The following is a 144,179-nucleotide window of genomic DNA, read 5'->3' on the forward strand; positions in this document are numbered from 1 at the left end:
TAGCTAGTCTAGCAGAGATAGATCAATCAATCTCAAATCTCTAATTATTTTCAAATCACAATATTTATTATCTTGAAGCCTCAGTTCATATGCAACATTTCTTTCCACGCGCTTCTCGTCCCTCGATGTGATCAGCTGGCAGGGCTGAATACCCTAGCAGGCTCTTCTTCCGCCTTACCAGATCCAGGTATAGACAACCGCCCCAAAAGAAAGGGAAGATTTCTGCCTGTACCTCCCTTGCCCCTTCGCCCCCAGCTCTCATGGTTGAAAGCCCGTGGTTTCAGGTCCTCCAGTCTATCTCCTATAGGACAGATAGGGTATTGGATTCTCTTCGCTTCCTTTGTAAATCCTCTAAAGAACTCAGGGGAAAATTTTCTGCAGTACTTATGTTCTCTGTATTTACACAACCTTTTAAACGTTGTACAATATTATGTATAATATCGGATGTTGTTTTATTTGTATATGAATGGGAACGTACCTGTATTATGTGCAGACAAACAAAAATGTTATGGTTTCTTTTCTTTTTTTCAAATATGGAATATATAATGATTAAATAACAAATATTTGCTCACGCTCTCTCTCGCTCTCGTTTTAGTAATGTTTTATTTAAATATACTAATAATTTGGCCTCCAATTAAAAAATAGGTAAGCTAAACAGTCATGAATATGGATGTATTAATTTGGGCAAGAAAACGCGCATTCTAATTGTTGTTGTTGGTTTGGTTTCTTTTACTTCACCTTTCTGCCACATTTGGTTATCGCGAAAATAAGGATGAGTGATGATATAATGAAATTGATAATGGGACCTCACAAAGAACAATTCAGGCCAGGATTCGAACCTGTGACGAGCGGACATTCTTGTTCCTATGTGTTGTACTCTGCAGTGAATAATGAAATAATTTGGAATGTAAAGTGTATCCCAGAACTAAAAAAGCCAAATGAATATTGTTGAAGAAACTACAAAAAAGTGTGTTTTGTTACCTGTTCATCCCCTCTAATATATTTAATTTTTGCCACCTTCCATCACTTTTTCTAGCTGTATAGATTTAATCGCGATAAGTAGCTAATGAGCTTATGGAAGTCACGAGGGACAATCATAAACAGAGAACTCTGGACTCCTGATTTCACAGTGCCCTGCAGATGCACTGGGAGGAAATTATTTGTATTTTCTTTTTCCTTTCTTTATCATTGCTTTTCCATTACTTTACCTAACTTCTGCCATGACGATGAACGTTGATTAAATTAAACGGATGAAAAGTGGTTACAAAGGAACACTCATGGCATGCACAGGCCAGGTCTCGAGCCCGGATCCTTCAGTAACGAGATCGTGAGATGAAGAAATTAGGGAAATCAAGGAATGCAATTTTTTTGGAAAAACGTTAATCATATACAAATATGGTGTTTCAAAAATCCAATTGAAATTTACGTACCACTGAGTAAATACGCAGTTTGCTTTACCGATACCCACGTATCCGAATAGTAAGAGCTTTCCACTCATCCTTGTTGTCGGCCGACCTCCAGAGGGGAGTGCAAGTGGCCCCGGATCGGTACCAGGTGGACGCACATAGTGGTTTGGATCCCACTTTAAACTGTGGGTCCAGTCCCGATTAGCTTTTATGTACATAAAGTGGACTTAAACACCAAATCAACCAACCGCAGGGTAGTGGTTATCACTGCACGCTATGACACCAGGAGTTCCGGTTTGAACCCCGACATCGGCATGGATGTTTTTTGTGTTTGTCTCTTCATTAATTGTATTGTACCATCTTCGCGATTAACCAAATGTGACAGCGACGCTAAGTAGCATAAATCAAATCATTGATTGATTGTTTAATTTGGTTTGTTTTACTTCGCTTTTCCTACACTTTTGGCTAATCGTCAAGATGGTACGATAAAATTGATGAAGGGTGCCCAGGTCGGGGTTCGAACCCGGGATATCTGGCTTAATAGTCAAATCAACTTGTTTTGGATTTTCGAAAGAGGGTGGGATTAATACGCGCTTCTTTTCAGTAGCCCTTCCTCATTTTGCAATCCTTTCCTTTCTTTGACGTTCTATTTTTAGGAATACTGGGCCCTAAAGGGGAGGGGGGATTATGACCCACACCAACCTCCCTTGTGCAAGCCACTGATTGCTACCCCAAGTGTCGACATCACCGCACGTCACTTTTGGGGATGAATGAACTTAATGCAGAGACAGAAAACTAGAACCCAGAGGGGGGGGGGATTCCATTCCATAGCTTCAATTCGAATATACGTATACTGATCTTGATAACAATTCCAAGAAAAGTCTAGAAATCAATATTAAAGTGGTAAATACTCCTTATACAGTGCGTTCATTTCGATCTGCAGCCGAGAGATCGGGAGAAGCGTGGCGGGCGGCGCTGACGGAGATGCCGACATTTGCGGCCTGTAATGCCCGCTTATTTTTATGGACATATGCAGACATTTATATAAATATTGCAAAGCGATCACTAACCTGTGTTATAACACGCAAAAGTTCTTCTGTAATTCATCCAAGTTCTGCTCTTATATACACAAAAAAAATACGCTTTGGAAACGATGTTAAGAGCCACAGATAAAAACCAGTAACTTCCTGCTTAAGTTTATATCCTTGAAAGAGTTTTGTGCCGATGGGGATCGTTTGGAGGTTTTGAATGTGCAACACTGTATCAAGATTACGCTGTAGAAGAAACCGTTAAAAGTCAATAGTGTTCGTGAGCTTCCTTGCAATCCGAAATCTCCGAGCTCGAGTTTTTTGTTCCTTCGCGACTAGATGAAGACAGAGTTGTAAATATAGTGGCGAGCAATGTAAACCAAGAGCGTGTTAATTTCGTACTGTGCGCAAGAGTGTTATTTTTGGTTACTTGCAGTTACTTGTTTGTGTTATTGTAGTGTGTATGTGTGACGTGTCAGTGAGACGATTGGAATGCCAGCCGCAAGATTCACGTTAGAACAAAGATTTTTTTATGTATGACACGTACCTACGTGAAAACAAACTCGTGTCGAGACGTGTGTAGGTAATTTGTACAGAAATTCCCATGCGTTTCAACTCCACACAGAGATACGGTTAGACATCTTGTCCTTAAATTACGAGAAACTGGATCGTTAAATTTTAAAACACCTAAGCAAAAACGACGGATTCTAACCGAAGCAAAACTCGATGATATTGGTGCAGCGTTAGAACGTTCTCCAAACAAACCTCTACGCCGTGTTTCACAAGAGGTGGGCGTGTCAAAATCATCGGCACATACAGTCACTAAGCTACTAAAATTAAAACCATACTCTTATAACACAGGTTAGTGCTCGTTTTGCAATATTTATATAAATGTCTGCATATGTCCATAAAAATAAGCGGGCATTTCAGGCCGCAAATGTCGGCATCTCCGTCAGTGCCGCCCGCCACGCTTCTCCCGATCTCTCGGCTGCAGATCGAAATGGACGCACGGTAGTATATCTATATAACCTGCTGTATCAAAGAAGTATACGCTATATCCAGTACTGTAAATACTTGTGTTCTGTTTAAAGTTCACTTTATGCACAGATAGGCTACCTGGGACTTGACATGCAGTTTAAAATGGAACCCGAACCACTATGTACGTACCTTCACCAGGTATCGAACGCGAGACCTCTTGTCGCTTCCACTGTATCATTAAGGAAGCTAATACTGTAAATGCGTAGGCATAATTATGTATATAATTTTTTTTATAATGTGTAGTCTTTATTACATGTATGTTAAGGTACCTGAACCCAATATGGTCTAGTACCCAATGTAGCCTATTTTCTGTTTCTGACTGGTTACAAAGTTAATTCAACAGATGACGTTAGTATGCCATTTAGACTGTCCGAATGACGTGATTGAACCTGTTGACTGAACCTATGGTGCAGTAACTTGAGGACAAAGAAGCAAAATAACTGGACCTCTTGATTGTGTTCTACGTGATCTAATATTGCATATGGAAGTTATTACTTATTAAATCTTCCACCTTAGAGTATAGAGCATGCCTTCTATACTCTAAGTCTTCCACCAAGTGATAGGTAAGTTTATATCTCTAGTACATCTTATGATAGCTCATAGTTTGTACTTTACAACAATGTACTTAATTTAGACCTTAATCTAGTAACGAAGGAAAAAAGTAACACTGTAACAATATGGCATACATAGGAATATATCGTAAAGAAAGGATATGTGCAAATGTGACATTTGTTACTCTTATGTTCACGTAGAGTGTCTGGGAGTCACTAAGGATGTTGAAGGACCTTTCATTTGTCCAGACTGTGATGTGTAATCCATGGTCTTCTGGTGACAAATTATGACACGTCACTTCCTTGTTTATTGGTTTGTAAACGATGTTATTTCTTTGTGTAATCTCATTATGTGGTTATGTACATAGCACGTAAGTGTATCAACATACTTATCTACCAATAAAAATTACATTGTGATACTTTGTTTACAATTTCTCTTGCATCTTTTGATGTGAAAGAACAAAATATATTACTAGGTCATATTGCGTACATGTACCCACTGTGGGCTAAACGTTACTTTTTAATAAAATATTCTTTACATCCATACTTTATATCAATTTTTAAAATATCAGCCTGCTTCGAATTTATGAACAATTGTCGTTGTCGGAGGGACAAATATTCAAGTTGATAAATTTAGAATTATTTTCATCATCACATCCCTGAATATACCAACCACCTCCTTTGCAGTACAAACTGATAAGTAGCATGATAACACAGAGACAATGCAGTTAGTACCTCTCAACAGAAGCATCGGAAGATAGAATGACCTAACTAAAGTGCACGTCAAATCTCCTGCATATGGCGATAGGCAATAGCAGCACACTTCAGCGGTGCCATGTCGAAATCTCACACGGAAAAGAGACAGAAGACAGAGTTGTTGAGCGAAACGCCTTGTCACGGAGGGCACGGAACATTAGATAAAAGATCATACTTGATTATGCCAGAGGGACTGCCAGGGGCTCTTCGTCACTCCAACAACTGCCGTCGTTGTCCTCATCGTCACTGACCGCACTACTCTCGCCCTCTGTGTCGTCCTTCAAATTGGGTCGAAAATTTCGTCCCGGTCTATCTCCCTTACAAAATAGTTTTCCTGTAATTGTTGTGCATGTTTAACACGAGCGGCCCATTGCTCTTGTGTTACATTGTCAAGTTCTTCGTTAAAAAAGTTAACAACACATTTTAATGTGTGGTTCTGTTTTACCCATGTCTCGTCAAGGTAAAAGATTCGTCTCGAATCACCAGACACTCGAATTTCGTGCATTGTACGAAGGAATTTTACCCTTGACGTAACAATGTCACTTTTCTCCATCAGAAATTTACGACCGTCGTGGGTTTTCCTGTACTTGAAGCCTGATAGTTTCAATATTCTCAAGGTGGAAGTTGTAGAGCCTTTGTAAGATATTTTATCCCGTAAAGAGTATCTACGTTATCTTCTTGGCAGTAGGAAATTCGCCACAATCGTAAAATTCAAAGACGGTTCTACGAACTACGTCTTTTTCAAAGTCATCTAAGTTCGTCGTTCTTTTCGGTACGTCAGGGGTGCCCACAAGGGGGATTCATGACGCGCCTGCGTCATGGGAATTTTTGGGGGGACAAAATTTTATAGTTTAGCTGCCACTTCTACATATTTTCACACAAAAATGGGGGGATCGTTTCATTTGATTGACTTGTTATTGATTTTTAGTTATGGTTATTATGTACAATTTCTCTACCTACCTGTGGCTAATCCCGGTGATGGGGTTGAAATGAAGCATCACCGCTTACGCCTTTAGAATCAGTTTGGAAGAGGGGGGACAGGGTGCGAAATCCTAGGAACACGGCGGGGGGGATTTCCCCCCACCAACAATCTTGGCCTCAAAAATCTCCCCAAAAATTTTAGGGGGGAGAGTTTTTGTTACAACAAGCAAACGATAAACAATTACTTTTAATTTCAAATATACTGTACTAAGAATAATGTCGAATACATACACAATTAGTGTAGTTGTGAGTGTTCAATGCTTCTTCTCTCTCAAAAAAATCTACATCATTACGCACAATAAAAGTAAATCAAGCATGCAAGACAATAATAACTATGAAATGTAATTGATATATATTAACATAAAGCAAACACTTAATTAAAACTTACACATAATAAAAACACTTCAACTATTTCATAATTTATTAACATCTATAACCAGTTAGTAAAGGACGTAGTTTGCTACTTTACAATATTTGATTTTTGGGTAATTAATAATAATAATAATAATAATAATAATAATAATAATAATATATTTTTAATTTAGTATTTTATTTTTACTTTTAATAAGATTATAAATATGTATATCGTATAATTTATATGTTTGTTTGTGGGGAGGGGGTTTGTATATTAAGATATTTCTCCCCCAACCAGTCTTAAATGATTTCGCACACTGGGGAGGGGGGGGGGTGCGCTGCTCGCATATTCAAGCAGACAAAATGTTAAAAATAAGGTTCAGCACATTAACAATGGCAGTGAGCCGAGGACGTTCTGTAGGCCTACGTTTAAGTTAGGAAACATGAATGAACTGTGCTTCTTGCAATGAAAGGTTTCGAATGTTATGCACCTTTCGATTGTTGGCATCTCGGCCAGTAGTAAACAATATCTGGTGTTTTTCGGACACTGCAGCCTTCAGTCTTATAGTGTTGGATGATTTCAGGCACGATTTGTTTCGCTTGCAGTGGCGGAGATTGGGGGGAGAGGGCGTGGGCGAATTGCCCCCCTCACTTTTTGCCCCTGCACTATGCTAAAACTAATGTACTAAGGGAAAGTAAAATGTCCGCCCCCCCAGTTTGGGCACGTTGCTCCCCTAGTTTTGGAACCCAGTCGCCGCTACTTTTCGGTTGTTGTGTTCCTGTGCTACGACTGACTGGATAATTGTATAATACTGTCAGTTTTCTTTGTCTAAAGCTTACTTTTATTGACTATGTAAATTGAAAGGGGAACGAACATTCATTCCAAAGAGTCTTACAAGACCGTTCAAATACATGTGTGTGGAGTACACGTGTAATACCATTCATCGCCAGGATAAGTGGAAAAAACACTGTGAACTTAAACATGTATATAAAACTAAAAATAATCTTCCCAAAACTGTGAAAGTTAAATTTGGAAGTGGGTCTTGGCAAAATTACACCGCAGGTTCGGGACCAGGTTAACAAAATCAGCCTAATGAGATGAGCCACGAGAAACATGACATGTAATTACTTTAAAAGTTTTCTTATGCTATCCTTCCTGTTCACGTGGTTTGATTGTAAAGTGTTTCTGAAGCCTTGCAATGGAAAACATTATTAATATTGAGTTATTTAACGTCGCTTTTTTACCTTGTGGTTAATAGCGATGGGGAAGATGGGATTGAGAAAGTTAGAAAGTTCAGGTACACACGACATGACGGGTTCTGAATAAGTTATGGATCTGCAGAAATGGGTTAAGAATGGATTTCTTAAACCATACCGTGTTGTTGTCCAGTTTTCGATCTTTTCAAATTTGAAGGTATTATATAAAATAAGTTGACAAATTGCTCTGCAGAACGCACAATGAGTGTAATTAGAGCCATTAAAAACCGACTACGTTCATGTATGGCTGATGAGTGGTTAATGTCTACCTTAATTCCATCCTGTGAGTCCGATATTTTAAAAGTGGAGCCAATTGAGGAAATTATCAATAAGCTTGCTGCAACAACGTCAGAAATTATCATTTGTGTAAAATGTTATTTCAATCGATGTCAAAGTAATATACAATATACATGTAATTATCTACATTGTAAACAATACTTAAAGTAAACACATATTGCTTAAATATGCCTGTGTTACACTGTTCCGGAAATTTTGTCTGAAGAAAATAATTTGAGCAAATGATTCGGCATAAAGGGAGGGAGTGCGTCATAGGCCTTGGGGTGGATGGGCACCCCTGCGGTAGGGATGGCCAGATCCGAAATCCGGATCCGGTTGGTTCCGGATCCTAAGGATCCGGATCCGGTACTTTCGGATCCGGATCCAGGACTTTCGGATCCGGATCAAGAACTTTCAGATCCGGATCCAGAATTTTCGGATCCGGATCCAAAAGTTATGGATCCGGATCCGGTACTTTCGGATCCGGATACGGAATTTTCGGATCCGGATCAGTCTTGCCATCCCACATGCGCTTCTTTGGAAAGTAAGAATGTGCTTATAACATATTGTTACCTGCTAGTATACATATATATATAATATACATACATACACATATATATATATAGTGTGTGTGCGCGCGTGCGCGATTTGTAATTAATTAATATACTTACAAGGGAGGTCTAAGTCTCCCCCTCCGATTTCCATGAAACTTGGCAGGTGCATAGAGCCCCCCCCCCTCAAGTGTCAAGATGAGGAGAAATTGAAGTGGGGATCTGACCCCGAAACCACGTAAATATGGCATAGGAAGAAACAGGTGGCATAGGGCCTCTCTATACACCTGTCAAATTTCATGGGAATCGGAGGGGGACACAGGGGTCAGATGATCCCCACGTCAATTTGTCCTCATCTTAACAATTGAGTGGGTTTTGCCCCCTAAAACAGTTTTTTAGCCGAAACAAAAAAAAAAACACGTATTTCTTCCTTTTGGCCCCTCTATACACCTACGAAGTTTCATGAAAATCGGAGAGGGACACAGGGGTCAGATCCTTACTTCAATTTGTCCTCATCTTGACATTTGAGGGGAGGTTGCCCCCTAGAACAGATTTTTAGCCGAAACAAAAAAAAAAAAAAACGCGTATTTCTTCATTTGGGCCCGTTTATACACACACCTGCTAAGTTTCGTGGAAATCGGAGGGGGACACAGAGGTCAGATCCCCACTTCAAATTGTCCTCATCTTGACAATTGAGTGGGTTTTGCCCTGTAAAACAGTTTTTTAGTTGAAACAAAAAAAAACACGTATTTCTTCCTTTGGGCCCCACTATACACCTGCCAAGTTTCATGGAGATCGGAGGGGGACACAGGGGTCAGATCCTCACTTCAATTTGTCCTCATCTTGACATTTGAGGGGGTTTTGCCCCCTAAAACCGTTTTTTAGCTGAAACAAAAAAACACGTATTTCTTCCATTGGGCCCCACTATACACCTGCCAAGTTTCATGGAAATCGGAGGGGGACACTAAGATAACCTCCCTTGTTAGTCTTACGCTTTGTAATTATATAACACTGCATATATTATAATGTTTTATTTTAATTTGTAAAACTGTAACTAGAACAACTGTATAATTTTTGTATAACGTTTCTATCTTGTTAAATGTGTTAAAGGTTTCATCCTGGAATGGATTGTCTCACATTTATGTGTGTTTTCATTTCAAATACATTCGAATAAATACATATTCGTTTCAAAGGCATTTACAAAATCACCTCTGACATTTTATGTTAAACAAGTAAGATTATTTTTGTGCACGAGTGTGTTAGCCGATGCGTAGCAAAGTATTTTAGGAACAACACTTAAAAAAAATTCTTGTAGGACTAACTAATGAAAAATTTCTTTGTAATCGAAGATCATAATACCTTTTAAGGTGTGGTAATATTATAATGGGATTGAGATACGAAACTCTCGGATCCGGATCCGGAATTTTCGGACCCGGATCCAGATCCAAAATTTTCGAATCCGGATCCAGATCCGGAACTCTCGGATCCGGATCCAGATCCGGAACTCTTGGATCCGGATCCAGATCCGGAACTCTTGGATCCGGATCCAGATCCGGAACTTTCGGATCCGGATCCAGATCCGAAACTTTCCGACCTGGATCCGGAATTTTCGGATCCGGATCCAGATCCGTAACTTTTGGATCCGGATCCGGATCCGAATGGATCCTTAAAGTGCCGCTTGGCGAATAAGCCAGTATTTTTTGTAGAGCGATCCGGTTTGGCCATCCCTACCCTGCGGTACGTTAATGTGCTTTCTAGGTGATTGAAACATTGGAGCAGGCCCCGATCCACATTGTTTTGCCCCCGAACACCACACAACACACGCTTGAGCTGTTAGAGCCTGGCACTTCTTCAAGTCAATTTTACTTCTCTATTCTTCATTCGAACATTATTTTAAAAACAGGAACGAAGGGAGAGCAAAAAGTATGCAATGCAAACACGTTTATAATAACATTGCTTCTACAGAGGGAACGGTATAAGCTACAATCACGCTTGTTTTTCGTACATACTCGCAAATTCATTATCTTTCCATCTGTTGAACTACTGACACTTGAAATAATCTATTTATACGTATTTGAGCGCCAGATACACGATTCAGTAGCGAGGTGAAACAGGTTCTGAACTAGGCAACGCCGCACGTCTGTGATTCGCTAGTGCTGTTCAGCCGTTCAAGGCCATATGCAGGAGATTTGACGCGCACTTCTAGTCAGATAAAACAATTATGGAAGAAAATGTAATTATTATTTACCATCTTATCAGCAAACTCAAAAAGATAATTATTATGTGTAATCTTATCAGCAAACGGAACTGAATCAAATAATTAAAATTGTCAAACTTTTATGTTTTCCCCACAATGCAGCTAGCCATTGCAGACATCAAGAAACCAGGACAAAAGCCATATTGTAAAAGTTACAGTTTTTTTCTTAAATGGTAGCTATTACACTAATTACTATTACCATTATTCCCTCTATACAAGGGTAACTACTCAGACTTCTACAATGTCAAGAATTATGAGTCACGCTATTGAATTACAAGTTTCAGTTTTTGTTTTAAGTCCACTTTATGCACAGAGGGGCTAATCGGGACTGGACCAACACTTTAAAGTGGGTTTGATTGATTGATTGATTTGGTGTTTTAAGTCCACTTTATGCACAGTAAGGCTAATCGCGACTGGACCTACAGTTTAAAGTGGGATCCGAACCACTATGTGCCTCCACCGGGTATCGAACCCGAGACCCGTTGATTACATAACGTGCTGTGTGTAGTTCAGTAGCAAGAAATTTTCACATAATTGTTCATAATCACAGTTTTCTGGAACACCAAATGTAAAAACTTATACTACTTCTAGTATTTTACAAGCATGAAAGTTTGAGTGTTTACGGTGACTTTTTAAAAAGGCATCCAAACGTCAACAACACTTTCACGCGTATTCCTGTAGGCCATCGAGGTTGTGTCTGGGCCTACGGCCAGTATGACCCTTTGTAAGGTTGTGTGTTTTGTCCATCGCATGTGATGAATGCTCCTTTACAGCTCCAACTTTTAACATGAGTAAGTAGATTATAGTCTTCAGAGACAGATGTTGATTTTAGCTACGGTAAAGGCCTGTACCCCTTGTAAACTGACGGGTGCAAATAACCAAAATGCTGACGCACCAACAATTTTGATTACAATCAATCAATCATAAAAAAAATGTAATTGCTGAAACTTACGCCTGTAAGTCACAGAAAACATTATTGGTTCTGAAATATCGCTACAATTTCACCATTCCAATTACACGACCTCTTTCCAGATATCTCGGGGGGGGGGGAGTGCCACCTGGTCCTTCCCTACAGCCGCTCTTGCTTAAAATAATTAATATTTTCCCTATTGAAGCTTATACTCTGTCCCAGCTAACTGTGTAGCAGGCAAACGAAAACAAGTCTCTGCGCAAGTAGTGACGCGAGACGGTTCCACCAATGAACACGTAAGAGGAACGGAATTGCGTGGAGTGGGGGAAAGCGACTGCAGTTACCAGCCTTCTCAGCAGCGTCTACTGCTTCGCTCTGACCACTCGATTTCCTTCGCTTCTCTGACGCTATGCGCTGCCTTGCTCGACAGTTAGCTTGGACAGGGTCAGGGACGGCGACAGGGGTGGGCAGGGTTGGACAAACGCCCACCCAAAAATTCCTGTGCCCACCCGATTGCCCACCCAATCAAATCCAATAAGTACATATACTTGAAGATATATGAATGATTTGATAAATAAGTGTATTCTGGTGTTCATAACATGTAGCTACGTATATTTTACTTGTGAATATTATCTATGCTAGAATTGTTCACATATTATCAACCCATAAAAAGCCTATTTTGTCATTAGAAAGTGAAAGTAATTACTGGAGCTATTGAAACAAAAACTGTGATCAAATGAATACTTCCATGATTAAAAGCAGCTAGTAGGCTTAGGAGGCACAAAATTATGCAGGGTATGATCAAGATTAGATCAGAATTTAGATTGAACTTGAGGACTGTAGCTTCGGGCCTCCACATCCGTATATAAATCCCAGCTTGGGTATGGTTAAAATAATCTCTAAATAAACAAATATAAACATCATCTTAGCGTTGCTTCCTCCGGCAACACAATACATTATTTCGACTTTTTAATTATTATTGGAATAATTTAATCAATAAGACTTAGATGGGCAGGCCATGTGATACGAATGGCAGAGGAAAGAATAGTTTACAGGATTATTGTTGGGAAACCTGATGCTAAGAGACCTGTAGGAAGGCCAAGACGAGGATGGAGGGATAACGTTGAGATGGACCTAAAAGAAATCGGCAAGGATCGGAAAGATTGGATTGATCTTGCCCCGAATAGGGACAGATGGAAGACTTCTGTTGCTGCAGCCATAAACCTTCGGGTTTAAGTATGCTAGAGAGTATAATATAGTTTTAATTAGCTCTGCATTAAAATTCCAGAAGTGTCTCTTTTTTATTTCATTACAATTTTTATATACCTGTTATCTTCAAATATTAATATGGTATGCGAAATATCAACGTTATATTCATTCTACTAATAAGAAGGAATCACAGTAATCACTACAATACTGAAGTGAATACATTTTAATAAACCAGTTATGTATGGGAAAATCTACAGAATTATTCAATTGCTAATGAGTGGCTTATCCTATTTAGAAATCCTCGTCCCACACATAAATTTTGCCATATGAATCAGCCGAAAATGTCAACAAAATCTGTAGATGCAGCTGAAGTAAAGAAAAAAAAAGTTATGTCACGAAGTATCCAGAAGACGATTTTGTTTTTAAGCCCACTTTTATGCTCAGATAGGCTACTCGGGACTAAACATACAGTTTAACGTGTAGTCCGAACCAGTGTGCATTGTGCTTCCACCAGAGGAGGGGGGTGGGGAGATCAAACCCAGGACCTCTTCGTTATAATGCGGCAGCGTTATGCCATTGGGGAAAATATATACAGAAAGAACTCGCACCAAACGTGGCATTTTATCACCACAGAAGATGCGTCCATTTAGAGGGTGATTGACTGACAGTGAGACAAATATTTGAGACTTTCGGAAAATAACGTCATTGTTCACGTAATTAGCTGCCTTAATCCGCTAATGAAACGCTGTGCAATTGAAACTACCACCTCAACTTTCTAAGAGCTATGGACTAATAAAATCCATTTTTGGAAGAGTAAGTTGTGGTTCATTTGTTTTACTTAAAGTCATTTTTCTGCTAATTTTGATAATGACGACGATAAGGTTCAATGGTGATTAGATGAAAATAACGAAGGGGCGAAAACAAACACATGCTGACACTCAAAATACAAACCCTCATAAATTATTACTTTGACAGTGGTTCCAAGCACCCGGGACTCGTTGCCCTGAAAGAATAAAGTTTCCAGGGTATGCTGCACAGAGGTTGACATTCTAGTGTGTTCGAAATGGTCACTTCATACAACCCAAGTCATCTATGAAAAATAAATGAATTATTACTGGCACTGTGATCAACTTCGATGAATTCCTTGTGTCCTAAATAATTTTGTTACCTCAAAAGATATGTTCATGTAACCATCCGTGTATTGCTTCTCCCGCATTAGTAACATGACAGTTCAGGTAACGAATAGCAACTTCGCTAATAATCTCTTCAATTCTGAACAGATTTTTCAATCTTACTTGTTTATTACGTATGAGTGATATTTTGTCAAAATAGCCTTTCATTAGCCTAGGAATACTTCATGGACAATGAACAGAGAATTTGTTTTCCTAATAAGACGTTCACTTTAATCCAAACATTCAGTGCGGCGATTAGGAGGACCGGGAAGTGGGGGATGCAGTTCCCCCGCAACTTTTTGCCCCCGCACTATGACCTCCTTATGCTACGTCTTTTCTACCAAGAAAAAGTATATTGTCCTTGCCCCTCAAATGTTGGCACCCAATCGCTGCTACTACAGATATTCAGATAGATTTGTCAGTTGTACAAACCTTGTAAGCTAAGAAAAGTGACCCCCAAGGAGTAAGAAAACTCTTTCAGTTAAAAACTCATACCATGAAAATACTATGCTATGCATTTAAATTACGAGAAACTTCACGATTGTCTACCATCGCACTTTCTATCATTGTCGCCGAATGCATAAAATCAAGAATGTGCCTTGTATATGCAACCCGAGCTTAAACCTAATTCACATTTATTTAACTGTATTAACATGCATGAAAGAATGTGATTAGAATGTATGGCTGGGGTATGGCTTCCTTGAAATAATTGTGTCCATCAAAGACAAAGCGAAAGGAAATGGAGCAAGATGCGAGAATAGATTACAAAAGAATAAAGAGGAAAACAAGAAAAGGAAAGGGAAAAGAAGAGGAAATTCTGGAGTTGTAGAGAGAGGGGGATACATACGTCTTACATACACATATATATACTATATATAGTTTTACATTTATGCTTCCCACCCTAATCTATCAATAAGGAGCTTCTGCCCACCCGGTCGGAAATTTCTGGCGCCGCCCCTGGACAGGGTATAAGTTAAGAGTATAACATGTTGTCATTTGCGCAGAAATCTCTAGCTACGACTCTGATACAAGGATTTGTGATTTGTACGTGGTTCGCTATTGATAAAGTATTTGTTGCCGGACCCAAAGATTTGATGTTGAGGTCATCAGCCACTGTAATTAACAAAGGAAACGGCACCGACTATATATAATTATGTCTGGAATTTGTATTGGATGGAATGAGTCATCAGCACTCTGCATGAAGGAAGTTGGGATGTTTATGACTCATCTGCCACTTTTCTTGTTTGCTTTCTTTAGCATCTTTTTGGTGTCATGTCGTGTCACCGATAACGACGTTTGACGTACGTACATCGCTTAGATGAACTTGACCAAGGCGAAATTACCGCAAGGAATAGGAGATATTAGGAACTTGATTTTAACAACTGTTTACAAGGGTAATAGGTCATATCCCCTGTGACCTCATATCAGGGCCGGCGGAACGGGGGGGTCGAACCGTGCCACCGCCCAGAGCGGCAAAATTTGAAGAGAAGAAAGAAAATAAGCCTATTGAAAACTTGAAAGTTATAATATTATATTACATAACTTGGGAGTTAATATATGCCAACCCACCGTTTTGAATGAACATATCAGTAGTCTCACTTTAAAACCACTGAGTGCTACAAGGTGAGAAAGCAGATTCGATGCCTTAACTCCGTTGAGATATCAAGTGGGAGAGGTCTATGATGCGCTCCTTCGAATAATTGGCGACAATAAAACTGTCCAAATGGTCGCACATGAGGCTCAGAACCAGTTGTGTAGCTTTACAACAACAACAACAACAACAACAACAACTTATCTCCTCTCCCAAACGCTAGTGACTTTTCTTGAAGTTCTTATTTACACCTGATTCCAGCATATTATGGCATATTGTTTTCATCTTTCTCTATATCGTTGTTTTACTATTTTAATGGATATAAGTATGTGTTAATTCCTTTGTATTCAAAATTGGGCATTAATGTAATTGAACTATCCCACATCATAGTATTGTACAGAACCAATATTTAATTTAGCATTTGTTGGATCTTAATACACAAACTTCAAAAATTATTTTTTTTCGTTCCATTAACTTTTTGTTACGATTTCTTTTAAAGCTAGCAATAAATTTAAAATAATGTCAAGTATTTCGTGATGAGAGTATGTGATGTAAGCCTAATTGTTAAATACTTCAGATCGTTAAATAGAATTTAAATGTTAAAACCGAACCTAATTTCTCAAATTTTTCTTCTACTTGGAAATTAAAGATTTTTTTCTTCTTTGTCAACGAAGAAGAAAGTAAATGTAGACTCAGGAAGCGTTTCTAATTACCTGCATCCAAATCATTTTATCTTCACGATCATTGATTTATGAACTCAATATCTATTGAACCTACTATACAGTTTTATCTCTTAAGCTTAACAGGAGTCTAAGTGTAAAATGCATGGATGAAGCTTCTGAACACTCTTATATTACACTTCTGTATTTTATTTCAATAGATAAATTCAAAGTGGAACAACAAAATCTACGGATTTACTGTTTCAGGTTAACGGACTTTCACAGCTCAACCATTTTATGCGATAGATCAAGTAGTTTCCCCAAGCGTAATTGCGGAAATAAAATTTTCTATCAAACTTATCTTTAGAGTATTTTGTAGATAATAATGGATTCGTATGTAGCAGTGGCGTGTCCTGACGACAGTGTGTCTGCTTACAGGTAAAAGTTTTCGGTGTCATTTAATCCAAAATTCGCGTTTTGAAATTAGCACACTTTTCTGCCAAAAATATACCTAAAATTATACCTTGACTGTGCTTTTAAACTAGTATTTAAATTTCTATTTTACAGGGCCTATGCCTGTTCATGAATGACAGGAAACAATTTTTGAAGAAATTATTTTTCATTATTTCTTGCGGGACAAATGTTTCGGCTGCCTTGTGACAATATGTGCCACTCGATCACCGCCAAAAGCGTACCACTTCGCTCGGTAACGCAAAATATTTCTGGAGCTACACATACCGGTGTTACCGCTCCCGGTGACAGTAGTTGTGCACTCGATCTCCCGCCAGAACCCCGTCACCTTTCTAGGTGATGCAAAACATTCTGGAATAAGGCGAACAATCGTGAGACACATCCATATCCACGAGTTTTTATGTAGCTATCGGAATCATTCCATGTATAACACGTTTCTGGGATAAAATTTGAAAAAAAAGGAGGAAAGTTATACGGATGTAAATATGCTACGTTTTATTTTTAAAGCTTAAAACACAATAATGTTGGATTTTCGCGACATTTTTAGTTTTGAAATTCGCGAAGAGAACTACCATGCGCATTTTATGCCTTATTAGCGTTATTTCGCGATTTCGAGTGCATAAAAATAACATGTATTCAGTCAGATGAGGAAAGGAGATGAGAATATTTTGCGAGTAGTGATACCACTTAACTAAAACTTAAATATGCATTTTTCGTGGCTCTGCGTTGTAATGCGTCAGGCTTTGGGCTCGGGCTACGGGATGGACACTGGTTCGAGTCTCCTGAGAGAAGCATAACAACCTTACTCCTGACCGATGGCCATCCACCAGCATCGGCGCCAGGATTAATCGTCTAGGGAGCTGAAGGGGTGCGGAATGAAATTTAGGGGGTGCAATGTTGAAAATAAAGAAAACCTGAAATATGCATGCATGCTTTAGCCACTAACCAAATGCCAATCAAATTTTAGTAGGCATCTGTGATAACATGACAATGAAACATGAATATTGGCGACTTCCTTAATTTTGGCTTAATTTTAGCACAACAATGAGAATTTTGGAAATTTGAAAGGAACAGCTTGTTCAAGGGAAACCAATGACATTTGTGGACAACAGGGGAATTTAATTCCAAGAAGAAACAAGCAAGAGGGGGTACAAACTAGGCATATTTTGCCAGCTAAGAGGGTTGTGGTTTCTCAGAAAAGAAACCCCCCCCAAAAAAAAACACTCTTTCAGTTTGAAGTTGTCATATTGCTGAAACGCTATTATAATAATTATCATAAATTATATGTGTGAAATATATAATTTTAGATTGGCATCCATTTTCCAGGGAAGCCGTGGATACAACAACAATCATAGGAGTGCGCAGAACCTCTGATTACGGGGGCAAACGCCTTGATGAAGTTCAGTCGGGAAAGAAAAATCTCATTTCATCTCACTCTTTTTGTTTTATTGCATTAATTGGTATGTGTGTGTGTATATATATAAAGCATATTATTTAAATACATTACATTTACAGCCCCATAACAAACCAAATGCAAAAATGATATAAATTTTCTTTGAAATGTGCGCGCTCCTTTTCCTCCATACCAAACTGTAATAGCAGCAAATGTCTCAAGTACTTAGTTGTTCTAACTTGTCCCTCTGCGTAGAGGGACAACTCTCGCAGCCCCCTAGCTACTACTGCTCTGAACTTGACATGACTGTAAGAAAATTTTAGCAAGATAATTTTTAATTGTATAAAATTTGAAGTCGAGAGGGCAATTGCCCCTCTGTGCCCCCAGCAGGCGCTTCTGGCCGTCTGGAAGAAATAATGCAAAAAAGACGTGAAAACTAATTCCATCTTCAGTATTCTTTTGTCCTGCTACTCTTAAGATTCTGCTAGTCTTGCATTCTTTTACTTCAATGTTTGCCGGCCTCCCCGATGGCGCAGTGGTAGCGTCGTTGCCTTGTAATCAAGAGTCCCGCGTTCAATACCCGGTGGAGACACATAGTGACTCGGATCCCATTTTAAGCTGTAGGTTCAGTCTAGATTAGCCTTACTGTGCATAAAGTGGACTTAAAACAGCAATTCAATTAATCAATCAATTCAATGTTTGCCCCCCCTAGAATTGATTTCCGTCCAATGTTGGGAAAAGGCAATGCCCCCTTCCCCCGTAGATGCTTCGAACTTTGATCGGTTTGAAAATACTTCCTTTTCTTTAAGAGTATAATATCGTTTAATAACAGCAATATGATTCCTCTACACTAAATTTCTAAGTGAAAGTATAATAATATAGGGACATGAAACGTCTGGAAAGGGGGGGGCAAGGATGGCCCCTTCTCCCCCTTCGAAAACGAATGTCAACCTAAAAGTATATATTTTATACGTATAATTTGATTTCGGTCATAGTAATTTACATGAATTATTATGTGATAATTTCAAATTCAAGTGGTGTTTTTTGAGGGGGACAACACTATTATCGGGGTAATATGCCCCATGGAAAAATACCTTGTTTGTCCCTTCGTGGAAAAAATGCCCCCCCCCCCCGTGCGCACGCCTATGACAACAATTGCCCGAGCACGACCTGAAGATATCTTGAAAGCAACTGAAATTATTGTTGCAGTGCGACTTGGAGAAAAAAGGAAGAACAAGTGGGCGGAAAATAAAGCAGTTTGAAAAAAAAAAAAAACTTTATGGAGACTGCCGACAGTACAGAAAAGTAAATGCAGCTTCTCTTTCAGAGTAGGATCAGTGCTTGCCTGTTGTAAACAATAACAGAAGTCTCGCTTTAATACCTGGATGACTAATCTTCGTGCTCACTTCTGCTATCCTCCTCCCTGTTGATGGATATGTGGAGAAGTGTTGTTTTCTATCAAGGGTTTTTGGGCTCAATACCCGGTGGAGGCACTTACTACGTAGAGATTCGGATTTTACTTAAAACTGTAGGCCTAGGTCCAGTTTCGATTAACCTCTTTGTGCATAAAGTGGACTTAAAAGCTCGAACAGCAAGTGCTATGTTTTCGACCGAAAAGTCGCATATTGTAAGGTTTGTTAGAATGAGACAGGCGGATCTATTTTTTTTTTTTATGTGAAGGGCACAGATTATGCTGTGAGCATATGATTCACATTGTTCGACGTAAATATGTCGCGCGCGTGTGTTTGTGTGTGAGGGTCAATTTGTAGTCAGCTAAAATAATCGGGACTGGACTATCGAAGTGGAACCCGAAGTATTGAACAATGCACCTCCACCAGGAAACGAACCCAGGACCCTTTGATTGATTGATTGGTTTGATTAATTTTACTTCGGTTTTCTGCCATTTTTGGCTAATTGCGAAGATGAGGATGAGTGATGATATAGTGAAATTGATGAAGAGCCACTTACAAAGTGGCTCAGGCCGGAGTTCGAACCTGGGATCCCTGTCGCTGAGGTCGGCCAGGACCCAAATTATAATGTGACAACATTACTAGAATTTTGCGAAATAGTTAATTAGTGTGAGTAGTTCAAAGTTATTTGTATTAACAACGATAACAGAAAGGGATAAGCTTGAGGATTAATTACCTCAGGTGAAACTGCCACAAATATGATAAATATTTCACCTAGAATACTCTCCTTGCTTTGCGGCCGTCGGATAAGATTATTGCTTTGAACCGCACACAAACAATTATTGGGGTGATTATATAATTTACCAATATCATAGCTGCTTCGGTGGTTGGGTGAGTTGAGCGGTCTACTCGCGATGTCGTCAACGAAATGTTATCAATCGAGTCCCGGCCCGTGTGTTAATTCATCAATCTAATCTGATCATCATTGTCGTGATCAGCTAGGAAATTGCAGAAAAGCAACGCATTATGAAGGGAATATAAACACCAATACATGTCCTGTGGATTACATATTTTTCTGGCTCGCTTCTGACGCTCGTTCTTGTAAACTGACTCACAGTACTCACATCAGTATACTTAATTCATGGGTGTAGTTTTCAATTTTTTCATAAAAGTACATCTAGTGAGTATACAAGAACCAGAGTGTTGTAAAGGAAAGCGATTCTGTGTACGAAATTGTACGAAAGGGAAATTTAACGATGCTGGACTTGAGAAGGCGAGAAACGGGAAAAGGAAAAAAAAACTCAAGATCTGTGCAGTGCAGTGACAGCGCGACGTAGACTCAGTGTTGATGACTCATTACCAAGTACTTGGAAATGCATGCATCCATAACAACATGCTGAATTTTGATCTGATCAGGTAAAGTAAGTTTTTTGTAACTATTAATCTAAATATTACCGTTCGGTTTACTACTGTTATTCCAAATGTATCTGCAAACTACAAAGGACATCTACAGTTTGCGCACTGAGTAAGAAAATCAAAACGCACAGATAAAAGAGTGAATCACGTCATTGATAAGAAACATAGGGAGTGTGTTTGTAAAAATAAGAAAAGAAAGCGTATCAGTGGGGAAGTAGACAAGCAAAACCCAAGTGAGGTACGTATATGTTTGTAGCGACTGAATTATCATTATTATTATTGTTTATTCCCCTCCTATTTCGTGCTCAATGATCGACACGAAAACTCCATTTATCACATGAAAACAGTGCTGTTGGATATTAGTTGATGCAAATAAACATATGGGGAACAACTAAAATACAGAAGATTTCATCCCTTTGAGCTAATACTTGCTGTTGCTGAATAGGCTATTCTGTAAGAACCATTTCTCGGACGACACATTCTCGTGAGTGCCCTACAATAAAAAAATATACTAATCGGCCACTAATTGAAGATATGTATTAATATCATGAACTAGTTTCGCCATACACAAGTGTGTTGTATACATGTAATAATATTTTGATAATTCTTAAGTACAAGGGACACACTATTTTGTCATAGTCTACAAGACAAGACTGTCTTCTTTAAATCAGCCTGTCATACACACCATTTTATTGTAGTTTTTCTAGAAAGTTGTAAAATGTGTGGGTTGGGAGAAGGAGCCAAGAGAGAATAATGCGACTACCATTGACATTGGAAGTTTTTAATTTTCTTCTCCACTTTTCAGTATCACTCATGGCGAAATTTCCTTGTATTCTGTGGGAACGAGTTTACAATACCGGACCACTCTCCAATTTCTATGAAATTTCGCCAACTCACTAATTGACTCTTAATTACAAATCTGCATGTAATAATTGGCGGTCAAGTATAGAAATTGAGAAAAAACGAAATAAACTATGTTTTCTTAACGTAACAAGAACTCCACGGAAGACGCCATTTTCCCAACATGAAGAAATCAACAGGCAAGACAAGGTATAGTTCTCTTAGCTAAAATATTAATTTTCCTTTGTATTTATGTTAATGGAACCTAACCTAACCTTGTAGGCATTCCTCGTCTGATATCAGCAAGATTGTTGTGCGTAAAGGAAGACAATTAGCGAATTGTGAAAGAAAGATGGTTCCGAATTGCTGTCTATAGTCAATCACCGTGGTAAATCGCAAGGTTATTTTACAAGTCCTACACATAAATGTACAATTGTAACAAGTGACCGCCAAATATGAACTACAGATACGTCATCAGGACACCGAAATTAATAAGTAGGCGAAATTTTATAGAAATTGGAGAGTGGTCCGGTATTGTAAACTCATGCCTATTCTGTTCTGAAATGAAAAGTTATAACGAACCAGAATTTGTAAACGAATAAAGTGAACATATACCCCCCCCCAAAGAAAGAGTAGCAATGTAAACCAATGTTAGTCCTACCAGTGACCTAAGTCCGATTACAGTATTCTTATTTCGGTACTAGTTGGATATAGCGAAAACACATTTAACTCGTTTATTTTCAAATTAATTTCATTTGTACTTACCTCATATGCATCACAGAACATTTTTCAACTTGGGATTACTTTTTTTTCAATGAAAAGAGCATTATTTTAAACATTATAAGTATTTATTGGTCGTTGCTAATTGGCGGCCAAATCTTGACTCACGTTGCTTATCGTCAGCTGATATGCAGTGTTACCAAACTTATGAACCGATAAATGCCGCAGAAACTATTCACAAAAGGTTTTTAAGCGAAAATTGATCCACAAACCAAAATCCACAAACATAGAAAATTGAATTGAAAAAAAAAACCTGCTCACACGTCATCTTGTAAAACAACATCGTGGTTGCTACACTAACACTTATTAACCGAAAAATAATAGTTTTTAGGCTAAAATTGATCCACAAACCATTCACGGAAGGTTAGGGTAGGTTCAGGTAGGTTAGGCAAACAGAATATTAAATTGGAAAAAAAAAATGCTCACACGTCATCTTGTAAAACTACCGCGTGGTTGCTACACTGACAGGGGGTTACATAATCGAACGCACGGAACATTTGATTCACGTAGTCGACGATAATGTTGGCATGAGCTATTGTGCAATGGAGATACACAAATGTCGAAAAATACATTATTTACCGGCCAAATAAGTTGCACGAATGGAAAAAAAAACACTATTCCCAGCTTACAAGTCCACAGGAACTCAATTCCGTAAGTACTTTCCCGTCTTTTCTCCTGTAAATTTGAAGAAATGTGTTTTCGCTATATCTAACTGTTACCCCTATTTCTTTATAATACATGCACCTTTTCTACATAGTAGGCCAACTAAATGTCTGAAGAGGAGAGTGGAGAGAAAAGAAATTACATTAATACTAAGACAGTCAAACCTGACAGTGTTTACTCAAAACATACAAGTATTAAGACATTAGACATACAGGAGCATTATGATAATTCTAAGTGCTCCAAATCTGACCTGCTTAAACTACTAATGTTAGCATGTAGGAATGAAATTACAATCGGAAGTAATTTTTCATATGGAAAATGGAAAGAAAAAAGGGCTAAAGATTCAAATGAAAACCTGCTTTGTGTAAAAAGACCCTTGAAATGCTTTGTATCTGGCAGCATAAGTTCATATAAAATACATCATCAATTAGTGCATGATCACTTGCTGGGAAATATGTATGGTATTCACATGACAAGGGGTAGACAAAACTAAAAATAGGTAAATCAGATGCCTGCTTCTTTGGTTCCAGTTCGATCTCCATTGAACACCTCTCACTCGTTTATTTTGTCATTTTTAACATTCGTACTTACCTATTCTGCATTGCGAAAAAATCTTTAAGGTGGCATTTTGCTTTTTTTCATGAAAATAATTTCAATTTTTTACATTAACAGTAATTATTGTTCTTCCTTTTTTGGCTTCCGTAACACACAATATGGCAGGCACAGCTTGAGTCGCGTCGTGGATCATGTGGGTATGCAGTGTTTCCAACCTTTGTAACCTAAAAATACCTAAATAGCTCCACAAACTATTGACGCAGAGCCCCAAAAAACATTTCCGGGAAGGTTAGGTTAGGCAAGCATAGTTAAAACTTTGTTTGTAAAACAATGCGATACAGCTTTTTTTAAAAAATATTCACCTTCACTTCTTTAGCTATTTTTGAGAGTAGAAAGTTCTAAATATAGGATATATCTTATTGTTAGAGCCCGGAAGTTTGGCAAAATGCCTCTTTTTATCTGCTGCATATATTGATAAAAATTTTCCGGATATACATTTTTTATGTTGTTTCGAATGTTTTAGAAGTCTTTTCATTTTGCCTATTTGGGACCTCACTGCCTATTTTTAATTATAATGCCTTTTTTTTGCCTTTTTCAATGAAATTTGACCATTTTTTTAAAAAATATGTTGGCATTTATTTTTCTTCCGTTTATTGTGAATAATTTTCGCTTTATTTAAGTAATATTGAACTCACGCATGTTTCAACATTGCTGAAGGAGAAAAGTGTGAGAAAATAGTATTTCATGCTGAGTTAGGATATTGCCTTTCAGTTAACATTTCCTTGTGCATGATTGACTGCTGGTGTGGAGAGGTTGATTTCGAACACAAAGAAGATATTTCTGAAATCTCCCTCTCGAACCCGAAAATTTCAGGAAGTTGCGCCTGAGCTTAGTTTACCTCCGCAACCAGTCTTGACAAGTTGGGGAACCTGGATATCAGCAGCTATATATTATGCTAACAACCTCGAAAAAATCAGTGAGGTGATCGATGCTCTTCCAGAAAATGAAGCGGCTTCAATTCGTGAAGTGAAAAACTCCTGTGCTATTCAGAACTGAAGAATGAACTGTCGTTTATTTTTGCACATTATTGTGCATTGCCAGAGACAATTACAAAGCTTGAAAAAAAGAGGTGAGACTCTTGTAGCATCCATGAATTTCTTCGAGGAATCGATGCAACAGATGATGGAAGTGCCAGGAGAAAAGGGGTCAGCTGTTGCGGAAAAGTGCAAACGTGTAGTGAGTGCAAATAAGGACTTGAAACAATTGAAAACAATTTGTGATATTGTAAAAGGTGAAAATGCTGTTACCAAAATGAGTCCAGCTACATTAGCTTGTTTTATGTATGCTCCAATAACTTCTGTCGAAGTAGAAAGATCATTTTCTATTATGAAAAATATTCTCTCTGACAGACGACTATCAATGAATGTTGAGAACTTAAAAAAAACAGCTTGTAGTTATGTGTAATCAAGACGGAGAAAATTGAAATGCTCTTCCCAATGTAGATTTTAACATTTTGCCAGAGATTATAGATAAAAGTAAGTGACTTCCAAATGTGCCTTTCTTCGCTTTATTTTGCCTTTTTTTCATTTTTAGTGCCTATTTTCCACTTTATAAATGCCTTTTTGCTTGCCTATTTTAACGAAAATAAATGCCTGAACTTCCGGGCTCTACTTATTGTATACACCTTCCCCCTGGAAAGCAGCTTTGTATTATCCACCTTTGCAATTCCAGACCCCTACCAAAACTGTTCGCCAGTGACTCTACAATATCACTGCAGATATTAAAATTTGGCTAGTAACAATGCAAAAATGTATAATGCCATGTTCATTATTCTGATTTAATGATAACGCATGATACAGAAAACACACAAACATTAAAAGTAACATACACTTTTTTATTTTTTGAAAAAAAGTAATGAAAATTTCCGTAAGTGAATTCAAATTATTAAGAAAAATTCTAGAACTGGATATGACAATTCAGGTGCCATGGTGACCCTGTATTTGTCTAACCCTGCACATTACCATTTCCAAAAATTACAATACACAATAAGGCTTAAAATTAAATGAGTCCGTTAAGAAATTATTTTGCATTGATCTAAAGCCATATTCAGGTTGTGATTCGTGTGTCCAAGTAAATAGTTCAGCAGAAGAGACAAACAAACAAACAAACAAAACAAATAAAGATGCAGTGTATTGGCATACAACTACCGGTATAAGAAACCTTAAAGTTGTGTGAAGTTTATGCTTATGCAATGGTTATATCAACGGATCAGAATAATTAGCTATTGTGAATTAATTCGACACCATCTCTAGTAGTAGGTGACCATTGTTGTCATTCACTGATTCAAATTCAGTAGATTTGTTATATGAGTATGTGGACTACAATGCATTTTTGGCACAAAGAAATTCTCGCACGTTAAGGAAAGCATATTGAGAAGCCTTCTTACAGTGAGAAAATTTGCATTTCACCACTTTACACACCTTTTACAGTTTTTGTAGGACTTCAGAAAATATAAAAAATACACATTGCTCATATGATCACGATAATTGTACCTTAAATCAAATACCATATGCACAATGCTTACATTCTTATCTTGTTAAAACTAGCATCTAGATATTCACTAGTGTTTTTGACTTGAATTCGCCAATTTAAAAATATTTATTTCATATAAATATTAGTGCAAAATTATATTTAAACCAGCATTTAGAATTCTTTGATGCCTGGATTTTTTTTTCAACCTTGAAATGAAGTTATGGTAAAATGTTCATAACTGGTCAATTACTAGTGCATGTATTCTGTATGTGGGGTAGATAAATTATTTTACACATGGAAAAAGTAGCATTTTCATAGAGCTATAACTAAAAGAAAAGCATTAACAGCTAAAATATTTTCGTCTAAAACTTTGGATGTATATATTTCCTCTAAAAATTAAAGCTCTGATATTACATTACGTCCCTGATACAAAAAATCGTAAGCTTTGATTTTTGTTCAAAATAATATCTTTTTTGGTCCTAAATTTCAGCTATGGCAAAAAACGGTACAGGATACAAAATGTAAATTGAAAAGTACTGAAAACAATGCTTGTACTCCAGGTTTCGATAATTTTTCTTATTTATTGTAACTGTCAGCAAAGGCCAAAATTGGTTGGAAGCCTTAAAACAAAAATGGCCGTCATTTTTCGGCAAAGTTACATAAAAAAGAAAATATTACCTGTTTCGAAATAATCTTGCATAGGGGTTTATAACAATAAAAAAAATGTTTAAAGAATGATCAAGCAACCAGTGTTGGACCATTTGGGATGGTCAAAATACATATTTTAGAAAAAGAAAAGACTTAATTTCTTAATATGTTACAAATGTATTTGATTTGATTTATTTATTCACCTTTAGGGATTACAATAATCCATGGTTTCGTCAATGTTACATGGTTTTTAACATTTTTGTAAGCAGTACAATATAATTTCATAAAATTGAAATTGTACAAATATTAAATATAATGCATTCTAGCAAGAGTACATTTATTTTACAATATACTCCCTCTGTCCCATAATTATTGTCCGGTACACCTTTGGTTGTTGTCTCATAATAATTGCCTAATATTCAAACTGTAACATTGGTGCATACAGAAGAACATAAAACAAGGGAATGAGTCATACAACTTTACTACTCAAGGATCAGTACAAATTGTGCTTTCCATCTGCCTCTTCGTCTGTCATTCCTGTACTACCATTTTGGCATACCGGACTATAATTATGGGACAGAGGGAGTACAGTGTTATTAGAATCCACTTGCACACACATATATATAGGTGGATATTCATAGACACACACACACTTTTCACATATGCAGGGTGTTTCTAAAGGTCGTTTACAACGCTTGGGAGGTGATTCCTCACACGAAAATAAGCAAAAAGTCTAAGTTCCATTTTTACGACTGAGGCTTCGTTTCCGAGATAGGAGCCTCGCAAAAGGTGACAAAGTGAACGTCACACCTAGCTGGGACGAATACTATAACAGATAGAGAGGCGGTTCCAAGGGAATCATAAAGGAATCGTATGTGCTCAGTCCGGAAGTCACTATGAAAAGTTCACTGCACGCATGCGCAATGGAGTCCTCAAAGGAATTGGGGATTTCCAGCAAGAACAATGCATGGAAAAGGTATGTAACGCAGCAAGAAGGACCGTGACAATGAGAAATGAGTTCAAGACAACACATCCCGACCTCAAACATCAAAACATGAGCACCGAACACAAAATCCGAAAAGTTGAGCACGGTTGCATACCCCAGTTACTCGCGAGGAATGAACGAATCATGTCATGTGGCATACGAGAGACACATTACTTCACCAGGAGGAGGGAAAGAAAAACACAATATCAGATGATTGCGACAACGTGTATTTTTACAAGCGACAACTACGTAATATCCCACCCCCCACACTCACACAACAAACAACAAATGCTACAATGTCTTATGCACAGACAGTGCGTGTCACTGTACACCAACTGAAGATGTCACTTTCACCACACAAAGGGGGTGGGGAGCAATACCAAAAGTGTTCGCACGCGATCATTGTGACGTAAAAGAGACCAGTTTTGGAAGCGCTGCACAGGCAAGTCTGGCTCTCGTAGTCTACGTTTGACCTTCATGACTGCTGTTCCCGCGAGAGGAGCTCGAAGGGTTGGTTCTCTCCGGCAGTCGTTCCAGTCGTGTTGCAGGTGCTGGGATATGATCAGCAGTTCGCTCTAGGTTGTCATACGCATTGAATAGTACTAGTATGTTGTATAGAAAGAAGTTGACGTGGTGGAGTGGGCAAGTCAAGTATCGCAACAATTGATCTGTGGTGTTCGTACGGTGATACGGCCAATTTGTGCAGTGTGCCAGTGTTAAACAAAAACAATACTTTGCAGTTCCAGCTCCCTATTACACAGATGGCTGCGTATACGACTCAGCAGCTAGCAGACATGCATCTCATGTATGGGGAGGCACGTGGTAATAGCCGTGAGGCAAGGCGTCTTTATGGAGAACGCTTTCCACATAGACGTTTACCGTCTCACGCCTTCTTTCAGGTAGTGGACAGTCGACTGCGTGAAACAGGGTCAGTGTTACCACCGCGGCAAGAAGTTGGAAGACCCCGAAGTGTACGCACACATCAGTTTGCAGAAGATGTGTTAACAGCGGTCGCAGAACATCCTGGCACCAGTACGCGCGTGCTCCCTCGGGCACGAAACACGTCTCATGTGAATGTTTGGCGAGTGTTGTCAGAGGAAGGAATCCACCCTTTTAAACTGCAGAAAGTACAAGAACTGTTACCTCGTACCTTTCGCCCTTGTATGGAGTTTTGCCAACGGTTGTTGCATCAGCTGGACACAAACCCTCACTTCGGGGCAAACGTATTGTGGACAGATGAAGCCATTTTCACCAGGATGGATGTCTTCAATAGTAGAAACAGTCATGTATGGGACTTTGACAACCCACATGCACTTTTTGTGGCCCATCACCAGCACAGGTTTTCAGTGAATGTGTGGTGCAGGATAGTACATGATCATTTAATTGGACCATACATTCTCCCTGTTCGCCTGAATGGTCGCACATATCATGCATTTCTTAGTGAGGTTCTGCCTGAACTGTTGGAGACCGTACCTTTGGCACTGCGGCAAGAAATGTGGTACCAACACGATGGTGCACCAGCTCATTTCGATTGTAATGTACGACATTTCCTGCATGACGTGTTTTGCAATAGGTTCATTGGTAGGGATGAGCCTGTGCCTTGGCCACCGAGGTCGCCAGATCTCAACCCTCTTGATTTTTTCTTCTGGGGAGAAATGAAAACCCTCGTATACGACACACCTGTCACATCAGCTGAGGACCTCGTTGCTCGCATCAACATCGCCGCCGCGACGGTAGCAGATACACCTGGCTTGTTTGCTCGTACTCGACAATCCTTGATTCGTCACTGTCATCTCTGCGTAGAAGTGAACGGCAGACATTTTGAAAACCGTCTGTGATTATCGCCCTCGGCAAATCCCAGTGAGAACACTCTTGGTATTGCTCCCCACCCCCTTTGTGTGGTGAAAGTGACATCTTCAGTTGGTGTACAGTGACACGGACTGTCTGTGCGTAAGACATTGTAGCATTTGTTGTTTGTTGTGTGTGTGGGGGGGAGATATTACGTAGTTGTCGCGTGTAAAAATACACGTTGTCGCAATCATCTGATATTATGTTTTTCTTTCCCTACTCCTGGTGGAGTAATGTGTCTCTCGTATGCCACATGACATGATTCGTTCATTCCTCGCGAGTAACTGGGGTATGCAACCGTGCTCAACTTTTCGGATTTTGTGTTCGGTGCTCATGTTTTGATGTTTGAGGTCGGGATGTGTTGTCTTGAACGCATTTCTCATTGTCACGGTCCTTCTTGCTGCGTTACATACCTTTTCCATGCATTGTTCTTGCTGGAAATCCCCAATTCCTTTGAGGACTCCATTGCGCATGCGTGCAGTGAACTTTTCATAGTGACTTCCGGACTGAGCACATACGATTCCTTTATGATTCCCTTGGAACCGCCTCTCTATCTGTTATAGTATTCGTCCCAGTTAGGTGTGACGTTCACTTTGTCACCTTTTGCGAGGCTCCTATCTCGGAAACGAAGCCTCAGTCGTAAAAATGGAACTTAGACTTTTTGCTTATTTTCGTGTGAGGAATCACCTCCCAAGCGTTGTAAACGACCTTTAGAAACACCCTGTATACATACATATAGATTCAAATAATGGTTTCATCAATGCTATACATGATTTTTAACATATTTGTAAGCAATACAATGCCATTTCATGTAACTTTAATTCTTTTCAGGAATCCGCATGAGTCAACATGAGTGAGCTTCCCCCTGTTCCTGTGCCCCGCACAAGTCCTCACGAAGAAGGGAAACCAACCAAGAAACCTATTCCATTGCCTCGGAAAAAGGGACCAAAATCAGCACAAGGATCGACTGCTGAAGACAGTGCAAGTGCTGAAGGGATAGATACATGCCCTCAAGATGAAGCTCCTTGCATTTTTAACAGAGGTGTCAAAAGTCTTAGGGACAGTTTTAAGAGCAAGAATAGCAGCAAATCTAGTGAAAATTCACAGGACAAGGGAAAAAATGTTGGTTTGTTTGAATATTCTGTCAGGACCCTTGCAAAACGTTTAAGTGTAAGCAGTACACATTCAAATGTTTCATCTGGGGCTGCTGATGGCAATGCGGATAATCGAGAGAATTGTTCAGATCTTCCAAGCGAGGATATATTCCACTCAATTTCATTTCACTCACCATTGTCCAATAACCTTCTTGAACAGGCTGATTACGATTCTGTGAACTCTGTTTTTAATGAGGATGATCTTGATAATACTTCTGGTGGACCACCTGTGTATCCCCCTCCTCCATTGCCCGATGACTCATTTTACGATGAAGTTCAGTTCGGATCAACTTTGACTGATTCATCCTATGAACCTTACTATTCCTGTTCTTCTGTAAGTGCGAGTGATTCGAACACGGACAGTGGAAATGTATATGAAGATGTAGCCATTGGTGACTGGAAGAGCTCTCACGGAGACAATGACTCTGTGTCATTGAGCTTGTTCCAAGTTAGCGATACCGATTTTTCTTCCACACGCAACTCTGTAAGCAGCTCTGGAACGAACAAAACAAGAACCGTATTGAGCAGCGATTCGTGGAACTTTTACGATACAGTTAACGCCGAGAGTGAAGATTGCGAACAAGGAAATGAGAATGCCGACAACTCTGACAACTGCTCAAATGCATCTGCACCAAGCAATATTTATGAGAGAGATCCTACGTGTTTCGGGAAAATGCCTGCCCCCATCGATGCGTCATCCCCTGCACATAGCGACTTCGATCTTTATAGCCTTATAAACAAATTTGGAGATCTTAGCAAGGGAGCTCAAAATAGCAACTGCGGTTCTCCTACATCCATTGGAACGGTGAATTCTGTTTTGTCACAGAATGAATCTTGTGATGACTGGGAGTGTCGGAGCTCAAGAAGCACAGATAGTGCAAACAGCTTAGGAATTAGCGGACTCTTCAAGAGGCAAGAGAAACCATTGCGATCATTTCCAACAAAATCTGTCATTTATGAATTTGATCCTCTGTATGAAAGCATATTCTCAAACCAAATTAGTTCTGGTGATAAGAAGAGTGAAGATTTGCGTGCCGTATTTGACACTGTAAGTTCGTCAAATATCAATACCCAAAGTAACGATGGAGGTCTTAAGTCCAATTATGGAAAAATAAACAAAGTTGCTGGTGTTTTGAAACAAAATTCAATCGAATTGCCCCCTAAAAAGGTGCCCCCAATTCCTCCAAGAAGATTTGATTCAATAACATCAGAGAGTGTTGTTATAACTCCAAAATTGGATGATAAATCTTCTGCAAGTGAATGTTACACAAACAGCCAAGTAGAAATTGATAGTGAACCCCAATCTCCATCAAATTTCAACATTCAAACGCAGAATGAAGCTGCAATTCCTGAGAATAGCAGTGTTGTGCATAATGCCCAGTTACCTGAACTGAACTCCTCGGAAACCAAAGTAGGGTTTTTGCGTCATTCCCCAAAACTGCGGTGGAGTAACATGAAGAAAATAATCCGGTCAAAAGTTCTGTCAAACATAGAGAGTTTGGATGCTTCGTTATCACTTAGCAGTGTTGCACAGCAGCTGAGGGAAGCTTCGAATGCTGTTCATCCGCGGCAGCAAGCAACGCAGAGTGTATTTTATGATGGTATGAAACCTCCATCGACAGATGCCACCCATTCAATAAAACACAGTGGAGTCATATACCAAAGCAGTAATAAGAAGGATTTCATTCAGCGATGGGGTGTTCTGGGAGATGGTAAAATTGATTTCTTCCAAGATAAGTCTTCTGGACTAGTCAAGTTAACGCTTCCTCTTGAAAAGATTCTCAGCGTGCAGTTTACGCCAGAGCACAGAATAAGGTAAGTACTAACTTTTTTGTGTTATAGTAGAATGAACTTAATATAAATGAACTAAAAATATTGTCATTTTAACCAAAAGGCAAGAACCATACTAGCGTATCAAATCAAATAAAATTTGGAATGTGCTTTTTATTCTTGTAGTATGTTTTGTTCTGGTTTCCCAGATCTTTGTCAAGCTTACACACTACCTGTATATATACTGGTTTCATCCTATGAGAACATTTTTTCCATCTTGCTGCAGATACTGTGAAGTAACGCCTGTTTGTTTCTCCCCACTCCCATCCTGTGTCCTAGTCTCCCTCTTTTTGCTTCCCTCCTCGTTGAACTGGCATGGCAAGAAAAGTCCTCCATTAGAGTACTGCACTGAGGGCTTTTTGCTCGAGTGCTTGATAGTTCACACAGATGACGCTAGATGACACACAGAATTGATAGGTCTTTTGCTTGAGCGAAAAATGTTCAAATGAGCGGAATACACTCAAACTCTCGAAGCTTATTAGTACACATATTTCCGCCATTTGTCTGTGGTAGTGAGCCCTCAAATATAGATCAGGAAGTAAAAGATGCAGTGAAATTGAAAATTAAGTGAACATTGTCATTATCTCCACGTTAAAATGCAGTTTTGAATATCTTAAAATACACAGCGATATGTGAAAATGAAATGAGATGATTATGGGCCAAAACCACCTAGGCTAACATTTTATGTTTCTCCGATTGTTGTCACATTAAAATAATGTTCGATTTAATGTTATAACTGCATTTTACTATTTTGCAGAATATGATTATCCTTTTCGGTAAGTGAACAATGATGTACACGTACTTGTTGCACTGTAATATGATATTTTTAGTTGTTAAGGCAGGTCTGTCAGCATATGTATCCATTTTATGTATCGATCTATTGCACACACTCATATATCCTAACTGCAAGAATGTTGGATCGAACTGGGTTCATGTAGCTCACTTAATCATTCATCCTTGATGGTAGAGCACTCTCTGCTGTTGGTGAGCTTGGTGGTAAGGTGCGAGAGGTAAAGTGAAGCACTTAACTGAATGGCAATACACAAGTCTTGAATTTTAAACCCCTACAGATTGGATCAGCATGGCTATAGGCAGTGCTCGAAAAATATTATTCAGAGCTAGGTGCCAGCTCTGAAAATCAGGTGCCAGAAAACCACCTACTAGCAATTGTGTATACTATAAGAAGTTGAGCATCACCGTATTCAAAACAGCGCTAAATCATGTGAGAAAGCGGTTGAATGCGGGCTTGGGGGACAAAGAGTAAGAAATTGTTTCTGATTCTATGGAATGTACACAACGTTGATAAAATAATCATTTGCTAACTTACGCTGTACTGCAATTTGAACTTAAGAGTTTTCAAAATTTCATACATGCAAACTTAAAAAACATCAGTATTACAGCAAAAGATCACAGTCGCCAGGCTGAAATTTTTAGTCGCCATGGCAACCTGGTTTTTTTGAGCCCTGGCTATAGGAATAGCTAGCTGTCTCTTTACTGCAGCTGAAGATATGCGGTGAGTGGTTATGCTCGCGACTGTACGAAGAGTTTGACTTGGGACTCGTGTCAACGTGTCTTTTCCAATCTCCTCCAGCTCTCTCTCTCTCTCTCTCTCTCTCTCTCTCTCTCTCTCTTTCTCTCTCCTGACATCTCAATCGATAGCTTAGAACTGATCCCTGACCTCCCTGCTCCCAGACATGTATTCCAATCGAATTTACTCAACGAATGCAGAGTCAGGCCTGTAGCCTCTTCCTCTTTTTTAAAATTCCTACTATTCAAATATTTAATTCTCAAAACATGCACTCACTCGAATCCTGGATTTGGATGTTCCTTTGTGAGTGTCCCTTCTTCAATTTTATATAAGCGTCATTCATGCTCATCGTTACGATTTAACTAAAGAGGCAGAAAAGTGATGTAAAATAAGAAAAGTAGGCATAAATATAATTTGAGAACAGTCCCATTGCTGGCACAAGCAATAACTTGCCTGTCACTTTTATGCACTGAAATGTGACTGCAGCCTTTAAACAAACTTCGGTTTGCAAGGAATTTATTTTTATTGTGTTTACATTTGAGCTTGTCTGCATGTATAGTGTTTGTGACAGTAGTAATTTCCCGATTTTTTTAGGCATGCAATTTGCAACACAGGATTGGCGTCAATCTTTAGTCCTTATTTGGTGATATTCCAAGCACTTCAGATTGTAAATAGCGCCTGTATAGCACTCTCGTAAAAATACGAACAGCAAAATATAAAATTTGCCACATCAAATTTGTCTTCTTCTCAATAATTTTTTGCAACTTCTCGTCAGAAGGTAACATGTTAAACAATATCAGTTTTTTCATATTGCGTTTTACTGTACTTGAGGACAGTATTTATGTCTCAAACTTAGATATGAAATGAGAATCCAACAAAAATAAATCATAAGGAACACACGAATTGAACAACAAAAATTATACAAGATTATTCACTTTCTGATCAGGGGTGTACTGTGTTCTCTTCCACAGCCTTCCCTCCCTCTGACGTCAAACTTTACAGCTCCATTTATTTCCAAAAAGGGGCTTTAGAAACAGGCCTCTCAAGGCAGGTGGTGTGCATGTCTAAGAACCTTGGGTCGGCATATTGTCCCCGCAGATGATATAGAAGTAAAGATCTGGAGATATGAGTACTTTATTTTGATTGCCTCTCAATCCCTCCCAGAGAAGGAACGTTTCCAGATTTTACAGCCATGCCGAAGTGTCAACAAATATCAAGTCATTCATGTTTGACACAGTAGTTAGTGCCTGCCGGTGTGTAGAATCGCGATTATCGGAATGTCTGGGGAACAGTACAAATTTCGTAAATTTGAATCTGGATTCCAAATGGCTAAAAAAAAAAGGGAAAAATGGACATGCGTTTTTAGAAAGTCAGAAGGGTGCCTTCGAAGAAATCTTGCTGCCTGTAAATACAGTTTCAATTTCAAATTTTGCCACGATAAACGGAAATAATGTAGATACAATTGATGTCAAGGGTTTTAGTGTTATGTTGATGATGATGTTACGGAGTGTGTTCGTGATATAGTCCAAGTCGTGTGTACCAGTGGTGGGGTGACCTTAAATGTAGCTTGTCTGTGAACCAGGTGTCAAATGTAGGAACTATATGAGGAGGGGTACGTTTCATGTTCATCTTCTGAGTCAGGTGTCAGATTGCCTCTGCTTTTAGATCCAGGTGTGTGGCCATCAGTTTTAAACAGTTCCGAATTTGATTCAATCATTCAAAAGGGCCTTATTTGCATCATAAATCATGATTACTCAATTAATGGTGATAATTGACAGTTTTCACTTGGATTTTATAAGCCTGTTATGCAAAATGGGGAAACGGTCGACAAAAGGTGACAGAAGAGGAAAGATAAGATTTTCTGTTTTTGTTGTAAGCTGTTTGGGAAGAAGGGTGGGGGCATGTTGGCAAATGAAGGATGCGATGATTGGAGGCATTTAAGCTATTGGCTACAAAACTATGAAATATCAGAAAGTCAAATTCAATGCCTTAAAAAATGAACCAAATCTGAATTTAGACTGCAGAAAAATATAAATATTTATGAGCAACAGGGACTTGATTTCACAGGAAAAGCAGCATTAGCATGAGGTCTTGGAAACAAATACTGTATACCATTAAGTATTTGGCAGAGCATGATCTTGTATTACAGGGCCTAGGGCATAAATATTCGCGGGATGTATATATATATATATATTTCAATTTTTCTTCCTTAGTCTGAAGTACAGGTGTCCTACAAAATCATAATGTAAACACTATTACATTTTCATTTTGTTTTCATTCTGATGTACATCATTACCAAGTGGAGGCACATGGCACACTGGTTCAGATCCTGCTTTAAACTGTAGGTCCAGTACCGATTATCCCCTCTGGGCATAAAGTGGACTTACAACAACAAATCAATCAATCTGATGTTCATTATATTTAATTGCAAAAACGGGAATGTTTAATATCATATTGTTACTTTAACTAAAAAGTAGCAATATTTATTCATATCCAATAACATAATTGTTTTCTTTACTTTTCATTGAATTTGCATTGTTTCCATAAATATTTTCATATATATCATTCTATAAGTAAACAAACAATATATGTTAAGTATTTTTGATACAAATATTTGGAACACTATCTTTATGTCGTAGCTACTTTGTTTATGATTTCAGTAATTTTGGACATATTTAAGTATGTCAAAATAATACACGAATGCAGGGTATATCAAATTAGTTACTTAATTGGAAGCATTCTATAAACTCGTTAAAGAAACACACAAATTGCTACCCCTGTGATGACCTCCTTTTCGTATTTAGCACGTTTTCTTTCAGAAAAAATACATAACAACAAGGGTAAATTTACAGTACATGGCTGCGAACACACAGGATAAATTTTTTTTTCTAGGGCGATACTGCGCTTGTGCTTAACAATAGGTAAAAATTACACAATTCTAATAACCAGGTTGGCGTTAGAGAATAATTTTACTGATTTTATTGATATTTTAACATTAGGCCTACATAATACAAGGGCCTCACAGATATAGTTCGCACAGGGCCTCGCTTTCCCCTGATACATACATACATGTATTAGGGACGAGACAGTTTAATCGGTACTTAATATTTATTGTCTGTTATAGTCATATCAGTTTATTGCTAAATTAATGAGATTTTTACAGTCCTTTATATCTATGTAGTGTATGCCATTTTGTTATTTTTTTGGATATAGATGTATAATTCATATGCCCTAGTTTTCTAAAGTTAATGTCTAAATACAGATTTTATTGACTATTGCATTCACCTAGTTACATACGGTAAATTAAGGCATTTAAAAAACTAATGTGGTCTTAATTTTATATCAGACCAGCATCATATGGGCAAATTTTATATCTGTACCTCATTGGTATTGACAACATTTCATATTGGTCTATCCATAACACACTTACATGCTCACTCCTGTGCCTTTCTGCCTCCTTCACTTTTTTTATAGATTGCCTTGGGTATATTTGTGGTTTTCAGAAGGATATGGGCATTTACATACCTTTATATTAATAATATAAAAAAATTAAACATTAGTAATTCATTTACATTATTATTTAAAAACCTCGTCATTTTTCACCAAACATGAATACTTTTATATGTTTGTCAGGTTACACACTGTGTAAGTTATGTGATAGTAAATTAACCATCTTCCTTTTTCATGTTAGCCCAGAGTTACAAGATCTGAGTTGCTTCGAAATAAACACATCCTTAAAGGGCAGAAGCTACATGTTTGGTTGTGTCAACTCCACTGAGAGAAGGATCTGGATGCAGAAGATTGCTGACAGCCTGACCAAGTCATTTCCTGTTAGGCTGGCTTCAGATTACATCAGAGCTGGATGGGCATACATGAAGGTATGTAGCAATTATAAATATTAGGTTAAGAGCAAGAATTGTTTCCATTTTTGTTAGTAATGTTAGTGAAATAAATGTCCTGGAAGTTGTTTGTAAGTAAGTGAATTTCTTGCGATTCATAAGTTAGCAAATTTTCATTTCTGTGTGTAATTCTCATTCACATTCTTGATCTAGGACCATAGTGGAGGTGATGGTCTTCACCATGCTCTGGGCATCTTAACTCTGCCTGTTACCCATTGGTTAGAGTTGCCGTAGGCCAGCCACACACCGGATCCGACATGACGCGACGCGACAAGTCATTTTTGTTGCAAAATGGCTAGGGAAACATTTAACATGGGGCTCTTATGGGCTGCCACATACCAGATGAAACAATTGACTGTAGTCACCTCAAAGCACGATGTAACGGTTTGCAACTTAACAGTGAATGTCGTTGGAATTTGGCCCTTGCACAATGCGACAAGCACGATGCGCATGTGCGAATCCTTTCTTCTTAGTGCACCACTTGCATTGACTAATCACTGTATCGTTTAACAGCACATATTATATTGACGGTGCGGTCAAGGTTAAAAATGGAGTTTGATCCAGAGAAGCTAATCGTCGAAGCGAGACCTCCATTGTACGATTATTCCTCGACTGGTTACCGTAATAAGGACAAAATTGATGCAGTATGGAATGAAGTGGCACAATTACATTACTTGAAAAAAGAAATAGGTCTATTGGAAATCACCTTGTATTAGGACAGAAAATATAATGTACAAAACGTATCGTAAATTGTAAGGAAAAAATCTTTAGACCAGTTTTATATTTATTGCTCGAATAACGATGTATTTGCACTTTGCGAATTAATCTTTTTCCTTCTTTGCGAGAGGATTCATATATTGCTGGTTTCATGTGATTCTCTTTTGAGAGGAGATAAATTAATATTATAATGAAAAATAATTAGAAATACAATATCAAACAAAGCTACACAATTGATTACTCATTTCTTCACATGGAAAATGTGTTTCCAAAGCTTCAGTGGCTTTCATGTTTTCATGTATATGTTAGTGATTTTTTTGTTATGCAACAAATTTAGTTTTTGTACGAACAAAATATCAAAAATAAGTTATCATATTTGCATGTAACGAGCCAAAAACGGTAAGGGAATAGAAACATTCCTGGTAGTAATGAAAATTAACATTTGTTGCCAGGAAAAATTGGCTCCTATGGGGGAGGGGGGGTTCCCTGATCCTGCGAGACCATACCTTGCACACACTGTCATTTTACACCCTTCCCAACTTCCTTTTTGTTAGCAATTTGGAAAGTTATGTTGTCATGGAACACTGCTATGAATGGAATTAAAGAAATCAACACCTTTTTTGCCCTCTTGTTCTTGTATGAACACAACAAGACTCGTCTTGCCTCGTCATGTTGTGTTGCTTTGTGTCAGGTCGGATGTGCAGCTGGGCTTGCGAGACTGGAAAAATTCCCTTCTGAGATTATCCAACTTGGGAATCACACTGGGTCTCCCATGTATTACTGAGTAAGCCTTCTGCTTGATCCACAGTGACCCACCCCCTTTATTAAACTTTCAAAGATGTACATAGATCATTATGGAATCCATGGCAACTATTTTTTTCCTGCCGAACAGGTGGCAACACTGTAGGGCCAGAATAAATGTTTGAAAGCCTGTTGGATGTGCTTCTGAATGCTATCACTAAAGTGGCCTGGGCCAGTAAAGGATAGTCAGGGGATTTTGGAAACTTGCTATTATAACACAGTCATCATTTCAGAAGGCAAACCTCTTTAAAGAAATATAGTGTACACAGTAATGCTCAATACAAACTAACTCCCAAACTAGTCTCCAAGATTGTCCATGGTAGATTGCCAGTGATGGAGAAGACCATGAATAACATTGGCTGCATTTGAGTCACTAATGTAATAGAGAGTGAGTGAGCGAGCTTTCCACCCATTGCTGAAATGCCACCAAAATGTCCTCCTTGTTCTCGGAACATTTTCCATGCAATAGCTTCTTTGCACATTGACTGAGGTCTGGTGTTCTAATACCTCCCACCTCACCAATGGAACAAATCGTTTACAAGAGTTGCTGTGTGATGTGTTATTGTGACAGTAGTTCTGGGCATTTTTCACAAATAACATGGAGCATCTGATACTGCAAAAATTCTATAATACTGCATATTTACAGTATGGCCCTTACGAACCTGGTGATACACAAGATCACCTTGACTGTCATAAGCCAAAATGATCATGAGTTTCATTGGGGAGGGATTCTGTCAAACTGTGTGACATCTTGGTGAAACTTCAGTTCCTGTATGTATGCAAATGCCCATGTTTCATTTATTTCAATTTAATGTCATTCCCTTTGTGCTTGTATCACTCAATTTCTGTATCTTATTTAACTGATGTGGCACGTTGCACAATTTGAGGATGTATCAAAAAATATGAAACACCATGCAGGTCAGCTCTTGATACCCTTCCATGTTGGAACCTGTAACCAACTCGCCACTGCTCAGTATGATGAAGAATGACCACCCACCGCTTCTCATAGCTCTGCATGACACTCATGTGCAATTTTGCCACATGGCAAAAAATAATCCATGTGGAGAACTGCATGACTTCTATCTTCAAGCAGTTCCGGCAACACACTGGCTTTTCGATTACTTGCTAATGGACACACACACACTGTATCAGAATAACTTTAAATATTTGATTTTTAAGCAGCTTTAATCGTGTGCTAATTAGAGATGCCCAATTCTCGACATATTTATTTTTTGATTTCTGAAAGTAAAACTAGAAGATTCTATATTTTGGAAAATCCAGAAAAAGTTAAGTTTCTGAAATTTTGAAAAATTCTGAAAACTAAGAATTCCAGGTTTTTCCACTTTCCTGAAATTTTGCAGATTCCATAGTTTTCTCTTTTCCACAAACTAAAATTCTGGAATCCAGAAATTACATATTCCATAATCTGGATTATTTTGCCAACCACAAGATTTGATAAACCAGTATTGGTTGATTAATACGTTGGAAAACTGCTGAACCTTGGCTGTTAATAAAGAAAATTTGAATTTGAATCAATGTTACAACTTGTGAATCTTATTGAGAGTGCTAAAGTATGCAATGTTGTAGTTGAAACGTTATTGTAATATTGTGCTGTCTTTGTTGAGTAATGGAGATGTTTCTAATCTAATCAGGAGGGCATTAGTGGATGCTGGGCTTTAGGATGGCTTGCAGTTAAGGACCGATCCCTGTACTACTATATTCAGAATTCATTACAAGAGGCAGATCTAAGGAAAGCTAGATGCATTAGTAAGTACTTAATCAACATATTGAGGAGATTGAGTTATTTTTCAAATCTCCATCACTGTATTGCAGATGGTTTTATTGTGTGGTGAAGGGGGTTTGTTATATATGAAGGGCTCGGGTGTAAAACATGGTAAGTGACATTTTGGTCATTTCTGAGTTCATTAAGATAAGAAAAAGTTTTATTGGCTATACTGTAGATAAATTGTTTTTGTGTTGTGTTTACCGATTTCAGAAGGCTTCACTGAGTCTAATGCAAATTCTATGATATGGCAATTTCACTCGAAAATTGAAGGATGGTACATTTTACTTTTTAACTGAAAATTACGAAAATGTCACCGTGTTTTACACCCGAGCCCTTCATATAATATAACTGATTTTGATTGAAAGTAGCATTGGGTTTATCAGTAATTTGTCACTAATTGTACCAATTTTATGTTGTTATAAATAGTTAATTCTTGCAGTTCGATATTTTTCTTATGAGTAATAGTGCACGGGATGGCGTAGGTTCGAATCCGGCTCTGGTCGGAATTGATTCGGCCTACGTATAGGACCAGTGGCAACCCACCATCGTGAGGACATTGGGAAGCTCCGAGTGAGTGAGCGTAATCCAGTCGAGATGACCTAGTATAACGGCTGGGGATACATCGGGCTGACCCCCCGACTATTCCAATACTGGTTGAAGATCTCCACGTTTAGAGGTGACGAGAGAAAGTGTGGGAGGGAGACCGGCAGTCGGTAGGTATGCCCAGGCCCTTCATGGGCTGTTGCGCAAAGGATTATTATTATTATAATAGTGCATATGAAAAATAAATATGAGTCAATCAATGAAGACAATTTCAAGTACTTTGAATAACTATTATTGATCAAAATAGCATAGTAAAAATAGTAATTTATAAATATGGCAAACATAACATTACACAAAAAATGAGTCAAGACTTCAAGAGAGCGAAGCTGCAAATTTCTGATTGTCTTGTTTTTGTTTCACTACGTATGTTTAAAAAGTGATGGAATTAAAAAGATTTCATGACTTAATGCGCAACATATTTTTTACTTTCTTCAGCATTTTTCTTGCTGATTCCAATCCTAATGCCATTTTCAACAGTACAAAATATATCATACAGATCAAGTTTTCTTCTCTGTTTAGTATATGGCTTGACCCACATATAACTTATTTTCTGACAATAATTCATGTTTTGTGATGTGTTCGCTTGGTATGTGGAAACTTAGGGTTCCAACGTAAAATTTATCTAATTTAGTTTGAACAATAAAACATGTTAATAATGTGGTGTTCTTACATACTTTTGTACTGAGTGGTATTTTCTTTCTTTTTTTTTCTTTCTTTTTTTTGGCTTTTCAAAAGTAAATTTCTCTGTTGTGATATATGTAAAAAAAAAATCCATTTTATCTTTCTAAGAGTGATATATACGTTCTGTTGCCCAGATGCTTGTAATAATTTTTAATTGTGTACTATGATGTAGTTTCTAAACAAGTAGTGTCATTTATATACATAGATAGAATACAGTTTTCCCCTCAAAATTGTGTTCAATATAAATATATCTTTTTATCTTTTGCTGCTAACCACTTGGTCAAAATGTGAGGAACTTTGATCTAGTAAGTGTTCTATTTACGTTTCTAACAGTTGTTTATATCATAATGTCAGTTTTTATCGTAATGCCATTTAATGATTCAACTTACTATTCCTGTCATGTATGTACGCAGAGGTTAATCTATTCACACACATAGGTACTTCATAAGATAAGATTAACACGAGGATACTAAATAACAATGATTTAATACTAAACTTACCAAACCATTTCTAAGATGTCTGAACTTACATTTAGTTAATAAACAACTTTACAAACAATTGAATGTTGACCAAAATATTATGCACACTTAACAATCCCTTTCCATTTTCTAAGTAGCTATATTTATTTGTTTGTTGTCCAATTATGGGAACCCTAATCTATATTTATGCAGTTGTGTTTTTTTCATTAAACACTTGATTGTTTTTTTCTTTAAAAAGAACATTGTGAAAGAAAGATTTCAGAGTTGTTAAATGTAGGGTTGAGTTGATATCACTTAGAACGTTTATACTTGAATATTGAATCATTTTAAATGTCTTCAACATAGTTATAGTAATTTCACATGTATAACTTTTTTCGAAAATTTTTGGCCCAAAAATCTGTTTGGGCCTTGCCGATGGTGCAGTGGTAGCATTGTCGCCTTGTATTCAAGGGGTCCCGGGTTCGATACCCGGTGTAGGCACTTAGGGGTTGTATCCCACTTTAAACTGTAGGTCCAGTCCTGATTAGCTTTACTGTGCATAAAGTGGACTTAAAACACCAAATCAATCAATCTATCAGAAATCTGTTCTGCATATTATACACAGAATCATTCTGACAGCTAATATGAAACAATGCCTGTTTTTGCTTTGTAACTGTGTATAACGCGTGCATATATCAACAGAGGTAAATGCAAATTATGTCCACAAGATTGTCAACATTCGGAGGAAAGTATCGTTAACAACTTCATTAAAAATTACTTCCATGGCATTTTTTCACCTTCTATCAGAACGTTTGGCATCACCGAGCAAAGTGGCAGTGATCGAGTGTGCCTCCCCCCACCACACAGGAGTTGAACCATTGTCATTTGCCGTGCATGAAAATAATGGAAAGTAACTTCCTTAAAAATTGATTCAGCATCTTAATAGTTTGCACTGACGATACTAGATAGTGTACGGTATTGAGAGCTTGCCATGATGTCATGAGCAAGAAACACCCGAGAAGGTGAAGAATGCAATATACACTCGAAACTAGGCAGTGCACTTATAACCATCATTTTTCTGTTGAAGAGGGCCCTCAAATATGGATCGTGAAGTGGAAGATGCAGTGAAATTGAAACTTAGGTGAACTATAATCACTTCCATGTTTAAATGTAGTTTAGTCTATCATACCAATACACAGTGATATATGAAAATGAAATGAATGATTGTGGGCTGAAAGTACAAGGCAAATATTTTACATATATGTTTCTACGATTATTGTTGCATTAAAATGGTATGCAATAATATATGCTGGAGTGTTTGACGATTGTGAGTGAGGGAAAGTGATCCCATACAGTACTCTAGTGTGCGTTATATGTGCATGCACACTATAAATGCATAAGTACGGTATAAACATTGGAATATGAGAATACGATTACAACTTTAACATAACATTGTAGCATTGTTATGCTTAATAATAAAATGCCTGTCTTATAATGAATAAATTCACTTTCAATGCCGAATTTTGGCCCAGAATGAAAAGGGGTCACATGTGATGTAATTTGTACACTACAATAAAAGATGGTTATTTTGTTTAACAAAATGAACTGATCAGAAAATACACCACGTTCAGTTGTGTAACTTTTGAAATGAACCAGGAAAGCTTTAATTTTTGTACACTACACACAGTGTAATTAGAAAATCACAAAATAACAGTAAAATATTTGATTATTTTCTGACCACAATTCACATGTAAATTAGTTCATATTTTATGAAATTGAGTTATATATTTTTAATTAATATAACAAATAAGTACGGAGAAACTAGTACTCACTTTTATCCGTGAAGCTGTTTTTTCTTCTTTTTCGATTAATTTCAGTGGCCACTGCCACCATCCTCGTTGGAACTTGCTGCGCTGTTGCTTGGCGTGCGTCTTTTGTTCGTAGTTCTCTGGCTGCCGCTAGGTGCGCTGTTAGGTGCGCCGTGCATCTTGGTGTGTCGTCTGCTATTTCCGGGCGATAACTGCTGCAGTAGTGGAATCCAAGTGTGGTGCGCTTCACGCTATCGATGTTTAGTTCGTGACGGAAGTGCATTATGGCGTGCGTTTCCTTGATTTTGGTGTCTATGAGCGTGTGGGCAGTGTGTTTGACTCGAACCTTTTGAATTTTATGGCTATTGTATTTGATATGTCTAGCAAGACCAGTAGTGGGTTGGGCTTTTTTCGCATCTGCTAGGTGCTGTTGGATTCTTTCATTGACAGATCTGATGGACCTGCCGATGTAATGAGCCTTGCATTCACACTCTGCATCATATACACCTGGGTTGTCAAGGGGAGAGAGGAAGTACCATTTGTGCTTGTTCAGTTTATCAGTTATTTTGGAGTTGGGTTTGTGCGCTACTTTGATGCCAAATGGGAGAAGGGCTTTGGCTATGCGGTTGGAAGTGGTGGGATGGTAGGGCAAGGCAAACCATTTATATTGGTCGCTGGGGGTTGGTTGTGGCTGGGCTGTTTGTGGATGGGTTGATTGTGGTAGGTTAGGGTGTCTGACCTGTATTTCCGCCTTACTGCACCAAGTGGAAAGTTGTGATTCAGTGTAGCCATGTTTCAGGGCTATTTCTGTGATGGTGGCTATCTCCTCTCGTAGATCCTCTTCTTTGCCACAGTAGGAGAAGGCTCTTCGATAAAAGTTTAGCCACACATTGGCTTTTTGCTTAGGGGGATGGCTGGAGAGAGCATGTATGTACTGGTTGCCTGCATCCGGTTTTCTGTAGACGGTGGTTGTGAATTTGTTAAGTGCACGGCTGATGGTGATGTCCAGGAAGTTGATTTTACCAAGTTTTTCATGCTCTACGGTGAAGTTGAGCCTGGGGTGGATGCTATTTAGCTTGTTTACTAGGAGGTTGAGTTCTTCTGCCTTTTTGTATACAACTATTGTGTCGTCCGCGTACCTTCCATATCGGATGTGTTGTAGTTCTGGAGTGTGGAGTATCTCTTTTTCAGCCAGGTGCATGACGATGTTGGCTAAAGGAGCTGATAGCGGGTTGCTTATCGCAAGGCCCTCGGATTGGTTGTAGAATTTATCTTCAAACTGAAAGTAATTGTGTTTTAGACAAACTTCCAATAGCCTGGTTATCTCTCGTACCTCTAGGGCCGGGATTCTGTTAGTTGTTAGCCATCTTTCAACTGAAAGCAGTGCTAGGTCTATGGGGATTGAACTGTACATATCTACTATATCAATGCTGGCTAATTTTGCACTGTCAGCTTGCACTATTGAAGATACCAGATTTTTAGCATCGGCACTGTTGCGGAACACGTATGTTAGTTTGTGGTTGAATTGAGATATTTTGTTTTTTAGCCAGTTTGTTAGGTGGACTGTGGGGTAATTGAAGCCAGCTATTATAAGTCGCATGGGGATTCCAGGTTTATGAGTTTTAGGAATGCCATAGGCAATGGCAGGTGAAGGGTGGGGGTTGAGGAGGAATTTGTGGTCTTGTTCACTAAGTATGGCACTAGATTTCACTGCATTTTTCACAATTCTATTGTACCTGTCTGTGGGGTCTTTTTTGATGACACTGTACGAGTCACTGTTTTGTTTGTCTATCACTTTTGTGGAGAAATCACCTTTGTGCATGATTACGAACTGGTTTGTTTTGTCAGACTTTAGACACCAAACATCATTGGTGTTCAGCCATTTGCCAAAATCGGAGAGGACAGAAGAGATTTCTTGGTGCACTGGATTAGGTTTCCTGGTTTCACTGTTGGTCATCACTTTTTGAAAAATTCCTGCTGCGGACGTTCTGATGTTTTCCGAATCTTGGGGTTTGGGAGCAAAACAAACTGCTTTTTCTGCCGCACATATGAGGTCGAGGGTGGGTGGTTTACTGTTTTGTACATTAAATTTATCACCGTAGGCAAGGAGTTCTTTGAATTTGTTGGGGATTGAGAGATTCGACAGATTTATTATGTTTTTTCCATGTCCGTCATCTGGGTTGATTGCATTCTCACTCGGCCATGTTCCTCCCAAGTGGTGAAGTTTGTTGCGTAGAGACCTAGTTTTTTGGTTTTCCAAGATTTGCAGCATGTATTCGATGTTATTCTTTGCATGCTCCCACTTAGCGGGTGGTAGCGTGGTCTCCAGTCTATTTCTTTGTCGTTCGCACGTGTGAGAGAGTCGGCGAATTTCAGCATGTTTGTCGGAGATAACGGCGGAAAGTGCACGTTTTTGTGAAATATGGATAACGTTCCTCATTCTGTAACTGCTATTTTGCACTTTCCACTGGATGAACTTGGGAAAAACATCGCACCGTTTGCACGCTTTCAAGAAAATTACGTCCAATCGATGCACAAGTAACTTACGTTTGTTCCGTTTGTATTCCCGTAATTCCTTCACACGCGAAGGTTCTGTATTCATAATTGGGAAAAGAGAGACGCGGTAGTATATAAGTACGGAGAAACTAGTACTCACTTTTATCCGTGAAGCTGTTTTTTCTTCTTTTTCGATTAATTTCAGTGGCCACTGCCACCATCCTCGTTGGAACTTGCTGCGCTGTTGCTTGGCGTGCGTCTTTTGTTCGTAGTTCTCTGGCTGCCGCTAGGTGCGCTGTTAGGTGCGCCGTGCATCTTGGTGCGTCGTCTGCTATTTCCGGGCGATAACTGCTGCAGTAGTGGAATCCAAGTGTGGTGCGCTTGACCGCTATCGATGTTTAGTTCGTGCGGGAAGTGCATTATGGCGTGCGTTTCCTTGATTTTGGTGTCTATGAGCGTGTGGGCAGTGTGTTTGACTTGAACCTTTTGAATTTTATGGCTATTGTATTTGATATGTCTAGCAAGACCAGTAGTGGGTTGGGCTTTTTTCGCATCTGCTAGGTGCTGTTGGATTCTTTCATTGACAGATCTGATGGACCTGCCGATGTAATGAGCCTTGCATTCACACTCTGCATCATATACACCTGGGTTGTCAAGGGGAGAGAGGAAGTACCGTTTGTGCTTGTTCAGTTTATCAGTTATTTTGGAGTTGGGTTTGTGCGCTACTTTGATGCCAAATGGGAGAAGGACTTTGGCTATGCGGTTGGAAGTGGTGGGATGGTAGGGGAAGGCAAACCATTTATATTGGTCGCTGGGGGTTGGTTGTGGCTGGGCTGTTTGTGGATGGGTTGATTGTGGTAGGTTAGGGTGTCTGACCTGTATTTCCGCCTTACTGCACCAAGTGGAAAGTTGTGATTCAGTGTAGCCATGTTTCAGGGCTATTTCTGTGATGGTGGCTATCTCCTCTCGTAGATCCTCTTCTTTGCCACAGTAGGAGAAGGCTCTTCGATAAAAGTTTAGCCACACATTGGCTTTTTGCTTAGGGGGATGGCTGGAGAGAGCATGTATGTACTGGTTGCCTGCATCCGGTTTTCTGTAGACGGTGGTTGTGAATTTGTTAAGTGCACGGCTGATGGTGATGTCCAGGAAGTTGATTTTACCAAGTTTTTCATGCTCTACGGTGAAGTTGAGCCTGGGGTGGATGCTATTTAGCTTGTTTACTAGGAGGTTGAGTTCTTCTGCCTTTTTGTATACAACTATTGTGTCGTCCGCGTACCTTCCATATCGGATGTGTTGTAGTTCTGGAGTGTGGAGTATCTCTTTTTCAGCCAGGTGCATGACGATGTTGGCTAAAGGAGCTGATAGCGGGTTGCCCATCGCAAGGCCCTCGGATTGGTTGTAGAATTTATCTTCAAACTGAAAGTAATTGTGTTTTAGACAAACTTCCAATAGCCTGGTTATCTCTTGTACCTCTAGGGCCGGGATTCTGTTAGTTGTTAAGTTGTTAGCCATCTTTCAACTGAAAGCAGTGCTAGGTCTATGGGGATTGAACTGTACATATCTACTATATCAATGGTGGCTGTGGGGTCTTTTTTGATGACACTGTACGAGTCACTGTTTAGTTTGTCTATCACTTTTGTGGAGTAATCACCTTTGTGCATGATTACGAACTGGTTTGTTTTGTCAGACTACAGTGTCATCAAAAAAGACCCCACAGACAGGTACAATAGAATTGTGAAAAATGCAGTGAAATCTAGTGCCATACTTAGTGAACAAGACCACAAATTCCTCCTCAACCCCCACCCTTCACCTGCCATTGCCTATGGCATTCCTAAAACTCATAAACCTGGAATCCCCATGCGACTTATAATAGCTGGCTTCATTTACCCCACAGTCCACCTAACAAACTGGCTAAAAAACAAAATATCTCAATTCAACCACAAACTAACATACGTGTTCCGCAACAGTGCCGATGCTAAAAATCTGGTAACTTCAATAGTGCAAGCTGACAGTGCAAAATTAGCCAGCATTGATATAGTAGATATGTACAGTTCAATCCCCATAGACCTAGCACTGCTTTCAGTTGAAAGATGGCTAACAACTAACAGAATCCCGGCCCTAGAGGTACGAGAGATAACCAGGCTATTGGAAGTTTGTCTAAAACACAATTACTTTCAGTTTGAAGATAAATTCTACAACCAATCCGAGGGCCTTGCGATGGGCAACCCGCTATCAGCTCCTTTAGCCAACATCGTCATGCACCTGGCTGAAAAAGAGACACTCCACACTCCAGAACTACAACACATCCGATATGGAAGGTACGCGGACGACACAATAGTTGTATACAAAAAGGCAGAAGAACTCAACCTCCTAGTAAACAAGCTAAATAGCATCCACCCCAGGCTCAACTTCACCGTAGAGCATGAAAAACTTGGTAAAATCAACTTCCTGGACATCACCATCAGCCGTGCACTTAACAAATTCACAACCACCGTCTACAGAAAACCGGATGCAGGCAACCAGTACATACATGCTCTCTCCAGCCATCCCCCTAAGCAAAAAGCCAATGTGTGGCTAAACTTTTATCGAAGAGCCTTCTCCTACTGTGGGAAAGAAGAGGATCTACGAGAGGAGATAGCCACCATCACAGAAATAGCCCTGAAACATGGCTACACTGAATCACAACTTTCCACTTGGTGCAGTAAGGCGGAAATACAGGTCAGACACCCTAACCTACCACAATCAACCCATCCACAAACAGCCCAGCCACAACCAACCCCCAGCGACCAATATAAATGGTTTGCCTTCCCCTACCATCCCACCACTTCCAACCGCATAGCCAAAGCCCTTCTCCCATTTGGCATCAAAGTAGCGCACAAACCCAACTCCAAAATAACTGATAAACTGAACAAGCACAAACGGTACTTCCTCTCTCCCCTTGACAACCCAGGTGTATATGATGCAGAGTGTGAATGCAAGGCTCATTACATCGGCAGGTCCATCAGATCTGTCAATGAAAGAATCCAACAGCACCTAGCAGATGCGAAAAAAGCCCAACCCACTACTGGTCTTGCTAGACATATCAAATACAATAGCCATAAAATTCAAAAGGTTCAAGTCAAACACACTGCCCACACGCTCATAGACACCAAAATCAAGGAAACGCACGCCATAATGCACTTCCCGCACGAACTAAACATCGATAGCGTGCAAGCGCACCACACTTGGATTCCACTACTGCAGCAGTTATCGCCCGGAAATAGCAGATGATGCACCAAGTCGCACGGCGCACCTAACAGCGCACCTTGCGGCAGCCAGAGAACTACGAACAAAAGACGCACGCCAAGCAACAGCGCAGCAAGTTTCAACGAGGATGGTGGCAGTGGCCACTGAAATTAATCGAAAAAGAAGAAAAAACAGCTTCGCGGATAAAAGTGAGTACTAGTTTCTCCGTACTTATATACTACCGCGTCTCTCTTTTCCCAATTATGAATAACAAATAAATTTGTAACTGTTATGTGACATTGCAAACTATTCAAATTATGAATGTAATTGAAAATCTTTCAAAGTTTTGCGAACCTCAAAACTTATTCAACTGGAACAAGTCTCGTTTATTTTTCCATTTATTTATCTCAAAAATGTCAAAAACACAATGTCAGTGACCTACATCTATAATTGAACATGTCTCATACGGAATCCTGTTCTACCAACAAGAGAATACCTGCTGGTGCTAACCTAACCTAACCTAACCTACCCTACCCTAATCTAACCTAACAAAATTTCAATCCTGAAGAAGCAGAGGGAGCACGGATGATGCAATCAGCTGCTTGCCATGTAATCCTTCCTCTGCATTGCCAAATATGTGCAGCATCCTTCAACCCCTTTATTCATTGCCAAGAGACCAGAGGTGTAAGTTTGTGTCATTATGAAGGAGTAAACTGTACAGAGAGATAGCAAAGGTGTAATATTTATTATTGTTGAAATTATTTGACATCCTGCCAGGGGAAGGATTTTAAAAATTTGGCAAGACAGGGACACAAAGACGAATGTATTCGCTTGCAGTGTCTGCAAGAGGAGAATCTGCATACTTTAGTTTGCGAGATTGCTGCAGTCTTTCTTTTTTTGGTACGACTAAATGTCAAATATTTTTTCTGATACAACCGTAATCAGCTGGTATCAATATACGAGGGATGATCGGGAAAAAAATAATGCAAAGCCTGTAAATTCCAGTATGTATTTATTAGATGAATACAAACAAACTGAGCCAGTTGAAAGTATACTTCATACACAACTTCTCAACATAGTCCTCTCCTCAGTTCAGACATTTATCCCAGCGCTTCAACAGGTTCCTGTCTCATAGAACTCGGGGTCCTGTTGTCAGAGCCCTACCCTTATGTCCTGGCCTTTACGGGTTTTAGGTGGCATGTACTCCATCATCTAGCATACCTCCCGGACCTTGCTCCGAGAGATTACCATCTCTCTGCTCCTTTGAAATATCATCTCAGAGGATGCCAGTTTCACTCAGATGATGTTGTCAAGCACAAAGCAAGGGCTTGGCTCCGATAAGAGGACTCCGAGACAGGCATCATGAAAGTTGTGAAGTGCTGAGATAAATGCCTGAACCGGGGAGTAGACTGTGTTGAGAGGTAGTGTATGAAGTATACTTTCACAGAGCCAGTTTGCATTAGTCTATTAAACACAAGGTGCTATCAAAACGTTTTGAGACTAGCTCTGTTTACAAGAAAGTACTTTATGCATCTACGTTTACACACTATCATCTTCAAAATAGTCCCCTTGCACATTGATACAGTGCTCCCAATGTTCCTGCCACTTCTGGAATGTGCCCTGACTGTGAGGCATCCTTGTGCTGCCATCTGTTGGCATGTTACAAAACTAGTCTCGAAACCTTGTGCATACTGGAATTTACAGGCTCTGTATTATTATTTTCTGATCATCCCTCGTATCAGTATTGTTCTCAGCCCAACTTAAATGCGTAATTGTAACAGTAATATCTTATCAAGTAATAGCTTTAATAATATTGGTAATATTAAAGTATGTGCAAATTTTCAGAGTTGCAGGATTTACAGAGGGACACACATTGCCCATGTGCAGCTGAGAAGGGTCCAATAATCCTGATTGACCTGCTGGGCCAGGTTTTGTACCTACAGATGGAGCTTGTGAAGGAAACTAAAGCATGGCAGAAATTCATCACAGCAGCAGCAGTGAACAACGGCATGTGCTTAAACGAGCAGCAACTGACTCAGGAAGACATTCCGACCATAGTACACAAATGCATTAAATTTGTCTACACACATGGTTAGTATGTGCCTTTCAAGTTAAGTGACATTCTATTTTCATTGCGTTAGCTCTCGTAAGTGCCATTTCTAGATTATTATGTATTACATTTATTTCAAACTCTTGGGTGAGACAGTTAGGCCCTGCTTCGCTTAAAAAAATATGTGTAAATTGCTTATAACTAAGGACCCTGGTTTTTTAGTATAATTTTGTTCAAATTCAATTATTATTATTATTTTTTTTTCTGTTGCTCTTAACCATTTATATTGTATTAAATTGTCTTCTATGTTAATTGTTCTCTATTCTCTTTATTTATTGTTCACTATTTTCTTCAATATTTTTTCCTTAATGTAATATTCTAATTTTCCTTAACGATTATTTAATTATTAATGTAAAACTAGGCTTGGGCCATGTGTATGAGGTTTTCTTTAAGTTAGAGGTAGTATCCATGGCCGAGTGATTAGCACTGCACTACAACACCAGGGGTTCCAGGGTCCGAGTCGCAGGCTCGACATGGGTATTCTTTCTTAATGTTCACTCATTAATTTCATCTAATCATCACTTACCTCGTCATCACAATTAGCCATAAGTGGCAAAAAAAAACAAAAACAATAAATAACAAAGATCAAATCAAATTTGAATTTGAATTTTCTGTTATTTTCTGTAGTAGATGTCCTTTATCTTTTTAGCTAGTGGTAGACCATCCCATGGCTTACCACAAAATAAATAATTATTATTACTATTATAATCCCATTGAGTCTGATGATATAATTGATGATTTGTTACTTGTAAAGTGTTCTTTTTATATATTTTTCTTAAATTCCAGCACAAAATTTCTGACGTTCCTTTTGGGTGAGCGCTACTGGATTACTATATCACTGTAATTGTCCAATTCCCTTGTGCAGTAGAGTTATGGGACTCTTCTTTACTACTGAGCATTCTCAGGACGTGCAATTACAAAAATGACTAACTTCTTACCGTTTTATTTTTTTATTATTAAAGCTATATCACTTTCAACGTTCACCGCAAACTAATACCACTATACTTACTTATGAAATCACAACACAATAAGCGGCTGCTTTTCCTTTATAACAGTGTATTTTAAAATATTACACATCACCTCTCACGACTCTAACAACGTTCAATCTTCAGACATGTGTTGTCTTGCAACGGATTCAACAAGGATTAGACAGTTCTAGTTTTTCTCATCCTACCAGAAATGACTTTGTTTCCGATAATGGATGTTATCAACATGCAGCCAAGAATTATAAATTGAATATTGACACAAACAAAAATATTAAACAAACAAATAAATCGAACATATTACTGTGAAAATAACAAATAAAACATGACATATGGCAAAAATAAACAAGTCAGATCAAATTGTAATGCATTTTATTTCAGCTGAACCACACAATTTAATTTTTCTTCCCCAGGAAGTCTCTCTGAAGGCATATACAGAAGAAGTGGATCTAACTCCAACACCACCAAGCTTCTCACCCTATTCCACAATGACGCATGGGCTGTGCAGTTGACGATCGAGGAATATAGTGAACATGATGTAGCAAGTGTTCTAAAGCGATTTTTTAGAACACTGCCGGAACCTCTGTTGACTAACGCACTGTATTCACAGTTCTGTGAGACTACAGGCAAGTTAATTTTACACATATACATGTATGTCATGTTTGTAGTATTGTTGTTTTGGAGTGAAGTGTTGTGTATTTTATAGGTTCCTACTGTGGGTGCCAAAAATATTGAGCCCCCTGTTTACGTGCTTGTACAATTGCACTCTGAGGTTGAAAAAGTCAAATATACCTTATTGGAAAGGCAGAGTATCTGCTCTTAGACAAAAGTAAGACAAAGTGATTTTAACACTGTCTGTTCTTCATTTTAACAAAAATATCTAGAAGTGTAATATTGTTCACATGTTTTTATGTAAATCAAATTCCATTCTGTATAACTTCCTGTAAACTGGTCATAAAAATATTTTTCTTTTTTGTGATTGAATGTTGTTTAGGTGGAAATATGTCAGTTACATATAATGTTGCTATAATTTGTGGAACATCCACAATTAATTCTTAATTACAGTGTTCTCTGTAGTGAGCAGCCCATTGGCAATCCAGTCCATATCAAAATGATACTCGATGAAATAAAAATTAAACTTTAATATCTCATCTTTGCACATTGTGTGAATTGTTTATCTTGGCAATTGCCTCACACATTTTTCGTTTTGTTCCTATGAATGCACATGGATAAAGTGCATTTTGTTGCCAGACATTACTCGCCTGCTATCTGCCCTTCACACTCCATGTCAAGCCAGTAGGTTGACACAGGAAGCGTAAAAAAAAGGTAAAGTGTTCCCCTGTGCATAGCACCACGCCATGAAGGCGTATAGGGGGTGTGGGGGTAACGCCCCACACTTTCTTGATCCGGTCGTGAGTGGGGGTGATGTGATCAGCATCACGCCCCTGACCGCCTTTACCCCCCCAGGGTTTCCCCCAGGTACCCATGTTATTCGACGCTGGGTGGGCGCCGGGGCCGCTTCCATCGTTAGAAAAGTTCCCGGATTTGAACCGGCCGGGGATCGAACCCGGGACCTTTAGCATGGTAGTCAGACGCGTTACCAACTGAAGCGAGCCAAAATATTTTGTTACTAAGTGACGTGTCATGTCCAGTGAACCATTCTAGACATGCTGCAGTGTTACAGATAGATTATTACAAGAATTGCAGCTGTTAAATAGACTAAAGTATAAAAACTATATTTCAAGTGGGATATAGCTACATGTTGAAACAGACACAGATGAAGTGAATTTTGTGAAATAATACATCTTGGTAAGATCTCCCTTCAACTTAATCAAATGCATGGCATAAAATGACACTGAGGAATCACATTTGTATCAGGATTGGATAAAAGCTTAAATTTGCAACAAAAACTGTAGAAAGAAAATTATTTTCATTTGTAATATGACAAATATGTACCATTCTGTCCCCATTCACCATATTAGGGGTGAAAAAATAATTAATATATCTGATCATATTTGAGATATACACATGGAACGTTTGGATTTAGATCAAATATGTTTCATTAATAGCTTTTTTTTAGGCGTTTCAAGTTTCCATGTTTCCATAAAGTATCCATATTTGAAATATTTATTAAAGATCTTCATTTGATTTTTCCATAAAAGTGCAAAAATAGTATGACTTTTAGTACACAAAATCTCAATATTATATCTGCAGTTGATTATGAACTGTACGATGTTAAGTTTCCCGATGGTGCAGTGGTTGCATCGTCGCCTTGTAATCAAGGGATCCCGGGTTCGATACCCGGTGGAGGCACAGAGTGGTTCAGATTCCACTTTAAACTGTAGGTCCAGTCCCGTAAACTGTAGATCCAGTACCGATTAGTCTTACTGTGCATAAAGTGGACTTAAAACACCAAATCAACTAATCAGCCAACCATTTTCTTGAAAAGAAAAGAAAAAAAACTTTTTCTGTGAATTTTTCATAATAATAAAATTGAATGAGGAATAATGATCAAATAACATTTATTAAAAAATAGATATTTCAAGCTTTCCAAAGAGGTTTTGATTTTTTCCTCCCACGGAGTACAATTTTATAAACATGTAAATCAAAAGCTCAGTATGTTTGATTTTCCATTTTGCTGGAAATTTTGTAAATAAAAATGAAGAATCATGTGAAAATAGTGAAATATGATTTTTGAACCCACAGAAAAAACTTCTTTTTTTTTTTTTAAATCCTGCCACTGAACTTCCCAGGTTCAAATCCTGGTAATATAAAACGCAAATTCCATTTGAGAACTTATGTTCTAGGTTCTACTGAATTTAGGAAAATGTAAGGCAGTGTAGCTGATTTTCTCATTTTTGTACTTCTTTCAGATGTGAAAAATGAGGAAGAGCGTCTTGTATATTACAAGAGATTATTAGAACAGCTTCCACCCATTAACTACCTCACCCTGAGGAAGGTGATTGGCCACCTGAGGTTTATTCATGAGCAGCATGAAGACAATTTGATGCCTGTCGAAAATTTAGCAGCCATTTGGGGACCAACTTTGATGCACACAGAGGTAAAGATGTTAATTCTAAATGTAAAAATGTAATATTATAATATCCCTAGTTTGGAAAACAAGTGAGAAAAAACTATAGATTAATATAAAAAAACTTTTGTCTTAGTAATACTGCTAAAGTACCTATGTATAGAGACATGCATATTTTGTTTTAGACAGAAACACAGAATGTGAAATAACACATTGTAATGTTCCTTTTTCATTAATTTGAATGGTGTGAAGTACATTTTCTTACCATGTTTTGTCACGAAATAATGGCAAATAAACTCTTTAAATATGAAATTTAGAATTAAACATAAAATTTTGTGAAAGAAAATTCAGTAGAAACTGTGTTGAATTGAATGTGATACATTAATGAGTGAGGTAGAACAAGATTGTCAGTGATACTCTTATTAGTTAAAATTCTCAGTTTGTTGAGCATCATTCTCAGTTCATAGCTGGACTTGGTGCCATTTGCGTCAGTCAGCTTGTCTGCCTCAGCATTTCAGATTTGATCATTCTGAAGACACAGGTCATTTCTCCTTTCAATCCACGGGCCTTTCTTTCTGATGGCATTATGGCGTGATGGTCCGGGGATCCGTGCCTCCAGGTTACGTTGCCGGTAGGATAGGTGAGCCTAACCTACTCACCAACATTGGGCTTGATTGACTTTGCAAGTCTACCTGGCTATGTAATAACCTGGACGTACTTATCCCCGTGCAGCTTTACGCTGTCCTCCTATGACCATATGCATGGAGGATGTCCCCAGCTGACCAGCATCCATTCCGGACTTTTAGCCTATTTAAATCAGAATGATAGGCGCGCTTCCCGGTCTTATCCGCCCAAATATGAATTAAAAACCAAGACGTTGGAATGACACATTTCATCTTCTTGGGTCTCTCACATTTAAATATACACAAGCACTGAACAAACTTATAGGTGTGTTTTTACATAGGTAACCAACAAAAAGGTAAACAAGAGCATGGTACTTACATAGTCTGCTTCCACTTCATCACACATGGGCCTTTGGAAATTTCGCACTACCACTCCAACTTTAAATGGGGGGATTTCTGAGAATTTACACTAGAAATATGACTGGGTCATAAGGCAGATAGTTCTTTAAATACAAATGCACTGTTCCAGGGAGGTATCTAACAAAGGATGTGCTGAATAAACTTGGATGCCTTTGGATGCACACCACCTTGGTCTTCTGAAGGCCCCATACCATGTGGTTTGCAATTGTTCCGTTTTTCCTGGTTTCAGGTTCCTTTCACTATAGGACACTTTAAACCCTACACTTTGTCCCTTTAATGCACTATTGGAATAGTTCTATGCACATTTTGGGTTTTCCACACTTTAGAAACTATGGCCGCCCCATCGTTTCCCTCTCCAATGGCCTACTCTGGCCCAAACTGCTGGAGCGATGTGTATTGCTTCAAAACCTAACAACAAGTGGTTTCAAGATGGCGTCCTCTCATGAGAAGTACTATTCCAGTTCTATTGTCTGGAGGCCATGCCCAGGAGGCCATCTGGTTGGTCCACAGCATTTCTGGTTACTTGCTTTGACCAAGTACCTCAAAAAATCCACCAGGTGGCAGTCTAGGCAGGGCTAGTTCCACTGGCTCTCAACAGGTGCTGTGAGATCAATTGTTTTTTGTCAAAAACATTGATTTTTTGATGTTTTTGGGGTTTTATTTGTGCTAATAAATGTGAATTGGGGTTATTTTCAGGGAAGGCAAGTTAATTTGTGCTTGCACAAATGTTATCCTGAAAATCTATTTACTAATAAAAAATTTGCTTGAAATGCAACATGTGCTCATTGGATTAGGCCTACTCACAAAATGTTATCATTTTGATAACCAATGAATTTGGGTCAGGGACCTATTATTTACTTGATATTTTGGTGTTTTAGCATGCTTTTACCACTTAGGCCTAATTCCTTCTAATTTTAGTATATCGGGGAATGTCTACTCCTGTTAATTTTACATGGAGTGAAATAGCCTTGTACTTTTGTTGGCGTGGAGTGGTGCTTGTATGTATTGTGGATGTATAGCCAACCTTTGCAACATATTTTTGCGATCTTCCACTGCATCGTGCGTCTAACACAATTCAGAGATCTACCTCTCAAGTTTCAGTGAATTTGCTCAGTTGAAGCTGGTTAGCGATGGAAAAATTTTCCCCGATTTCTTCATGCATTTCTGCAGTTCGTCCCTTTTCATGCACTCATACACTAACAACAAGATTTATTGGCTTGTATTCACAGTCACTTCAGAAACTCTGAGCAGGAAACCAAACATGTGAGTAATGCATGCCACCACAATGTGGCTTTGAACTACACTATTCAGTTGCACCTCACTGACTTCTAACCACAGTGTTGGGATTGACTGACATCTATCAGAAAACATATGAATTATTACCACACAATGTATATGAGGGGGATAAACGTTCCTCTCAAACCATGAAAACTTTTTGTGTCAATATAACTTGGGAATAATATATTCTTAAAACATATTGTAGATTTGTGCTTGTTACTCACTATTAAACAAAATAAATACTTTAAAAAGTATTGATTAATTTAACTACTTACGTGAGTGAATATGGAGTCTTATTAGGACAATGTTTCGGAGGTCAGACTGCCTCCTTCATCAGGTTCGTGGATGTTTCTAGGCACAGAGCATAGTGCCGCGTAAAAGAACACCTGATGAAGGAGGCAGTCTGACCTCCGAAACGTTGTCCTGATAAGACTCCATACTCACTCATGTAAGTAGTTAAATTAATCAATACTATTTAACGTATTTATTTCCTTTAATATATTCTTGCATTATAAATAGCATCTGATTGTGACTTTTGGCCCAAGGTGTAGAATCTACTTCAAGAAGTGTTCTTTTTAGTATTTACTGTTTTCTTGTTGCAATTTTTTGATATGTGATGAGTATTATGCTACTAAATTGTATTATAATTATGTATTATTTGCACTATATAATTCTTAGGAATTATTAATCAATACACTACAACATTACATAGAAATTCACCTCTAATACTTACTTGCTTCCATCCCTTTAAACAATCAATTGTTTTACGTAGAAATTTTCAGCGAAAAATGCAGGTTCGACCAGGACTCGAACCCGGGTCTCTGTCATACCATGCCATTGCTCTACCACTGAGCTACCGAGCTGGCCTGGCCTCGCCTGATTTTTTGCTATCGCTGTTTTACCTGCATGGAATCGTCTCTGCCAGTGCTACCGCAACGAAAAATCAGGCTGGCTCAGTAGCTTAGTGGTAGAGCAATAACACGGTATGCCAGAGACCCGGGTTTGAGTTCTGCTCGAGCCTGCATTTTTCGCTGAAAATTTCTACGTAGTACATCTCCTGTGTATGCCTAATCTTCAAGAATCAATTGTTTTGTTTCTCTTCACATTGTTATCTTTACATGTGAAGTTAATATTCTAAAACTCGGATTCTACACCCACCACAAAATGACTTCGGACCTCATGTGAAATCTGCCGTAGTAAGCAGCGGTCTATCACTTTGTAGCCTTGTATCTAGTGTTGTTTTGGTTCGAACACAAAATTGTTTCTGCATGAACATATCTGACGACAGTGTGTTACTGCTGATAAGCGAGTTCATTTCATTTTGTATTGTTAGTTGACACAGGAAGGGTGAGTTTCTGCTGCAGTGTGTGTGATAAATTGCTGTGTTTTTGTGTGGTGTACTTTGTGTTGGATATTTTCCTACTGTATTTCTGTGATGTTTGACTACTATACAGGTGTATTTGTGATATGGCGGGAAAGTACTGTAGTAGTGTGGAAGAAGCCAGCATTATTGAATGGCAAAGTGAAAACGTCCCGATAAAGACGATATGTAAACAAACAGGTCGTGCAAAATCAACATAATGAAGGTACAGTCAGCTGCCAGAGGACTGGCTCCGACTGTCATTCCAAAGCACAAATTCGATGGTGAGAGACAAAGAAAAACAACCAAATCTACAGACGCTCTCCTAATGAGAGAAATAAAGAAAATCCCTCGACTGACAGTGTCAGAACTTAAAGAAATGCACCCGAGTCTGCTGGAAAACGTTAGTGTTCGCACAATTCAGCACCTTTTACAGAAAGACTTGGATTTGTAGTGTCGTACTGCTGCTAAGAAGCCACTACTCACTGCCTACAACTCACCGCCTGCATGAAGAAAGACAGTCTTGCTTTTGCAAAGAAATATGCACGCTGGACACCAGCACAGTGGAGGAAAGTCATGTTTAACGATGAAAGCTCATTCCAACTCTTCAGATCGATAAGACCCAAAGTATACGGTTCCGACCGTTAGGCACTCCCAGTCTGTAATGGTGTGGGGGTGTTTTTCAGGTGAAAAGGGTAGGGCAGGTTTATATTTCTTACCGCAAAACGTGATGATGAACTCAGACCGATATATCAATGTTCTTAAGGACCATTTAGTGGATATGTTTCAGATCCACGAGTGTGATCTTTTCATGCATGATAATGCTCCTTGTCACTCGTCTAAGAAGGTAAGGAAATGGCTTGAGGAACAACAGATAAAGTTGTTAGAGTGGCCTGGGAATAGCCCCGATCTCAACCCAATTGAAAATTGTTGGCATCGTATGAAGCAATTCCTGCGAAAGAAGATGATTCAGAACCTACACACCCTCCAAACAGAACTGAAGAAAATGTGGTGCATTGACATCGACTTAAATTACTTCTAAAGTCTTAGTGATTCCATGCCCAAGTGCATCCAAATGATTCTCAAAAGTATAGGCAACATGACTCCGTACGAATGTATACATTTTTTGCTGTATCTAAAACTTAATAATAACTTTTCACATGAATTTTTTGTATTGTTTGTGCTTTTGTTATGAGGTCCGAAGTCATTTTGCGGTGGGTGTAAGTGTGAATGTTTATCTAAATTATAGTGACATTCCAGACATGTTCATGTTTACAAATTACATGTTCATGTTTACAAATTACATGTTCATGTTTACAAATTGTCTTAATGATTTGGTCTGTAAAATTTTGTTTCTTGTCTGGAAAACTTGGAAAAATCAGGGAATTTTGTTTTCACAAAATTGTAGACCCCCCTGATACTTCACTGTAGAAACAATATCGTGCTGTCAGTGTGTAGTTATTGGGGTTACCCATTTCTCTCAAATTGTGCATTTGATGCCATACACCCGTATGTTTTGGGATTGTATTTGGTGTGTACTAGGGATGTGACGAAGTTGAAAATTTACCGATGCCGATGTACTCACCGATAATTTTTGGAACCGATACTGATGCCGATATTTAACTGATTCCGATACATAAGATTATTAAACAGAAATGGGATGTTATTTTCAGGATGACAAAAATAAATTTGCTATGTACATTTCTATTGCATATCACATATATATTCTCAAGAGATGCGAATGTACATTTGCATCTACAAAATGTTATGTGAACCTTGAAGAAGAAATCTCAAGAGATTAAACATTAGTACACAAGCAGTTCTTTGAAATGCAAAATGAATTCCTGTTCTGCCAGATTTAACTTCAGAAACATGAGATTTGGAAGCACTTCAGGAAGTAACCTACTTCTTCTCTTATCTCAAATCTGTTCAGCAACACTGAACACTCAATCACTGAATACTGATGCAGCAGGTATACCCAAGTATTTTCTCAGGACTTGCTTCAGGTTTGAATATTCAATTTTGAATTTCCAATACAACAGCAGATCCTGGTTCAGCAATGTACTGTTTTATTTCCGATTTATAGTTACGTTGATCCTCTGAATGAGTTTGCAATAATTTTATTACAAAAACTCTACAATAATGACTAATCATAACCAAATTTTCAATAGATCTTACAAAACTGGAATATAAAATTTATTAGAAAGTAAAACTCTAGTATAATCTGTACCGGTTTAAATATCGGATTTTTGCCGATTCCGATACCAATACCGATATGTCAATTTCGGCCAATTTTCATACATCTGTAATCGGCTTCGGCACATCCCTAGTGTGTACCCATCTAACTAGCTAACTCTCTAGCCTTCTTAAACCCGAAGGTTTATGGCTGCAGCAACACAAGCCTTCCATCTGTCCCACGCCTGGGCAAGATCAATCCAATCTTTTCCATTCTTATCGATTTCTTTTAGGTCCATCTCAACGTTATCCTACCATCTTCATCTTGCCCTTCCTACAGGTCTCTTAACATCAGGTTTCCCAACAAGAATCCTGTAAACTCTTCTTTCCTCTCCCATTCATACCACATGGCCTGCAGACGTAAGTCTTGTTGATTTAATTATTCTAATAATATCTGAACAGGAATACAAGTTATGCAATTCTAAATTATGTAACCTTCCTCACTCACCTGTCACCTCATCACTTTTAGGTCCAAATATTTTTCTAAGGATTTTATTTTCAAATACTCTTATGTTCTTCCTTTTGTGTGTACCCAGTAAAGAAATAATTTGTAAGTCTTCAAGATATATTCAGACTTCAGAGAGTAGGTCTTGGCTAGATTATCATTATTGTACAACTAATTTTATTGTTTCCTGTCAGAAATAACAAATGCCTGTGGCAACAATGAACATGTTTTGACTTTGCTGCAATACAGCAGCGTATACATCTCCAAATGTGGTATGTAATTGTGCTTCTATGTAATTTTGCTCCTCAAGCTGTTGTGATAGCTGTTATAACGCCAATGTGTGCAACTTACCATTGAAAATACACTAGAATGTAACACATTATGCTAATATTTTCTATTATTTTCTCACTTCAGGAAAGAGAGTCTATGTCTTGGACTAGGTTTGAAACTGCTGTGGTTTCTGATCTCATAAAGATGTACCCGCAGCTATTTGAGGTGAATGATGCTGAGCTTGAACGCGAGAGACAGCTTCAAGAAGCTCTCAAACGCTTGCATAACATTGAAAATCCTATGCAGAATAAGCCTTCTGGAGACTTTAAAATATGGGTGTACCTGAAGGAGCATTCGAGTGGGAACTGTGTCAACATAACTGTAAGTTAAATGTAGTTTTTTTTTGCATGATCAATTCCATATGATTTTTTTTTTTTTTTGACCAATTGATATGTAATTGTAGAAAACTAACTTGGAGTATAAGTACAGTTAAGCCAACGTTTAGTTTCATTATGAAACTTACATTACATCGATTATGAAGACACTGAACCATTAACACATAGTACATCACGGATATTTCTAAATAATATCGGGTGTTTCAGAAATAATAATAAGGGATCGGAGGCCCTTGAAGGCCGTCCACTTTATTAAATTCTGAATATACAAATTCTACAGAAAATACACAAAGTTTGAATAAAAGTCTTTATTGGTATGAGTTCAGGATAGTGACACACTTTCCTCTTTAGATTATACAGAACAGTAGTATTATCAGTATACAAACAAACAGGAACAGGAAATAAGCATAAAATGGCAGCTAGGGCTGCTTGAAATTCATAAAACCCAATATGGCATTGCGGCAAGTCCAAACACTGAAACACAATCTCACCTGAATCTGTAATGGCTGCCATAGACATCACAGTGGCATCGGAAAAGATCACCTGGAAGTCTGGCATCGAAGGGCTGCACAAGGACAAAGGGCGAGAATACACATGCCGCAGGGAATGCCAAATCCAAGGCCACCAGCTAGAGAATTCTGGGTGAAGCAAGAAGGCAGTACCACTGATAGTGGGTTACAAAAATGTATTGCAAGTAGAGTATTGAACTTATGTTAATGAAACCAGTTCCGAATGATTGAGAAACGGAAACCGTTTTTTTTTTACACCTACAAATGTTCAATGTGTACACCACGGGTGACACGACACACAACTTCACGATAGTCTAGTTCTTGCCACACTCGAATCAACATGGGCCTGTCAGAAGTGTCTATTGCTGTGATCATGCCCAAGCTTCCTTAGGTGGGAATGTGAACTCTCAGCTTAACAAAACATACACACACAAACTGTTTGCTCTCCTCTTTTGTTCTGGACTGGTTTCATTAACATAAGTTCAATAGTTTACTTGCAATAAATTTTTGTAACTCCTCAATTATTTCTGAAACACCTGGTATAGCTCAGCTGATATAAAGGCAACGTAAGTAATAATAAAGATTATAAAGGTTGAAATAGTATCGATTGTATGTCAAGATATTAAGTAAGTTGCCAATATTTTAACCAATCCCATATTTCTACAAACAGCAGGCCTGCTCTTGTGGTGTAGTGGTAACATTGTCACCTTGTAATCAATGCATCTCAGACAATACTCAGTGGAGGTGTGGTTTCAAGTTTAAACCCACTTTAAAGATTCCTCACTTTATACTGTAGGCTCAGTCCTAGTTAGCCTATGGGTGCATAAAGTGAACTTAACTCAGTTCAACTCTACAAATAGCCTCTAACTTGTCATTAATTGCATAAGTTAAGCAGTTACATAGTTTGTAATTATTCTATCAAAATATGAACGTCATTATATGAAATAAGGCTAACTTTTTCCATTGCTCCTTTTATGAAGTCTTTATATCATTATTTCTACATTGTTGTAGAGCTGCAACGGGGTGACTAATGTGGAACAATTAACTGCATTCTCTGAACTGCAAACATCTGAAGTAGCTAGCCTGATTCATAATGTCACTCCATGTGGGCCACTCTCCTTCCATGGCACTCTGCACTCCCTTTCTTCCACATACTTTCAGGAGTAAATATTTTTACATTCCTGTCTTCATTACTTAATTTTCACCATTCGATACTTTGCAACAATGATTACCAACCAGATTATATGCTACTAAAATGCCACTTTTTCACTTCACCCAAACTGTGCTGCCACCAGTCACAAAACTTCAAACTAAAGACTTCAAACTATGACCCTGCAACACTTTATTTTACCTGCTTCCCAACCCTCCCTCCCAAAATGAGTATTTTGTGGAGAAAACAAAATCATTCTAACTTGAACCATAAATAATGTTCTAGACTTTCTTATATCATGTAAACTATCAATGAGATGATGATTTCGGTGAACAAGACTTCATAGTGTAGAAAACCAAGTGGAGACACCTTACACAGTTTTCATGATAGAAGCAATAAAAATTAATGTTGCATTTTTGAAAGACACTGTATGCTAGAGTACTGCAATGAGGGTTTTTCACTTGAGCGCTCGATAGTTCACACAGGCAATGCTGCTTGGGATACAGAATTGATAGGTCTTCTGCTGGGAACTCTCGAAACCTATAAGTACACAAATTTCTGTCATTTGTCTGTGGTAATGGGCTGTCAAATATTTATTGTGAAGTAAAAGATGCAGTAAAATTGAAAAATTAAGAGAATATAGTCATCATCTCCATGTTAAAATGCAGTTTTGTATATCTTGCAATACAAAAGTGAAATGTGAAAATGAAATAGGCTGAAACTACCTAAGCTGACATTTGATGTTTCTAATATTTAAATTTTTAAATTAAAAGTTCACATTATAATGATGTTCAATTGAATGTTATAACTGCATTTTATTATTTCGCAGAATATGATTATCCTTTTCGGTAAGTGAACTATGATGTAAACCTACTTGTTGCACCGTGATACAATATTTTAATTGCTTAGGCAGGTCTCGGTCAACATGTATATATACGTGTCAGTCTGTAGATATTGCATACTTTAGTACATATTGTATTTGAGTGTTACATAATAATATACAGAATTATGATTTAGAATTCTAATTGCATGGAGCGGTTTCTTTCCATTTAGAGGTTTTAATTTGACAGTGCTGCTTATTTGGCTCTAAAATAAGGGACGTTGCCAATCATTCCACTATGAATGCGGTACACTCGGAGACTCAAACGAGTTTGGGCGAACGAAAGTAGTCCCATGCACCACTCTACTGTACACCGTAATTTATGTACTCTAGTTTTTGTTAAGTAAATGTCCACAAGATGCCATTTCTTTTAAAAGACAAAACCCCATTACATTTACATACATAAACCATTCCAATTATTTTGGAATATCGTAATTTTATACCATAGATTGTTAGAATATTGGTATTGGCATGCTCGGAAATATTCCGTATTGAACACTAATACATTTTCTGTTTGCTTTGTTTAAATTGAAATCCTGCAATAACAATTACAGACAGCCATATGAAACTTAGTACAGTAATACAATAGCTGAATAAGTCCCGGGTTCAATACCCGGTGGAGTCGAATCCCACTTTAAACTGTAGGTCCAGTCCTGATTAGCCTATCTGTGCATAAAGTGGACTAGGGGTGTGCGGGATCCCGAAAAGTTGGGACCGGGATCGGGAAAAAAATTGCCCATCCCGATCCCGAGTTTGGGAATGACTTCCCGACTTTTCGGGATCCCAAGCAGTCGGGGAAATACCGAATAATCATTTTAAAAAGTCAATTGTTGACATTTTCTGCATTGTAAGTGTCTGGAAATCATCGGAAATAATTAGTTTTTATTCCAGAAATGCAAAAACAATCACTTAAGGTGAAAATAACGTGTAGAATTCGAGATTTCCAGAGCTTCAGGAAATTTCGAACATTTTCTGTCCTGAAAATTTTCCCACTTTGTCAGGAAATGCAAATTTTTCCCATCCCGAATGTTGGAATTTAAAAAATTCTGTCCCGCACATCCCTAAAGTGGACTTAAAACAACAATTCAACAAACCATCAATCGCCAAATATTGTGCAAATCAACAGACAAAAAGATCAGAATTTTCTCTCATATGATGCTTATGTTCATTCTTCTGATGAAAAGCACTGTAGAAAAAAAAATATTTTCAGATAGGTGATGGTAGTTGGATTAGAGTTCTCTATGTCATGTTCTTGCAATCTCGTAAACATTTTTCTCCATGTTTGACCCATGGAAACTTTCTGTTTGTAGGTGACGCCTCAGAAACTCGCAGGAGATGTGTGCGTGGAGTTAGCAGATAAAGTAGGCATGGAAGTTAGAGATATTACGATAGAAGAGGTTGTTTGTAGCGGTTCTCTGGTCAGACCTCTGCATTATTCAGAACATGTCCTCGATGTTGTCTCTAGATGGGGATATTGGGATAAGGCTGACTGCAAAGACAATTACCTGGTTTTGAGGAAAAACACAATGTACAAAGATGTTCTTCCATTGGTAAGTGTGAAACGTCTCTTTTTAGTTTTATCTTGAAGAGGGTTTACAGCATCCTTATTTATATCTTTTTGTACTGATGTTGCCAAGGAACTATTATCATTAGTTTTACCTAAAGATGTCTCGTTTATGTCTTCTTCATTTGTTTATTCTTGCCACATTATTGTATGAATATAGTTATGGTAAAAATGGGATTGATTATGCAGGGTGGCGACAGACCTGGAAAAGTGGGAAAAGTCAGGGAATTGTAGAGGTCAAAAAAAAGTCAGGGAAATGTCAAGAAATTTTGTCTTGATTGACAAATATTTCTTTGAACTCGAGATGTGCTGCAATGAATCTGTCAGGTGTTTGCTTTTAAGGAGATCGTAATGAAGCACTGCACTTGTGAAAGCTTGGTGTCAACTTTGAGGTCCCTATCATGCGTGTAATACAACCATGGTGCCAGAAACAAATGATGGAAGGTTCGGAAGTGGGGAGATAAATTTCCAGAAGTGCAGGCACATTTGATAAACCTCTAAATATCACGTATAAAATGCATTGAATTATCATTTTTCTTTGTAAGGGAACAATACGGGGGCGGAGCTGTCGACTAAAGGGGGGAGGGGATTTAGAATACTCAAATACAGCTGTTGGTCAAGCACTACCCAGAAAATTGCATAGACTTATACTTCCTGATAGATATGGTCGTGTGAATGCCTAAAACAAAAGACAGCTCCAGGAAGATGATGACTGCGTGACATGAAGAAGAGAAAGAATTTGTATTTATGGCATGGTATACATTGTCATGGTAACAATGTGTGAAATGTAGGCGAATTGCTTCCGGGCATAAAAGTTCTGTTAAAATTTGGAACCTACGTTTAAATTTATATGATAATGATACTCTATTTGCATAGAAATTTTGCATTAATTTAAAATTCATGAAATTTTTTAATGGGTTTTGAATCACAATAATATCAGCTCAGCCCAAGTTACTGTAAGCAAACCCATTTTTATTATTAAAATTACCACAGTGAGAGAACAAATATAATCTGTAGGTGGAAATCATTTAGACAAGTTCAGTGAGGTTACTATATTTCTTATGGTTTCGTTCTAATGCGTAAACTATTTTTTTGAGTTTGGGTAAAACAGAACAACTCTGATTATTCATTCGTGGATTTTTACATTCTCCCCCTGCTTTATACATTTTATTTTTCTGGTCTCGGTAAAGCAATAAACTTTTCTCAGATTATACATTCTCTTGCTTTACAATTTCTTTGCTCACAGTCCGATGTGAGCAGGGTTCCTACTCACCGGGAATTGCTTGAATCCTGGGAGTTATGCGTGAATTCTGTGTCAATTTTTCTCTGTAGACGTGGAAAGTAGCAACTTTTAATAATCCAAATCCCATTGAATTTATATATATTTATAAATACCCTGAGGCACGTATTCAACAGTTTAGCTTTTATTTTTATCGAGGAAGGAAAAGAAAGCTGTGTGGAAAATATAACAGAATTTTCTCAGCCCGTTTACTTTGCTAGTGTCCTTTGCAGAACAATCTATCTGACAGACGTAAGATTATTGCAAGATAAGATACCTTGAAGTTTATTAGGTAAATTTGAGTTCCAAATTCTTGTACAATTAACAATATTTCGAAGATTAGAATATATACTGTTATATTTGTGACTTGTGTTTGTAGATGTGTTTCGAGTCGGAGTATGAGAAATGGCAAATCTAAGCTCCGCACCTTAAATTAAATGTTTTAAATATACATACTGTTTAATTGAATTGAATTAGAATTTTTGGATACATTGGAATTCTACAGACCCTTTATATTGTTAATATATTTGTATGCATATTTGTGTGGGTGGTGAGAGGTGGTAATACATAAGGTTGAATTAGAGAAAACATCTGCTTGTACCGTTGAATTTTTAGAAAGTTCACCTTGAAAATTGGGAATTATACTTGAATTTTATCATGGTCCTAGAGAGGTCATCCTGGTGAGTTTCCGCCTTAGATGTTATTAAAACTATTTCAAAATATTACTGACACCTTTGTTACTAGTTGTGTATGATTTCCATAATAATCATGCATTCATTAGTAAATGAAAATTGCAAGAAATGTCAATTTGTTTTTAACGTTATTGTATGATAATCATGTGTTATTTTAACTTTGAAATGTCACATCAAGAACACAGTGCTTTTGCGTGCATAGCAACATGCATTTGTTTTCTTTATACGCATGCCAGTAAGAACGTTGCGCTAGTCAGGCGAGAGCTCACAAACAGTGTGGCTGCTCGGACGTTTTATGCAAAAGCAGCTCCGGTGTGCATTGCGATATACATATACCAGAATATTTGTTATTTGTAGTACTCGTGGTAGTGAATAAAACATCAAAAACACAAAGATATGGTCCTCCGGGCCGGATAGTGATACGAATCAGTGCACAAACATTATCACGCGTACGTACAAGTTGATTGTGCAACGATCATTCAGCAGACTTCAGTGGCTTCAGCGATTACGCAGTTTCATCCAGCAGCGTTGCCGCATCGACCACCAGCGACACCCGGAAAGCATCGCTTCACACAGCATCGTAGAGCGCCGCAGAAAACACTTCAGCGACTTGGCAACAAGCAGGTCAGTTGCATGCTCATTGTTTATGTCTGGCTCTTTTTACGTCAATTTCAATTCCTTGTTTTCCTTGTATCCCGTAATAAACACGCACAACAATGGAAGAATTACAAACGTTAGTAAAGCAAAGAGGAACTCAAAAGGGACAGATGACAAGAATGCAAACATTTATACGTGCCTTTGACATTGAACATGGTAACGTAGAAGAAATATGCACCCGTTTACAGCACTTAGAAACAATATGGAATAAGATTCAAGACGTGCAGCAAGAGATAGACTTCTTGTCTACTGATTCTTGTCAGGAAGAGGTATGGGCGGAAATAGAACAGCTGTATTTTTCGCTTAAGTCAACAATGAGAACAATCATTAAAGATCACGAACTCGATAACACAGCAAAGCTGCAAAACAATGTAACGTCTGCTTCGAGTTCATTCTTGAAACTTCCAACCGTGCATTTACCTACATTCGAGGGAGATTATAAGCATTGGCTGGCGTATGAAGACACGTTTCGTTCGCTCATTCACGACAACAAAGACATTCCGCAAATACAGAAGTTTCAGTATCTGCGCACTTCGCTCGAGGGGGAAGCGTTGCGTCTCATTGAAAATCTTCAGATCAGCGAAGCAAATTACAAGGTTGCATGGGAGCTATTATTAGAAAGATATTCGAACAAAAGGTTGATTGCAGCTTCGTATATTGATGAAATCCTTCACATTAAACCCGTACATAAAGAAAATGCAACAGAACTCAGGGAATTTGTCAATACAGCGACGAGTAATCTAAATGCACTTCGGGCGATACAAACAGACGTGTCGTTAAAAGACATGATTCTTATGCAACATTTCGTTTCACAAGTAGACGTTACAACTAGAAAGGCATGGGAATTACAATGCACAGAATCTTCGTTTCCCACTTTGAAGGACTTTTTGTCAGTTTTAGAAAAAAGATGCCAAGCGTTGGAAACCATCAAAAATACGGTCAATTCAACTTCTGATAACAACCAAGCAGGCAAAAAATCGTATGTTAATGCAAAGCAAGACAAATTCACAAGAGCATACGTCAGTACATCGTCTCCAACGTGTCCATTTTGTTAACTGTCACATGCTATTTACAAATGTAAAGACTTCATTAATGCAAATCAAGTGCAGAAATGTCAATGTTTGCGAGACAACAATATCTGTACTAATTGTTTAAAGACAGGACATTTTTCAAGCTCATGTAGAAAATGCCGAAAGAACCACAACACCTTATTGCACGTAGATCGCGCAAGAGAAGCGTCAAGAAGATCACAACAATCAGATACTCGTTCTGATAACTCAGAGCCTTCTAACACAACTCAGTACAATCAGAATGAATTTTCTTCACCGCATGCTTCGTATTGCACAATAAAGGGTAAACCTCAGTCACAAGTTTTGCTAGCAACTGTGTTAGTAAAGCTGAAAGATCGAACAGGAAGATGGATAAAATGTAGAGGGTTATTAGACAGTGCCTCTCAATCAAATTTCGTAACCTCAGATATGGTTCAACAACTAGGACTCGCGAAACAAAGAAGGGTCGTTCCAATAAGAGGAATAAATGGTGTCACATCAGAAACCAGATCAAGTGTTGAAGTATGTTTGCAATCCACAATGAACGATTTTTCTACAACCATAGAATGTGCAGTGTTGCCAACCATCACGGCCAATTTACCTACAAAAAATATCGCATTGGCAGATCCTACATTTGCTATTCCATGCAAAATACAGTTATTATTAGGTGCAGATGTTTTCTTTCAAATATTGAAGCCAGAACGTATGACTCACCCAAAGAACTTTCCAGTACTTAAAGACACGCAATTGGGCTTCATTTTATCAGGACGCATCCCACAACAATGTATCTCCAGCACATCGATTACTTCATGTTTCACAATGACAGATGACAATCTAAATAGGCAGATAAGAGCTTTTTGGGAGCTTGAAGAATTAGGAACATCGGTGACGACAAGAGAAGAAATGGCATGCGAACAGCACTTTGTAAACCACACCACTCGTGACCATACAGGGCGTTTCACGGTACATTTGCCATTCAAGGAGGCTAAAGAAACATTAGGACAATCATACAACCTAGCTTCAATCAGGTTTCATCAACTTGAAACGAAATTGCAACGTGAACCAGAATTACGTCAAGATTACGTAAAATTTATTCATGAATATGAAGAACTTGGACACATGAAACAAGTTGAAGAGGAACGTCACACCTCAGAAGGAGTCACGTATTACATGCCTCATCACGCTGTAGTAACCTAGCAATTCTACAACAAGGGTACGTGTTGTATTCAACGCGTCAGCCAAGACAGACAACGGAAAATCATTGAATGATATTCTCATGATTGGACCAACCATTCAACCAGATTTGATGTCCATAGTCTTAAGATTTAGAACACATCCAATCGCTTTCACGGCAGACATCGAAAAAATGTATTGAATGATACAAGTACATCAAGATGATACTCCGTTGCAGAGAATCTTATGGAGAGACACGCCAAGTGAAGAAATCAAAATATTTGAATTACAGACACTTACGTATGGGACAGCACCAGCATCATTTTTAGCAACACGCTGCATGCAGCAGCTAGCACAAGAAGAAAGTTGTAACTATCCTCAAGCAACGAACATTTTAGCAGAGAGCTTTTATGTTGACAATTTAGCTAGTGGATCTCAAAACGTACAACAAGCGGCACAATTGCAAGCCGAACTCATCGAGTTACTGGCTAAAGGAGGATTTGTATTACGCAAATGGTGTTGTAATAACACTGAGTTATTGAAATCAATTCCACCAGAATACAGAGAAGATAACTTTCCAGTACAATTACATTCGCAAAAAGGAGTAAACACACTAGGAATCTCTTGGAATCCTGTAGATGACAAATTCATCGTTAGCAGTAAATTTACATCTAGTTCTATTACTGATAGCATTTCCACTAAGCGTCAAATAACAGGCGTAATTTCATCCATTTTCGATCCATTAGGGCTTGTTAGTCCAATAGTCATCAAATACAAAATGTTTCTTCAACGTCTTTGGCAGAAAGAAGTTGAATGGGATCAACAGCTGTCACCAGAATTAATTACCGAATGGCAGAAACTGCAAGTGCAACTTCCACTCATCAATGAAATAAACGTCAAAAGATTTGTACTTCAAGAAGGTAACGTGACACAAATACAATTGCATGGATTTTCAGATGCAAGTGAAAAGGCATATGGCGCATGCTTATATATTCGTTCCAGCAATCAGCAAGGTCAAGTTTCAGTCAAACTTCTTTGTTCAAAGTCACGCGTAGCTCCAATAAAGAAAATAACATTACCTAGACTAGAACTTTGTGCAGCATTATTTTTAGCAGAACTCGTGCATAAGGCAATGCCAGCATTGCATTTGCAAATTGAAAGCACACATTTATGGACAAATTCTCAAATTGTTCTGTCCTGGATATCAGCATCACCAGCAAAATGGAAAACATTCGTAGGAAACAGAGTTTCTAGAATTCAGGATTTAACAGAAATCAGTAATTGGAGACATGTACCTTCAAACGATAATCCAGCTGATTTAATATCAAGAGGTATTGATGCAAGCATCATGAAACAGTGTCCATTATGGTGGCAAGGACCCCAATGGTTGAAAGAGAATTCAGCTTTGTGGCCTCATTCATCAATAAAACTCGAAACTGAAGTGCCAGAAATGAGACGAATATCAACATTATCATTGTTCATACAGAGCAAAGAGACTCACATCATTGACAAATTTTCAAAATTGTCTAAATTAATAAGAGTCGTGGCATATTGTCAACGGTTTATTTACAATCTCAAGAACTCTCATGAGAGACTGATTGGTCATCTCAAACACAATGAAGTGCAACGTGCATTACACACATGTATAAAAAATGCACAACAAGCGTTCTATTCAAAGGAAATTGAAGAACTTAACTCGAACCACGAAATTTCAAATAAAAGTTATTTGAAAACATTGTATCCATTCTTAGACAAAGATCAGATGCTAAGAGTTGGAGGACGTCTGGATAACAGTCAATTATCATCATTTGACAGCAAGCATCAGATGATATTACCACCAAAAAGTAACCTTACAAAATTGATTGTCGAAGCAGAGCACAAAATACTTCTACATGCAGGACCACAGCTATTAGTAAGTTCTTTAAGAGACAAATATTGGATTCCACGTGGCAAACAGGTAGTTAAGAAAATACTACATAAATGCATAATATGTTTTAAGCTAAAAAGCACAACTTCGTCGCAATTGATGGGACAATTACCTGCAGCTCGCGTTCAAACATCAAGACCATTTACCAATGTGGCTGTAGATTACGCTGGTCCAATACATGTCAAAACAGGAACCGTAAGAAGCAAAACAGTTACCAAATGCTATGTCGCCGTATTCATTTGTTTATCAACAAGAGCGATACATTTAGAAGCAGTCAGCAATTTCACCTCCGAGGCTTTTATTGCTACACTTAGACGTTTCACATCATGAAGAGGAAAGAGTAGTAATATATACAGTGACAATGGAACCAACTTTGTTGGCGCGAACAAAGAGTTACAAGAACTTTTATGACTATTTCAATCAGAAGCATTTAATAAGAAATTACAGGACTACTTATTACTAGAAGGTCTACAATGGCACTTCGTGCCACCTGGATCACCACATCGCTGAGGCAGCAGTTAAATCGATGAAACATCATTTGGTAAGAATAATAGGCAAGTCATCGATAACATTTGAAGAATTGACAACATTATTGTGTCAGGTAGAAGCGTGTTTAAATTCAAGACCCATTTCTGTAATCTCACAAGATCCAACAGATTCAACCCCACTTACACCTGGTCACTTCCTCATAGGTCATCCTTTATCCTCGTTACCCGAGCCAGACATCTCCAAATTACCAGTCAACAGACTGACAAGATGGCAGAGAATTCAGCAGTTTCACCAACAATTGTGGCAACGTTGGTCGAAAGAATATTTACATGGACTACAACAGAGATCCAAGAGGACTCGTCAGCAGAAGATTCATGCAGGTACTTTTGTGATACTGAAGGATGAAAGACTTCCTCCCCTTGTTTGGAATCTCGGCATCATTGAAGCAGTATATCCTGGTAAGGATGGACTTGTTCGCGTCGTCGACGTCAAGACTAAAGGAGGTGTATACAGAAGACCAATCGTCAAGATTGTACCACTTCCCATCAAAGATGATTATAAACCATAGTTTAGTGTTTAGTGCAGTTTAGTGTCATTATAACAATTTGCAGTTATAAGGTGATTAAGTGTAATCACGTCACAGAGAAGTACAGTATATTATTTTGGTCTATTGTACGACCAAGAGGGGGAGAATGTATGATAACCATGTGTTATTTTAACTTTGAAATGTCACATCAAGAACACAGCGCTTTTGCGCGCATAGCAACATGCATTTGTTTTCTTTATATGCACGCCAGTAAGAACGTTGCGCCAGTCAGGCGAGAGCTCGCGAACAGTGTGGCTGCTCGGACGTTTTATGCAAAAGCAGCTCCGGTGTGCATTGTGATATACATATACCAGAATATTTGTTATTTGTAGTACTCGTGGTAGTGAAAAAAACATCAAAAAAACAAACAGTTATAAAACTTTTTTAGTGGCAAATGTATTTTTTGTAAGTTCTAATATAACCTGCATATTCTACTGTAGCTTTTAAGTAAAACAATGCATTTTTGTTATTTTTTATTTCTTTTATTTTCTGTGACTATGTCTCGGAGTTGCAATATAAGTATGCTTATTTTGTTTAAATGTACAATGTACATTTAGCATTTGTTTTGAATAGAAAAAATAACTATGATCACCAGCCAAATGCATTAGATTGTATACAAACAGCAGTTAATATTATTTTTTATTGTTTTCTATTTGTATTTTTCAGGCAAAGCCTCCATTGTCTGCATCTGGAGAGTTGAGGTTTGCTGATCAAAAAACAAAATCCTTTAGGAAATACTTATTTGAATTCAGTCAAGCTAAGTTATGCTACTACAAGGATAATAGAGTAAGTTGCTTTATTCATCATCTTTTCAAGTTGGCTGTGATAGATCTTAATCTTTCAATAAAATTTGAGCCAATATTGATACTGATGTATCGGTATTACCCAATATCAGTGACATTGATATCAGTTCAAATTTAATGAACGCCAAATGCACGGCCATGAAAATAACCGGTTGGGCAGAATTGTGTGGGTGTCACTTATGGGAAAAGCAGAGCGAGAGTGGGACAGAAGGTTGTACTGTGTGGCAACATCAACCGAGCTGCATTGTCTACTTCGAGCATCAGGCCGACCTCTCTCCGGGGCTCTTTTGTGTCATCTCTGACCTTTCGAACAAACACTTTCAGTTTGTATTGCATGGATTACATAGACCAACTCTACAACGAGATATTTTATTCTCTTAAACCTCTAATCACAGCAGGTTGTTCTTCGACGTGGCTACAGCATGAACTTCTACCACCTGCCTAATTTCATGGTCATGCGTTTAGTTAATACTTTTCAGGGGTTTGGGTATCTCATGAAGTCTTCAAAATGCTGTGTGACATTTTTGCAAGTCTGAATACTATGGGAAATTACACAAATTTTTCAATTTATACTTATTTTGCACAACAGATTGTGTGAAAAATGGATTTTTTGATTGAATAACAGCTATTTTAATATTCTGATCATCCCATATGTGAACTTACAAATATTCTAAAGTATGAATGATAGTTGGATATGGTAAAGCTGCAATGGGTAACTCATGTACGAGGGTTGTTCAAGTAAAACTGTGACTTACGATTTTTCAGAATAACTGAACACACCTAGACATATATACATAACTTTACTTGTAAAAGACAAGTGCCTACTATAACTGCATCTCCATAACAACGTAGGCAACATGAGTCACTAGTTTAATAAGATGGTGAACAACCCCTTGAGTGCAAACATGGAATAGTGTGTTGTTATGAAATTTATTGTGGAACTCTTGATCGTATGTTACAGCTTATCGTATGCTATTCTTACCATGGGTGGTGCCACATTGTCCTGGTGGAAAACAAAACCTCCACGACAGACAAGGTCTTGACATTTGTCCTGCAATTCATTGCACAGGCAAAGGACTTTATCCATTAATGTTTTCTTCAGAATGGATTATCCCACCTGGAGTGAGGTCTGTCACTAGCATAGACAAATTTCCTTCAGAAAAGAAAATTGTGACATTTTATGTTTGATGTTATGTAATGGATCCATTTCTCCTCCCATGACCAGTCTGACCAAAGATGCCTTCCCTCTTTCTGCAAGATAGAAGAGAATGCAAACACCCACACATTGTATGTTTTGTGAAAGCTCACAGAATTCCAACTTACCCAAATCTGACAAGTAACCGATGTCCTTCAGATTCTCACAATCCACTTTCAACATTCTCCATTCTGATTCTCAGCCAAAAGTATTCCCTTTTGAATATTACCTTTATGTCTTGTCTGCCGATTTGAAGATGGCGGGCATTTCTTTATCATGGCGTTCGTTATTTTCTCCATTCGTAAGCATCAGTGGCAACTTTTATATCTCAGCTCTGGTAAGTCCTACGACAATGAGACAAAATCTGTGATGTTAAGCACATTATAGGCTACAATTATATTTCTGTGTAATTTTCTAAATATTATTCCTTCATAATAAATTTTAAGGTCAAAATTGTGTATTTTAATCTCTCAAAATGACATTTTCGGACATTTTTTGGGGGTAGAAGGCAGTTTGTTTGACACTTGAATTTTTTTTGTGCAAGTACCTGTGTACCAATAGAGTATGTCAAAATTATTTGAAGCTTGAGACTTTAATCCTTTTTTTTCTACAGGGTCATAAACATGTACTTTTTGTTAAAAAATTCCAAGTTCAGGATTAAATATCTCTGGTGGGCAGTTGTTTAAAAATCTGAAATTTGTACAAAATACAGTACTCCATGATGAGTAACTTCAGTAAAAATTTTGAGTTTGAGATTAAATTGGTTTAAGAGATACAAAACTCGTGAAAAATTCAATATTTTGCATTAAATGTGGTATGCCTAATTTCATTCCTTATTAACATTTTGTGTTAAAATTCTGCAAACTGTAATTTGGAATGTCAATCAACAACATTACAATCATGAAATGGCTCTGCAATAAAGTATATATACGAGGGCATGCTGAAAAGTAAAGCTACTCATCATGGAGTACTGTATTTTGTACAAATTTCAGATTTTTAAACAACTGCCCACCAGAGATATTTAACCATGAACTTTAACCATGATAAAGAAATACCTGCCATCCTCAAATCGGTGATAGTAAAAATAAAATAACAGTGGTTCTGAACTGTCAACATATGAGGCTCACACCACACAAAAAATAAACTTTTTTAAAATTGGTCAAGCAACCATGTTGTTTGACTTTATATGGATTGACTCGTATGTGAAGTTTCATGTTTTCGCATTGGACAATTGGATAGTTTTTCCTGATTAATTTCAAAGTCTCACTGCGTTCATTCACTAAGGGTACGTCGTCTGGAGCAGAGATGGTAGCGTGTCACTTCTTTGATCATTCCCGGGCAGTGGTAGTTGCATTTTCTCCCATTAGGTGGCACTGGAGTGTGTGTTTCCTGGCTTGTGCCATCTGCTGTGCTTTCTGCTTTCCATCGTCAGGTGGCGTTGCTGGGTAGTGGTTTGGGGGATTGTGCCATCTGCTGTGTTGTGTTGTTCGGTGTGATGTAGTTTCTGAAAGAAACTATCCAATTGTGCAATGCGGAAATACGAAACTTCATGTATGTAATACTTAAACTGTGTTTACCGCATCCATCATGAAAGGTAATTTTCTTTCAGCTGTACTTGTTGATTTTGCTGAAAAGTATATGAAAAGATAAGGATTTATGATTCCAAATTTTTGATTCTTCAGTTGCCTTACCCCCTCCCCCCCTTCACACATTTATAGTATAGATGTATTCAGAAATAGTAAGTGTTATAATGAAATGTACTTTGCATTTGCAGGGATCCATAAAGTTAGGAGAGTGGAAAATAGAAGACATTGTTTGGTATATTGGTTTTGAGGAGAAACGCAATCCACAGTCACGGTAAGAAACATATTTATTGCAATATTTGTACTATACATTATGAAAAAGGTCATGTGACATTTCACCCATAAAACCTTAGTAACACTGATATAGGTCTTAACAATTTACCAATAACTCATTTAATATAAGATGTTAAATATTTGAAGGCTGAAGAGTTCAATTTTTTAAAAAATATTTGTGATCAGAAAATACATGGGTTATTCTTAAGGAGCTTTGAGACTGAAGCAACAAACGGATAGTGTCGGTTGGAAGTGAACCCAGTAATCAATGCAACGCAATGAACCAAAGTGATACTACATGTGTTGCTTCTCACTTGCATGTCCTTCAACTAAGTCCAGACTGTAGTGCATTACTTGTGAATCTCGCTGAACAGTGCGAGGAAACATTGTTCTCAGAGTACTACGATGAACTGAGTGCGGTGCATGACAGACTAGAGGAATCAGTTTCTCCCCTTGTCTCGGTCGCAGTGAACAGTGATGCAAAAAGTGATGTTCGGTTACCGAAATTAATATTGCCCAAGTTCGGAGGAGACATACACCAATGGTTATGATTCCAGGACTTATTCGTGGCGTCGGTGCATAGCAACAAACAGCTCAGTGGCGCTCAGAATCTGCAATACTTTAATTCAGTCCATCGCAACAACAGATTCAAACTACGAGGGGGCGTGGAATCTGCTAGAGTCGCGGTACCAAAACTAGAGAAATTGTGAACAGCACAAATAAACTCTTGGTGAATCAACCTTGTGTGCCATCAAGCTCGGCCCCAGGTTTATGCAAGCTCATTGATGTCACTTCTGAGTGTGTGCATGTACTGAAGGTTCTTGACATTTCTATAGAGGCATGGGATGCAATATTGGTCTTTCACACCGACAAGTTGGATGCAGAATCTCGGCAGCAGTGGGAACTTTCACTGAAGGATGCAGAAGTGCCCAAGTTTGAGGACCTGACTTCGTTCCTGGATGTGCGTGCCAGAGCTTCTGCAGCATCTACAGTGACCTCCAGTCTCCCAAGGTCCAGCAAACACCCTCCCAAAGCCAGTGATCGTCCAGTGAAGAAGAATGTAAATTCGTATCACACAGGTGCTGAAACTGTGTGTGTTAAGTGCCACGGACACCACAAGTTGCATGTCAGGTGTATCGACAAATGTCTGTGAAACATCAATACTATTTCGTGAGAAACAATGGTCTGTGCTACAACTGTTTGAAATATAATTGTAACATCAGAAAGTGTACTTCGCGCACATGTATGGTGTGCTTTAGAAAACACCACACGTCCCTTCACTTCTCTCCTAGTGAATATCCCAGTTCTACGCAGCAAGTAACGTCCCACATCACTAACAAGAAGAAAGCCATTCCATTGCAGGAAGTTCTCTTGTGTACAGCCATCGTGGGCGTCAGGGATAGACACAACAACGTACAGCATTTTCATGCCCTCCTAGATACGGGCTCGGAGTGTACATTTGTCACGGAACACTGTAGTCAACAATTAGGCCTTCGAAAGAAAAACATCAGTGTTGCCATATCCGGTATTTCAGCAACCGGTATCGGTACTTCTCGTTCCATGGTGGACCTACAGTTTAGGTCAAACACGGGTGACGAAACGTACACCACCAAAGCCATCGTTGTGAAGATCATCACCAATGATTTGCCCAAGCAACAATTCACTTTTGATCACCAGTGGACACACCTACATTACCTTGATCTTGCCGACCAGTCTTTCAACAAACCAGGCAAAATAGACATTTTATTTGGCGTGGATATTGTTCCCTTACTTTTAAGACCTGAGAAAATCGCAGGTCCAGTAGGTACACCAACTGCCATAAGCACATCTCTTGGGTGTATTCTTAAGGGCAGAATCAACGTTCCACGCAATAAACACACAGTGTCATGTAGTGAATTGGACACAACCCCACAGCACTTCTGGGAGAGAGAGAAGCTGTGCCATCGGTAAAACTACAACGAAGATGAAAATATTTGTGAACAGCATTTTTGAAAAACACAAAAACGTAACATCAATGGTCGTTATGTTGTAAGATTGCCCGTCCGAGAACAAGGCAGTGTTCTTGGAGCTTCACGCTGTGCAACGTCTCAAACCAGTGGAGAAACAACTCGTCAAGAATCCACAACATAAACAAAGGTACGCAGAGTGTATGCAGGAATACTTAGACTTGGGTCACATGAGCGTGATTCAGAATTTCCTGTTTCCCAAGCAAGCAGTTGCTACCTCCAACACCATAGTGTCATCAAGAAGGACAGTTCCACAGAAGTTATAGGTGATAAACTGTAAATTTATTTATGAGTTTTAAACTCTTAACGGCTTTACGGATCGTGTATATGATGCCAGTGCCAAGACGACAACAGGAGTGTCCCTCAATGATAAGCTGCTTGTAGGTCCCAAGATACAAGACAACATAATGCCTTTGTTGCCACGTTTTCGTATGTATCAAATTGCCCTTACCTCGGACGTTGCCAAAATGTTCCGACAGGTGAAAATACACCCAGATGATGCAGAATATCATCGCATTGTGTGGAGAAAGTTGCCGAGTGAAGAGATAAGAGACTTCAGATTAGAGAGACTGACGTTTGGTACGGCTAGCGCTCCTTTCTTAGCCACGAGGTGTGTACAACAGCTGGCCCGCGACGAAGAGGCAGACTTCCCTGAAGCAGTGGCGATTACATTGAGAGACTTTTCGTGAACAATCTAGGTACTGGTAGTGATACAGTAACACAAGCTATCACGTTACAAAAGCAAATGAGTGAACTTCTACAAAGAGGTGGTTTCGAATTACGGAAATGGTGCTCGAACAATTCAGAAGTATTGAACGAAATCCCTGTACATTTGCAAAAAACCAAATCTCCATTGGATGTGAGCATAAATGAACATATAAAAGCACTTGGAATCGAATGGCATCCAGCGAGTTGTATCAGTGATGCAACCTGCAACTCATGAGCAATTGACCAAGCGCATATTGTTATCAGACATCGCGGAAATATTTGACCCCCTCGGGTGGATATCTCTAGTAACTTTCAAAGCAAATATCTTCATGCAAACACTTTGGCAAGCTAAATTTAACTGGGATGATGTACTTCCACCAGAACTAGAAAATGCATGGCGAAGTTTTCGGGCGGAATTACATAAGGTGCAGGATATTAAGGTGCCTAGGCGAATCATTTCTTCAAACCCCCTAACGTGCGAACTCATAGGCTTTTGTGACAGTTCCGAGTGAGCCTATGCGGCCACAGCCTATTTATGTTCTACATACAGCGACGACAGTGTTTAAGTGCATCTGTAGCAAGCAAAACGAGAGTCGCGCCTCTGAAGAAATTGACTCTCCCGAGACTCGGAACTCTGTGCTGCAGTGTTACTCACAAGTTTGCTGCAGACAATAAAGGAAGCTCTTCACTTGAACATTACGAACATGCTTGCATTCACTGACTCTTCAATAGTGTTGTGTTGGATAAACTCTTCTCCTTCTAACTGGCATACATTTATTGCCAACAGAGTCGCTAAAATACAAGACATTCTCCCTGCAGAGTATTGGTTCCATGTGTGCAGCAAAAAGAATCCAGGTGATTTGGCGACAAGAGGAATTTCTCCCTCAACCCTGCTCGAACGTGATATTTGGTTCTTCGGCCCTCATTCATTACATCATCACATCACTCATTCTTTGATATCCACGCCGTCAATGCAGCAGGAACAGCTGAGGTGGAGGGAGGGATGGATGGAGGGGGAGAGAGAGAGGGGGGGAGATATTATTTTTATTTTTCATCTTAACTAGTCCTGTGGTAGAGGTTTTTAATTCAATAAAAATACGTACTTTCTTAATTTCCAACTATGCCTAAGTAGGGGGCGATTAAATAAATGCTAAGAAGAAGGGGAAAAAAGGTCAAGAAAAAGAAAAGACAGGTCATGAGAAAATCAAGAATTTTGGATTTGTTATTTTGGTAGACACCCTGTTTTAACAAGGTGGGAAAGAAACAATTTTCAACCAAAGTTAGTAGAAAACCGATGGTTGAAATTAAATTAACATTAGAAAAGAAAGGTTTTAGTCTTTTGGCAGTACTCTGTAATTTGTTGGTATGTATATACATATATTTTTAGAAATGTTCCTTTGCATGGCATCTTGGACTTATCGCAGATTAGTACTCATGGGATCACTTGCATTTTAGTGTTTTGAAAGTAAATGTGGTAATTCAGGTACTCACGTTTCCACGAAGCTATTTCAGTAATTTTCTATTAATTTCGGTAGCCATTGGCTAAATTAATAGAAAATTACTTAAAATAGCTTCACGGAAAACATAAGTACCTGAATTATTTATTACCATGTCTCTCATTCCCATAGTATGAATAAATGTGGTAGATGGCAGGACGAGAGATCATGAAATATATGGATAGGAGAGCTTGTCTTTTAAATTTATTTACTATTTTTTTTAATGTGATGTTGGCTCTTGGGGAGATTTTTTTACTTCTTGTTTCTTTTTTACTTCTAGCTGGGCTATTACATTCATCAATAAAAATGGAACAGCAAAAAGGTTAGTGTTTCAGTTTCAAAGATAGAAATAATACATATGGTTATCTGTTATAGTGTTGAACTTCAAACCAAAGCAAGCACTAGTGTCGATATAAATACTTAACCAGACATTTATAATCACTGAGGGGTCAATCCATATGAAGTCATACAACATGGTTGCTTGACCATTTTTTAAAAAGTTTATTTTTTGTGTGGTGTGAGCCTCATATGTTAACAGTTCAGAAACACTGTTATTTTCTTTTTACTATCAGTAATTTGAAGATGGCGGGCATTCTTTTATCATGGCGCGCGTCATTTTCTCCATTCGTAAGCATCAGCGGCAACTTTTTTATCTCAGCTCTGGTAAGTCCTACGACAATGAGACAAAATCTGTGATGTTAACCACATTATAAGCCACAATTATATTTCTGTGTAATTTTCTAAATATTATTCCTTCATAATAAATTTTAAGGTCAAAATTGTGTATTTTAATCGCTCAAAATGACATTTTCGGACATTTTTTGGGGGGGGGGGGGGAAGGCAGTTTGTTTGACACTTGGAATTTTTTTGTGCAAGTACCTGTGCACCAATAGAGTATGTCAAAATTATTTGAAGCTTGAGACTTTAATATTTCTTTTTCTACAGGGTCATAAACATGTACTTTTTGTTAAAAAATTCCAAGTTCAGGGTTAAATATCTCTGGTGGACAGTTGTTTAAAAATCTGAAATTTGTACACAATACAGTACTCCATGATAAGTAACTTCAGTAAAAATTTTGAGTTTGAGATTTAATTGGTTTAAGAGATACAAAACTCGTGAAAAATTCAATATTTTGTATTAAATATGGTATGCCTAATCTACAATAAAGTATATATACGAGGGCGTGCTGAAAAGTAAAGCTTCCTATGTTTTTTTTTCTTTGTTACCTTGTAAACGCATTTTGGATTTTGAGCAACCATACATTGCACTTATAAGACTTTTCCGCTTCTCCATTGAAGGTTTCAAACTTCTATCGCCAAGGGATACTGAACTATTGCAAGGAAAATGGCAGCATGTAACCATGCAATGTCATTGGAGTGCCTGAAGTAGCGTGCCGTGATCGAGTTTCTAACCACAGAAAATGTGCTACAAATTGACATTCATATGAGACTGAGGGCATTTTATGGGGATGAATGTATAGACATCAGTAGTGTGCGATCTTGGGCTGTTCATGCTTGTAAAGAAAACCCAAGCTCAACACCATTCCGATGACCTCCATCAGTTGCAGTTTGCGGCCTTTCACTCCATTCTCTCACATAGCTGAGATTTCTTCAGCTGGGGGTTTTCTTTACAAGCATGAACAGCCCAAGATCGCGCACTACTGATGTCTATACATTCATCCCCATAAAATGCCCTCAGTCTCATATGAATGTCAATTTGTAGCACATTTTCTGTGGTTAGAAACTCGATCACGGCACGCTACTTCAGGCACTCCACTGACATTGCATGGTTACATGCTGCCATTTTCCTTGCAATAGTTCAGCATCCCTTGGCGATAGAAGTTTGAAACCTTCAATGGAGAAGCGGAAAAGTCTTATAAGTGCAATGTATGGTTGCTCAAAATCCAAAATGCGTTTACAAGGTAACAAAGAAAAAAATACATAGGAAGCTTTACTTTCCAGCAAGCCCTCGTATATATACTTTATTGTAGATTAGGCATACCATATTTAATACAAAATATTGAATTTTTCACGAGTTTTGTATCTCTTAAACCAATTAAATCTCAAACTCAAAATTTTTACTGAAGTTACTTATCATGGAGTACTGTATTGTGTACAAATTTCAGATTTTTAAACAACTGTTCACCAGAGATATTTAACCCTGAACTTGGAATTTTTTAACAAAAAGTACATGTTTATGACCCTGTAGAAAAAGAAATATTAAAGTCTCAAGCTTCAAACAATTTTGACATACTCTATTGGTGCACAGGTACTTGCACAAAAAAATTCCAAGTGTCAAACAAACTGCCTTCCCCCCCCCCAAAAAAAATGTCCGAAAATGTCATTTTGAGCGATTAAAATACACAATTTTGACCTTAAAATTTATTATGAAGGAATAATATTTAGAAAATTACACAGAAATATAATTGTAGTTTATAATGTGGTTAACATCACAGATTTTTCTTTTCTCATTGTCGTAGGACTTACCAGAGCTGAGATAAAAAAGTTGCCGCTGATGCTTACGAATGGAGAAAATGACGTGCGCCATGATAAAAGAATGCCCGCCATCTTCAAATCGCTGATAGTAAAAAGAAAATAACAGTGTTTCTGAACTGTTAACATATGAGGCTCACACCACACAAAAATAGCATTTTATAGGTTTGTCGCGTGTTACTCACAAATCCAGAATATAGAAAAGGAAAGTTAAAAATGTACTTACGTATGTGAGTATAGTGCTCTTATTGTAGAACGACGTTTCAGAGATTGACTATCTCTTTCCTCAGGTTCGTATAAAAACTAAGTACTTGGCATAGTACTGCGTCAAAAATGTAATATGAGGATTGTGGTTAAGGGTTGGTTAGGGTACATTTAAAATATTAAGTTTTTGCTATTAGAAGTACGTAAAAACCAAGTCGTTCCCTAATAAAACTTGTACAGTAGACCTATTCACAGGTAAAAAAGTTTAAAAAGTTAAAATTCTAAAAAACCTGCATAAATCACAATGCAACCTGCAGGTTTGGCCTTTCCTACCCAACTGTGCTTATCTATCCACATGAAGGTCAATTCTCAACGAATATTTCCCCTCCCCTTAATTTTCTCGTTTCCCCTTATTACGTCACAAATCCAACGTGAATTCACGTTCCTCTCTTGCAGCTTGCATAACTTCCGGAGTGACGTGGAAACCGATATTGGGTTCAATCTTCCAGGCTTTATCCCATTTTTTGAGGAAATTGATCCACCCTTCTTCCAAATTTCCTTCGTCCCTATTAAGATTACTCTTCCCCCCCCTACAAATACTCGCTGTCTCATACACATTTCTTCCTAATTTCCTCCCCTCTTTTCTGATTACCTCTTTTTTTGCGATTCTATGCCCACTTTCCAAAATATGTTCTGAGAGACCCGTTTTGGGAACTTTTTCCCTTATGTCCTTTTCATGCTCGCTCCATCTTTTACCCATATTTCGGCCCGTCTGTCCTATGTACTCCTTCCCGCATTGGCATTCTATTCGATAAACCCCCTTCTGTTTTTCCGGTATTTCCCTAGTTGTCTTTCCTTTCTTATAATCGGTGAAGTATTTTTCTACATTCTTTGGTGCTTTCATCCCGCAAACGATTCCAAAATCTCTCGTTATTTTTCCGATTTTTTCCGATACGGATTGATGGTAAGGGATGCCAACGTACTTTACCCTCCTATTTTCGATTTTTTCCCCTTCTTTTTGATCCCCTTCTTTCCTAATAATTTTCCGTGCTCTCTCCGCTATCTTATCCATTTCTCTATTTGTGTATCCATTTTTTAATCCTGTTTTTCTTATCCACCGAATTTCGTTGTCTTTTTCTTTTTCATTATTGCATAGTCTACCGGCCCTAATAAAAAAGTTGAGGAATACGTTTTTCTTTGTTATTTCGGGGTGCGCCGATTCCTTGTTAATATATAAGTTCCCCGATAGGGGTTTATGATGTACCCCTGTTCTAATCCTATTCCCTTCTTTCAAGATACTAAGATCCAGGAAATTGATTTTTCCATCGCTTAAGTTTTCCCTAGTGAAGTTTATTCTTTCGTCTTGTTTTTCTAATTCTTCAAAAACCTTGTTCAGTGCTACCCCCTTTCCTATAATCAAGATATCATCAACGTATCTCCCATAATATTTAATACCCATTCCTGTTTTTTCCAAAGCTGCCTTCTCAATGAAGTGCATAAAAATGCTCGCTACTATACCCGAAATGGGGTTTCCCATCGCCAAGCCTTCTTTTTGTCTATAAATACTGTCATTGACATAGAAAAAGTTATATTCCGTTACAAGGTTATACCATCGTACATATTCCCAAGCAGTTAGGATGTCTATTCCTTTTTCTAACAGCCACCTTAGTAAACAATCTCCCGCCCGCCCCCTCGGTACACTTGGGTATAAGTTAACAACATCAAAACTACTTATTGTATCCTCGTCATCAATTTCCAGATTTTCTATACATTCTTTAACTTCTACGGCATTCCTAACGCTATGTCCTATACTCACATACGTAAGTACATTTTTAACTTTCCTTTTCTATATACCACACAAAAAATAAACTTTTTTAAAAATGGTCAAGCAACCATGTTGTATGACTTCATATGGATTGAGCCTGAGATAAATATTACATGACATAGCATGTTTAGTTTTTGGTATACATTTCCTAATTTCAAACTGACCTCCATGGTGAAGTGGCAGTGCCAGATCTACAAGCCGATAAACCCCGCAGTGGAAGGGGGCCTGGAGACAAGTAAGCCTTTAGGAGGCCCTCAGCCATTGACATAGTAGAGGGCACGTATATGCGTGTGTAAGAAACAAACTTAGTTACTCAGGGGACAGGAACGAATACAATATATACAGGTAAAAGAAAAGTTAAATTCCCTGTGCATATAGGACAGTGCCATGAAGGCACATTTTGGGAATGTCCCCACATATTTTCGATGTCGGCCATCTTGGAGGTGATGTGATCAGCACCATGCTGCAGCCACTTTTGCCCCCCCCCCACACCCCGATACCATTTGATTTGAGGCTGGGTGGGCCCTAAGAGCCACTTTATGCTGGACAAAGTCTGAAAAATTCCAACCTTAGATCAACCACACCAGATTTCTTGTGTGGCAGTCAGACTAGAATCAATCGGCCTACAATTTCTCGAGAAATGCAGGATAGAAGGTTTCTTCAACCTATCTTTAATCAGGAAAAAAATATGACTGCATGATTGTAACAAATGTATCATTTTCCAGGTGTGAGAAAACAGTGAACTATATATATCACACAACCCGCTTCCCATTTAAAAAAATTGAGTTGGGTGGGTGTAGGCTCAAGACTTGTAGGTCCGGCACTGTGAAGTGGTTATCACAGCAGTCCAAGGTTCAAATTCCAGCCTGGGCTTTGGTATTCTTCATCAATTTCATCACATCATTACTCATCCTTATTTCATGATTAGTAAAAGTACCAGAAAAGTGATGCCAAATAACAAAATTCAAATCAAATCCCAATTCCAAGAAATTTTGTATAATGATCCACTGCATCCAAATGGAAGATCCGAAACAAAGTTGTACAAATGTAAACATGCAAAGGAATCAGTTCTTGGCTGCCCTTTTAAACAGAATTGGCCCATATCAAAAAAATGTTTCCTACAAATTGTTCCGAACTTAGAAGACCTATCCAGCAAGGGGTACTCAACCTCCCTTTCTGATTTAAAATTTTTAATGTGTATTTTTTTAACAGACCAATGCAACTGTTTTCTTAAAGGTGAATTGTTTACTGGCTCTTGCAAATACCCTTATGTACTATCTTGTACTGGGTTATAATCTTATTTCTGAGTGTCATTTGTAACTAACATTAGCTTTCATTGTATTTTTTGCTTATTAGAAAGAAGTTTAGCCATATAAAGAAACTTTCCTATTAATGTTATTTGTAAGGTGACTGTAGCTACACCAACAATTTGGAAGGATTCAGGTCTGAACTACATTTAGTAATTATGTAATGTATTCCTATTCCTTCACCCCAAAAGAAGAAATTCTAGGTATTGAACTATAAATGAACTTTTAACATGTTGAGAAAACTTACAATGTCTTATTTTAATCCAAGGATGATGACCATGTGATAGAGTTCAAATATTGTGCTAAAAATAAGAATATGCATCAGAAATATGGCATAGTGTGTTATCTTCACATTATATAAAATATCCTTTTATCGATCCAACTATAACACACAACTTGAATTTATTGATCCAGTATAATGATTCTTTCATGAGAATCCGTGTGTGAATTACGCAAGAGTAGCTCTGTTGTGTCTTTCTTTTTGTATCTGTTTTCAATTTTGGAAACTTGTGAAATTTCAGGTCAAAAGAGTTCCCCTATTTTGGATGCACTTTTGCCGGCACCTCGAAGGAAGAGCAGCTGAGATGGATGGCAGCCATGCTTATTGGTGAATATCCGCAAGGTCTTACTTCACCACATTCAGTCAATCTCCTAGGATAAGCATAATTGATAAACATATCCTAGAGAAGTGGGTGATAATCAAATTATAGTAAAGTTATAAATATAATACAACTTATCAAGGGATGTAGGTTAACTGTTGCAGTAACTGCGGAGAGTGCCATAAATTGAAGAAGGCCAGTATGTTGGTACGTTACTTCGTTGAATGTTTGTGTGTATTTATAACATGTATACATACATATTCCACTTTATAGATAACAGTTCCAAAATATGAATTTGAAAGTTGTTGTACTGCCATAGTAAAGTTCCGAGAGTTTGCATAATGACACGTATTTGTTAAAATTGTATCAAAGAATGGACTTTAGTGATATTTATAGAATGTTTATATGTAGGTTGTTATTTTGCACACTTATACTATGTTTTTTTATTATGGATTTTTTTGTCACCAGGAAGAAAATATTCCAGCATTGATGAATGAATTTATGTCTTTGTATTGGAATGTTTTATTTTATAGAATAGTTGCAAAATCTTCCACATTTTACTGTATTGTTAATGGCTGATTTAAATGGGTAAGTAAGACTTGTCATACTGAATGAATAAATTAAATTTGAATTATACGATGAACTTAAATCACATATACAAATTATTACCACTAAATTATGCACACTATTTAAGTGTATATTTTATGATTATTTTTACTAAATTGTTTTGTTTGTACAAAGGATTTTTTTTTAATATTTGAAATTACTACTTGATGAATGGCGGAATGCCTGATGTGTGCAGGCATCATTTTTCAAGCAAATTGTTTGTTTGAACAAAATATTCTAATCAACTCTGTGCATTGATTTGTGACAGTAATTTTCTGTCAAAATTTATTTCTACACGCGAAGTTTTACTTGTTTACTAGCACTATCTTTACCGATTCACATGCATAGAATTTGAAGTTCTACCGTCTGCATTTGACAGTATGTTTTTGATGTATAAATGAAAATGGAAAACAAGTTCAAGGAGATACAAATTATTTTATTAATTTGAATATAAATTTTTAAACTGACTTAACCTTTTGAGTCCCAAGGCCATTTTCACAAGTAAGCCTCTCGGTCCCGAGCCGATTTTGAGCAAAATGCAGTTTCAATTAAATGAGTGTAGATCGGAGACTAATTGCCCTAGAGAGATGAGTGATATACCGTTGTACGCGGAATGAACCAGAGATTCAGACTATATGAAATTTATGCAAATTCGGCGTATATATGGAGGGGGAAAGGGGGGAAATCCCCTGAAAATACTTTTTTTTAAAAAAAAATGGGGTTTCGCCCCCTCCGCCCCCCCCGAAAAAAAGGATTTGAAAAGTTCAAAATGCACATAGAAATTATCGCTGGCATGTAAGGAACACAAAAATATTTGCATTATTATCATATGACCAATGTAACTTGAGTTGTACATCCCAAAAAGGAATGGTCGGCACGCTACTGATTCAAGCTTCAAAATGCAGCGGTACCTTGAAATGACTTTAGCTCAGAGACTATTTTCCCTGGAGATATGAACTATATACCGTTGTACGCAGAATGAATCACAGATTCAGACGATATATAATCTATGCACCTGCGGCGTATATATGGAGGGGAAAGGGGGGAAATCCCCTGAAAATACTTTTTTTTTAAAAAATGAGGTTTCGCCCCCCCCCCCCCAACTGTGGCATTAGTACAATTGCATTCCTTAAAAAAGCATTGGCTAAAAAATACAAATGAATGATAATTGAAATTTATAATTTGCCTACTTTTATTGCATCGTAGATTGTACCAACGCGTCAGATGTGAAAGTGTATATGTGTACATACATTGCAGAAATTTCTTGTTTGCTAGATATAAGGGTCTAACAATTCATTCCATGAGCCCATTCTTTAGCAGCTGAAATTTGATAGCATAATTGAAGCATACACTATTCAGCACATAATTTATAATCCAAACATTCCTCAATTAATAACATAACACCACTACATTCCAAGCTGCAGTTTTAAAATTAATTATAACTAGAGCCATATATTTATGGTAAATACAAGACCAAGATATCAGTACAAAAACTGGGCATATTTCGGGATCAAAAATATTATATAAAATGGTATATTGCTGTTAAAATGGTGAATAAAACCCTAAAATTGATTTAAAAACCACTTATTACACACAATTAACATTTCACTTTTAACAGCACATTTATTTAGTTATCAGAGTATTAAGTTTATTCCTGTGTAATTAAGTCAATTTTTGCTTGTCAAATATTTACAGCATAATTAATCAATTTTTCGTGATTTGCATAATATAACTCGCAGGTGTCGTGTCTAAATACCTTAAATTTCATTTCGTGTTTTCGTCAAAAACGAAATATGCGTGCCCCCAATTATAACATTTGCAGGTGAAGGAAGATTAAACTATTCTATAAATGTCTTCCAATGTGGTAGTGTGCATATATATTCATGAAACACCTCTTGTTATTAACATTTTTGAATAAGACTGATGTAGGGACCAGTTTTAACTTCCTTCAGTCTTCCCAATTAGCTGTTGAATATATTGTTATGATTTTTATAACATTATATGTATTCTTTATTATATATTTACATAAATTTCATATATTGATGTTATTCATATGTGTGAAAATTAAGGCATGTAAGAAAATAGTTTTTTTTTCTGAAGTATCATTGTTATAGTGATTTGTACTGAAGTAATGAAATAGTGTTTATGAAGAAAGTTTGTAATATTTTGTGTATTTATAATGGTTAAATAGATGTATACATTGAAAACAACCATAAGAGCAGGTTATTTTCTTATTCAATTAATATCAAGTACAAGGTCTTATAACTCTTTCCATAATGATGGCATTATATATTTTACTTTTATTGATGAATTTATTAAAATGTTATAAATGTGGAACTTTTATCACAGTAAAGGTAGAAGCTACTTACAATTTTCTATTATTTTTATTTTTATGTAGACAATTTGTAGTCAAATGAATTAATTTTGAGATAATGTGCCAGAACAATTTACTCACATTTTGATATGTGGTTTTTGTACAGAGAGTAAGAGATATGTTTATTAAATCCTTTGTTGCTTGTTACATCAATTTATATTAATATTTTTACCACCTTCCCCTGAAGAAAATGCATTAAAACAGTGTGCTTTCTGTAATTATTTTCAAATTATTTATTGAAGATGCATCAGGAATAACAATAGAAGTGCAAAGTATGTGCAATAAGCATGATAAATCCTAACTTAGTATGTAGCATTAGAGTATGCCTAAAGATTTCAATTTTTTTTTTTTTTGTACTTGGTATTTTGAACATTATGTAATGATTTAGTATAGAATAAAATGTCAATCGTATAATATATGGAATTGTTGCTGTTAGTTGTACTATTTGTTATAAAGCACAAGTTACATTGTAATGTTTCGCACTGTATTTAATAAGAGAGGAATAGTTTAACATATTGTTATGCCTTACATATAGAAGTGATGAATAGCGTGTAGTATTATTTGTGAAAATGAATTCAAATATTTGCTTAGATGCAACTAGCTGTACATGATTAGAACAAGTGCACTTTTTTGTCTTTTGATGTGTGTGGTCTGTGATAGCATTGTGTTAAGATCGAGTTGTGATACTTAATACAAACATTGGGCGCCATTGCAGGGATCAAAATTGTCCATTTTTAGCATTTTTATGTTTACATCATGCACATGTAGAGTATTGAATCTAGTTGTGTAGTAAAAAGATACCATAATATAGCATTTATAATCTACATGGTGTCAGCTAGGAAAAGGAAAATGATGCAACATGAATTTGGCAGTATTAAGTTGTGATAAAGGTGCTGATTTTGTGCATAATTCTTCTGTAGATAGATCAGTGTGCAGAATATAATATGAACAAGAACATTTTTAGTTTGAAGTAGCTTTTTTTTTTTCTTCTTTTTTTTCCACTTTTCACTAGCCTCATTACCCCAAACAAGGAAATATGCCTGAACTGCAAATATTTCTGTATCCAAACCGTTTGTTAACTTCTGAACCTCGCAGAATTTTCTTTGAAGTTTAGTAGCAAAGTTGAATGCTCACACATCGCATTCTGAACCAAAATGTTTTTAATATACCGATGCAGGGGATTGCAAGCGTTGTGTATTTTATTAAAGTGATTGAAAGATTCATGTAAACATTGTTTATGTCACTTGCTTTTAACTACATGGATTCTATTCCTGTGCTGGTTCTTTGCAAATACATATCTGATTTCTTAATAATATATTCCACTGCTTTATCATCTTGAGTTTCCGAAGACAAACTGATTATAAAACTGATTTAATCTCATTGAATGTTTTATTTTTTCATTTTTGATCCAAAATCCTTAGAGCTTGTTGCCTACAGAATTTCATTTGCTACTTAAAACATATACTTTCCACGGAGCCATGTACCAAATTGTTACCTCTATATGGTTCTAAATGTTGTGCACAGTCAGTACATATGTAGTTTGCTTCTTTTTATGGTGGATTTATAAAGAAAAACACCCAACTAATAACATGTAAGTTATGTTACTATTTCTTTTATGCTTCTTTGTGGAGGCAAAATATTCCTAATAAAGTTAATAAATCATGAAAATAACATGAATCAATATTATACTATATGAATGACATGTACATTCAACAATAAAGAAAAACAATATTAATGTACGAAGACTATTTCACACAATTTAAAGTTTCTATTGCATGCTATGTTTTGAAAGTTATTTTTCATTTTTTTAACAATGCTCTATCGTATTTTTATGTATGTTTATATACATAAGTGGCATTATATAAAATAATAATAATAGATGCCATTTATATATGTGCCTTAACTTGAGTGCATTATAATATTTGTTCCTTTAAGATGTATGAATCATGGGTATTTTAACAAAGTTTCATAATACTATGAATGTTGTTGCTGATTGTGAAATTGTGTTGGTGCTTTTTGTGGTACATGTTATTCCTAGTCCCGTTTGCTTGAGTGTATTTAAAAAATTTGCACTTTCATTTTAATGTACTATAATTATGTATGAATTTATACACAAATACACGTTTATAAGTCTTTTCACGGTTTATTATTTTTACATTGCATAATACACCCAAGATAAACTTACAAACTTGCAGAGAATTGTGATGGTTCAGACACTATGGCATCCAACTGACCAGGAGATTCTGGTTCGATTCCCACAATAGCTAATCTTCAGAGTTAGATTGAAAATGTCGCCATGTCTAGGGCAGAGTAATATTTGCCAACTTTACTAAAGCCCATGCGGTCAAAGAACCTACTTTGAAATCTATTTTTGCCTTTTGCATTGGAAGGCATGAACCCTGAACCAATCAGGTTGGACCAGTTTCCATGGTGATGAGAAATTCTTTTGTGGTATACTGCTTTGCTAAACTTATGCCTCGGAGTAATAGTTTGCGGTCCAAGGCACAGATAAGCCTAATGGCTGCCACCAGCTAGAAAATGAATGGGTCTTCCATATTTTTTCTCTTCCTGAACTGCGAGCAAAGGGTGCATGTTGACAGTAGAAGGTGTCATTTACGACTGGACAAAAATTGGGTGTGGCAACATTGCTCTTCGCACTTCAAAACTCCCACACCGAGTCGAAAAGTCTGGGTAGGTTCTTTGATCGTTCAGACTTGAATCTGTTTTCTGTGAATCAGTTAAGTTATATCATTAGTAAGTGAAATGAATTTTCTTTCATTTTATCCAATTGCTGCAGGATCTAAATGTGCTTTGAATTCATTAACAAATTTTTCAAAATTTCCGTAAAATTCTAACTCTTAGAATTTTAACGCCTATTTGCAACAAACGATTACGATAATTTCACATTACAGCCAATCAGAATACTTTAATACACGTGATTTGCTGATTCAATATGTTGCAAATGATTTTCATGTCTATAATTTGATAAATATACCCAGTCTTACGATAAATACTGTAAAAAGCATCAACCTGAGTGTACCTGGAGACAGTCATCAAGGATATCCGGAACATACTCTTTCATGGTCTGGAGTATAGCTTTCAGCAAGATTCTGCACCAGTTCATATGCTCAAACAACCCAGCAGTAGCTTGAGATGAATGTGACCAACTTTATTTCCCCTATTTCCCCCCTCAGATTGGTCATCTGGCAGTCCAGATCTTAACCATCTGAACTACAAATTGTGGTCTGTGCTTCAAGACATTGCTTGCAAGAAGACACCCCAGTATTGTCAGTGTGAAGCACTCTCTTGTGAAGGCAATGGCAAATTACCCTCTCTATACACTGCATAATGCAATTGATGAGTTGCCACATAGACATAGGGCATGTGTGTAGACCAATAGTGGTCATTGAACAATGATTAGAGCTTTGTCTACACAATATATCAGTGTAATACATATCCATGGGATATTACATTATCTTAAAGCATCTTCTGTTATTTCATTCCAAATCTTGTGACAGTATTTATGTTAAGACTGGGTATACAGGGTCCACACCTGCCGCAAAATGACTTCGGACCTCATAACAAAAGCACAAAAGATACAGAAAATTCATGTGAACAGCTATTAGATACAGCAAAAAATGCATACGGAGTCATGTTGCCTTTATTTTTGAGAACCATTTGGATGCGCTTGGGCATGGAATCACTAAGACTTCGGAAGTAATTTAAGTCTTAAAAATGAGATTCAACTTACCATTGTTAGAAAGGTTTCACTGGAAACGAAGCCTTAATATTGGACATGGAATGATATTTTTTTACGGAATCTTAAATAATACCTTTTCACATGAATTTTTTGTATTTTTTGTGCTTTTGTTGTGAGGTCCGAAGTCATTTTGCGGCAGGTGTATATCCACCAAATGTTCAACCATGACTAATGTGCACATGACTTGCCACTTCATCGATAGTCACTCGTCAACTTGACAGAATCGTAGCACAAACTTGCTCAATGTTGTCAGCAGTGGATGGGCAACCTTCACCTCGCTATGCAAGCGGAGAGAGGGGTGGCCATGTTTATCCTGTAACAACTAGAAAAGAAAACGAGTGATGAAGATCAAATGTGTGCAAAAGCAAGGACATAAATGAACACTTTATTGTCATGCATGTGCAGAAAGCAGTACAGCTAGCCTAAATAAAATTACATCATGGGTGCAGATAATTATTGACTGACCCTTGTACATGCACATCATGCAAATACGAGGTGCATCCAGAAAGTAAGTTTTCCTATTTTTTTTCCCGTGAAAGTAAACATAATGAGCCGTGTAAATTGCGCATGCGCAGCAGAGCTAAGACGTATCAATCATATGCCAGGCGGACAGATCCCACCCGGTGCCAGTAGCGAGGCAGCAGTGGTCCGAAGTGGAAGCTCGTATTCCTTCTCCCACCGCATGCCAGTAGCGAGGCAGCAGTGGTCCGAAATGGAAGCTCGTATTCCTTCTCCCGCCGCATGCGAGGTTCGGTCGGTGATAAAGTTCCTGAATGCACAAAGCATTGCGCCAATTGACATTCATCGTCAGCTCTGTGAGGTCTATGGGCCGAACATTATGAGTAAGCAGATGGTGCGTCGCTGGTGTTGGCAGTTTTCGGAAGGTCATCAAAGTGTCCATGATGAAGAGCGCAGTGGGCGTCTGTCCCTCATCACTGATAATCTGGTTGAGCTGGTGCGGCAGCGCATCGTAGAGAACCGTCGCTTCTCGATTACGGAGTTGAGTAGCCTTTTTCTGCAGATATCGCAATCCGCGTTGCATGAGATTGTCACGCAGCACCTGCTGTTCAAAAAATTGTGTGCCAGGTGGGTGCCGAAAAACCTGACACCCGAACACAAAATGAAACGTTCAGGAGCAGCACTGACATTCCTGCAACGGTACCATGATGACGGCGATGATTTCCTCGACAGGATCGTCACGGGCGATGAGACGTGGATTTCGCACTTCACCCCGGAAACCAAGCAGCAGTCAATGCATTGGTGGCATTGGATCTCCGGTCAAGAAGAAATTCAAACAGACGCTGTTGGTACAGAAAGTGATGTGCACTGTGTTTTGGGACAGGAAGGGCATTTTGCTCATTGACTTACTTCCTTCCCAGAGGTGAAACGGTGAACACTGACCATTACTGTGAAACACTAAGGAAATTGCGACGTGCCATTCAAAACAAGAGGCGTGGCATGCTTACTGCAGGTGTTGTGCTCCTCCATGACAATGCTCGTCCACATACGGCTCAGCGCACAGCAGCTGTTTTGACGGAATTTGGCTGGGAGTTGTTTGATCATCCACCTTACAGTCCTGATCTGGCTCCCAGCGATTTTCACGTTTTCTTGCACCTCAAGAAATTCCTGTCCTTCGGTGAGCGTGTTGGCAAAGACGAAGAGCTGAAGACGTCTGTCACACGCTGGTTCCATTCACAGGCGGCAGAGTTCTACGACAGTGGGATCCAAAAGTTGATACCACAATACGACAAGTGTCTCAATTCTGGTGGTTGCTATGTTGAAAAATAGCTGAACCTTTGCTGTACCTGTTGCCAATAAATGGTTTTCTGAAACTGTGTTGGTTTTTTTTAAAAAAAATAGGGAAACTTACTTTCTGGATGCGCCTCGTACTAATAATAGTAGTAATAATATCCACTCACATTAATTGAAGAGTTCAAATCACTGCTTCCTTGTTTTCTGCTGGACAAAGTAGTTGATGAAATCTTCGCAATTTATCTTGTACTGTGTAATGAAAATAATGCACATCCAGTCCAATTTGCTGGTAGGTAAAAATAAATGAAAAGGATCAAGGTCTTGTTCAGCGAGATGGAACAGCTTTTCTACTCCTAATGTGTGTGCCCCTAGGCCTGAACCTGGTGGTACTAGATGCAAATCAACCCTGACAATCTCAGAAATTTTCCCGTCAATATCCGTAGGTCTTGTCTTGCAGTGGCGAATCTTTGAAAGTTTGACCCGGTTTAGCAGAACAATTCTTACTTATCAGTGGCGGCGATTAGAAGGGGCAAGGGGCAGTTGCCCTGCACTATGAGCTCTCAATGCTAACCCTTGCTTACCAAGTAGAGTAAACTGTCCTTGCCACACCCCCCAATGGCCACCACTATTTCTTATTGTGTGTATTTATTATACACCTGCCCATCTAGATTAATAGAAATAGATATAAATATAAATAGATATAATATAAATTAAACACCAATGCAGTCATGCAAGTAAAACAAAAAAGTAGGGTTGAGCCGATACAGATGCCAATGTATCGGTATCGGCCGATACTAGAGGTATCAGTTGGAATTCATCTACCGATACTAGCCGATACTTTTCCGGCATTTTGGTCTTTCACGGGGTCTGCAAAAATGCCACGCGACACTTTCAGGGAGGCTAATTGTGCTGGGACTTATTCAGATTTTAAACTTTCTTCTTATTTTGCTCAAATTTTGCATGAAAAACTGTACTTTTTAATTACATATATCTATTTTAATATATTTATGTACTTCTTGAATATTCTAAAGCAAATTTCTTGGTAAATTGATGCATATAATTGGAGAAGAATATTTCACCACCTAATGATCAATATTTTGAACAAATTTTAATTATTGCAATTTTCAAGTATCATTTTTATTTGTTTAAAACACTTTGTCACTTTTATCACATAGGCTAATCAGGGCTGGACCTACAGGTTAAGGTGAGTTTGGAACCACTGTAGAATGTGCCTCCACTGGGGATCGAAACCAGAACCCCTCGAGTTGTTTTTTTTATTATAAAGTGCACAGCGTTGTCTATAATTTGTAAATTGTACCCCAATTCTCAAAGAGCCAATGTTACGGACTCCTCGTTTACAGCACACACTATTTTCATTGCTGAACAGGAGACACGGCCAGCAGAAAAGTTTGTTGAGCTTAGAGCATCCTGTCAATCACCACTTGTGCTTCTCATAATTGGAAACACAGAAATGTCTAGACTATTTGCGAATTCTATCTTTGCAACATGTAAATGAACCTGGTAATGCAAGAGTTTATCCTTTATGGCATGTGTTTCTTTGAAGTCTCGATATCTAACATTTTTTTCCCACCAGGTCCTCAATAACATAATTACACTAAATTAAACATTCCACACTACGAGCAAGGCCACCCACGAGATTTTTTTTCTCGTGGGGGAGGAGGTCAGCAGTGCTTAAAAGTGGGGAAATGTGGAGCGATAATTTCCCCCATCTAAAAGGTACAGGGAAAAATGTATCCCACAAAGAAAGTACACTACAGGGAACAACCTTTTTTCATGTGTAGGATAATTTCAAGGCGCTTTTTATGCAAATTATTAAATTTATCACAAAAATAAATTTAAAATATACTCGTTTTGTTCAAATATGAATGCAAATCAGTAAGATCATAAGTGCAAATCATAATTATCTTGCAAAGCATGGTAAATCTGCCTTTTTTTTCAATGTTTTAGTGCATATTGCCTTTCAATCGTAAGCACCCCTGGATAACTACTGTAAGCAAAATTGAATTACGATTTAGTTTTTCTCAATTCTTAAACTTTGAAGCAGTGCACCAATTTTCATGAACATTAAAATGTGCCAATAATATTCAACAAGAAATATTAAGACTTAGGTTTCACTTTTGCATAATAACAGATTTTCGTGAATAAAAAGTTTAAATGTTAATTGTATTTTCTAACATAATATAGTCTACTTATAATGGTACGTTACCATGTACTGTTATACCCAGTTAAGATGATTCTCATAAATTCTCCCCCAGTACTAGGATAATTTGCATAGGCACTAAATATGCTGTCTTTCAGGACACCACCTCCTATAAATCAACCTGTTTTAATCAAACTGCTTGGAATGGCAATAACCAGATAAAAAACTTGGAAGAAATTGAGTGTAAAATACGGAAATCAGGTTACTCGTATATTTTATCATATTCATTGTACCATTTAAAATTAATCCATAGAATAAATAGTTCCCCAGTTTTAAAATTTAAAAAATTAGTTTTTTATGAGCTACATCAAACAACATACATTTTATGACTAAAGTTTCCTCTTACCTTAAGTTTTTGAGGTTTTGGAAATTCTTGAGGCATTTAAAAGATAACAAAACAGAATAACTATGCATTTTAGTAAAAATGTAAAAAAATATAATGAAAAACGGTTGTGCTGGATATTCACTCATCTGGTGAACAGTTGGAAAGTCTCTCCAAGAATATAACAATACATTTTTATTATAAACCTGGGGTAAAACTAGTTTCGTTTTATTATAATACTAAATGATTATCTGACGTTGGCCGGAGACAGGAAAACAATGAATTCTAACTATAGTGTAAAATGTTACTAATTTTATTTACAGGTATTTAAAAGTATATAAGTACAGTATTAAAATTATAAAGTAAAATGTTTTACAAATTCACTATAATATTAATTTAACTCAAAACTTGATTATAAACAACATTTTTAGTTTCACCTCCAGGAGCAAGAATATAAAATCAACGGCATTGGGAGTGTCGCTATTCATCTTAGCGACCCCGAAAACTATAGATTCCACACTAATATTGGCTGTTTTCGATTATTTTTACATGTCACCCCTTCCCACCCTCACATCTAGGGGTGCCAGGGGTGTCTTACCCCCAGAGTATATTTTTCAGCGGCGTGCATTCAGGATACGCAAGGTACTCACTGCGTACCCACAACACAGTAAGAAAAAATAAACATTTTTTCGTCTTCCCCGAACATGAAAATTCAACAATTATCGCTCCGAAAGCAGTTCCACTGCAAGAAATTCCGATTTCCGCACGAACACGCTGCTGCCTTCCTGAAGGCAGTCCCGAATGATCCCGATTGTGACTTCGGCACCCACCCGATCCGCGTTCCTGCCGATTTCCGCAGAAAGACGCTGTTTCTTCTGCTTGGTACCCTTGAAATTCGGAAGGTAACCCCATTGGCTCATATCAGCCCGACCACGTGTTTGGGTCTGCCCGCGCTTACCCTCTCTCCCACTTCTTTCCAGGTTCTAAGCATCGAGGGTACCCAAGATTTTGACAGCGTATGCAGTGTTGACAGTAGTCAACATATTTTTTTCTGGAATGCTTAGCTTACTAGCATTTAGCAGCCACGCGTAGATAGATCACTGTTGGGTTGCAATAAAAATACATTATAAAAAGTGATACAGGAATCAGACAGGAGGGCAAGAATATGTAGTGGTGGAAGATCATATTTAATATACGCGTAAACTATCACATATAAAATATTTATGTGAGGTTAAAGTTACACTAGCAAGTTGTTTTTTTTCGTATAGGGAGGTGAGGACCAGAATGGACTGTCACTGTGTCGAGGGGAAAATATGTGAACAATTTGCAAGTTTCGCACAATTCTCAGAGTATGAGAGTATCTGTTTATCTCCTTTCGGGATCAACATTTCCTTTGAGTTCCATAGCATGGGTGTTGATTGTTGACCCAACGATATGAATGAATGATAAAAGAAAAACATAATAAAACACAATGCTTACAATGGGATTAGAATGAGCCCCCCCTTCTTCCGCCAGACATTGCAAAGTGATGTACGGTAGTTTAGCTTTTGAAGTGTTCTGGGATGTATGCTGACGTATTTTCTACTTGTCCTTAATTATCTCCCTTCTACAAAATACTTTGTCGACTGGCAACTCCGATTCAACGCGTGGTTTTCGGGCATAGCGGACCGGACACAACGTACTGTGGGAGGTTGACTTTTGCTTTCTTCTGTCGTGTGAAATTTGCAGCGAGTGTTTCGTTCATATTATTTACATTACGGGATCTCTATTGTTTGTCGGTGCTGTGAGGTGATAAAATAGGGGGACCGGGAGTTATTGATGACATACTGGAGAAGGGATTTTCGGAATTTACGAAAAAAGTGTAAACAATCCGAAATGGAAGGTGTGTTCCTGATTTGGAAAAATTGTTTCAGGCAGGAGTTGTGAAGGATGGTAAGCAGTATATTAGTCATTTTGATTTTTGAGAAGAAGAAAAAATATCTCTACAGAGTGATTGACTGAGTAGAAAAACAGTGAAACTTTATTGTTGGCCTTATTCGTTGGTTTCCTCTGCGAAAGATGTTGTGAAATAGTACAGGATACTGAGATTTATCAAATTTATTACATGAAATTTGAAAGGACGGAAAATGATTGAGCCATTTCCTTCCCGTTCAATGTTCATCGCACTGCATGAAGGAAATAATCAAAGTTGAATTGTTGGACTCTACGTAGCTACTATCAGAATATATTTGCGAATATAAAATATCATACATATATTTTACCTCGTTACATTTGGATATTGATACAAGGATGAGAAATTTCCCATTGTAAAATTGTAGAAAAAAGTTATTTTCTGAATAACATGATGGCCAGGGAGGGGGGGGGGGGTTCAGGCCCCCATAATTCATTTCGGTTGGCCACTTGTTGCGTACCCTAGTTTAAATGTCACCGCACGCCACTGATATCTTTCCAGATTGTAAGTCATATGTGTACCAAGTTTGGTTGCTTCACGCATTCGAGAGTTATGCTGGAACAAACATACATATATACACACACACACATCCATTTTTATATATAGAGAGATTTATTATTGTGATAATTATAATCACAGCAACAACAACAAAAAAAATATTTCTTAAAATTTATACTTTTCAAGCAGTGGCGACGATTGTGTCCCAAAACGGGGAGGGGGGGGGGGCAAGGAGAGTTTAGTTTCCCTTGATGCATACGGTTTGGCATAGTGCGGGAGTAAAAGTGGCAGTTCCCCCCCCCCCTCACCCCCTAAATCGCCGCCACTATCATGTATTATCAATGTTCTGGCCCCTACAAAAGTTTCTGGCGACGCACATGTCCATGACAGTGGATTATGTGTTCTCTTTTAGCAGTTAGCCATATATATTGTCATCTTTGCATTTGACGGTTTTATTTTCTTCAAAAAATGGTGGGCCAGATCGGTGTTACAACGTCTTTGGGCACATCGCTGATCCATGAGCAGACCCACCTGAGAATATATTGTGTACAGGTACAACTATGGGCCCCGGATATTACACAAAAAACTATCGTGTCTTTCTGAACATTGGGTTTATTCAGGATGTCCCTGCATGTTCCTCTTCAGTCTCGTGTAAAATATGTCTCACTCTCTCACCGCAGAAAGTTTAGGGTTCAAGTCCCGTCCTTTGTGGCGGTTAACTCTTTATCAGTGTCATCTAATCATAATTTAAATCCCTGATTAACCTAAATTTTTACGACACCCCCCTAAATGTTTGAGACTAATATTGCCTTTACACCTCTCAGATTGAATATTTTATAGTGGAACCACGAGCAAAACAACCTGCGCAGACCAGCGACTCCTGTGCACCGTACCCCCGCGAGTAGGGGAGGGGGAGAGTTGACCATGCTTCCTTATGGCCCGAGGTGGAGGGAAGAAAGGGAAAGCTGCTCGGGGACTTTTCGTTCCAAGGTTTTTTTCCTTGTGGTCGATCTATAGATAAAGCCTAACCGGCTCGGTGGCCGAGGGCGTTAAGTAGCGACTTTCGAACTCTCTACCAAAGTTCATCTTCATCGTCGCGATTAGCCAAACGTGGCAGAAAAAGCGACGTTAAATATAAAAAAATACAAATAGAAAAAGCTTCGTTCTCTAAAGAGATAGAAAAGCTGTACAGTGGGATTCATAAGTATTGCTCAGCAAATTGTTCATGAATATTTTCGATGATTTTTATCTTCATCCTACGTGTTTTTAAGGGCTGTATTTTTACATATAGCTACTGGTTCAGAGGCTGTAAGCAGATTGTTTGGTGTTTTGTGTCAGTTCTTGAAGCTCTCATTGCATAAAATAGAGGGAGTAAAAGTGCTGATGGACAATTTGCTTGGTAATACTTATGAATCCTACTGTACAATAAACTAAATGAAAATACCAGAGAGACAGAGACGTACATGTAACCGTTGTTATCTCCGGTAACAGTAAAAATTAAGAAAAGCCGAAAGCTGTTTTTTTCTGCTATAAATGTTTTAGAAATCAGAAGAGAGAGAGAGAGAGAGAGAGAGAGAGAGAGAGAGAGAGAGAGAGAAAGAAACGACACACACGATCTTTGGAAAAATCTTGAAGAAACAAAAACTACAGATTATTGGAAAGTTCCATGCTGCGTATGATATGTAAAGTTGGGCTATTGTGTTCTGATTATTTCCAGTTAATTTACTGCAAATTTCTATTTCAATTGTTACTGCATGTTTTCCACTTACCTCGTACCTCGTAATGTCCGTCTTCTATTCAGATTTGGAAAAACAAAATCGTTTCACTCAGATTCCCTTGTTTACTTCTCACAAATATAACCACCACTTCCTACAATATAATACAGATATATTACAACCTCAGCGGATATTTTGTAGATTATAATTCCTTGAATAAAATTAATCCCTTCCCCAATGGCGCAGTGGTAGGTAGCGTCGTCGCCTTGTAATCAAGGGGCCCCGGGTTTGATACCCGGTGGAGGCACATAGTGGTCCGGATCCCACTTTAAACTGTATGTCCATAGTGTGTATGAGCATAAAGTGGACTTAAAACACAAACTCAATCAAAAACCAAAATAAACGAGGGGCGACACTTTGCGAAAACACCCAAATGTCAAACCAGGCCCGTAGCTAGAGGGGGGCAGGGGGCAGTTGCCCCCCTGTGAAAAATACAGAACACATTCCTACCTGGAATTCTCACTAATCTTTACTTAGAACACTAACTCAAACGAATAAAGTTAATTACTATCTCGATCATGAAAAAATATATAATATTCGCGCATAAGAGAACCGTTTTGCCATGAATGTGTCATGGTTTTATTATTGGTATTAATTATAAACGAATTATATTCAGTTGTGTATGTTGACATTCATTCAGTTTGCCATTCTTAATTATTATGTTCAACTATACCCTGTAAGCCCCTCTAATAATAATAATAATAATAGTCGAATTAGCAAGGTGGTGTTATCGGTAACACTTCCACTATAAAAACACGCAATGCCACTGGTGACAATGGAATGGATGCCTTCAGTGAAGAAGTAAACTTAGATGAATGCTATTTAAGCCCAAATGCACATTTAATATGTCCTCCCCGAATCTGTAGTGGCAACGTCGTTCCATTCTAATCAACGAGACCTGGGTTCGATATCCGATGGAGGTACATGGATCCCACTTTAAACTGTAGGTCGATTCCCGATTAGCCTTTCTTAAAAGACTTGTTCTTTGTGTGTTCTTTGTGCTCTAAGGTGCAACAAATTTCATTGTGAAGAAGTCATAAAATGTAAAATTATTTTGCTTTATGTGAAAAATAATAAAATGCATAAGGATCATTAACATAAGCTATGAACTGTGTGTTTATTCTCCTTCAACAAGCGTAATGGCTGTTATTGGATTTACAGCCACTGTTTCTTTACGAATGAAATGCATTACAAAACTTTGTGTTAAGACGTGAGAATTGTCAGCCTTAAAAAAAATACTTGGCGGAGGGCTCCCTTCTTCGCTGACCAATAGCCGTCTTTGCTTTATTTTATGTCCAGGCGTTGTGGTTCATCTGGCGCTGGATAGGTGTTGGAGAGAATCGGTCAGCCTCAGGTGAAAGCGTCCTCTGGGGAAATCAACCCAACACGGGATGCGTTGCTTATTTGTTTCTTCCCTGCCCTTTCAAAGTTGTTTCCCCTTTATTTCGATTGTAGCGTCTTCAGGGCGCCTGAATTGCCCTTCCGCCCCGAAAATTGTTTTCGATGCTGGGTTCCGACGGATGATCGCAGGTCCGGTCGTAAAATTCCTGGTCAGTCGACGGTCACGTGGGATATGGAGACGGCGCTTTAATTTTTCGCTTCCCCGTCTTCTGCTTCTCCTGGTGGCACAGTACGTAAACAAGGGGGAGGGAAAAGAGGGGATTGGATAGCTGACTTTCTGCTGGTTCATCCAGTGCTGCCATCTGTTCGAACGAAACAGGCCAGGTTTTTTTTCTCAAGTAGAGTAAGGCGAATGAAAAGTGCCCGGCAAATTGTCCATCACCATAAGTTGTTTTTTTAAACAAAATGCAAAGTTTAAGAATTGAAACAAAACTCCACCGAAGCGACTGAGCAAGAGAGAAAATTAAATGAAAATAATTTGTCTTCCTGCTGATGCCAGAGATGTCACCTGCTTTGTTGGCGATTATTTTTTCTCAATTTCTTGATGTTTGCTTTACGTTAAATAAGGAACGAACATGGCAATGGCAAAATTTATATATCCTACTGTAGAATTCTATTTCTTTAAAACGCGTAAAATGGAAGCTAAAGTGAATGAAAAAATAGCGATGATCGACTGTATTAATTCGATGCAACGTGATTGATTGATGGAGTGCCTGATTTGGAGGCAAGGTAGAAATGTTTCACAAATCTATCCACGAATTCTCTGCTTGTTAACATAGGTAACTGCTGCATCTTGCTAGCTAAAAAAGTAGATACTTCACGTATGTAAAATTACTTTGGACTATCAACTGTACGATGTGGTAAATCTAAAAATGTACGTCTTGCATATTGGATAAAGTATTCCACAGCGAAAGTTTGAGCAGGGTCAGTGGCGCAGGAACGGGGGGTACAGGGGTACATTGTACCCCCCAAATTTTTGAATGGGGTTGCTGTACCCCCTAAATCCGTAAATCCAGTTGTACCCCCTGTACCCCCCCTCTTAGATAATTTGACAGAGGCAAGGTACTACTGTTAAAAGAACATATTTTCAATTCGCTCAATAAAAAAAGTTTATTTTGCTTATAACTTACATGCATTATCTTCCTTACAACAGAAATTCAAACATATTCTACTACATTGTGCTTGCTACTATTTAGTTCATTGACCTGTGTTCGAGGTTTGAAAATCTCTCTAAGGAGATGAAAATTGTTTAAAATGTGTATGGAACCATAGAATCAGGTAAAGTTTACTCTCAGAAAATCACTCTCCAGGCGAATGCTCTTTTGCGTAAGGGGGGTACACATTTCTAAAGACGTGGTCGCGTCAATTCGAAGATAAGATACAAATCTTCATCAGAAGAGTATATGACTGACCTTTTCTTTTGAATTTTTCAAATGGAATTTTCCGAAACGAAATACTTACACAAACGAGACGTGACCGACTTGGAGGGAAAGGGTACAATGTACTCCTGTACCTCACACATAATTTTCATATCTTTATAAGAGGCTGTTCGGCAAACTATACTTAAACCTATATATTAACAGATTTTTTTAAAAAATAGATATGTTACTGAGACAAGAAAAGTCTGTGTTTCCTCTCAATTTTCGAGACGAAACTGAAATAAATCTCTGTAAAGTAAGGAAGCGAGACGATCCTTGATGTCCGTGACGATCTCGTTCGAAATTCTGGTATCATATTTGAAGAAATTGCTTACAATAAATTTAAATTACTATTTGTCTTATCCAGACATATAAAGTTTATATCTTATTGATTTTTCAAATAAGTCGTATATTTGTTTACTGTAATTGTAAAGTTAATCCATACTGACAATTAAGAGCCTGTGCTGACCGGTTTAATTTACTCAAGATAAAATTTCATATTTCGACTGTTCGCAGCGTCGAAACAAAATGTAAACAGAAAAATGTTATGTAGAAAAGTTTTTGCTTTAATGACATATTGTACGTTGTGAGAGTTTGAGTGGTTACGCGTGGCGTGCATGTAGCCGCTGATACCGCAGGTAACACCCGTCTTAAAATATTATTACGTATATAAACTGGTAATATTGTCGTAAAGTAAACATTGCAGACTGACATTTTTTCTGACACCGGCAAAAGCGAAGAGGAGGACTGTACCGGTACCCTCCACAGGCAACATGAGGAAAGGGCCCTGAGCCTACGCAAGGAAGATTTCGCGTTGCGGCAAAGACTGGCCGCGGGAGGAGGAGGCGGGTTTTTGGCATGCCTGTTTAGCCGGCGCAGTTGCCGGTGATCCTTACCGGAAACATACCAGTGTTGCCATATTCAATTGACAGAAAAGAGCTAAGTCGCCTAATCGGGTCTATCTTACTCTGAAGGTGTCCAGTCACACTGGGGAACGATGGCGCAGTGGTAGCGTCGCCGCCTTATAATCAAGGGATTCCGGGTTCGATACCCGGTGGAGGCACAAGTGGTTCGAATCCAACTTTAAACTGTCCCGATTAACATTACTGTTCATGAAGTGGACTTAAATCGCCAAATCAAAATTTAAAAAAATCAAATCACACTGGGGCAAAAGCAAAATACCAAGTGATATTTTGTATTTACACTAAATATCAGCGATTATGAAAGTCCTCTTTGTCCTTCTTCGACATCATGGGCGAGAAGGAGAGGAGAGGGATGGGTATGGTCAAGGGGTCCGCTGTCCTTCTAAAAATGTCAACCTAAAATTCTATATTTCACACATATAATATTATTTCGGTTACAGGAATTTGTGATAATTGTTGATAATACTGATTGAGATTGACATACGTTGTCGCAGGAATGCAATAATTTCGGATTGAAGCAATGTTTTTGAGGTGGTAGAACTGTTTTTGGGTGAAAACAATACTTACAAGCATAATTTCCCGATTGTTATCTTAGCACGCTCTGAAGTGTCAGGTGTCGCAAGTTCGAATCCTCAGCAAGAAATGGTTATTTCAATGTTCGTTGTTATTATTTTACTTACATAATTATAAAAATTAATAATTACATACACAAAGAAATAATAATTTTATTTCAATAATTCACCATGCATCCTCATCGTCACGATTATCCTATAAAGCGAAAGCCTTAAAGGTAGCAAAGGACGTAAAATATACGAAATAGTAGTGGTGTCAGAAATGAGATTTCAGTGGATTTAGCGAAACATGGGAGTGGGAGTAGTTAGGAAACAGATGAAGACTACATCTACTCTACATACGTCTTATTTGAAACGAAAAGTTTCGCGATTTGGGCAAATCTGGTTTCAAAAGAACTAAGATGGCAACATTAGTAGAACTGGACTTCTTGCAGGTTCCGAAGGAAATATTGGGGAAGAGCCGATGCTGAGAGGGGAGGGGGCAAGAAGGGTGCTTCACGTGTTACAAAAGTAAACAACGGTTTGTGGGAGGGACTGTGCAGTGGGAGTTTTGTGACTGGTGTCTTTCGTCTTTATGTTGTTTTCGGACATTGTCAATTAATTAATGAAGCTTGCTCCGAGTTCCGAGGTGGCGGGTTCATCCTATCTGGACAGTGTGTGTAATCGTGCGATAGAAGATATTTTGAAGCAATCTTTCGGTTCGTTATTTTGCAGAAAAAATCGAAATTGTGGCGAAAGGGAGGCCAAAGCCTGGTAACAGTAGTATAAGCCGGAGACACATAAAACTCTGTTGTTTTCAAATAAAAATCATTGCTACTTACCTCATATGCATAGCGGAAGATTTTTCAAGCTGGCCATAACTTTTTTTCCAAGGAAAACACGTTACTTTTAACATTATAATAATTTATTGGTCGTTGCTAATTCTGCGGGCAAATCTTGACTCACGTTGTCTATCGTCAGCTGATATGCAGTATCGTCAGCTGATGTGCAGTGTTTCCAAACTTTTGAACCGATAAATGCCGCACAAACTATTCACAAAAGGTTTTTAAGCGAAAATTGAGGCTAGACTCTACTTTACGTCCTTATCTGCATGGTGATTGCTTCTTTGCGTTCGCGGTGCGCGATCGTGGTGCGGCACCCGGCATGTCTTCGGGTAAGTACCTTTTTCTTTTTACACTTTCTGTTCACGATAGCCCCACTATCCATTCACGGGGTCGAGGTATGCCTACGAGGTTAGGTTAGGCCTGTTAGGTTAGGTTCCATTAGCACTCATTTCACCCCTAAATATGTGCTTCAGCATCTAAAAAATACCTCAGTACGTTCAATTGTGCATATCCGGACAACATCGGTTTTTCTCGATATGAAATTTTTGCTCGCTTTGGGATTTACGTTGTTGAATTCCTTATAAAATAAGCTTTCCAACGATATATGACATGTATTCCTTAGGAAAAGGACGTAAACTAGAGTCTTACCTTTTATTGGAAAAAAAAAAAAAACCCGCTCACACATTATCTTGTCAAACTTCCGCGTGGTTGCTACACTGTGAGGGGGTTACATAACCAAACGCATGGAACATTTGATTCACGTAGTCGACGGTAATGGCGGCGCGAGCTATCGCACAACGGAGATGCATGATTGACGAAAAATACCTTATTTACACGCAAAATACGTAGCACGATTATAAAAAAAATATCTCCGGCTTCAGAAAGTCCTCAAGAACACAATTCCGTAAGTACTTTCTCGTCTTTTCTCCTGTAAATTTTAAGAAATCCGTCTCCGACTTATACTACTGTTACCCAAAGCCTATTTTGAACGATTTAAAAACCAAGTCGTCTGCTGGATATGACCGACATTTCAATGTTTCGTGGTATAACGACTATCCGTGGTTATGTGGATGTGTGCAGTTGTCCAAACTCTTTTGTTGGCCATGTACTCTATTTTCGGGTGAAAAAAAAACGTGTCGAATTCAGATGTGGATAACATGGACCATGACGATGACGCACCCAAAAATTCAAATTCAAATGAAAAACTTCTCTTTATGACAGCATCATAGAAGTTTTTTGATTTGATTTGATTGATTTTGTTTCGCTTGTGCCACTTTTGGCTAATTTGCGAAGATGGGGATGAGTGATGATATGATTAAATTGATGAATAGACATCACAAACGCCCATGCCCAAGCTAGGTTTCGAACCCGGGATCCCAGCATCATATAACTATTTTCAAAGTCGGATTAATCTGCTCTATAAGTAGCCTTCGATGTTTCTGTAAGTATCAAATTACGTATTATTGTGTCAACAACCAATGTTTGCGATTTCACTTTAGTCCTTATGTCAACATTTTTTTTCCTGATTAATAACTTTACCAAAATCTAGTATTGAATTGCATACGTACCAGATTAATATTATATGAACTATTTGGAAGACATTGGGGGGAGGGGCATGAGGTGGGGAGGCGCCCAAGCCTCCCTTAAATGTCCTACTGATAACCGGTAACACTTTTAAAAATCCACGCCACGCCACTGGGTTACACAATGTATGTGTTGCGTTTTCTAAATATTTCGTGGGTCAGAACGAGATACCTCGGTTTGTAATTAAAGGGTCCCACATGCATAGTGCTTTTGCTTTGGATTCTACTTGAAAATGTAGATCCATTCCCGATTAGCCTACCTGAGCATGAAGTGAATCTACAATAAGTTTTAACAACTTCTGATTGGAAACTGAAAGAAAAATAAACACAAACAAGAATGAGAAAGACCTCACTACACAGGAGACGAGATGAGGCATGACAATTCTCCACTCGTCGCATCGCGATATCATTCCTACGCGAAATCAAGTGTTTCATAGACATTAAAACAGGGATCAAGGGATCAATATTTATGAACTTTATCAAAGGGGAGAAGACTTTTTTTTTACATATATACAGGATTAGTCAAAAGTATCGGGACAGGCCAGTAATAACGAGACGCGTCGACGGAGGAAAATCACATGTTGCAAGTAGGTATTGGTGCGGAAACTGCATTGAATGGGGGTGTGACCATCATGGCAGCCATATTGGATTCCGCCATATTGGATATCACGCAATATTTTCCAATGAAAAGGGGTATGTATGACACATTAATTTAGGCTAGAATCGTCCCACAAACGACAATCCGAACTCATTTTGGACCTATCGCCATTCGTGGAAGAGATAGGGTGTGCTACGTTTGACTGCAAAAGATGAGATTTGTCTGAAAAAAATGTTTACTGTATTCCTGTAGGTAACTGTACACTGCAAATTACAGAGAGCATGAACAAGAAAACATGACATTGACTTACAGAATGCCTCAAACAAGTGCTGAAACTGCTTGCCGTCGACTGTCTGACAATATGCCAACCGATCGTAAAAACTGCAAAGTGCAAGCTGTAGCATATCCCGAGAAAGTCCTCTTGTTTCGTCCACAATGCGATTCTGTAGATCATTCAGGGTGTGTGGTTTGGTGCGATTCACTTTGTTCTTCATGTGACCCCATAAAGTAATCCAGGGGTGATAGATCGGAATATCGGTTTTCCTCAGTTCCCCCAGGTGAATGCTGGGATGGCACCTTACTTCGAGGCCGTGACTTCTACTTCTGTTCGTTTCTTCCTTCCTGCCTCTAGTTCTTTTCTCGGGTTGTTTTGATAGTTTGTTGGAAACAACATAATATTGCAAAATACCGAATTAAAGAATGCCAGTCTAAACCATCCTTCCTTACAACATAATAACATACTCTTTTGTAACTAACAATCCGATTCGACGAATTAAGAGCATCAGGTAGGTATTTGTTTTTCTTTCCCTTCCACGGACAGCAATAACAGTGTTCGTCTGGATATGGACTGTACCTGTACACATCCCTTGTAGATTGTAGTCAACTTCCTCGAAGGTCAGTTGGATTTGTTATCGTCCTTGCGAACGTTCTGCATGTTGCTCATGTTGGGGAGTGTTGTGCAAAAGGAAGGAGATTTGTGTCCGCGTCAGTGGTCAAAATGGAGCTCAGTGAACGAGAACGTATTACGTTATTAATGATGCGTGGCTATGGAGATCGCAAGCGATCGTACAGTAATATATCCCAGGGCTTAAACTATAAACTTCAAAAAATTCAGAATTGTTGTATACGTTTCATATTTAACCTACACAGAAAGGAACATGTATCCCCCTATTTAAAGAAACTTTCTTGGCTAAACATTAACAATAGAAGAAAATACTTAACACTCACCTTGATGCACAAAATACTTAAGAGTGGCTCCCCAAAATACTTATCCGATAAGATCTGTTCTCGTAGAACATCAGCCGAACATAATATCCGCAACAAGCACAATCTAAAAATCCCCAAACATAAAACCGCAACATATAACAAGTCCATCATTGTTACAGGGATCAGGGAATGGAACAAACTGCCTGCACCATTGACTAACATTATTTGCCATCAAAGTTTTAAGAAAAATCTGAAGAACTTACTATTGTCCCAACAACTTAATTAACCTTCATATGTTAACAATTGCACCTGCACTTATACATCATATAATGCATACCTAACCTACCCCCCCCCGGCATACACATTGAACTACCGAAGACTTATTACTTATCTTTACTCAACAGTATATATACTAATCTATTCAATGTATTATTTTATCATTGTATAATCTTTATATTATCTTTATTGTATTATCATGATCATTATGTGTTTTTTTTTCTTTCTTTTTGTTTTTATTCATTTATTGTATCTTTGACAAGGGTTGGTTGTAAGAACGGCCCATGAGGCCGAAACACGCCTGCTTAAATAAAGACCATTCTATTCTATTCTATTCTATACAGAGGTGCGACAGTTATTTAATGCTACATTTCCTGAACGTAACCCAATTTTGAAGCCAACCGTCGAACGTTTTGCAGCAAGTGGAAGCGTTAAAGACCGTGTGCGATCAGGAAGGCCGAAATCGTGTAGCAACAAAGTAGTTTCTATGGATGTGTTACAATTTTTTGTGGAAAATCCGCATACATCGACAATCAGCGTTGCCAACACGCTGGACATTTCCCAGAGTTCAGTGCAACGAACTTTAGTGGGCAGTAAGTTTAAACTCTACAAAGTGAGTTTAGTGCACGAATTGACGAAAGATGACTCTGATCGTCGTATTGAATTTTGAGAAGTAATGATGCGAAATATCGATAACCATATTGACATTGTATTCTCTGATGAAGCAAAATTTATGTTAAACGGGCAGGTGAACCGACATAACTGACACTATTGGAGCGATGAAAACCCGCATTGGATGATGGAACATCATACCCAGTATCCACAGAAACTGAATGTTTGAGTAGGAATGATGGGAGGCATCATTCTTGGCCCTTTCTTCATTGACGGCAATCTGACAGGTGAGAAGTATTTGACAATTTGACAGGTTGTCCCTGCCATCCAAGTGTCCACACAGAACTTGAATCGTGTTTGGTTCCAACAGGACGGTGCGTCGCCACTCTATGGACGAGATGATGGACAATACTTACATGAAACCTTTCCACAACAATGGATCGGAAGACGAGGTATGATCGAATGGCCTGCAAGATCTCCCGATCTATCACCCCTGGATTACTTTCTATGGGGGCACATGAAGGACAAAGCGTATCGCACCAAACCACACACCCTGAATGATCTACAGAATCGCACTGTGGACGAAACAAGAGGACTTCTCGGGATATGCTACAGCTTGCACTTTGCAGTTTTTACGATCGGTTGGCATATTGTCAGACAGTCGACGGCAAGCAGTTTCAGCACTTGTTTGAGGCATTCTGTAAGTCAATGTCATGTTTTCTTGTTCATGCTCTCTGTAATTTGCAGTGTACAGTTACCCACAGGAATACAGTAAACATTTTTTTCAGACAAATCTCATCTTTTGCAGTCAAACGTAGCACACCCTATCTCTTCCACGAATGGCGATAGGTCCAAAATGAGTTCGGATTGTCGTTTGTGGGACGATTCTAGCCTAAATTGATGTCATACATACACCCCTTTCCATTTAAAAATATTGTGTAATATACAATATGGCGGAATCCAAGATGGCTGCCATGATGGCCACACCCCCATTCATTGCAGTTTCCACACCAATACGCACTTGCAACATGTGATTTTCTTCCGTCCACGCGTCTCTTTCAGACAAATTTCATTTTTTGCAGTTAAACGTAGCACACCCTATCTCTTCCACGAATGGCGTTAGGTCCAAAATGAGTTCGGATTGTCGTTTGTGGGACGATTCTAGCCTAAATTGATGTGTCATACGTACCCCTTTTCATTTGAAAATATTGCGTGATATCCAATATGGCTACCATGATGTCCACACCCCCATTCAATGCAGTTTCCGCACCAATACCCACTTGCAACATGTGATTTTCCTCCGTACAGTCAGATGAATGCACGAGATAAATGAGACTCACTGCTCGTTCTATGGTTTGCCAGTTGGCTTATCACGGGCACGGTGACACTTAGACTCGATCTAATTGCTTGCAAATTTTTCTGCATGAAAGCAATGCACTGGGGGTTAGAAAGGAAAAGTAGGTTTAAAACTTCTAAGTGATATCTCTAATCAGTCAAGGTTAGTCTTGTGGCTTTTCACATTCGGCTGTAGATTGATTGATTGATTGAGTTGGTTTTAAGTACACTTTATGCACAGGAAGGCTAATCGGGACTGGACCTACAGTTTAAAGTGAGATACATTCGGCTGTAGATAGAGGAAATGATCTAAATATGGGCCCCCTTTTTATGTTGTCATTTTCGGAGGAAAAAGTAATATATCAAGCACCTGCCTTTGAAATGCATATCTATGAAATATAAACTTAAATGTAATAGCATGCAAAAGTATAGAAGGTCTCCATTTTTTTAAAAGAAAGTAATTTCCAAAAAATGGTAAAATGATGTATTTCAAAATTGTGATCTAAATATGGGCTACTAGTGGCAATATCACAAAATGCAATTAAAATTTTAAAAAACAGTCATTTATCGCTAAAAAAACATTATAAAACTCATATTTATGATTAATCTATTGTTTTGAAAATCAAGCGGAATGGGAAAAATCGAAATGAAGAAAAACATCCAAATATTTGTTGAAAATGTGATCTCAACATTAGACCTCATGTCATAGCCCATATTTAGACTATCACGCTATTTTTCTTCTTCAATTTATTTTCGCTCTCTGTGGTACATATTTCACAAACAAATCATGGCATTATAAAAGCCCATTTGTTTTATATACCGCTCCTATACAAAGGAGATGAGAATTCAGAAAACGCCGAGTTAAAACATACCTGCAAAAAGTTTTCAGAGGTCGCAATTCTATAACAGCGTCCAAGGCCGAAACTAACGACCACTTTCTCTTGCGAATTGGCGTCGCAACCTTTGTCCTTGACAAATAACCAGTTCCAATAGCATCTGCCAACTGCAGCACCCGGGAGCGCTGATAACTCCAAAACCCATATTTAAACCTTCGCCCATATTAGATTTTGGACTGGATTCACGAGATCTTTGAGTGAGATGGAATTATTTGATTGATTGATTTGGTTTATTTTACTTCGCATGTGTCACTTTTGGCTAATATCGAAGATGAGGAGGAGTGATGACATGATGAAGGGACACTCACAAATAACACCCATCCCAGGCCGGGATTCGAACCCGGGACCTCTGGCATCGTACCGCGCCACGGAGGCTGGCGAGGTGGGAATGTGTTTTGGATTTTCTTTGTAGATGCGAAAACCTTTAACTGTGACGCGCACATGCTTTTGCTTACATTAAAGTTCACCTTTTCACATAAACGAGGAATTGGCAAGTCACCCTAAAACAGACGCATGTATCTGCATTTAATACCACTATATACAGAAATAAACTTTGGCCGGGTCTTCATATTGTTTACCAAAGATTGAGAAGAAAAAACTTTCGAGCGTGTGGTTTTCCTTGCTTGCTTTGAGATCTGAAGGATTTCGGTTTTGTACATGAAATGAATGATACTGTAGTACTTAGTGGCGTGTCCAAGGGGAGTTGATGGGGGTTATAACCCCCCCCCATTTCGCCCAGTACTCCTAATAAAAGAGCGTCAAAGGTAGGAAAATATGACAAAATGAGGGTTGTCTACCAAGAAAAAGTATACATAACCCCTTCCTTTCGAAAATCCTGTGCACGCCACTGGTAGTACTTCCAGTGCTTGAGAGCGTCATTAGGTACAGCTAATTATATTACGATTAAATGCTTTGTCAAATGTTTTACAAATACTCCTAAGTTAGACCTCTTACGAGTTGATCAGTAACCATCTAAACTCATTTTTTGTTTTGTTTTATAATACAACGTCTTCTAGATGTCTGAGAAAATGCCGCCTTCTAGAAAGCATTGGATGTGGTACACATCAGCTAAAAATTGTTTAAATATCTTTTTATGTGTAGCTATGGGACTTTTAAATTAAAATGAACTGAACTGAATGGAACTCTATAAGTGTGATATATTCAATAATATGGTATCTATATCCAGTGGGTGGAGGATGATTATTCCTGTTTGGGATGGCTCAAGATAAAGAACGAGGGAATCCTCCTCACCCCCTTTAATCTCACCCTGCATTAAAATGAATAGATGTACCTTTGTTCCCAATTTTCACATTTCGAACTCTTGGTTTTGCGTTCCGTTAAATTCAAAATGAGCCCAGAACAAGGTCCAGAACTTTGTGAATTTTGGAATTGTTATCTGGTCTTAAGAGCTGTTTTTAGATTAACCATAAATTCTAAGAAGAACAAAGAAATACAAATTATTTATGCATTGAAAAAACAGGAAATTCATGTGTACTGCTCTAAAATGTAAAATTTGATTGATTGATTTAGTTTATTTTACTTCGCGTTTTGTGCCTCTTGGCTAATTTGCGAAGATGGGGATGAGTGATGAAATTGATGAATGGACATTCACAAACAACCAAGCCCGACCGGGATTCGAACCCGGGACCCTTGGCGTCGCAGCGCGATGTGCTAACCACTCTTTTTTTTTTTTTTAATAAAGGGAATACCCCCTACACGGAGGTATCCCCCACCATTCACTCTTTTTCTCACTTTTACACTTTTCAATTCTTACATTTTTCTTTGTTTCTTAGCAACTGGACGAACACAAATACCCATGCCTTACCCGGGACTCGAACCCAGAACCCCTGGCGTTGTAGCGCGCTCTGCTAACCACTTCGCCACGGAGGTCGACTATTTTACTTCGCGTTTTGTGCCTCTTGGCTAATTTGCGAAGATGGGGATGAGTGATGAAATTGATGAATGGACATTCACAAACAACCAAGCCCGACCGGGATTCGAACCCGGGACTCTTGGCGTCGCAGCGCGATGTGCTAACCACTCGGCCACAGGGTCGGGCAAAATGTAAAACTTCTCATGCCTTCACATTATACCTAGGTATAGGCAACTGTGAAGTAGAATGTGTGTGTGTGTGTGTGTGCATGTATGGGAGGCTGAATTTTGAAGCCCCCAAATGAAAAACGTTCCTGGGACGGTGAGCAGGGTGTGGATGTCGTTAAGTGTTGGTATTAGACAATACACGTATCTGAGAAATACCACCAAAGATCACTAGCTTATTGTCGTCTGTGTAAGGGGTGATCTTCCTCGTACCGGTAGTACACCCAACTGAGGAGACAAACGAGGCTCTGGTGACTGGCCCTATGGCCAGTATAATTCTGTGTGTTGTCCCGTTTTTTTTTCCTTATGTGTGCTGAGTGCCCGTTTACAGCCTCAGCTTTTAACGGAAGTCAGAATATTTTAAGATTTTTAGTTGTGCAACGTTAGAGTTGTTATTTGTAACGGTAAGGGGCTGGACCCCGTATAATCTGAAGCGTGCCAAATAGCCTAAGTGCTGACGCACCCAAAATTTTAAAATCAAATTAAAAATTCAATTCGTCTGTTGTTTTCCCTTAGATGACAGGTCTTTCTCAAGCAACTGGGAATCGTGAAGTAGCGGTGATTGTAAGTACAGGTGGCTGTGGTGCTTTCAGTTTCAATAGCTGTGCCCAAAGTATATCGAGCTGTGCCAACATTTCTGGTGTGTTAATGCCGAAGAGGCAAACTACCAGTGGCGTAGCGTTATAGTACGCCCGTACGCCCGGCGTTCCCAGATTTAAAATTTCAAAAATGCTAAAATGCTGTGATTATAAAGTAAAACGTGACTAATTTCAAATATGTTTGACCTTCATGGCATTATAATAGCTATTTTTCGCGATCCGCTTGCAGCGCTCCATTCTCAACACTCGTTCTAGCATCTCTTTTCAATGCCTTTCCCGGCCGGACGCCGAGCAGGTTCGGCGTACAGGACTCCTATATTCCTTGCTGCCTTTATGGAGGGAAAGCTTCCATTTCTACAGCACGCGCGTAAATGGGCTCTCTTACGCTGGCGTACGAGAGGTCTACCGTGATTGGTTCATGTGACCCTTCCTGCCTTCTGAAGCAGACGACAGCGGTAGAATTCCTACCCGGTTCTTCGCTCTCGTGCAACTCGTGCTATGTGATGCTACAATACGCAATATTGACTGACGTAACTTTACCAATCTCAAATACACTGCTTCTTAATGGTCACTGCATTGTATGATTTATCGCACGAACAGCGATGTGCATTAGAAACTAAAAGATCAACACAGTTTTTGTGAAGTAAGTTGGTGAAGTCCTCATGGTAGAAATTCAGCCTGTTGCTGCTCTACCACTTAACCCACAAAACTATTAATTTTTTTTATTGTATTTTTTCGTTATTATCTAACTGCTTAATATTGTGTCAATGGAAATGTTTACCATTCATTTGAAAACTCTTAACATCGAATGGTCTCTGGACAAAATTATTTTAAAATGTTTATCAGCATTCTCAAGATGTAATAAACAGTGATCTGAATTACTAATCGGCACTGTTACGTCAGTAGAGTGTACGATATTTGGATTATCCACTCTGCTTTTCACAGTGCGCCAAGACGACAGAGGTCCCTGGTTCAAATCCCAGCGTGAACACGGGTGTTTTTTGTCAGTGTCCCTTCATCAATATCATCACTCATATTCATATTCGCGATTAACCAAAAGTGGTAGAAAAGCGAAGTAAAATAAACCAAATCAATGAGTACTTGGATCAACCACAACAATGACGTCTGCTGTTGTTCAAAGGCGCTTGTGATTCAGGTAGGTTTTCTAATGACTTGCGTCATGCAGAAAGGTATAAAACACCAGAGTTCAAAACATTTGTGGCATAGTGAGGCATCTAATTTTCTAGCTAAAACATGCAATGATGATGTTTTATTGAAAACCCAGCTTACTTCAGGCAAATAATACCCGTGGCGACTAATACCATAAGTAAATTATTAAGCAAGAAAGGGCCGACCGTTCCTTCGGACTTGGCGTTCCCACCCGAAATGTCCATGCTACGCCACTGCAAACTACGTAAATATATGAGAGTCCATTACGATTTTGTCAGCAGGAAAAGGTAAGTGAAATTCCCATCTTCTTGTATAAAATACTTTATCCCCATTCAAAGTTGTATTTATATGCTCGAATAAGTTTACAAATGTGTTCAATGGTGTGTTAGGCGTATCTAATGCAACACACCTGTGTTGAAGGGGACACTGTAGATTTGTTATGCACAATAACATACTGACGGCAAGGTTAATGTGAAGCAATGAAACGACAGTGTTGCAATACGCAAATATTAAACATCTGAGTAAGGAAAATATCTAGGTTAGGATGTTTACCCATAGCCCGCTACGATCCTTGTGTTTAGTTGCGTGGAAAGTAAGAAAAAGTTATTCCTTTTTCAAATAATTCAAAATAAAGCATTGCCATCCAAGTATGTTTGGCCCCTCAACGGAGGCATTTATTTGTCTGACCTGTTGGAAAATAATTGCTTCCCCCCCCGGAAAAAAAATAGTTTCCTCCCTTCTAGAAAGAAGTTTGTTTACATGATAGGTTTCCCTCGATGAGCATTGTTGCAAACGTAATTGTTGGAATTGGAATTCCAAAACCTTCCAGTCTTTAAGTTTTAGTTTTGTTTATGGTCAGACAGGCTAATCGGGACTGGAGCTACTCTGGGATCGGACTAATGTTGCCACACGAAGGGAAGTTTTCCTTATCGAAAGGAAATTCTGGTAGAATTTTAGTCGACAAGCGAAAAGAAACATTTTATGAAAGGTATCAAATTTGAAGATATCGGACTGGTATATTAGATTGACGCTCTCTTCAAGCTTGAAATTTTCCCTTTCTTTCATCCCGTAATTTATGCTCCTAAAATGCACTATAATTATTTTTTAATTTGGCTTCAAGACAATCGATAACTTTCCATATTTGACTTCGAAAATTATTTTAATAACATAGGTAATTTTAAGCTAATGTTAACAGTTGTCATGAAAATTTTCCTATATTTTTCGTGAAGTGCAGAACTTGATTTTATTATTCTTATTGTTTGTTATTCTTAATGTGTGTGTGAGAGAGAAGAGTGGTGTGCACGTGCGTTGGATGTTTTGCTAAGTATTATTTTCGTCCAATGCATCAATATATAGTAATTGTAAAATACAGAATTTTTAGTAATGCAAACAGTGAAAATATAAAGCAAGTCCGTCACTCGAAGCTTCTATCTCACTTTGAAACTAAAAAAAAAAAAAAATAGGTGTAATCTAAATTTGATGAGCATTGTAAATTGTAAAGAACAAAATACATTCCACGATGTTATCTACATTTCAATATCGAGTGACTCGAATGAGAACCAAATCGAAACTTGGGTTGATTCATGTACCGAAATCTCGAACACACTTTGTAAAATTATCTCCTATCTGGAGAATGAGCAAAAATTGCAATAAACTAGAGGCAAATGTTCCGGAGATTGATGTAAACAGTATGTCACTGCATTCATTCAAAAGATTCCTACCAATGCAGTTGAGAATAGAGAGTAGGCTATAGTGACTCCAAAGTAATTTCCCGACCTCCGTGGCAGAGTGACTATCACAGCGTGCTACGGCGCCAGGGGTCCTGGGATCTTTGTGAGTGTTCTATCATCAATTTCATCCTATCATTACTCATCCCCATCTTCGCGATTAGCCAAATGTGATAGAAAAGTAAAGTAAAATAAAACAAATCAACCAATCAATAGAAAAATTCAAAATAATTTATGTATTCGGCAAAAATTCTGTAATTCACAAAATAGCATAGTATATGCCTCAATGACATCACTTATCTTATATATATACGGTACACACATATATACATATATCACCGTGAAAATTGTGTGACCTTTTATAACATTATTTCTTAACCGTTTTTCGTTTGAAAATATATTAATACAAATGTACAGATTTTAATATTTTTTCGGGATACAATAACGCGATGTGTAGTACAAATAGAAACTTAAGGGTAGGTTACACAGCAGTCGCCACCAAGTTCGTAACAAATAACTACATGCATTTAACGCTGACACTTTTCTACGCTTTTTCTCAGTCAGCCGCTAGTGTCAGAAAATACTTTTCTCTTCCTGTCTTTCTGCACATCAAATGGTTGGTCCGCAACGGGGAAAGATTCGTTGCTATGGTTACCAATGTAAACAGCGGCTTTGAATGCCAACTGTCAACAAATTGATTTTTTCTCCCGCTAGAGAGCTATGTAGCAGAGCGATTATAAGAAAGTAGTTATTTTGGGTAAAGAATATTGTTATTTTTATTCTCCTCGAGCGTGAAAAGCATGAAATTAAGTGAATGAATATTTTTCTCTATCTTGGTGAACTTATATACTTATATATCACTGAAATATGTACATGACCACCTACATAATACTCTGCAAGTCATAATTTTGCTCGCAGAGCATCAGGTACCCGTGCACAGTGGGCCAGAATTCTGAAAATGGGGACAAAATTCTGATTTGGTGAATAGAGATAGCTACTTTACACCCTGCCAGTATTCTAATAACATAATATAATACATAAAAAACATAAAATGATTGAAATTATGTGGTTATTCACATGATGACAATGCAAAATAATAAACTAACATCTTTGTGTACAAAGAATGCCCTGTGCTCATGAACTGAGAAAAACTGCAGTTTGCAATATCACATAAAATCAGTTACATCATGCTTCTTGACGTGAAAACACTACCAAATGAAGATGCGGTGGTTCAGTCGGTAGAGCGTCTGACTGCCAAGCGGGGACTGGGGTTCCATTTTCATGGTGGGTGATCGGAATTTTTTCTGGCCTTGTTCCTGCTTAAAAGCGGCTCTGGGGTTTACACAGCATGGAATAAATGGGTACCGGGTGGCAACTCAGGAAGGGAGGGGCAGCATGATGCTGATCGCATTACCTCCACAAATGGCGGAGATCGTGAATATGTGGAGTCTCCACTTTCCCCTATATTCCTTCATGGCACAGCGCAGTGTTCACGGTGAATTTCATCTACCTTTCACTACGAAAGAAAATTGAAGTGCACTGCATTTACATGCTGTAAACCATAACCTTCACCTTCACTGTTATAGCACTGGATAGCTTTTCATTGGTTAGGCAGGTTGTTGTGATTCATCTGACACTCCGTGATGTTGAGCAAGCGAGTGACGTCTTCTGATACTGTACATGATTTCTTAGCAACAAAAGCTTGATTTTAGTGGATCAGACGAGCTAAGCAGATGCTTTTTGTTGGTAGAAATTCTGGAGACTCGCTAGAAAGTCACTCTCTTAATATTCTTGATTCTGCTTCTTGAACCTCCTCAAAGAACTGCCGACTGGAAGAACAGCTTCTGCTATGGTATCGGTGTCGTCCTGCCTGAACAGGAATACACTCAAAGGGGTGCGTCCTAATTGCGAACACATTTTTCTGCCTTGTGACCTTCAACTTTCTCTCAATTTCCTGAGTCCTTTTAACTATATTTTAAAATAGACTCAGTGCCAGACTTGAGACTGGTCATTGGCCTGTGTTACTGGTGGTGTAAAAGTTGCACCTCAAATTGAAGCATGTTAGTTGTAACATAAAATCTGACATGATTAAAGCCTTATCGAAGTACATACATTATATATACATTACACATATTGTACAAAAAGAGCTTATTCAATTAATAATACAATTAATGACTCTGCCTATTAATAATGCGGTGAACGTTACCTAGTCAAATTTCAAAACATATGATATTGTTCTTAAAAAAATAGGGATATTATAACGGTCAAATATTGAGTAACAGGTAATTAATCTAATTGCCCGTTATTAAGAATTAATTACAATTGGTAATATTAAAATCCGTCGCGAATAAAGGTGTCTAGCGACTGTCTTAGCCAACACTAACTTGCTCAATCACAGTTTTTCGCCCGAATTCGGATTTATATGCATTCTTATGGGGAATAGCAGGAAAAGAGCAACTTCTAAACCAATGGACCAAATTGGATGAGATTTTAACCAGCGGAAGACCACATCTTGAAAGTACAGATTCCAGAATTTGAGCCCAATCAGAACAGAACTACGGGAGTTATGAATTATTAAAGATTCATCGCTGGATTCAATGGGAGACGATACCCTGTGGAGATGGCGCTTTCTGTCCGTGTCTGACACAATAGCGGAGGATTTAGCCTAATCTCTGCACGAGGGGCTGCTACCAGAGGTTAAGGACCGGACTGAGCGTTGACCAGGATAGGAGGACAACGGTCAAAGCACCAGAAACAATAAATTGACACCTGAACACAGAGACTAGAGCGTCACCTCGTTCAAATCTGGAATAAAAGGGATGATTCGGAATAGCGAGAAAACAGTTTGCCTAGAATCGCCACCGGAGTGTGAGCTACGCGCGACCTAGCTGCGAGTCGAAATCGGACCCGAGGCCTGGATTTGTTTTTTCCTCGAGTGAGTGTTTTAGAGCCATGGAGTACAGCAGAGTAGAACCAGGGGGTCGTTTCCCCCTCGCCGTCAACGCATTCGTGCACATACGTGTGGTTATGTGAGAATAACGCCAGACACGTCCACCTGTGTCAATCGTCCGAAACAACGTCCTAAGTTAGCAGAAGTTAATAACATTTAATATCCATGTGTGTCCATGGGAAACCGCGAGAAGTGAACGAGTGAAGCCAGGATCCGATGATGCCAGAAGGAACTGCCGGGAGATCCATTTTCGCCAACCAGGATAACCGCGAAGTGCAACAATGGAGTGCGGACGTCTTCCAAAACTGTAGGACCACTTTCACCCTACCCAGGTCAGAGGGAATGCAGCGAAGGTAAGATCCAACCATGTGCGTGTGTGAGAGAGATGACGCCAATCTATCGCGAATCTGCGTAAATCAAATCATTGCATAACTTAAATCAGTGCTATGGCATACCTAGACATCGTTATTCCGGCGGACAATCAATGTTATAGATCAGATTTTATGTTTACAGCTAAACAATAGTTCATTGAAATATATTTGTACCTTCTGAAAAGCTAAAAGGGTTCGCACAAAGAATAATTACTCACTTTATACTTAAAACCCTAAACGATAAATTGTAAAAGGCAATGTAGCCAAGAAATAGCATGAGTATAGTCAAAGTATTAATTAATCTAACCTTTGTAATTGTCATATTGTCGCAATATGCCATGGAATGAGTGTATGAATGAGAGATCGAGTGAAAGAGGGCAAGATGTACTGTGTATTTATCTGTGCTTTAATATATGTGTATATTCAGAACCACCGTAGTATTATGTAACGTCATTTCAGGTACTTAAAATCAAATCCTCCTAGGTTTATTCTCGGTAACTCCGAATGTAGGCACTTATCCTGACCGTATTATAATTCATGTAACGTTTAATGCGCGTGACAGATGTCATGTGGAGCGATTCTGCATTGTTGCGTTGCTTAGTTCAGTTGAGTTAATTTTTCTAGCGCGTAACAATATCACGAGTCTCCTTGTATTTGTCGGTGCTTCCTGCTATCCTGTCGTCCAACAAAACATATATTTTCTTCCGCTTGATAACTCCCAGGGTCAATTCCATTCTCATAATTATATCATTTGACTTTTCTGCCTCAGCCTCTAAGCATTTAATGAGCTCTACCACTATTGGATGTGACTTGCTTGTGGATTCAGCTTGCTCGTAAATATGAAGCCATCATTCTTCAAGATGTAGGTTTAGAAAAGCTAAATACGCTCACATACGGATGTTCCTCTCTATTTCTTCATCTTCATTGTAAGATGTAGTCATGAGAATTTCTTGAACTTTCCTCCAAAGACTTTGTGCAAAGTGGAAAAAACAAGCGTGAATGTTAATCCTCGAAGTCAATGTTCACCGTTTCAGGGTTCCACTCTGGTACTTCCCTCAAGATTAATCGAAACAATCTAAATAAATGCCTGTCTTCTTGTCTGGTGGAAACGCAAAGACTAGAGGTACAACATTTGCTTCTAAATTCGTACTTCCCAAGTCTGCATGTATATCTGAGAAAACTGGCTAGCACAATTTTTGAACGTTTCATCCATAAAAGAAATGTGTTTGGGTTTTCACAAAGTCTCCCTTCCTTTGGTGCTGGCAAAGATCAGAATTCTCGTGTCTTACCCTTACCTGTTTTAAAAACAGGTTTTCAGTTCTATGTGTTCGCAATTAGGACGTGGAAATATTTCTCAGTTTCATGTGTTCGCAATTAGGAAGTTTCAGGCACTCTTCGCAATTAGGACTGTTCGCAATTAGGACGCAACCATGGTATTTGGACTGTGCACCAAGATACTGTATTCGCCCCCGGGCATATAATACCAGAAATACCAGAGTACAAGAAATTTCGCAGTTTCCAACTCACATTAACGAAAATTGTCGACGTTAGTACGGTGACTTGATGATAGTGTTTGCCAAATATCTGCAACGTTTCATTAACACCTCGTTCGTGCCTGTGATTTCGACTGACTTTCTTAGGATCCTGAAAGAATTAGTGTATCGTCTTGCCATCATTGGAGGTGCGACTGCCATCTTGTTAAGGCTTATCAACGACAATGCTCATGAAGGGTTTGAATTTCTCCTGGATGCTCAGTTTTTGTGATTTCGTTTTTCCTTTGTCTTCTCCACGAGCCTGACCCCTCTTGAATTCCAGTCGACACATGTGAATGAAAACTCAAGAGTCAAATCCATGCACGTAGGTATGGCAGTCATAAACTGAGTAGTTGTCGATCTTTGAGTGACCTTGTCAAAAGTGTTCATTTCTGTCGGCCAACTGCCACAAATTAAACATACCTGAGCAGATGATGTACCACTAACTTTGTTGCAAACTAATGTGTGAATAAACTGTCAGATCTTTCCTAATGCCAGCTGAGAGATATGTTGGACTGAGATGCTGTGTCATAGTGTCCAGTGTATTCGGATTCTGCTCGGTTTACATTGAATACTGCATTCTAATGCAATTATATTTCAATGTAGACTTATTTGGCAGTGTGAGGCCGTATGCAACTGATATTTTTTTCCATTTCGTAACTGCGAATTAGCACGAGTTAGTAGCCAGTTTTCTCTTGGTTGCATTTATAGGACCTATTGAATCATTCAGCATAAGCATCTTCATCGCACCTCGTCCCACAAATTTTGAAACTCAAAGTGAAGAAACACATATCATTGCAACTCAGATATAAACGGCAGCGTTTGAACATGCTTGCATAACAATGCTCACAATTCAGCAAATCAATTCTGTCTGTACTCTATACCCACAGAAAGTGCACACACCATACTGTTAATGCAACAATGGAAGAGTCGCGGCACATATTGAAGGTATTAAGTCACTACATGAAATTGTATATTTATTATTACTTATTATTTTGTCCTTTGTATTTGTAGTTAAACACTTTGTGTATCTCTTACAAGTATATATGTATTATTTTACTTGTAGCTTACTGCTCCACAGTAGCGTACGCAGGATTTCATCAAGGGGTTGGGGGGTTATTTCTAAAACTTTCTCCAAATTCACATTACCATTGTTTTATTATACTTTAATTAAATAATAATAATAATCACAATTAATTAATAATACTTATAATTAATTAATTAGCTGAATTACTACTAATAATACTACTAATACCACTACCACTATTAAGTAGTAGAGATCTACATAAATATAGTATTTATGAAAGGAATAGAACGAAATTTCTAGTCATTCGATTTCTATCAAATTCTGGGAGCATTTATTTGTTTCTTTGTTACGAAATAATTGTCTGGTCAACGAGGTGATACATTTTAAGGATTAAGAAAATCCATAAAAACAAGAAAATGTATTAAAATAAATTGAAATAATCAAAGTATGGAACTCATCCAAGGAGCTGCGGTGGTCTGGTCGGTAGAGTGTCTGACAATCACGCGGGAGATCCGGATTCTATTCCCGAAATTGGTTGGAATTTTTCCGGCTTCTTCCCCGAATAAATGTCCCCGATAATTCACATCTGGATTGTCTCGCTGTACTTACCAACAAAATATTTTACAATAGTTAAGCTTATTGTCGTTTTAATAATTGTCTAGTCAACCAGGTGAGACATTTTAAAGAGACACATTCAAACATGCTGCGGTAAACAATACAGTGGGAAGGCAGACTGGTGACTGTATTCTTGCCCGCCTAGCCTTTGTTCATACATTAGCCTCTTACAACGAACCAAGAACTTTATTTTGTTAATTCTCATTGTTCACACACACAAAAAAAAAATACAAGTTCGTTGAACACTAGCGTACGTAGAGGGGTGGCCGATGGTGTTCCAGCCCCTAACGAAATTTTGAGAAAATCAGAATTTTCAAATTAAAATCCGTTAAGAACTTTAAAAAATCAAAATGTGTAAATGCGAAACCTCTTTTCAAGTGAGTCCCGATTACCATTTTTGACTGAATACAATTTTAATAGACTGAAAAGCTCCAAAAATACGAAATATTTTATTATGCAGCCTGCCCTCCAAAACGAAGCCATGTGCTATCCACATTTACTATTCCAGCTCCTCCCAAAAAAAATAAATCCTGCGTAGCCAGTGTATTGAACATTGTTGCAACTGAGATACAAAACATTTTTCTTCTTTTTTAATCATAGTTACTCTCATATTTTATTTTCAAGAACTCGTGTTTATTTTCAAGGCATCACTCTGAAAGACGCGTGTGTTTGGAATGCTGTGCTTTTCTCATGCTGCATGGAAATAATAATTCAAATTATTATTATTATTATTATTATTATTATTATTATTAGCAGTAGTAGTAGATGTAGTAATAGTAACAGTATTGTCCCAGATCATTGACTGTGATAAATTGGCCATTTAATTTTTTTCCACAGCATTTTTCATAATATTTCAGAAGCTCAAGGGGGGGTTTAAACCCCGTAACCCCCCTTGCGTACGCCACTGCTGCTCCATATACACTTTATTATACATGATAACATTACATTGACGGGTTATGTGGCAGAGCAGCCTATAGAATGAACCGCGCCTGCTTACAAAGAAATTTCTTCTTCTTCTTCTTCTTCTTATTATTATTATACACACACACACACACACATATACACTTGCAGTTCTCTCCACTACTTTGCTTATCCTTAGTTCGGTCTCAAACAGCAAAAGATGATTCTAATCATCTTCCATCATGCTCCTTTGAGCGGACACTAGAGAAGCACTAGATAGTGGAATAGAATGTAAATCTCCCTGATTAATGGTTGGTACAGAGACCGAGATTACCTTGTCAAATGGATACGTCATTTTGTTATATCTCGCTTTCATTTGTGCCAGATTGATGGAATCATGTTTATTATTGCCACCAGATGTCAATAAAATCGGTTATGCAATGACGTAAGAAGGAAGCCTCGGTGCGACCTTGCAGCCCTTCAGGCAGCGCGTTTTGGATTCTGAAAGGGAGAGAAAGCGGTATTTCCTCCAGGTAGACACGTTGTTCAGGTGTCCCAGCAACCACGATATGGGGGAGAAGGCTAAGTACTTTCCGTAATGTTTTTAAGTTCCGAACTTGCACTCACTCACATAATTATATTTATCTCATGAACTCTCTCTTCCATACTACGGGGACAAGTGATTTAGCAGTGAATCCTTGTTCCCTTTATTATCTTTAAAAAGGCAAGAGTGCCTTCCTATGGTGTAGTGGTAATGTCATTGCCTTGTAATCAAGGGGTCCCGTTCAATACCCGGTGGAGCCACATGGCGCAGTGGTTCGGATCCAACTTTAAAATGTAGGTCCAGTCCCGATTAGCTTTTCTGTGCATAAAGTGGTCTTAAAACGACAAATCAATCAATTAAAAAGGCAAGAGACCAATTTAATTCATTATTATTAATTCGTTGAATGAATATCCATCAAACTGGCCAAAGTGATAAGAGACGATGTTTTGCTTTCAGCGAGTTTATCTAACAAACTATATTTATGTGGTCTAATGGTGCTTGCACATTATGTAAATAAACTCGCATCAACTGGACCAGTGTTATATCTGTACATTCGTATATCATAGCTGCCTCATAGCAAATAAGCAGACCTTTAAGGAGTAAATCTTCCACTGCGCTCGCAATTCAAGGTTCGTATGCATTAAACAAGCCAGTTTAACGTGCATACTTTGTAAAATCGAGTGCCTGAAACTGTCTGTCTGGTTGGAGACTTTGGTGTGGTACTTCACAATTTTACTTAAATCAAATGTATTTTACTATTCAACTTCAGATATACCAAGCGGACATTTAACATAGATAATTTATAAATATATCATATATTTTGTTTATAGTAATTGCAAAGTGAATCCATTGTGGCAGTCGTTAATCTGTGCAGTGTGGTTGCATATATTCAGGATAAATGCAGTTTTTAGAGGGTTCGTAGCGTCGAAACCAGGAATCAAGTAAACCTTAATAAGAAAAGTTGTTGCTTGTCTTCATTACCTCTACCTTTCTGTCATTCTCTTCCGTGTTTGGCTAACCCTTTCATCCATGTTTCCAGTGGCGGCGATTGGGTTCCAAAACCGGGGGGGGGGGGGGGACAAGGATAGTTTATTTAACTTTGTAGAAAAGTGTTAGCATAGTGCAGGGGCAAAAGTGGCAAAAAGTAAGGGGTCAGTTGCCCCCCTCGCCCCCCCCTAATTGCCGCCACTGCATGTTTCTATATCTTTATTTCTCTCTCTTTAATTCTTCCATTGTTTTATCACTTACGTCATGTTTCTCTCCACCTATCCTCCCCTTCTTGCTCTCTCTCTCCGTAAACACGCATCAACGGTTGAGCGAGTATTTATACATTAAATTCAGCTTTCGTTGATAGTAAAAACCACGAGCGTGACAGGTTCGAGTCCAGGGAAGGCAAGGAAGTTCATTATTGAGTGTCCATTCATAAATTTCATCCATTCACCCTTATCGTCGTGATTAGCCTAAAACACAGAACAGGGACATAAAATATGAAAATTAAAATACCTGCAAAAATATAACTTTTTTGAACTTTTGGTTTTAGCATTCGAGAGAAGTTTCTCTCTGCAGTGGATACCGGAAGAAACAGAAGCGAATAACCGCATCACGCTACCTTTCTTGTCAAGCACAAACCGTGATATGTTAGCTATTCCCTGCCCAACTATCGCTCCGTGTTCAGGTGTTTCCGTGTTCTCGTTTATCGGAATTCCCGTTCCTAATTCAATCTCTCTCGACACCAATAGCTTGCTTAACCCCCCCCCCCGCCCCATCCCCTATACTTCTTTATAAGAATTGACCCCTCTCTCAATGTCCAACGATCCCTCTGCAATTGAAAGAGGACTGACAATGGACGCATGCGAGTTGAATAATTTCCGAGGTGATAAAATAGTAAACGATAGCCAGGAAGATATAGGAGGATAAAGGAGTTCAGGGCGAGCCCCCCCCCTAAAGAAAAGGGGAGGGGAACGTAAGGATGGGGAGATTCGGGCGAAGTCGTGATTTACCTCGGCAAGTCCAAAATGCCGATCGAATGAAAGATTCATCCAACGTGACCTAACATGCCATCGACAATTCTGCAAAAGGGCAACAGGGGGGCCTTGAGCGATGGGGAAATCCCAGCAGCTGCCATATACTTTTATTTTCACGGCCTAGGTCAGGCGAGAAGGCATTCCCGGGCTGATCATGCAGGTTGGTCGTCTGTCACCGAGTAAGTTACCATTGCATTATTATCCATCAGCTGTAAAATCAAAGTTTATGTAAACATATCCACCTGACTTCTGAGGAATAGTTTTTCTTTTACCTTGTGTTACCACGCTATTTTAGTCGTAAATATATTGGTTGTAGCTGTAGAGCTCATAAAACAAAGGAGGAAGAGAGACAGAAGGAAAGAGAGAAAGAAAAGATAGAATTAGAAAGAAAACGAAAGAAAAAGAGAGAAAAAGAAAGAAAGAAAACAAAAGAAAAGACAAAAAGAGAGAAAGAAAACGAAAGAAACGGAAAGAGAAAGAAAGCGAAAGAAAAAGAAAGAAAAAGAGATAAAGAAAACGAAAGAAAAGGAGAGAAAAAACGAAAGAAAAAGAAAGAAAAGAAAGAGGGAAAACAAAAGAGAGAGAGAGAGAGAGAGGAGAAAAGAAGAGAGGAAGAAATGGGAGGAAAACGAGACAGAGAGAGAGAGAGAGAGACGGCAAGAGGAAGAGATGAAGAAAAGAACGTGAGAGAGGGGAGAAAAGAAGAGAGAATGATAAAAGAGGGAAAACGAAAGAGAGTGTGAGAGAGAGAAGGGAAGAAGGAGAGAAGAAGAGAGAAACAAATGAAAGAAGGAAAACGAATGAGAGATAGAGAGACAGAGTGTACTGGCATACGCAGAGGGAAGCTGAAGGCGAAAGGGTTTCAGCCCCCTTTAAAATTTTGAGAAAATGAAAATTTCCAATCAAAATCAGTGAAATCTGAAAAAAATCAGTGTGAAGTGCAAACTCGCCCTAATAAGTGGTAAATGCGTAAACACCCTCCAATTGCCATTTTGAGAGTGGAAAGTTTTTAATACACGAAATATCTTATTGTGTATACCGCTCCCCTAGAAAGCAGCTATACATTATTCACCATTACAATTCCAGCCCCTCACGAGAAATATACTGCCAGTGAGTTTGGTTTTGGTTTGAGTTGCTGTTTTAAGTCCACTTTATGCACAGTAAGGCTAATCGGGACTGGACCTACAGTTTAAAGTGGGATCCGAACCACTTGTGCCTCCACCGGGTATCGAACCCGGGACCCCTCGATTACAAGGCAATGACGCTACCACTGCGCCATGGGGGAGGCCCTATACTGCCAGTGAGAGAGAAGGAAAGATATATATATATATATATATATATATATATATATATATATATATATATATATATAAATAAAGTACGTCACAACTTCAATGTAGCAGCTAGGTTGATTGATTGATTGATTGATTTAGTTTATTTTACTTCGCGTTTTGTGCCTCTTGGCTAATTTGCGAAGATGGGGATGAGTGATGAAATGATGAAATTGATGAATGGACATTCACAAACAACCAAGCCCGACCGGGATTCGAACCCGGGACCCTTGGCGTCACAGCGCGATGTGCTAACCACTCGGCCACAGGGTCGGGCAGCAGCTAGGTTGAGTGTTATGGCTTTATCACATATACTATAATCCTACGAGCAAGATTATATTGAACAGTTGTCGTTGGACAATAGGATTTCTCACACGCCGCGTGTATGTGTTTACATGGACCTCGTTCTTACAGCGGACAGAGATTAGGCATAGTGCAGTCTATGAAGGAGGGGTTTAACTTCCACTAGCACTACCTGGGCACCTTTGCTCCCGCCCCAATTTTTAAAAACAAAATAATGTTTCTACCATATGCAACGCAACAATATCATTTGAAAAATAATATCATCACTAAATCTCGGATTTTAGAATGTTATCTTATTTTTTCCTTTACAGGTATGGAAGAAATAATAAGTTAAGTTAAAAAACACAAAAACGGATGAAGTTTTATAGAGCCTAATTAGCTTATTTTGCTTGTTAGAACCTATTTTAGGTTTATGCGCCTAAATCAAGCGTTTTTTTAAAGTTTTTATATGTTTTTAAAGTTTTTACAGGATTTTTATGTCACATTTGCTTTGCTTGGTCAGGAAAAAATTCAATGACGAACGTGTTTGAAACGTACTCTCTGTCGATTTCCCTTCCTCCAAGTACATGATGATTTTTCAAAAACTCAAAACAAAGCAAAATGTCTGGTACCACTGTTATCTGTACAGGATCAACGAAGTTAGTAATAAGTTGTGTTTTATACAGCGTAGATTAAATTGTATTTTCTGCAAATATGCTGTATAAAGAAACAAACTGCCGGAGTACTTGTTGAGGCCAGTGTACAGTCACCGGCAAATGAATGGAACCAGTGGTGGTACCAGTTGCCATTGAAAACTTGCTATTAAATCCACTCATCGTAGTATAGTTAGGCAACACACATAACACCTTGCAAGGAATCGAGTATTTTAGCATCTAGGTGTCCCATTTGTATTGCCGGTGACCGTACATCCAACCATCCGCCACTGTCATTCCCATCTGACAGTATTCAGCCATCTCCACTACACGCTCGCTGCACCGAATTGAATATGTCTCATTCGAGTATCTAGCGTTTACATGATCTGATTTCGCTTAAGCTCCCTGAATTCAACCAACAAACAAGCAAGATATGCAAGAGGAATGCAATCACGTGAAACCCGTGCGAGTAAACGACTTTGAACCATGGTTCGAGCTTCCTTCCAGTGTCCGCACCGCACAGGCGGACTGACATCACGTGAAAACTCGTTAGCGCGATTCCACCACTTGCACGCTTGGAATTCGAGAGGCAGCTAGCGGGAAATCACATGGACCAGGGCCTTCCCATGATGCAGCGCATTTAAATGCCTTTTGCGTCGCGGACATGACTTCATTTCTCGTCCCAGCCTGGAGAGGGAGCCACTATTTTCCGCCCTCAAAAGGCTCGAATATTTAACGAAAAAGAGGACCGCGTTCGCGGCTTTTTTATCATTTCCTTCTCTCTCTCTCTCTTTTTTAACAAATTCGCCGGCCATGTTTTTGGGTTGCAAATTACATTAAGTGTCACCTGGTAAGTTCGCCAGATGGAGCTGCGATCGCGCGCGCGGCAGAGAGCTACCAAAAAGCCTCATTTGCGTTCTTTTGAAAGTTACCCATCTTGTCAAAAGGCCTCTCTTGGTTCTTGGTTGCGGAAAATAGTTTTCGACTGTCAGCTGTTTTCTGCGAGAGCAGAGCTGCTTTTGAAATGAGGTTCCCAGCCTCAAATATGCACACGTCTCCCCTGGAAAAAAAAAAAACTCATACATATGCTTGCAACATGTGTAACGTAGAACGTTTATATTAGTCAAAAATTATATACGCGTCGAAAGACAGGGAGGACCAAGAAGAAACAACGAAAGTGGTAATAAAAGAGAGACAGAAACAACAGAGAGAGAGAGAGAGAGAGAGAGTTTTCATACCGATGCTACAAGCAACGCGCGACGGGGGAGGGGTCACACCGAAGTGATTGACGATTTGAAAAAAAATTCGAGCAGATCTCACCTCCAGGAAGGTATCAACTCGGGGTAAGCCCAGCCACCTACCGACTTGTTGGGTGAGAATGAGTCAAGGCAAGGACTTTAAGAACCCTTTCCTGCTCCCCTCAAAATAGGCAATAGTTATGCTGGAGAGTTCAACGAACTAACGATCTCTAAGTACGCACTGGTGATGGTTAGGCTGGAGAGTTCATGTGAACTAACCAATCTCTAACCGTATCCACCAGGTAGCCTTCAGTATATAAGAAACCATTCACAGCACATGCGGAAACAGCAGGACCAATATGACACGATGCACGCATGCCTTTAAGAAAACGACCCAGTCTAAGCGACACGTGCAGTTGTGTCGTTTCGGTTCGAATGGCTGCATTCATCACTGAGGCTTCACTTCCAAGCAACAGGCGAAAAGCAGTACGGTGCTTTCACGCTAAAGTGACAAACGAGAAGGACCCCATACAGTTTGTGGCAGGGTGCGAAATCCTGGGGGGGGGATTTCCCCCCACCAACAATCTAGGCCTCAAAAATCCCCTCCTCCAAAAAATTCCAGAGGGGAGAGTTTTTGTTACAACAAACAAAATATTTTTAATTTCAAGTATACTTTACTAAGAATAATATCGAAAACACACACAAATTAGTGTGGTTGTGAGCATTCAATGCCATTTCTCTCTCAAGAGATCATAAACAAATCTACACCAATACGCACAATAAAAGTAAAACAAGAATGCAAAACAATAATAACTATGAAAACTAATTGATTTATATTAACATAAAGCAAAAACTAAATAAGAACTTAACATGATAAAACCACTTCAACTAGTATTTCATAATTTATTAACATCTTTAACCAGTTAGTAAGGGAATTAGCTTGCTACGTTATATGTAATACCTGATATATATAAAAGTAACAAATTATTTTCTTTGTGTAATTAATATTAATAATACTAATATATTTTTAATTTAGTAACTAATTTTTACTTTTAATAACATTATAAATATGTATATCGTCTAATTTATATGTATGTTTGTGGGTGGGGGGGTTGTAGATTAAGATCTTTCTCCCCCCCACCAGTCTTAATTGATTTCGCACCCTGGTTTGTGGATAAGCATTCACCGCACGTGCGCGAACAGCAGACCCGGGCCGCACAATGCAAGACATCGAGGAAACGGCCTAGTCCGAGGGACATGCAAGAGACAAGCGACATGTGCAGCTTGTTCTGTCACTTCCGTACGAACGGTTCATTTCCAAGCGACAAGTGTCGCTTGTTACTTCTGTCTGAAAGTTCCCTTAAAGAGGAAAGAGAGGTATAGGAGTGGTGTGTGTGTGTGTGAGTGTGAGTGTAAGAGATTGAGAGTGAGTTATGAACATGGAGGCCAACACCTCCTAAAATTATTTCTTCAGCTTTGTGGCACCCGAAGTAATGTCTACATTTCCTTAAAATTCTGAATACACATATTAATATACAGGTAATGGACAAAATAATATGAACACCTTGGTTTGCAAAGGCCTATATACGCCGTCGTGGAAAAGGAACAACACTCAGCAGAGATTTCAACCATCTAGTGGCGATGAAAGCAAACATATCAGTCTATCAGAAGCTGGTGCGAGAGTTGCATGCGAGCAGTCAGCTATCCGTCAAATGCAGGTATGTCCGACCTTTCAGACTTCAAAAGAGGCATGATCATAGGAGCCCGCCTGGCTGGAGCATCTGTGACAAAAACAGCTACACTTGTTGGTGTAGCACGGAGCACAGTGTCAACTGTTCTGACAGCCTACAAACAACATGGAAAGACAACGTCTGCAAAGGAGAATAGTGGGCGAAAAACAAAGTTATCCAACAGGGATCGACGTGTGTTGAAGCGAATAGTGACTCGAAAGCACAAGACAACACTGTCCCAGATAACCGCAGAGATGAACAATCACCTCCAGGACCCTGTATCAACGAAAACCATTCAAAGGGAGCTGCATTCTGTGAACATTAATGGCAGAGTTGCCATCCCCAAACCGTTGGTGACTCCACGTAATGCAGTGACACGAAGAAGGTGGTGCCAAGAGCACAAGAATTGGACACAGCAGCAATGGGAACATGTGATATGGTCAGACGAATCGTCTTTCACATTATTTCAGACCACAGGACGTGTTTATGTGTGGAGAACTCCTGCTGAAGCATTTGATATTGAGTGCTTAGTGCCTGTATATTGACGCTCTTGTATCACAGGCGCTCAATGTAAATGTGATTCGCAGGGAAATATCAGAGATGAAGTGACATTTGAAAGAATTAACACATTTCCAATAAATTATATATAAAAATGAAGAAACATAAATGTAATAAAATTCCAAGCGAACACATATACTTGAAAATAGAAATTAACTTTTTATTTCTTGGGCAATTCTCTGAAAAGTGAAACCAGAATATCAAATAACGGAATTCCAATATTAATTTTATATTCATGGTATTTAGGTAGAGTACAATCCAAACCAACATGAAAAACCAAAAAAACAGGCAAATAATTAGAAAATATTAAAAAATAAACATCTGTAAAGTTGAAGGTTAATTTACAAGTGAAAAACTCTGAAACTTTACCTCAGGTACGGATATATTTTTATAGATATATATAATTAACATATTTGAATTATTTTTATTTATCAAATAAAGGGTTTCTTAGCTGCATGTTGAATATGGAAATAAACGAATTAATCTTTTAATACATTGCAAAATTGGCATTTTTAAAGTACTCCGCGAATTTGTCCCGTGCATCACGCAAAATATTATTTTTTCTTGTGGAGAAAGAATTTTTTGTAGAGAAACATTTCGAAACTAAAATATAATTTCAGTACACAGCATGAAGAATGCAATTATTACAATTTCATTCAAGCCACTGAGACACCAGTGAAAATAGTTTTCGTGTCCCGTGCATCACACTTCAAAGCATAACATCTTGAAACTTGAACTGTTGGGCACAGTAACTTATTAGTCTTCAAAGGCCACTTCCAGTAGTTGGTTTGATTTAATTTGATTTTATTTGGTTTATTTTATTTCGTTTTTCTGCCACTTTTGGCTAATTGCAAAGATGGGGATCAGTGACGATATCATGAAATTTATGAATAGACACTCACAAACACCCATGCCCAAGACTGAAACCCGGAACCCCTGGCATCTTACCGCGATGTGCTAACCACTTCGGCACAGGGGTCGGCCAAGTGGTTGGTATCACCAGCCTTCACCATTATGGATATCTTCATAATCATCAGCAACCTTTCTCGCAACTGCACCGCGATAGTGTTTGTCGTCATATCTTACTATGTCCCAGTCACCAGTGCTGTAGCCTGTACTTGCATTCTCATGAATGTCTAATTCATGGGGTGGAACGTTCTCTTGGGTATATAAATATCTACCTTGAACAGCTTTGATGGTATGTATAGATTTGGTGCCTACAAAAGGCTGAGCATCATTCCAACTTCTCTCTCGTGAAATGCTTCTTCGTTTATCAAAATAACTTTAGTTTTGGGAATGAGATTTCTAATTACTTCTGAAAAATCTGAAGTAGTCTGTACAATTGGTGCAGATTTACTTTTGCTCATTACATGAGTACGAATAAGTGATTTTGCTTGTCAGCTGATTCCATCTACTACTCCCTTCCCATGTAAAGTTGCAAAATACTTCCACATTAATGTTTTTCTGTATTTGCAACCAAGTTATTGCAAAAAACAAGGCCTTTTACTTTTAAATTATGAAGATTTTCGTTCATTCGATCATATAACTTCATTAATACTGTATTCGCGATGGTCTCTGATTTAGGATCAATTACTTCATAACAAAGTACCAACAAAGCAAGTAACAGTACTTTTACCTTAAAGCATGTATCTTAGCACGCAAGATATATCTGACATTCACCATGGAATGAATGTTGAAGCAGCTGTAAACAATATACATGACATAGGATTGATTAATTGAGTTGGTGCTTTAAGTCCACTTTATGCACAGTAAGGCTAATTGGGACTGTACCTACAGTTTAAAGTGGTATCCGAACCATGTACCTCCACCGGGTATCGAACCTGGAGCCTCTTGATTACAAGGCGACGATGCTACCACTGCGCCATCAGGAAGGATACAGGAGTTTAGTCCTACACTGTTATCTGCAAATCTGCAATACCATTATGCAGAATTAAATAACATATAGTTGAATATATTTATGAGGTAATTTTTCTTAAAGGCTTAAAATACCAAATCTTTTGTCCTTGAGATACTTTAAAAATAGTGTTGCCACCTATTGAGAGAGTTCATTGAGACAGACATCACCTGCAGTGGAGTGACAACATAAGGGAGAGAAATGTCCCGTACATCACATATTAAATGTCCCGTCTGTTACACAAGGAAAGAAAATATTAAAAAAAATTTTTTTTTTAAATATAAAAATGTTGTTCATTGCATATTGTAGTACAAAGTCTTCAGCAAACTGTGTCTAAATATGATACCATAAAACTTATTCAAATCACAGAAATAATCAATGAAAAAGAATGTGCTTCTCACATGTTTTTCTGAGTCCCGTGCATCACACAGCTTTTTTATTTAATTTTGCTTTGTTAATTTGAGAAAGGATTTTATTTCTTGGCATATGGTAAGCAACTACACAGTATTAAAAACAATGAATATGAAAGATCTGTGCAATATCAATTAATCAGCATACCAGACTCATTTAACCATGTACGAATGTCCCGTGCATCACGTACATAATCGCCCTCTTCCTTTTTACATAGCAAAGTATTAATTTGTTAATTATTGTTAAACAAAGAAGCTTTGGCATGTCTAGGACAATTGTAGGTAATTTTGTTTTCTAGAAAATAAAGCAGTACCCTGTTGGTAACACTTTTTAGAGGAAAAATCTGCAATTGTTTGAGGAGGAAAATATTTTGAAAAATCGATGGTGCGTAAATTTTTGAAAAATATGTTTACAATTTTGAACATTTTCGAATTTTGAATTTTTTGTCTTAGCGTAATGTTCGCAGCTCTAACCACTACAAAGTGAATGTTTTATATCTCTTTATGCATATGTAGGGCTAAGTAGCTTCCAAAAATTCTGTGATAAAAAAGAAAAAAAAAACTTTGACTCGGAAACTTTTTTCTTTTCTTTTTATTTTGGTGAAGGTAGTTCTGACAGATGGGTCGCAATTGACCTCCGCAAATATAAAATTTTTCAACTCCTCAAGAAAAACCCAGAAAGAAATAATCTCCGCTAAAATCTTTCTGTGGTGTTCCCGCCATTTGTACCCTCTTGACAAAATTTCCCTTTTCGCCTCCAAAATTTCCCTACGCCGAGAGAAATTCCCCTTCCATTACCATCACTGTCTGGAGGTACGGGAAGGAAACAAGCCAGCCGCATTGTTTGGCATGCGAACATTATGGGATGGATGCATCCTAGTGTATTGCCACGTGGGGAGAAATTCCATTATCCGTAGTTGAACCGCCGTTTCCGCTTCATCCCCCCCTCCCTCCTAAAATCCTCAACAACAAAACCCTATGTAACAACTCTCTCTCTACTCGTAACTAAACCCAGCACCCCCTCTCTCTTACCGCAACTTGCCAAACCCTTTCCCCCACCAGGGAAACCCCAGCTCCTCTTCCTCAATCAGACCCGAAAAGCTTGAAACGGCTTCGAATTTGATAGACTTTTTTTTTTTTTTTTTGTCTCTGACGCACGTGTCACTACAATTTCATATTTTCCCAATCCCTACGTTTCCCCGTCGTCTCCCCAGCGGATTGTAACGCGATTTACTTTCTCCAGGACAAATGGAAAACACGTCATGGATGAAGGGAGATTATTAAGTTAGACTTGCATAAGCACGAAACTCGAGACCCAGTGATTAAGCTTAGTTTCTAGGGAATATTCGAAGCGCGACGTCGTTGATACTGTCCCGGATGTTCAAGGAAAATCGTCCTTCAACTTTCATTTATACGGCTAATTAACTGTGTTCTGGGGAAAAGGGTGGGAAGATATGTTCTACTATCAAGTCACAATACTTATGTCATGAACTATAAACACTATACTGGCTGCCTTTCGAATTGGTATCCGGAAAACAACGAATCAGCGTGTTCGGCTGACATCGTTAACCTTCGTGTATCAACGATCCTCTCCTGTGTTGCCAAATACGCTGTTCGCGGGCGAAACAAACAAGAGACGCATACACTGCAAGTTGCCAAACCTATTATAAACACACATGAACATAAACGTAACAAACACAGCAAACACAAACAAGCGTATGTAGAGTTACGTCTGGCAACATTGCTACAGGAGAGGCGAAGATGTACATGCACGAAGATGATTGGCAGAAATTAATAACTCTCGGGGTCAGCCCGCCGTTGAACTGTCGTTCAGCCCGGAAGCTAGAATACTATACTGGTCGCATTTCCAGTTGGCGGCTGGGAAACAACGAATCAGCGATGTCAGGCCCCTCTCAGCGGCTTTGATTTCTCACCAGCTCTGGCACGAAAGGACTTCCTCTTATCGCTGGTGAACCCAGAATGAAAGGTCACCTTTCCAGGTAGTTGCCAGCTCGGGTTGCAAGTCGCAAACTTCAGGAGAACCTCTTGACCTGTATAATTGACGCCAGGACCCGGCGGTTGAGAAACGCTGCTCTAGAAGAAATTCTAAGGAGTTGTAATTTTACGGATTTTGGAACAGCCAAAGAGGAAATTTCGAAAATGGCTTCGCTGGAGTGTATCGGCTGTTTAGATAGGATAAATAAACATATCGCAGAGTGTCAGTGGCGTGCCTAGAATTTTCGTAAAAGGATCACGGTTTTATAGAGTTCAGTCCTATACTGTACCATATTTCCCTGCATTTCACGTTCTTTTTTTAGGATTGAATTGATGTTTTAAGTTCACTTTATGCACATATAGACTAATATTGACTGGACCTACAGTTTAAAGTGGGATCCGAACCACTATATGCCTCCACCAGGTATCGAACCCGGGACCCCTTAATTACAAGGCGACGACGGGGAGGATTTTTTCTTCTTTTTTTTTAGGAACGCTGCACCAAAATTGTGGGTGTATCACCTAATTAACTCCCCTCTTAGGTACGTCGCTACAGAGTGCCTTATCCAATTAGCTAATTAGGAAATCATGGATATCTACATCCTATTGTAGTTAGGTATTTGGTACGCGTATTTGGCTTACTTTACATTGCTTTTCTGCCACTTTTTGCTGATCGCAACGATAAGGATGAATGATGACTGGATTAAATTAACGAGCAGATACCTAAAACACAAACACCCACGTCCTGCTCGGGGTTCGAACCCTAAACCTTCGATAGCGAGATCGGGAGAATACCAGAAAACGTGCTCCAGATCTGTAGCGAGGGGTGGGTAGGCTAGGGAAGGGGGCGGGGGGCTGAGGCCTAAGGCGTCATGCACACAGGCCACCATTCAAAGCTTTCTTCTTAGAGACAACAAAGAACATGCCACGGATACATTTACACTTGGCAGAGGTATATTCTTGTAACACACCGCTGTAATTTTCTGTTCCCTAAAGTAGCAAATTTTAAAAGATGTTTCTCAGACACTAACACATAATTGAAATATTCTTAAATATGCTAATCTCTTTTTTTTCTCTTTTCTTTAATCAGGTGGTCTAGTCGGCAGGGGGTTCGAATGCCACGAGGGAAACCCGGGTGGGTGGCTGATCTAAGGCCGAAATTTTTCCAGCCTTGTCCCCGTATAAAACTGTTCTGGGACTCATCCAACTCAAATCAATTGGTATCTGGGAGCAACTCTGGGGGGTAAAGGTGGCCGGAGAGTGGTGCTCATCACATCACCTCCAAAATGGCCGAGATCGAGAATATGTGGGGCACTAGCCATCTATTTAAATGAGCCTTTATTGCATGGCACGGTGCTACATGCACGGGAAACTTTTCCTTACCTACCTACCTAACTAACTAACTCTCTAGCCTTCTCAAACCGAAGGTTTATGGCTGCAGCAACACAAGCCTTCCATCTGTCCCTATCCTGGGCACGATCAGTCCAATC

At 38.4% G+C, this 144,179-nt stretch overlaps 1 protein-coding gene across 3 annotated transcripts; it reads left to right on the top strand.

Moving 5' to 3' along the window:
* The first annotated feature begins 20,484 nt into the window (after window positions 1–20,484).
* On the top strand, window positions 20,485–91,715 carry RhoGAP15B (RhoGAP_ARAP and RA_ARAPs domain-containing protein RhoGAP15B). Of its 3 annotated transcripts, none has more exons than XM_083126384.1 (13): window positions 20,485–20,690; window positions 30,368–32,505; window positions 37,740–37,926; window positions 41,118–41,232; window positions 52,368–52,613; window positions 54,029–54,241; window positions 56,489–56,676; window positions 63,422–63,658; window positions 67,522–67,761; window positions 76,294–76,413; window positions 79,400–79,482; window positions 83,972–84,013; window positions 90,041–91,715. In XM_083126384.1, exons 2-13 carry the CDS (start codon window positions 30,386–30,388, stop codon window positions 90,177–90,179), a joined length of 3,930 nt encoding a protein of 1,309 aa, XP_082982510.1. In that variant the 5' UTR covers window positions 20,485–20,690; window positions 30,368–30,385; the 3' UTR covers window positions 90,180–91,715. The 3 variants fall into 3 exon arrangements, with proteins under 3 accessions (XP_082982510.1, XP_082982508.1, XP_082982509.1); XM_083126382.1 differs by having other exon boundaries at window positions 20,485–20,685; XM_083126383.1 differs by lacking the exon at window positions 20,485–20,690 and adding an exon at window positions 20,854–20,923.
* The last annotated feature ends 52,464 nt before the right edge of the window (window positions 91,716–144,179 follow it).

This window comes from Lepisma saccharinum, chromosome 8, assembly GCF_977018435.1.
Source record: "Lepisma saccharinum chromosome 8, izLepSacc3.1, whole genome shotgun sequence".
Taxonomy (NCBI): Eukaryota; Metazoa; Arthropoda; class Insecta; order Zygentoma; family Lepismatidae; genus Lepisma; species Lepisma saccharinum.

What these genes read in the sequence shown, in the direction of transcription:
- RhoGAP15B (XM_083126384.1), top strand. Translation starts at nt 30,386, where the DNA reads ATGAGTGAGCTTCCCCCTGTTCCTGTGCCCCGCACAAGTCCTCACGAA. An exon ending in TAAATTTGTCTACACACATG is followed by an intron (nt 52,614 to 54,028) that starts GTTAGTATGTGC and finishes TTTCTTCCCCAG; the next exon opens with GAAGTCTCTCTGAAGGCATA. An exon ending in AAAAATGGAACAGCAAAAAG is followed by an intron (nt 84,014 to 90,040) that starts GTTAGTGTTTCA and finishes GTGAAATTTCAG; the next exon opens with GTCAAAAGAGTTCCCCTATT.